The sequence below is a fragment of the Sinohyriopsis cumingii genome, unplaced genomic scaffold, assembly GCF_028554795.1.
Source record: "Sinohyriopsis cumingii isolate HCF-2022 unplaced genomic scaffold, ASM2855479v2 utg001050l, whole genome shotgun sequence".
Lineage (NCBI taxonomy): Eukaryota > Metazoa > Mollusca > Bivalvia > Unionida > Unionidae > Sinohyriopsis > Sinohyriopsis cumingii.
This window is the reverse complement of record NW_028315955.1, coordinates 34,025-175,005: the sequence shown is the minus strand read 5'-3', so window position 1 is coordinate 175,005 and position 140,981 is coordinate 34,025. Positions and strand designations below refer to the sequence as shown.

At 36.6% G+C, this 140,981-nt stretch overlaps 2 protein-coding genes across 4 annotated transcripts; one reads left to right on the top strand and one right to left on the bottom strand.

The window, feature by feature from the left end:
• The first annotated feature begins 26,616 nt into the window (after window positions 1-26,616).
• Window positions 26,617-130,166, top strand: LOC149772879 (uncharacterized). 2 transcript variants are annotated; one of them, XM_089947162.1, is made up of 7 exons: window positions 26,617-26,665; window positions 61,642-61,719; window positions 62,124-62,147; window positions 83,021-83,207; window positions 85,911-86,008; window positions 124,367-124,459; window positions 128,354-130,166. In XM_089947162.1, exons 2-6 carry the CDS (start codon window positions 61,695-61,697, stop codon window positions 124,453-124,455), a joined length of 423 nt encoding a protein of 140 aa, XP_089803288.1. In that variant the 5' UTR covers window positions 26,617-26,665; window positions 61,642-61,694; the 3' UTR covers window positions 124,456-124,459; window positions 128,354-130,166. The 2 variants fall into 2 exon arrangements, with proteins under 2 accessions (XP_089803288.1, XP_089803287.1); XM_089947161.1 differs by lacking the exons at window positions 124,367-124,459; window positions 128,354-130,166 and adding an exon at window positions 93,138-96,809.
• LOC149772880 (programmed cell death 6-interacting protein-like) lies at window positions 105,705-125,600 on the bottom strand. Of its 2 annotated transcripts, none has more exons than XM_089947164.1 (6): window positions 124,821-124,947; window positions 119,837-119,961; window positions 118,949-119,126; window positions 114,555-114,776; window positions 111,016-111,150; window positions 105,705-107,651 (listed from the first exon to the last, which is right to left on the bottom strand). In XM_089947164.1, the coding sequence occupies exons 2-6, from the start codon at window positions 119,878-119,880 to the stop codon at window positions 107,463-107,465; spliced, it is 768 nt and encodes a 255-aa protein (XP_089803290.1). In that variant the 5' UTR covers window positions 119,881-119,961; window positions 124,821-124,947; the 3' UTR covers window positions 105,705-107,462. The 2 variants fall into 2 exon arrangements, with proteins under 2 accessions (XP_089803290.1, XP_089803289.1); XM_089947163.1 differs by lacking the exon at window positions 124,821-124,947 and adding an exon at window positions 125,490-125,600 and having other exon boundaries at window positions 105,706-107,651.
• Window positions 130,167-140,981: the final 10,815 nt, after the last annotated feature.

Sequence of the window (140,981 nt, the reverse complement as noted above, 5' to 3'; positions counted from 1 at the left end):
CACCATGGAGATGTTGATACTGGCTTGTCATGATGATCATAATAACGAAGAAGAGAATGACGTAGAAGATGATGGTAAAAACAAAGATCATAGACAGCAAACGATATTATCGATAATGCTAATGATGTATGAGCAGTAATAATAGTGATAATGAAAATGTTGACGATGATTATTAGGGTACCAGGATGACCCAAAGTACCTTCGTTTCCTAAATACATATTGGTGCATTTGTTTTCTAAGAATGTGTTATAGCAACACAGCCTCATATACTCTGCTTGCATATATTCTTAGCCAAGTATCAGACACTCCCATCCAGCATCAGTCACAGTATTTAGCAAGAATTTTATGTAAAGATGCCTTCCAGAACTGCCTCCACTGTTGCGGAAAGTTTATTCATTCGAGCATTCTTTGGGTCAGATGAGTTGATACGGAATAGTTCAAAAGTGTTACATTTTGAGAGAGTTATCGCTTGCATGCAGGTAATCGACATTTTGTATCTGTCAAAATACGGTGAAATTGTTTAATATGTTTTGTATTAGTTTAATATTCGCTCTTCCGGACCAGTGTCCATAGGTGGCAGTCACGATATATAGGGACCACGTATGATTCTGTTCTCGTCCATGTCATACCTGGTTAATACTATCTCACTTTCTAATGCACCGACACCAATATATTTGACGGAGAAATAACTCGGAAAGACCCCCGGAAGAACAACCGACCCATGGGAAGCTACTGGCAAGCTTTCCGACATACCCACGTCGGTCGAGCTGAGACGAGCTCACGCTCAGCAGTGATACGTGTGAATGATCTGCAAAGGCGATTGCCTTGGGCCACTCGGCCATCCAGGGCCCTAATAACTTCTCATTTCGATCGTGTCATAAGCGTAACATTAGCTTATCACACAATTGACTTTGTGCCCTTGGAAGACCAACAGTTCTGTACTAGAATAATTATTAGTTGATTTACTGGTAAGCACTCGTGTTGTAGAAATACTGACCATAACGTGAAATTTGTTCTACGAAAATAGAAAGAAATGCATGTTTACGTGAAAGTTTAGCTTAAATGCTCTAGATTTAAGACACGATGATTTAATTCTTGAAAGATTGGTGTTTGATTAGAAACCTGATAAAAATGGTATGTAATAGTGTTTTTATTTTAAAAGAGTTAGTTTGCAGAAGAAAACTCACCACATGTTCTTTGTGTTTTGAGAAGACGAGTTTTCATGCTAACCGTATCAGCCGGACGTGAAAACGGTGTTCTGCAGATGGTCAAAAGATGAATGAATTGAACTGAGACATTTGGGGAATAAAGGGAGTGGACACGATTATTACGAAAGTTGAATAAAATATGAGTACGTGACCCATTTGATTAAAAATAATTTGCTCAATAAAATAGCCCTTGCTTTGTATGTTAGGTTTTAAAAAATATGAAAGAAAAAATGTTTTGAAGATTGGTCACAAATGGATAGGAAACATTAAGAATGTAATTTTAAGTTTGCTGTGTACGTGATGAAATTTGATCCAAAATTTTGACAGCGTTCGGACAGACATTTTAGTAAGCTTTTTAATATGTTCGTTTAAATAGCTTTATCCAATTTGATTTTTTTTTCGATTTAGTGTTAACATAGACTTGACTAGGATGAAATTATTTATTGTTCTCAAGAATTACAAAGTGCTCTATAAAAATATTCTTTAACAGATTCATAAACTTGCAATTATAAGGAATTCTTATAAGGACGTTTGGATTGTATTATTGCGATTCATCAATAGAATGATGATGGCACATCAAGACAGTTCAAGCCAGAGGTGCATTAGTGCATCAGAGACTGCAGGCCACTACAGGCACATCCATGCCGTTTAAAATTTTTTGAAATACCACTAACATTTTTTCTGAACTTTATTTGTTAGGACTTGTGTTAGAAATTATAGGCTTATTTGGGATTTTGATTCGCAGTACCGCAAGTTATTGTTTACATTTTCAAGTTGTGTTCTTGGGAAATAAATTATTTTTGAATTTTACAAACCTTGTTGGGTTTTGCTTTTTTCAATCATTTCATTTAGGATCATATAGTTGTGATATTATTCCTTCTTTTCACTTCAAGTGTGAGTAAAGTGGAGCAGAAACGCGTGCCCTCTTAATCATTACGCATAATTGTAACGTAAATTTTTTGATTGAAGAAATATGTAGAGTGAGAAAAGGAAGTGAAAAATAACTACATTTTTGTTACCTGACGTGTACTGGTTCATCTTGTTTTTGTTGAATAGGCGATACATTTGAAGCATGAGTCATGTGATGTTTTGTGTTATGCTGAACTAATTTTACAGCAATACGTACATTGTTCTATTAGTTCTTTTCAAATTAGGAAGTAAAGTCACATGGAAGGAAGTGTTTCCATTTTACATGTTATGTTGACTCAAACAAACTGCATCAAAATTTTACAGTAAATATAATGAAATTAGCTGTCAGAATGTGCAATAACAACAACCACAATATCCGCTGCTTATTACTAATGATAATTCTAGGAACAAAATAAAGAACAAAACTTCGGCCATAAACATCGTTGTTATAATCATCGCTGCTAAGATGACAAAGATGATGACGATTATAATGATACTCATAACGATGTCGTACATGACGACAATGTCGTCGTTGAGGTGAAGACGAAGATTGTACACAGATAGGGGTGAGAGTGACTGCAGTAATAATAATGATGACGATGAATTTGACCGGACAAAGGTGGTTAAGAGGTGCAAATGGCAGTACTAGTGATGAATATAACGTTGATGAAAGATACGACGACATCACATATGAAATTGTTATACAGTGGTTTGTATAATTCGCGTTTGTTATTATTATCATCATTTATTGTTAGCTTATAGCTAGACAGGTAACAACACGGCTATAGAAAACAGATTACAGGTTCATGTGAACAAGGTGGAGTAAGGCAGGTTAGTTGAAGTGTATAACTAACGGTTCTGTTGGTGAAAATATGCATGGTATTAGCACACATAATGACATATAATAATTCGTTCAATACACGTGCATTATTCTACTCAACTTGACAAAAGAGAATATTAATACGTTCAGCTTAACAAGCTTACCCACTTCATTTTAAATAAGCTGCGCAATATTTTGAGGTCCCAGATGTACCTAAATATACTTGTATGTCCAATACCAGTTGAAGTCGTGGTTATTAACTGATTGCACCATAATAGGTTTTGCACTATGTACTTGGTCCAATTATGTGTCATAAATATGAGCAGAAAATCGATAACCGTCAGTGCAATCAGTGTCTTAAATTAGAAAAATGGAAGGGTCTACAATAGGAGGAATAAAATATTACCGTACTTCCGCACATGAACATTCCCAAGTCTATCTGGTATGGCCAACATTAAAAGCGTGTTATTAAAAGACTATGAACGTGTGGTAAGTATTTTGTGGAGTACAAATACAATTACAATACATATTCATACCCTTTGCTTGAATATTTGTTTTGGCAGACATTCACTAGAGTGATTTCCATCCATTATAAAAGTTGCAAAATTATGCGAGAATGTTAGGTTCCGTGCAGAACTACCCCCAGCGTTCAACGTTAACATTTGTTGTCAGTATTTCTAAAGGCCCGTCACGTACCCTTATGCATGCTATAGACTTTCGGGCAGCAGAATCTGTTCTGCGTGTAAGATTCACTCACGTGAATCATTTAGTGTTTTTGTTCTTCCAAGCATTGTCATAACTCACAGAGTCATGTTTGATAAGGTCACAGTTTACGGAAATGTTGTTAAAGATCAGATTGTTGATACAAATAAAACGAATGGCAATAGCTAAGTTATTATTTCTGTGCTCTTCGAGGCGGCATATGTGGGACAATAGATGAGCCTCAGTTACATTAATACAGCAATATAGAAAAAGTAAACCATAGAATTGGCAGCGAGTTGTTAAAAAACCAATTACACCGTATGTTAAAATGGCAGTAAGAGCCAAGGCCCTGCATGAAATCTAAAAAAGAAATAGCTAGACGGTAAGGCTTTTAAAAGGCAATAAGAGCCAAGGTCCTGCATGAAATCTAAAAAACAGAAATCGCTAGACGGTAAGGCTTTTAAACGATCTGCATCAAATCATTGGGCGCATGGAGCAAACTTTCAGTTTAACCTCCGAATATCCGTCACCATATATGTGAAAGATCAAGTGCAGTTTAACATATCCACGTGCGATGAGTCAGTTCTTGCGCGAATATATATATATATATATATATATATATATATATATATATATATATATATATTGGACAAGGTCAAGTACAAACTAAAAATATACATAACATACAGTAATTAGGAAAGGCCAAGCAATAATACAAATTAAACATACAAAACGCCTCCACTCATTCAGAAAAAGAAACATTTATAGAATAAAGCTTTCTTTTAAATACTAGTCAACTATACATGTGATTAAGAATGCAAAAGATAAATTCTTTTGAATGATACAAAAAAAGCATGAAGCAGTATAATGTTTCTATACAGGTGAAGGTGCATTTGCAATTAGATTTATTTTCAATTGATGTGCCTGATGTAAGTATTCTATTCCTGAAACATGAAACTCGACACTAATGCTATCTGATTTTTTTTTGATTTTTTTTATCTTGCTAATGAAACTAAGGGGTGTTGTCAATGAATACAATGATCGAAGTAGCAGCTGACCTAATTCATTTTTGTCACCATGATTCCACCAGCGTCTACATCACTTGCGTCAACAGACATTTTAAATGATTGGCTGAAATTTGGAGCTGAAAGAACTGGACCACTCTTAAGTAGTGACTTTTCACTTATCAAAAGCCTCCTGATATTTTTCAGACCAATGAAACGTGTTTTTCTTACTCGACCATTTGGTCAGGCGTTCATCTGCTGCTTTTTTACTGATAGGCACAATAAATGCATGTAAATTCTTGGCCTTAGCATAAATAGGTGCATGTAAATTCTTGGCCTTAGCATAAATAGGTTTAACTTGACGGTGTCCTAAAAATATACCACAAGTACGGTAAAACTCACTTTTATTTAAAGCAATTGTCAAATTTGCATCACGGAATCTATTAAATAATTTCCAGATAGTTTCCAAGTCATTTTCTTATAAGGATCCCATTTTAAAATAAAAAACAATTATGTATTAATGTGGCTTCAGTTTCGATATTAGCCCTCTGAAACAAACAGGATAACTCAGGATATTGTTCCTTTCTGAGGACAAGTGATTGTCGTTTGTCAACCTGAGTAGAATAAAGAGAATGAATTGTTAAAAGAGGATTGCTGTGATCAACACCTTTTGATCCATACCAGGAGCAAAGGTGACATCATCAAAAGCCTGACCAAAAAATGTGTCAGTTAAAAGTGTCAGTTAAAAGGAATAATTTCCTGATCAAAGTCATCCTCAAACGTTTTCTTTGTCATGGCGCTAGTAACTGCTCAAGCTGGGTATAAATCAGAGATTTCATTTTCATTAGGATAGACTTTAACATCCAAATAAGGCTTATAACTTACAAGTGTATTAAACACAACCTTAGCTACAGCTAGGTCATTGGTTAGTCACAATACCATTGATAGGTAAAGTAACACTCTTCCAACTGTCACGGGTGTTGAGACTAAAATAGCGACAGTTCTGTGGATGATGCTGACTCGAGTATCGGAGAATCAAACGCAAGGGTGTGATGGTCTTTCTTTGTGAATGTAGAGGAGTCTTCAAGCTCTATCCAAGATAGAGAAAAATCTTCAGACTAGGAAGCAAGTTTTCGAGAGCGAATCTGTTATGGAAAAATGAACCTGTAAGGCAAACCCTACGTCTCAAATTGACTTTCTCGTTATGGCTGTTCCAAGACAGAATCGAAAAAGTGTAAGCACGTCGGCATTTCCATACTCACGCAATGCATATTTTTTAATTAAATATTTGTCAAATATGAAAATATATAGGAACATATCACGATGTCAACAGTACGAATGGTATGTACATTCTAATACTGCAACACAAAATACTAATTGCCTGAGAATCTTTACTTACTATCCTAAATTAATTGTACTTATTCTGTATTCAAAACGATTAGCATTTTTAACGAATTCTAAATATATATATATATATATATATATATATATATATATATATATATATATATATATATATATATATATATATATATGCTTTTAGTCTTTTTGATAAAAGAAATCTTGAAAATCAGTTAAAAACAAATCATTTTTAAGGTTATACTTAAATCATATTTAAGAGAAAATTGCTAAGGCATAATCGAGACAGAAAGAAAACATGTTTTAAGGATTAATCAAAATTGATGGAGAGTTTGTCCTTAGGTTTAAGTAATATCGAGGAATAGCATGTGTTATATATATATATATATATATATATATATATATATATATATATATATATATATATATATATATATATATATATATATGTGTGTGTGTGTGTGTGTGTGTGTGTGTGTTGCATTTTTAACGTAGCTTTAACAATTTTTCAGTTATACTGCTACTATGTCTGCAGTGTGGCAATTTATAATGATGTCTAACATGCTACAGACATATATCATCATGTCCCACCCAGTCACATTATCCTGACACAAGGCCAAATAGTCCTAACATTAACCTCTTAATGCTGAGAGCCTAGCGAGGCAGCTGCTAGTACCATTTTTCATAAGTCTTTGGTATGACTTGGTTGTTCGAACCCGTGTCTCCATCATCCCAGGCGGACGCTCTAATCATTACGCCACCGCGGCGTGTTAAGGCTTAAAGTAGTTAGAAAATACCCGATTCTGAACTTCACACCTAACTTTTGACCGTCAACGCTAATCTCTGACTGTCATACCCGATCAATAAGCCAGGATTTGCCATAACGATTTGATCACCGAGCCGCGTTTCTTCTTACGTTTCGATCGTCACTGAGTAAGAGTTTATTCCATAAAATTGATATAGCCACTGAGATATCGTTTGTGTTCTCATAACAACTATTGTTTTAAGACCGAAAACAAATTGACCAATATTTGTGTACCTGATTTGCATCTATTTTAATACAAATTTCTCACCTACATCCATTCCAATCTTTGGAATGTCTTTTAAAAAAAATTATCATTTAAAGTCACTAGTCGCACCAAAAATGATTTAATCGCCATGGCCAATATGCTTCGACACCGGTAAACACTGCATGTATGAAAAATCTTGATGTCATTGTATAGGTAATATACATTAAATATTTATAGAATCGTGTAAATAAATGTCGTTGTTACGCAACACATCACGTATTTTGCACGTCTGTTTCACTGCGATTTTTAAATGCTCAATATAGTTTCGATGTAGCTATTATGTCTATGTATTAAGGTTTACTTAACATAAACAAGTAGCGCTTATAAAGCGTAATAGTTGATAATGCGTAAATGCTCCAATCATCTGCTTTAACTTATTTGCATGGGACTGTTGTACACGTGCAAAAAAAGAAGAAAATTACACAGCTGTATACTATGATCTATTATAATGGTTATGTTACACACACACACACACACACAGACAGACACACACACACACACATATAATATATAAAAATGAAGATGAATGATATATAAACATACAGATGTACATTAGATCACCATAAAGTAGCATGTGGACAAAAGTGCATATACATTTCGTTCCGAGTGGGTTGAAAAAATTAGCTAATAGTATTCTAGGTATATATCGAGACCGACGCCATATCAAACGATTTGCCGCCCTACTCACCCCCGACTCGGAACAAAGCATTTATTTGGTTTTGTATTTGTTACATATCCCCTTTTAATTCACATATTCGTTTGAATGTTTTAATGTATAGCTAAAAAAATGATTTATTCATTTTGGCATTTCACGAAGGATATAGTGTGTAAGCCTATGCACCCATGTGACGTAAGTAAGCAGGGATAGGTCTAAATGGATCTATATCGCCCAGTTTCCATTGCTAACATGACGTAAATAAGCAGGGATAGGTCTAAATGGATCTATATCGCCCAGTTTCCATTGCTGACATGACGTAAGTAAGCAGGGATAGGTCTAAATGTATCTACATCGCCCAGTTTTCATTACTGACATGACGTAAGTAAGAATAGATAGGTCTAAATGGATCTATATCACCCAGTTTCCATTGCTGACATGACTTAAGTAAGCAGGAATAGGTCTAAATGGATCTATATCGCCCAGTTTCCATTGCTGACATGACGTAAGTAAGCAGGGATAGGTCTAAATGGATCCATATCGCCCAGTTTCCATTGCTGACGCGGTGATTTAGCCGTTAGCTTTGGATTTGTAAAAGAAATTGTGTTGTATGTATAAATGGATTTAATCTACAGTCACATTCAAGTGGATTTGTTCGTACTTCTGAAATGGAACATAGGTTTGGACCAGTACGTTACCCTTTTTTGTTATATCCTACGTACTGAATGCCGTACCAGGAAACTGAGTTTATGGAAAATAATATATATTTGGAAAAAGAGCAATGGATGTTTAGAAAAACCGGTAATATATACATGACGAAAAATGATCTTTGAATTCGATTTGTAAGAAAGTTCCACAAGAATATGGCTTAGTGGATATGCATTTTGCAACTTTTTTGCTGTGGCTAAAGCAATCGTACTCATCAAATACTAAAATAATAACTGTGTCGTGTGTATCAAGTTTTATCAAGTTGAGGCCAAGTGTGTGCTGTGGCTAAAGCGATCGTTCTCATATACTAAAATAATAACTGTGTCGTGTGTATCAAGTTTCATCAAGCTGCGGCCACGTGTGTGATGTAGCTAAAGCAATCGTACTTATATACTAAAATAATAACTGTGTCGTGTGTATCAAGTTTCATCAAGCTGAGGACAAGTTTGTGCTGTGGCTAAAGCAATCGTACTCATATACTAAAATACTAAGTGTGTCGTGTGTATCAAGTTTCATCAAGCTGCGGCCAAGTGTGTGCTGTGGCTAAAGCAATCGTTCTCATATACTAAAATAATAACTGTGTCGTGTGTATCAAGTTTCATCAAGCTGAATAACTGTGTGGTGCGTATTATTTTTCATCCATGCTGTTGTTAAAACCACTGCACTCGTATGCACGAACAATAACTGTGTGGTGTTATTTTCGTTCAGTTGAACGGAGGCCAGGAGAGTGATATAGTTAAGATGGTTGTGCGCAGCTCATATGCTCTAATAATAATGAAGTGCTTCGTATTATGATAATTGTAAATGATATGATCATACCAAGTCGAGGCTGCTTATGCTCGAAAACTTCAAAAGTAGAACATATTGGCAGTTTGGTTCTGTTAACAGTACGAATGCCAAATCTGAATGCACCAAATGGCATTGCTTGTTGGGATGAACAAACCAATATACGCCCTATATGCAAATTTAGCCAAAACTGAAATTTACTCTGTGGGTACCATAGCAACACGCTACGCAATTAGAGCTGCAAAAGAGCTGAATTCTTACATCAGTAAACTACAACACAAATTACAATTCATTACAGACGTTATGTTAAGCATTAAACGTTGTACATTGCTGAAACGTTTATATAAAGGAAACTAGGAGATACAGTATAGTGTAAGAGTTAATTAACCCTTGGAGCTCTTTTGACCAACCACAAAGCTCTGCATAGTTAAACAGTTCTTGATAAACTCGGACGCATGAAAATCAGTAATAGTTTAAATAGTTCTTTGGCATCCATTGTTCCTAACCTATTACCTACCAATTCTTGAAACAACATGATGTATGAAGTTCTTAAAATTCTGTATGACGATGCGTAGTAGCACAAATTATGATTTTGTATCAATCTTAAGTTTCCTTTTCATCTTTGCTACTGTGGAAGAAGGGGGAATACGGCAGTATTAAATTTATTATGTCAAATGATGACGCACGACGTCACATAACGTCCGCATAGAGACTTAGATCCGATTGGAATAGGCATGGTGCCGTTTGTCAAGACTATCATCACTTCGTCAAAGAAAACTGCATACTGTTCTAAAATAGGTCACTGTAATCAACCAAAAGATGCTTGACAACATACCATGATAGGAGTGTTAACACTGCGATATGTATTTAAAAAAAGAATGATACTCGTTTATCTAAAAGAAATAAGGTGTAATCAGAATTTTCCCTCCCTCTAGGATATGCATTCAACAATGTTTCGCTTTCTTAAGCTTTCTTAAGCTTTTATTATGGACACCTGGGCTCAGGCAACCTTTTCCTAAGCATTCATTCCTGCGACGAGTAAGTTGCTAGAATTACTATACCCTGTCCTCTTTACACTCAACACGGTACATACTTTCCTACTTACATACTGACGTGTCTATTTTGCTACACACCTGTCTTCATATATTAATAGTTACCTACGTTTTCATTGCTTTCTCTGCGTGAAGAAAGAATTATTATAAATACAATCTAGATAACCTCCGGTTCATTGCTCTCCATATAGCCATAACAAAATTCTTTATAACTCATTTGTACTGCATACCTGTACATTGTTTAAAATAATGAACCAGAAGAAAAATGCCCTTAGAAGACCTTGTCGGTGATTGCGATTCTATCTTAGTGTTTGAAGATATAAAAATAGACACGGACGTTATCAGAATATTTTTGACTGTTAGGAAATAAGCGCTTCAACTCGATATCATTAGTGCAATTTTACTATGACGTGCCAAAATGTATCAGACGGTATACTGGCCCCTTTATTTTATTTTCTGGTTTAGATAGAGACTCGGTTCTAAACGATCATTGTCGTGGAATAGAATCTTCTAAATTTAGGCAAAGTTGTCACCGGCATGATGTCATGGTAATTCATCCAGATGCAGAAGAAGATCCTTACGTGTATCAATGATGAATTTTATCTGCCAGACTGAGTCTGTTTTGACAGAGAACGGTGTGTGGGTTGTTAAGATTTCAAAACAAACGCCTTCGATAATGCCATTTGTCTCATTAGAAAAGCCGACAGATAAAGCTCTGCTGTTATGGGCAAGTATGTAGAGCAGTATCAGAAACTGCACGGTCACGTTATCGTAGAAAACATTGGCGAGCAAGAATTTCAGAGCAACATAGCAAAACTATTACTTGAAATTGTAGCAACAGGAATAACTGAGACCGCATCAGCAAACGACAAAAACATGATAATGCGAGCTTGAATGTAGTTAATCTTTACATCTCAACATAAATTATTTGAGAGCTTACCTGATGCTATAAGACGCATTGAAAACATGTAAGGGTGTTGCTCCAAGAACATAAATATTTCTTGATGATATTTTATTTCGGTTTGACGTTTCTAAGCACATGTAACGTATACAAGTTTATATGGCTAAGGTAAAGGGGACTATAGCACTTGATCCAGCTGAAAACTATATGTTTACGCTGTAATTATCGCGGACAGATTATTCACACTGGATCATCGTAGCGGCAAGATGACTGTAATAGTGTAAGACAGTTGGTCGAAATATCATAAAACGAGTTACATCGCAAAAGCAGTCTATTCAACCTGCGTGTCAATCAAACTTAGTAGAAGTTAGCTAAACCTAGGCAGCGTGTTCTGATTCTATCAAAACAGCACATGAAATACAGCATACTGAGGATCACTGGCAAAGGACGAGTTTGTTTATTTATCTGCCAAGCAGATTGCTAGCATGAACGGTCCTTCACGAGCGATCTTGTCCTGCCTGCAGCCTGAGGACCACCCATTCTCTCTGCGCTAGGAGCCCTAGGAATTGCAACGGCCTCTTGAGCGATCTAAGGCGCCAAAGTTCAAGTGGCAGAGCACTTAGACTCGGAAGAAAGAAAAATATGAGTTTTATCTAAACTTTCTACATATGCCATATCAGAAGTAGGTCTGTATGTCCGTCTTTATCTCACTCTGTTTCTCTCTCTTTAAAGCTCAACGTAAGGACGTTGCGCTAGCAGATTCTAGAGGCAGCGTGTTATCAACAAAGTTATTAGCACATTAGCTATCATGTGGTATTACAATTTTTATGTTGACAAAGCGCCAGCATGACAAACTGAGAATCCAAAGTGCAGCTGGCAAAGGCATAATACTTAATTTGTTTGCAGTGCAATTTACGAAACAAGGCAGCGCCATACCACTGCTTCCACTACAAGCTGCAGGTGATGCAGGCACTTTGTTTTGTAAAGTACTTGTAAATATCTGTAGGCTCGAAGAAGGTGATAACACGAGCGCGCGTGTTCTGACACTTCCAAAAACACAATGCTGCAAAGTAATTTTCATCCTGAGGAAGAGCTCAGTGACATAAAATCATCTCGCGCCATGCCAACAAAAGTAAGCACGATTAAATCTGCATTGTTACCATAGAAAGTTATTTTGACGGTTCTGGAACAGACTGGGCCGCGCTTGCAATCAAGCCAGATATTAGCGACATTTCATGCAACAAAGGGAGTCATATTTATTACTCAAGACAAATTCAGCAAGTTGGCAGCACGTTTGTATTTATTTTATCAGAACACGATGCGAGAATAAAAATTTGCCTTGACATATTAGTCGAGTTTAGAACGCTGCCAAAGGGGCCCCGAGTGGCCGAGTGGTCTAAAGCGCTCTCCGTTACGGATCACTGCCATCTCACCTCTGTCTGTGTAGGTTCGAGTCTCGGATTCAGCCAATATGGGTATGTGAGAAAGCTTGCCAGTAGCTTCTCGAGGGTCGGTGGTTCTTTCCAGGGATTTCCCGGGTTCTTCCTCCACCTTTAATACTGGCCGCCATGTATAGCCTATCTTGTGCTGAAAAATGGCGTTAAACCCTACAACAACAACAACAACAACGCTGCCAAATTTGGCTGAAGACATGTTAGTTTTGAGCATGTTTAGTATGCAATAGGCCGTGTAATCATAATAGATCACATTCTTTTGGTCTACACTTCAAATATAATGACAGTATTGTGGTGTCTATCGTGCATAACTAAATAATAGTGCCCCGATGAAACTTAATCTCATGCGAAGAACAATTGATTTGTGGTAAAGACAATACATGGTTAATGTCACAAAAGAAAATCACGTTTTTGTCAACGTTACTGTTGGCAGCGACTGTCCCGTACAGCCTATCGTCGACCTAGACCTTTATTGATATATAATTTACGTCTGCTCCGGTGATATTTTTTTCGAGGAAACATGATATTTGGTCACTGTACTAGGCCCAAGTGACGGAAACTTTAAGGCAACGCTATTGATTTTCACGCACTTTTTGGCAAACTTCCTAATCCAAAGGCGGTTGAACGCAGCCTGATATATATATATATATATATATATATATATATATATATATATATATATATATATATATATATATATATATATATATATATATACACAGACATATATACACACATACACACATATGCATATAATTGCATAAGCCCGCAAGACGCCATTTTTCTGTATTGTTATTGCTAGTGATGCTGCTGATAATGTGTTGATAAATATCTACTGCATATTTTCGTATAGAAAATGGTCATATTTTCCAGTAGAGAACACCAAGATGTTCCCACCATAGATCATGATTCAATATAAGCCAAGTCGGCAACGTAATGTCTTGGAAAAATCAGTTCTAAACTCAATTATAAGCCAATTGTATATGTTCCTTGATTTTCTTTTAATCCACATAGAATAATTTGAAGTTGTACTTCCCCATATCTAAATTAATATAAAAGGGACTTAATCCCAATGATTGAGCGTAACACACTTCAAGACGATTTGCAGTACGTTTAGAAGACGCGATCACACCACATACTATTGAACTTACTGCGACAAAAACTCATTTAATAGAGTCAAAGTCCGATAAAGTTTTACATTACAGAATCGGAAATAAACAGGCTTTGAAAGAAATGTACAATATTCAGTGGAAAATCTGTCAGTTGAAGGTGTTTGATACATACATACATACATACATACACTCACACACATACATACATACATACATACATACATACATACATACGTATATTTAATGCATCATTTGACAGCGTATTACCAGTTATACATTAATTCCTAATGCTCTTAACAAACCCTGTTGTCTCTTGGAACAAGGACATTCTTTGCAGTGGAGGAAAGGTATCACTGAGAATAGAAGTTCGAGGCTAGGGCATCTGTATTATCCTTCTGGCAAATGTATGTTGATAAATATACAGTTCAAACATATTCACTGATGCATCTTTTAGAAAATATAATTTCCATTTCGGGAGGCTGGAGTGTTGATGAAATATTCAATGTGGGAGAGTCTGTGCTGTCGCCAGCTTTTATAAATCTTATTCTATAAATAAATCAAAACGACGGTCGTTTGCACACCATGAACATTATATTAAAACAATGTTTTGAAATGTACTAATAATACATTTAAATATTATAGGTTAGGTCTGCTGTTTGTTTTCTTTTCTTTTATGTTGAATAACAAGTAGTTATATAAAATATGGGTAAAACAGATGGATTTGGATTTTTGGATTTTTTTTAACGTCGCTTTAACAATTTTTCAGTCATATCGCTACGATGTCTGCATTGTGGCAGTTTATAGTGATGTTTAGCACTGGGGCATCATGCCGCAGACACGTAGCATGATGTCCCACCCAGTCACATTATTCTGACACCAGGCCGACCAGTCCTAGCACTAACATCATAATGTTGAGCGCCAAGTGAGGCAGTTGTTAGTGCCATTTTTGTAAGTCTTTTATATGACTCGGTCGGGGATCGAACCCACGACCTCCCGCATCCGCTCTAACCACTAGGCCACCGGAGCGGTCGGTATGTATATTTAATACATATTGTAAAATGAAGGAGATAAGATAGATACGTCTGACAAAAGATATGGAAACTGTAACAATGGTAATCCGTACTGTCAACTTCTACCATGGTTGTATTCTTGCCTGCTATGTAAGTATGTCGTTTTAATTGATGCATTTATTATTTATTTATTGTTCAAATTTTTTTCAGATTGTGACAAATATCTGACGATCTACGATGGTAATCCGATTGCAGCTAATTTTTTTTACTGTCATTGCCTCTTTCTGTCTGTCTGTCTGTCATCCAAAACCAAGCACGACGTACAAAATGTTAGCGCCAGTACGTGTCAAAGAACAGGTCGTTTTATCATCCAAAAATATTCGGATTGAATGATACTTACCATGCACGGTCCGCTAATCCCAGTCATGTCAAATGCTATAGTTGAACACGCTGCTTATCTATTCAGCAATAAAAGTCTCATTTCGTCCCATGTTTATCGCTGATTTTCCCGGGCTCTCAACATTTATTACAACTGTACACCGGTATAACATCGAGGCAGTTTACTGAGTGTTGTAATTATCAATGAAATTTTGTTATTCTTGGAGTATTTTCATGCTTTTTGCTGGTGTGTCTGTTGCAGCTGATGATGATGGTGACTTTTTTTCAGTATTGCTGTCGTTGATATTTTAATTTTTGTGACAATTGTGATAACGATTATGGCCATAATGTGTTTCATGTATTAATCAAGCATGCCATTAATTATGTCCGTTTCAATACAACATCGTATAGAGGTTCATTTCAGTGGCTGTTTAATATTCGGTTTGGAATCAGAAAACGTAGTGACGTGATTATGTTGCCAGTATGAACATGATTAACAACCTGTTGATCTTCTTTGATACATACAAGGACACAATATGGGGATGCGATAAAATTGACGTTTTGTCGCAAATTATCGAGGAGAGGTATAAGGCTAGTTCGATAATTAATTTTGAAGCTTAATGTTAGATCTTAAAAGTAAAAGACTCGACAAATAATGATTAATAAATGTGTGTATGGGGGGGGGGGGGAACGTGAATATACGTTCATTAAGACATTCTAGCGTAACTGTTAGCGAACGAGGGACAACATTATCCCATCTGTATCTATGTATTTTTCTTCTGTCTGTTTTATTTTAAATTGAGCAAGTACCATATAGCTGTACCCTTCTAATACATCACACTTTCTGTAACTATATAAAGAAAGAAAAGGTAAGGTACTGGAAAAACAATGTTTCAAACACAGATTTTGTTTTCTTTAGTAACGTTTACAGTTACAACCGTTTAAAGATTTAGGTATTTCGGTGTTTCTTGTTAGAAAGTGGATTTTTTTTTCTCATTTAGTTAGTGATGAGTGAATGTAAGAAAAAAGGCATTTTCACAAGCAAATGTTCATGATTTAAACTATATTTTCCGATGTAAGACATTCCTAGACCCCATACATTATATGTATGGTTCCATAAAATCCGCATAGTTCTTTGACTGAAGCTATATCCTGTCTATATCTAATATATTCTAATATAGTCACCAAAAATGAACGCTTACCTCCGATTTCATTTAAACAATATAAAGGCATTGTTATAAAAGTTGTTGGAAAAGAACGCTGCTGTTTTTCTCTCGATGATAATATCAAAATAAGAGTTCTCATGAAACACCCTGGACCATCTTCACAGATGAACGCTTGTAGAACATTTTGTTGAATAAATATATTTCCTTATCACGATATTACATACTCTTTATAATACAAACCAGTAGCCCAAATGACAAGTGATTGCTATGGTTTTGGACAAGTGATTTAGAGGGATTATTGTCCGCTACATAGTAACTTCAGAGGACAGAGAACCAGAAACAAGATAGAAGTCGACACAGCATGGCAAAAAATGTGTTATGGACATGCAATATAATCTGCTCTCAGATTATCTCCGTCGCCTGGATATTGTTGATAAACCTGACACTAATTGTAATGATGATGAGACAGGGTGACGCAGAAAGGAAGGCAATAGCCAGTGAAATGTTCCTCAGCCTCCCGTCACAAACACAAATCACATTATTTCACGTCTGTACATATCAGGCGATGGATGATAGCTTCCAAAGCTTGTATTAATTTTTAAATCTTCTCTTATACATGGAGCATGCAAAGATAGTGTTCCTGAATAATGGTGTTTCAAAAGATTTTAATTTTCATTCCTAATCGTACAAGATCACATCAAGTGATGCTAGTACTTGACAATAATAACAGTCATATCAGCCTGATCATTATTGAACTTGCAAGGGTCAAATAAATTGAGATTCTTGGACTATGACATTGCAGCCATTCGATGTTCCATTATTGAACAGGTAAAGGCCATTTTTTCTACAATCATTTATGAATATACCAATGCATATAAAATGTGTGGGAAATAAATAGTACCCCTGGGCTTGCACTGCGCCATCGATCAAATGAGTTCAACAACACATTTGCAAAAGTCATTCAGAAAGATTGACACCATTGCCTTAAACATTGATACAATTGGCATATTCCAACTAGTAAAGAATCATCAACTGAGGAAATCAGCAGAATATTAGCAAAATAGAAGCGCAGTGCTGTCGTTATGTGTGTCTGCAGCGACTGAAAACATGTACACTGTGTGTAACGTATGGGAACTATCGTGGACATAATCGCGTGCTTGAATGGCTATTACCTCAACAATGGACATATATCTTATTTTCTGTTCCAATCAAACCACTAAATGAATATACAAAATAGTTAGAGAATCGACGGATATAACAGAAAATAAAACGTATGATGATATTAGGGTACAAACGACATGTGATAAGAGGAAGAAGAATGAAGACGTGGAGAGAAGAAGAAGAAAAAAAGGACGAAAAACGAACAGACAAGTAGAAAGGAAGAAATTTATGAAAAACAAAGATGGCTTTAATGGAAGATATGACGAAGTCAGAATCTGAGAATCAGGAAAGGCAAAGAAGACGCAAAGCGACCGACACCTGTCAAATGGAATATACCCTAGCGGTATTTCTGAATGTGCAAAGCCAATATCCAAAGATTCAAATGTCAGCTCAGAACATCAATGTAAAATGGATTCCGCGTGATAGTTGTGAAGACTGTTTACATCAACATTTCTCAGACTTCATTCCAGAAGAAACATATAGCGGTGGTTTAGCATTTTTGTGCTCTAGATTTTTATTCAGTGCAATACAGTACTCTAAACAAAAAGACTTAACCTTGAGAATTGAATTTTCTTGGTTTTGTTTACATGACTGGAAAGCAGTGATGAAAATGAATCAAGCGTTAATTTATTACTAAGTAATTATGAATCATTGACAATAATTCTTAATTACATATTTCTTGCAATATGTAAATCTGGTATCTGCGAATTGAATCATATCAATAGCAGGTGCTTTGTTCCTCATTATCATTGAAGTACCACACTACATCCAGCTCGTCAACTACTTTAGTCTTCTTTGAATTCATTTAATTAAAATGGTATTTATGATATCATGAATAAAACTAAATGCATTACTAAACTCTTGCGATGCGCAACTACGTTTCTTCAAAGCTATGCTTTGAATAAATCCATTGGCATGTTAATTTTGTGCGAAGAAAATTGCGGGACATGTACATTTTGGTTACAGATAGCATAGCAAAGATTAATATTCATAGTTTCAGAATGTCTTCGTTTCAATTAATCAATTTTTTTGGAACGCTCACAAAAACAAAATGAAAATTTAGGAATTGGAGACCTTGAAATAACAAATGCTCACCCAGTACGAAGCAAATGATATTGAAGAAAGATGTTTTTTTTAAGTTGTGCCTTTTCAATGCTCTTTGCAGTTTGAAAGTAAACCCAGAAGACTCAAGACATAGGGTTGACAAATGGTAGCTGGCAAGTACTTGAAGGAAAACGATTATGTTTGAAAACCAGTAACCAATATTACTTATAGAAAAGTAGGTGCTTCATGAAAAACGAGAAAGTGCAATGATATATTCGCCACCATGAAAATGAAACGTCATAGGATTTATATAATCGATATAATGTGATGTAATGAACTTGATGCAATACTTCATTCAATGTCAACGTTTTTCTGAACCTATCGAAATAAATAGAAAACGTCTTATGCTAAACTGCTTTAATTTATACTTGCAATACCTTCGTTTGCTTTCATTATAATGAACTATCCCCAAGTTATTACACAGACTTCATCATATAATTCATTTCACCAGCTCATAGTGTCCTCCATTAGTCAGTTGAACCAGTTTTATAGTTATGTTTATATTTCTAACCAACAAACACAATGGGATGTGTAAGCCCCCAAAACCAAGGTGTATAGTTTTATTGTATGTGCATTATCGACCACGTATTTCGTATCTCACGGCAGGTATCTCCAGTATGTTTTTGCGGGAGTGTTAGAATTGTTGAGTATCAATTTAAATTGTTTCATTCCCATGATATTGTCATTGAATTTGAATACATTATCATTGGTTAAATGTGCTCTGCATTCAGACAGCAGTTTTCAAATCAGGAAATAAATTCTGTATACAAATTTTATTGAACCTGGTATGACTTTTTTGATCACGTGCTATTGGGCAATGCCACCACTAGTTGTTGCAATCCACACAACAAATTGCATTACTTTGTATCAGACTGTGATCTGTATTTTTTCGCTGTCTAAACTTATGTCTCCCCTGAAATTGTTGTGATATCAAGGTGACTTAAGCAGAGTTGTTGGACAAGAGTAAGTGCTGTTCATGCTATTCCAATTAGAAATTCATTCAATAACAATAACGCTGTATCGTTGCTGACTAAAATTATTATAACATTGATTTTTCTTGTGCAACTAGTTTGATTCTTTAGTTATTGTTGTCCCGCATTCAAGTGCAACAGATTAATGACTTTTATCTCTAACTGTTCATATATCAGCAAACAAATTTGTTTATTTTATGTTCTTTAATGCAATCGTTACATATTTTTGAATCTTTTTTTAGTTGTTCAGTTTCTTCTGTCTGTTTTTTTCTATGGTGTGTTTTTAATAATTTTATTGTAGTCCATTTTATACTATTTATACTATTGAGCATTATATTTTAGTAATTAAATTACAATTTCTATCGTATGGAAATTCTCTAATAACTGAAGAATCACAGTATGTGCTGTTTTTATTATGTTGTTGTTTTCCAACATTTGTTACATTATATAACATAGTGTAACAGAATATAAAATTTTCATTCTCCCTAATAGTGTCATATGTGGGGTGCATTTGAATCATTCAGTTTACTGTAATTATATTATCATAATATTTTCTGTTCGTTCCCAACTGTTTAAAGCTTCTTCGTATCCTTCCAATTTTATAGTATATACTATTTACATTTCATTCGTATAGTTTTAAAAAAAATAATGTCAATTCGTGTATATCATCTTGCTTATTTATAGATTTAAATATTGTTCATAAGACATACTATCAGTATCATCTCCTTCCCTTTATATCTTCCAGTCTACAAGCTTAAGAAAAACCTAATAAACTTGTTTGACTTTCAATATTCACATGGCAAAGTTATACATGTAATCCTTTGCAAATGCTCTTCTGCATTTTGAAATTCTGACTGTCCCACCAGTTTCTTGTGCTGATATAGTAGTTGCATTAAGAATTAAACTATATCGATGCGATGAGTTAACAAAGGTGAAAGTTAAATATTTTCTCTGCATCAAAGTTAGTTAATCTCTTGCAAGTATTGCTTTTCTTTTACTAGTATTAGACATAAGGCCACTGTAGGAAAAACTTTATCACTGACGTATTTGCTTAACTCTACAAGGAAAAGCACACGTTTTACCCAGCATAAATGATTTCATTAATAAAGAAGTCGCATGTGTCAGAAGTGGCGCAAACGTTAACTTCCTACAAGAAGGATTGAAAACTTTATTTATTGTACAGATGGCCGAAAACGGTGTGTGATGCCAGTCCGTTGCTACGAGGACGCGTTTGGCCAAGGGTGTTGAAAGGGCTTAAGGAAATATATATGTACCGATATACATATTCCCAGGACTAATGGGACCAACGATCAAGACAATTCATGCTCTTATTTCCACCAAATGGGCCTCTTCGGGTCTTCAAGCAAGTCAGCCACATATAAAGAAGTACAGAAAAAGGAAAATGCTCATAATGTGGTTTTTCTCTTCAAACAGGAAAGCTGAATACATGCTATTGTATTTCTCTGGAAGAATAAGAGGCTGGAGAAGATAATGATATTCTTCTTGTAAACTAAATAAATCGTCGTCTCAAGAAGGCCAGCATAAACGCTTGTGTGAATGCATCTTTTTGTTTGCTAGATATAACCTTTCTCTCACTTGAACATGAAATCAGCAGACTGTCGTTGTTGCATCTGTTCCCTCTGACCTGGTCATATGAATCTTACAGTAATTCCATATTTTACCATCACCCTCGTGGTTACGGGATCTAGCATAAGTCTGATGCTTTCTCCAGATGTCATAATAGTCCACAAATAGCGGCAAAAGTTTGATAATACAAAATAATTAATGTCATATTTGCATCCGAATGTGTGGCCTGGAGATGAGTGTTCGATGTTCAGGCCAGGGAAACTGTGCACGTGTTTATTTTCTTGACCATTTTAATAATGTGATAACCATGCGATAGTTGTTATTTCATCAGGCTTTCTTCTTGCATCATGATACAAAAAATAATGGCAAATGATGGATACTATACATACTGATTTTTTTTATTGGGGTATTTTAAAATTGGAGAAAAAAACGTCCTTTGTTTTGCAATAGCCGAAACATAAATTGAGAAAAACTAACTACATACTTTCAAGTTTAATGCATAAATCGAAACGAAACAACAATAAAATAAAATAAAAAAAAAACAAAACAAAAGGAACCATTTAAGCTATGTCATATTTGTTTTAATTTGAAAGTTTTATCATCATTATTTTGCTAAAGATTTGTTGCAATAGCAAAGTATTATTTTGACTGCAATGTAGTATCTTACAGATGTAAATAGGATACCATAAAGTAATGATTGTACGCCTTGGCCTATGTGGCACATGTTTGCCTCCATGTGGTCACGTGACCATTATGTCAGTTGCACTAACCGTGGACGAACTTCCAGAAATATCTAAAGTATGACACGCTTGGAAAATGGTTTGCACTTAAAAGAATGAGTTTGTTTATGAAACTATTCGAAAGACAAGAAAGAAAGTGGCTACAAATAAATTACCTTTATAATGATCTGAAGCAATCGGTTTCTATTCAGATTAAGAACAGGAACTACGACATGCTAGTTATATTATAATGTTTAGAATTTAGGAAACGACCTTGGAGCCAGAGTGATGAAACGTCATGATCAGCATTTGTGTCATGAGGCTATCATACTATCGGATAACGATACGTTATTATTATGCAAAATACAAATCAAGAGTCATGAGGCTATCATAATATCGGATAACGATACGTTGTTATTATTATGCAAAATGCAAATCAAGAGCTCTACCATAATTTCTACGATATATCCTCAATCTAGATCTAGATAAACCTAGATCTATCATAATATCGCCTCAGCTTTTAATTTAAACACGTTTTATGCATAAAACTTGAAAGCATGTAGTTAGTTTTTCTCAATTTATGCATCATAGGAAAGTATCGTTTAACTTACGACCAATCAAGACATTATAGTGTTTAGAAATATGGATCATTTGTTCAGTTTCCCTCCTCCAAGTGATTAAGGTAAACCGCGAATACCGCCCCTCGCTCTCTAACATAATGTCATGCGTGAAATCAAAACAGAAGTTTGTTCCTCAGAAGCAGAGCAAATTGTGGAATCTTGATCAAATAATGAATCTCATACAGAAAAAACAAATGAAATTTCAATGTTTTAATGTTTTGAGCAGATGTTAACGAAAAATAAATATTGAATGAGAAACTGAACAAACATCTGTTTGAGCTTTGCAGGATCTTTAAAATGTATGTCACGAACAGTAACCCCCCAAAAAAACAACCAACTCTTCCCCCACCCCACCCCACCCCCAAAACCCAAACGTGATCCTAAAAGAATCATAATTTCCAGCCTTGAAAGTGATAAGTTATGAAACTACAGATACTGAAGAACATTGAATTATTAATAATTATTTGATTATTAATTAATTATTTATTTTTTTATTGAAAAGAAATGTCTAGAATAGATTTTCTTTCACGCTGAACTGAAAACACAGAAGGGGCGTGTGTTAAAGTTAGTTTTGCCACAAAGCATTCATTTTTTGTACGTATTAAACAATAGACAAGTAATTAACCATTAACAGTACTAAATAATAATAATAATAATAATAATAATGATAATAATAATAATTCAAATAATAAAGATGAAGACTTGCTGGAAAGTGACTTCCTGGTGGGATCGTTGTTTAATTGGTCTAAACATAAAATGTGTAGTTCAAACTGTTGTTATTTTTTTTTGTTTGGTTACGCTCCGCTGTCTCATACTCCGTATAATGATAAATTCGTAATAAAAAATGACTTTCCAAGGTTTTTCATGACTAGTTATTTGGAAAAGACCACGCATATGTATACATTGCTAAAATAACTTTTAATTCCCTTTATTTTGGTGTATCATTGATGGGTGTAATTTTGGGTTATATAATGTACAGTTTGCCAGCTACACTTAATCATTTTCACTTTTTGGGTATTGAAGACAAAATGACCGATAACTTTTTCGCGTTTGACAGCTGGCAGCTTGAGATGACTCATGGTTTCCATAATTACCACAGCTACATTATAATAACAAAGAGGTATGCCAATATTCGCTCCATAGTGCATGTTGACACTGCAGACAACTTCACTTTATACCGGTCCCTCTCTCAGAAATACTCAGAGAGGAATTTTTATTATTTATACATTCTTGTCATTTTTTTCTTCCGAATGTGGTCACCTCAAACCGCCCCGACATAATTAGTAAGGGAACCAACTCGGTAAGGTTTAATCATGGCCATAAAATTGAGTTACCTCCCATAGTATATAACCCTCTCGTAATGGGCCAGAAACTCAATGTTGTCACATTACACGTACCGTAAGACGAAGAATAAAAACAGAAACAAAAACAAGAACAACAATGACAATGATGACAGAGAATTAGTCTTAAAAACACATTTTTTTCCCGTTTTCCATCGATGATCCATGTATGCTCTGCTATAATCGGTATGGGACCAATCAGTATCAACACCACCGTAGTATTAACAGTAACAATAGCAATGGTGATGAATTATAATAAAAACATAAATAACAGCAACAATAAGAAGAATTGGCAAGTGAGTAATCATTAACAACAACAGCATAACAACTACTACTACTACTACTAAAAAACACAACAACAACAACAATGGTACTGATGAAATTTGTTGTTTCTTTTTCTTCCGAATAATAGTAATAACAATAATAATACTATTATCATTATCATTATTATTATTATTATTATTATTATTATTATTATTATAAAGTATTACTGAGTATATTAATAGCTTTTAGATATGTACACATATATCTTTTAAAAGGTAAAATTAAAAGACTATTGCGACTGATTTTCATAGGAAAAATGGATATCAGTACTAATATTAAAACAAATCTCTTACGTTTCCTACGTAAACACAGCAGTAATACTGCTACTACTACTATGACTACATAAACAACAAGAACAACAACATTAATAATAATGATAATAATAATAATAATAATAATAACAATGATAATGATGAAGAAGATGATGATGAGGAGGAGGAGAAGGAGGAGAAGGATAAAAATGTTAATAAATGATACAACTTTATGCAGTGAACGAGGTCGACGACGACGGCGATGATGATGATGATGATGAATTATAACAGAATATATAAGACAAGAAGAAGATGATAAAAAATGATGATGATGATGACTGACCTATCCGAGTAGCTCAAAGTATTGGGTAGAGATGTAACAGAATAGCTCAAAGTATGGAGTCGAGATCAAACAGAACAGTTCAAAGTATGGGGTATAGGTCAAACAGAATAGGTCAAGGTATGGGGTAGAGATCTAACATAATAGTTCAACGTATGGGGTAGAGGTCAAACAGAATAGGCCAAAGTATGGGGTAGAGATCTAATACAATAGTTCAACGTATGGGGTAGAGGTCAAACAGAGTAGGTCAGATGATGGAGTAGAAATCAAACTGAATAGCTCAGGTTATATAATGTACAATATTAACATAATTATTACAATTTCCTCAGTTTTTTAGTTGTATTTATCTTATTCCTTCTCTTATATGCATATTAACCTGCCGAGTTATGACAGACTACGAAATTTGTAATCCACTTTAAAAATTAAATCCATGTAATGATTATACATTCATAATAAACAATTGTCATTTTGTCAGAAGACCATTTGTGATATATAAATGTCATGTATATGGCACTGTTGATAGCTGCAATACATACATTATCTACCTATAAGGGTTAGGTCAGGTTCAGAAGTGGTTTTTTCTTCAAATTTATTATTCTATATCATATGATAAACAATTAGAGTTAACAGGGGTCAAGCAAGACTGGAAATTTAGGGAGAAGTGATCGTCTCCTTTTGTGCAGAACAGGGAGAAGTGAGAGCTGAACAAGAAGAAATGGGAGCTACGCAAGGAGCTATATATATATATATATATATATATATATATATATATATATATATATATATATATATATATATTTGTGTATCTGTGTGTATGTGTGTTTTAATTATCATATTTCGAGTATGTTTTTTATTTCTCAATATGCATATCTGCATTTAACATTAGTTTTTAGCAATAGCTTGTTTCAAGTAGAACATTTTCTGAGTCGTTTGTATGTGTTTAAAAAGTATCACATTCCCATACAGTGTATCTTGGCCATATGACTTTATACATTGTAATGAATTTTAACTGATAAGAGTAACTGGATTACAGTATTATAATAACAAGTTAGTAAAATTGCGTTATCAAATACCCTTAAACAATGAATTCATTTTTACTTTACTTTATGAAAGTTCACTATAAAATGGCAGTTGGAAAGATTTCTAACTTGTTTGAAACAACCCCTATAACATGTATATGGCAGCAAATGCACACATCAAAGTACCCTTAAACAACGATTTGTTTTTCACTTCATGAAAGTTCACTATAAAATGGCAGTTGAAAAGATTCCTAAACGTGTTTGAAACAACTCCTGGAACATGTACATGGCAGCAAATGCACACGTGTCTCCATGCCATTTTTATCGTCCTATTTTCTTTGTAGCCGATAAATCATTACCAGAGCGATTTATAGATAACACACTGAAGCATTAGAGTGGGTATATGAACGAAGTAAACTCTTCTTTCCAACCGAACTGCTCTGGTGGTATAGTGGTTAGAGCGTCCGCCTCGGATGCGGGAGGTAGTCGGTTCGATCCTCAGCCGAGTCATACCAAAGACTTAAAAAAAAAATAGTACTAAAAGCTGCCTCGCTTGGCGCTCAGCATTAAGAAGTTAGTGTTCGTACTGGTCGGCCTGGTGTCAGGATAATGTGACTGGGTGGGACATCATGCTACGTGTCTGCGGCATGATGCCTCAGTGCTAGACATCCCTGTAAACTAACACATTGCAGACATCGTAGCGACTTTACTGGAAAATTGTTAAAGCTACGTTAAAAATCCAACACACACACACACACACACACACACACACACACACATTTCACTAGAATTATAAATAAAATCCATTTAACTTCCGGTTCATTGATCTCCATAGAGCCAACGCAATACGTATTATAACTATTTTGTACCGCATACCTGCACATTGCTTCAATGTTCGACTATACAATACCCCGGTGAGGAATAGCGGTGTTAAGGTAAGCCGAGTTCCAAACTTAATAATTTTAACACATGCTCCATTTTATCACTTTCATTTTGTTCCCTGAGTGATATGTTTCTCTCTCTCTCTCTCTCTCTCTCTCTCTCTCTCTCAAATACCCTTAAACAATGAATTCATTTTTACTTTACTTTAAGAAAGTTCACTATAAAATGGCAGTTGAAAAGATTTCTAACTTGTTTGAAACAACCCTGTAACGTGTACATGGCAGCAAATGCACACTTGTCTATTTTATTTGTAGCCGATAAATCGTTACCAGAGCGATTTATAGATAACACTGAAGCATTAGAGTGGGTATATGAACGAAGTAAACTCTTCTTTCCAACCAAACTGCTCTGGTGGTATAGTGGTTAGAGCGTCCGCCTCGGATGCGGGAGGTCGTCGGTTCGATCCCCGGCCGAGTCATACCAAAGACTTATAAAAAATAGTACTAAAAACTGCCTAGCTTGGCGCTCAGCATTAAGAGGTTAGTGTTCGGACTGGTCAGCCTGGTGTCAGGATAATGTGACTGGGTGGGACATCATGCTACATGTCTGCGGCATGATGCCTCAGTGCTAGACATCCCTGTAAACTAACACACGCAATACGTATTATAACTATTTTGTATTGCATATCTGTACATTGCTTCAAAGTTCGGCTATAGGATACCCCGGTGATGAATAGCGGTGTCAAGGGAAGCTGAGTTCCAAACTTAATAGTATTAACACCTGCTCCTAACGATCACTTTCATTTTGTACCCTTAGTGATATGTTTGACTATCTCTCTATCTCCCTCTCTCTCTCTCTCTCTCTCTGAGTTGCCTACATATCTACATAAAATCACCACACTACCCATTATGAATCCATTGTACTAGATACCTCTGCGTTGCTTCAAGGTTGACTGATAACTATATACGGGCGAATAAAAGTGGTACAAAGTTAACTAAATATTAGAATATACTTTTATATTTAAATCTTCCATATTTAAAGATAAAATTGCTTGACCATAAATCGTTTGAGTAAACAAGATCATGTTTCAGACGTCAATTGCAAAAAAAAAAAATATATATAAAAAAAAATGACTCATGACTTAGTTTTGTTTCGGACAAACAATGCTAAGATTTCTAAAATTAGATTCGGTAGAGGGCGGGGATTTTTGAGGGTATTAACGCTTCAGCGATCATGTGTGGTGTTATGTGGGTTGAACTAATTTGGAAGCACCCAAAGGAAAAAACAGTCAAAGGATATCCATCTTCATGGTAACTTATCGAAGTAGTTGACTGGATTTATAGGTACAAGTTACACACAAACAAAATGAATGAACTAATGAATGTATCAATCACTCATTATATCTACCGATTAATAGATTGACCGATTGACCAATAGATCATTTAATCAATCCAACAATCGATCTATCGATAAACAGCTGTTTCTGTCCACCAAACAATCCATCCATCCACCTACCCATCTAATTTCCCTTAATCAGACTGAACTGCACTATTTGATCAGCAGCACAGGGGGTCAACCGACCAAACAAGGGGAGGGGGAGACAGGTGAAAAATATGACGTAAAAAGATACAAGGAACCGTTGGAATGACCAACTCATGGTAACATAAACTATATATGACACATCGTGATGTTTTTATGTGCCATAAAATGTGAATATTTGTATTTTTTTAATTCACAACATCAACAACATGCGGGGAGGTCGATCGACCTAAGGTGCGTCTGACCAAGTGAAAAAAATGACGTGAAAAAAAATACATGGAACCGTTGGAATGACCAACGCATAGTAACATAAACTATTTGTGACACATCGTGATCATTTTTGTGTGCTATAAAATGTGAATAATTTTATTCACCATTTGAACAACATGGGGGCGGGGTGAACAGATAAAATGGCGGATGGGTGTGTGTGAAAAAAAAAAACAGCAAAAGTAAGTGCCGGTGTAGTGTTAAATTTTGACCCTCGTTGAATTCTGACCCGCCAGCTCATTTTTCAACGACCGTGATCAAAATTTCACCTTAAAATCTGACCCTTTTTTTAAATGTCCTGTTAAATAACGACCCAGATGTAGTATTACATTTTGACCCTCGTTGAATTCTGATCCGGTCGGTAATTTTTCAACGACCGTGATTAAAATTTCACGTTAAAAACTGACCCTTTTTTAATGTCCTGTTAAATAACTACCCGTTCAGGTGAAATTATGACCTTAGGGTAAAATGTTCTGTTGTCAAAACTCAACGTTGATATTTGAACCACTTCTAAAATGAAATCAACTTATCACTCCTAGAGCTGTATGTCTTTCTTAATTATTTTTTTTTCTTTTAAGGAAACAATTGTGTGAAATAGAATGATGTTGTTAATCTGTCACTATCTTAATTCTCTCCGTTATACATTTTTAAAAATGTCCCAAAATGCGGAACATTTTCAAAATAGCAGAACTTTACTTTGGACAAATTGGACAAACTGATAAATGAATGACTATGTTTCACTTCGGTAAAGTCGCAAGGTTCAGCAGGGCAGGTAAACAACTGAACAGTATATATTAGCGATGATCAAGCGCGTAGCTGCCTCCAAGACCGAAAGACAGCTGCCTACACAGAATTTTGACGACTTTTTTGAATGATTTAAGTTTCACTCACGAAATACGGAAAAGAGGATTCATTGGAAGCAAAAACACAAACAAGATAGCAGCAAACTCGATTTTATTGAGTATGTTCATTAGAATTTTATGTTTCCTTTTTATTTTTACAGTATTAAAACAGTACCAAGGTTCAGAAAGTCTCAACAAGATGCATGAAATGCTGTCTCAGAGCCTCTAGATTGTAACAATGTTGCCCCGTACCCACACACACCCCACTCCTCTGGCCGTTCGAGGCTTCGCCGTTCAACATGCCTAATCATCAATCATATACTAGCTACGTCCCTGAGGATAATTATAACAGTAAATAAGAATCCGTGAATAATGAATAAACCATCTACTGTCGGTTTAAAGATTCATACTAATGAACGACTTTGTCTATTTGTTAATGTAGGTAAATCGGGTAAAATTAGGATTCTATTAAATGAAACTGCAGGTTATATATATATATATATATATATATATATATATATATATATATATATATATATATATATATATATAAGAATTAACGTTCATTTGAAAGTTTGTGATAGATCAATTGCCTAAGCGGTTCAGCAGCGTATTATTTACAAAACCATATATATATATATATATATATATATATATATATATATATATATATATATATATATATATATATATATATATATATATATATATATATCTGTTTAGTATGTGTATAAGCGTTCGAATCCCAGTGAGGGTACACTTTTATTAATTTATTTCAAATCGAATTTTGAAGTATTGATATCCAATTTGTTCAAACGTTTTCTAGTTTTTAATGTATTTTTGGGAAATGCATATTATTTTATTTTCATAAACATTCTGCATTTTAAATTACAAAATAATATTCAAGCGATACGACAAAAAAAGCGTGGCGATGTAACTCTTGTTAGACCTAATATGCCGTGTATGTTTTTGAAGTGACCGCGCCTTCGCTTGCGGTTTATATATACGTGCATTTAAGAAATTTTGATACGATCTTAAAATTGCACACCGGTACTCTTAAAATCGATAATGCTAACTGTTTTGTCATGATATTACATCAAATAAAAATCTCAGATATGCATCGGCATGTATTATGTATTATATATTTTTATTTAAATCATATCGATTGGGAATCGAACCAATGACCCCTTCTTGATAGATAAGATTTTAAAAAGCTTACAATGGCATGCATTTTAATGCGAATCATTTCAGCTGATATCAATATACATGGGTATAACTTGTCTCCCTATAAATACACCAATGTTTATAACGGTTATCATTTAACTATCGGCGGACAATACAGAGAAGCAGAGATCAATTGGCAATGTTTACGTTTAGACCAAATGCAAACAATATATATATATTGATTTTAAAAATATACATTTCTTAATTTTATTACAAGAAAAACGTAAAACCTGCGGCCGTAAAATATCGCTAATTTAGCAGGATTTACCTATATTAACAGATTTCCAAATATGGCTTCCTTCACTTGGAATTAAATTATATTGTGCTTGGGTAGCGAACATTCCATTAATCTTTTAAATTCTGACGAATACAATTGGATAGTTGGAAGCAATCAAGTTTCCAAAAGCAAACAAAATCTCTTAAGTTTTTGCTACATATAAACTAGTATTGTGTGTTATTTGTTCAAAATCCCTCAATATGTAAGGGTGATATGGAGCGGAAACCAAATATATAGTCTATTGGACCTTTGATCACAAAATATCACATTTAGCATGAACCGACAAGACTGGAATCGGCTCTCTGAGCATAATCTCAATATTGTGCAAATTTATGCCAAGTAATTTCAACATCCATCGAGACGTAAGGAATATATGGACCGGTCATGAACTATATTCAATTTAACATCAAAATATTATATTGACCTTAAACCTACGTGGCTGAAACTTGTGCTCTGCAAATCGTCTCGTGATGATGAACATTTTAAACCAAAAGCACTACGTCTCCCCATTCTTTGGGGGAGATATAATTTGACAAAAATATTATAAATGCTTGAATACAGCTATAGAAACGTCATCTTTTTCCCCATGTTAAGAAATATTGCTTTAAAACACCGGGTACGCTAGTTAGTTGGACTGAAAGGTGAAAAATAAAAAAAAAAGCAAAAAAAAAAAAAACATAGGAAGCAAGCAAACAAAAAATAACAAATAAACAATTTGAATTGGCATTCTTTTATTATGTTCGATAAACGCTTTATTTACAGAACTGGCAGACAAGTTGGAATCTGAAAACTAAGAAAAAAACGGTAAATAATTCAATTCAAAAGCAAGCGTTTTGAACTAATCGACCTAAATGGACGTTAAGTTCGAAATTTAAATGATAGCTTCAACTGTAATATTTCTTCAATAAACAGTATTATTGTCACTACAAAGAGCAAGGCAATGGCTTGTACAGTTGCAAATTGCTAAGGATTTATAAATGTGATTCTGTATGTAAATTTTTTTTATTTTATTGGTTCACTTCTGACAAAACTTCAGCATTTGGTGTCCTACGTTTCACATCTGTTGAAAAGCTGACAATTAAAACAGTAAGTCAAGAAAGTTATCATGGTCACATAGCAGATTAAAAACGTTAGGGTCAAATTCCTTCACGGCATCTTCGGTAGCAGCAGAAAGGGCGAACAACCTCTAATTGGTACACTCGTATTTTTGCAAAATAAGCCCACCTGGAAAATCGCAAAAAATCGCGATTTTTCTTAGCATCCGGCGTGAGACAACCCTGTTCGCAGAACTTAATAGACTCAAATTTGACTTACTGTCTATCGCTGATCGCGAAAAAATCTCAAAAAAATCAGCGATCGCGTCGGTGTCAAGTTGGAGGCAGCACCCTCTCTGCTGCTATGAATTAAAAAATTGTATCAAGACCGACTCGGTATCGTGCTCGAAGATCATTTAAATTTATTGTTATAAATCCATCCGGGGATAACTGAGCCTGACTAAATAAATTTTTGAACTTAATTATGTCCATATCACCGCTGCAACAAGTCTGATGAATATTTCGTAACGTGTGAGTGTCAACTCCGTTAAACACATCAAGAATATTACAATTATCTCTGATCACTTTTGGTATTTGTGTATACCGCTGGGTTACATAAATCACATCAGTGTTTTTTTGTCTGCCTCGAGAAAATATTCTAGCTCTGTTGGACTGTTTGTCCAGCATTACATCATCGTACATGACTAAATTGTTAATAAACCCATCAATATCATCAATACTTGGCGCTTCATCGATATCAGTGATAAATTCAACAACATCGTCTTCGTTTTCATTTAACGATTTTGCTTTTTCATTAAAATCTTTAAGTACATCATAGCACCGCTGGTCATCTACAGACGGGGCAATCAAATACAACTTATAACACTTCATCCACTTCATTATCAAACTGAGTAGCAGTTGTGTCTTACCACTTCCAGATAGACCTATGATAATCATACGAACAGAATTTGGCAGCGCAGCATGATGCTTGACTGGTTCTCGTTTTCTTTTGCAGAAAAGTCAGTGATTTCCATGTTATAGAAATATATAAAAAGAATATGGATTTATATTGTGTGAAATGCAGGGCGCGTACCCCAACATGTGATCTAACAACTATTAGAACAAAAAATAACAGATCACCGGTTACGGGTAAGTGTGAACGATGCGGTACAAAGAAATTTAAATTTATTCCCGCACAGTCGGGTTTAAAAAAAAACGAGGAGGTGATATTGCAGCACAATTAATAAAGTTACCCGGGGCTCCGTGGGCTAAATACCCAGGAGAAAAACATCTCCCAGGATATAATTATTGTGGTCCTGGAAACCGACTTGATATCAGACTTGACAGCCAAGATCAACCAAAACTAGGTGAGTATCCGATAAACGCTATTGATAAAGCGTGTCACGCTCATGATGTAGCTTATAAAGGTAAAGATCTGCAGCACAGACACATAGCAGATGTAAAATTAATTCACGCGCTAAATTCCATTACGAATAAATCCTTCAAAGAATCATTGGCTAAGTGGTTAGCAAAATCCGCAATGAATGGTAAATTAGCGCTAGGTTCTGGTAATTAATTATAAATGAAATCGATTTATTATTCCTCAAGAGGATACTGGAAGGGTAACGCAGCGATTAGTAAACTCGCCGAAGCAGCAACGGTTACACATGTTACTGCTAAAAAATGATTATCCCGACAGGCAATATGGCAAATTTATCTACCACCACCTAAGCAAATTCACTTTGCACATTTTGATGTTAGTGTTCCTAATGAAGTTCACCAAGCTTATATATTATTTTTACCACATGATACCATTAAAATTGGTAGACGTCAAATAACGTAAATACGCGTTAACTGTCGTTGATGTTGCAAGTAGATATAAAGAAGCAGAGCCGTTGTCAACAAAGACAGCTGCTGAAGTTGCTTCTGCGTTTAAACGAATTTATCAGCGTGGTGGTCTACGATGGCCACAGCTCTTACAAGTTGATCGTGGCAAAGAATTTCAGGGTGCAGTATCATCGCTGATGAAACAACATAACGTCACCATCAGACGAGGACATACTGCAATTCACCGCGATCAGGCAATTGTTGAACGATTTAATCGAACACTTGCTGAGCGGTTATTTGAATATCAATACGCGAAGGAATTCATTCAAGACAAGATATCTCGCGAATGGGTTGCAAGATTACCAAGTGTGATAGCCGCGCTAAATAATGAAATAACTCGAACAACTGTGGTGAAACCAGTTAATGCAATCAAAAGGGCGCGTATAACAATACAACGACGTGATTTTTCAACACAGCTAGTGCTGGGCTGACTCTGGACACTGCAAGATAACCAAGTTCGACCAGTCGATACGATCATCAACGATCCAAACAACTGTATCTTTAATAGTTAATCCTTGAGATGAGTGAATCGTCATTGCGTATCCTAGCGTCCACGGAGATTCGTCAGCATGTATCGCATCCTCAACAACACTGACATCAACTGCGACAATATCATTTAATACGAGATTATGTTTCCTTGACTCGGTCTGTCCTGGTATATCAACGTCGATATTCTGTCGTCGCGTATCAGCTGGTCTATAACACAATGGTACACGTAACGCTGGACATTTTTCCTTGTGTAACTGAAATAACCGCCGCTGAAGTGTGTCTCAGGCTATTTTTCTACTTGCCATTATCAAATCATTTGGTCTCCACGTATCCCAAAAGTCGTTCAAGGAAGTTTCTGAAATTATTTTATGCGTTATTTCACACTGAATTTTTTTCGGTTGTAGTCTGATTAATTTTTTTTAATTCTCTTAATTCTGCATCAAGAGATCTATGATCATCAGTTATCTCCTCGTAATAATCTACAAAATTCTTTAACCAATCATGTGGAGATGGTCCAATAAACGGAGGTGGTTGACTGTGATCGCCGCACATTATCACAGCTGTATTTTTCAATAACAACCAATCGAGAAATGTTTTTAATATTTCCAACGACACTGTGCACACGTCATCCCAAATGATGATCTTTAGAATATATTTCTCTCCCATTCAATCGGGAATCCATGTGCCGCCGCTGTATTTGGAAAAACTATGATAAGTACAAGAAATAACTCCTCGTTGTTTCATCACCCTGGCAAGTCTGTGTGTTGGTGTTAGCACAATCATATCATCGTGTTTCTGTCGAAATAATTCGATTACCCGAGTTGTCTTACCAGAACCACCCGGTCCGTTCAAATAAACCATCTTGTGTCTGGATACTGGATCATACACGGATGGCTCCGACGATAATTCTGATATCTGATCGCTGCGATAACTATCTTTAACCGCAACATTCGCGGATTTACAATAACAATGTAACATTTCTTGTTTTATTCTCCACGAACCCCATAATACATTAGTGCTTGTAAACCAAGCTAATAATTCTGAATATTGTTTATCGATATAAAATGAATCCGTCGCAACTCTGACTGCAGTGTCAGGAAATCTATTTATCACCGATAGCAAATTTATAGAAACATAAGCGAGCATCGAAGATCTTAGATGTGCATACTGAGGAGATTCTCCATCAATGTAACTTACAATTGTGCCCAACTTTTTCCCGTCAGACAAGTAAACGTTTCTCGGGTCACAAAATATATTTCTCGCAGCGGCATCAGCAGTTATAAAATCTAATTCAACATCATCCATAATCAATCTTGCACAATGCCGTTTATGATCATATGCACCACCTTGAGTAAATTTACCGATTATTCTTCTACTGAGATCTTTTGCTATTTTTTCACTGTTGCTGAGTTTATTCCTGAGAATATTAGGAGTATTATCGACGATGACATCAATAGGAATATTTGGACATTCTCGCTTATATTCTTCAATGACCTCATCTACACTGATACGCTCCGGTGTTGGTAACCAAACCAAAGTCTGCGCCCAATATGAAATAATTGCCTTGCTGACCGTCAAAGATATAAATATTTTATTGTCGATCATATATCGTAATAACACTATTGGTGCCCAACGTTTTTCCGAGAAGTGTCTACCAAACCAAACCTAACAGCACGGATGAAGATTCTTAGCGAATTCAAACGACACTACACGAGCAAATCAAAACAATTAGTTAATAATTGCTCAGTATTTTCTGAATATCTTTCCGCGAGTTTTCTCATTGCGTGTTGGAGAGATTCTTTACGATATAAATCGCCGTTAGGTCTTACAAATTGATTGTATTCTTCATCTTCAGAACTCTTAAACAGCCATACTGATATAGGATCGTTTTTACTTATCTGTTAAAATCAAACATTTCTCTCACAGAGTCCTCTGGGGAGTAAAATCTCACGACACGATCTCGTGGAAATATTGTTTCAGCGGCGGTCCAAGCGTGAGCGTTATGATCAATAATTTCAATTGGTGTCCCATTTCCTTTATTCGGTGATTCATAGAAAGCCTCTCCGGTTAACGTTTTTAGTTATTTGAAATTTTAATTTACTTGATGACTCAGCGACATCATTTATTGACGCTTCTGTATCCTTAACCGATTCGGCCCACTTCGCTATTTTTTCACGTCGCAGATCAGTTAAACCGTTCCACGCTTCGCATTTTTAAAATGTTCTGTTACTCGCTCGGCTACACAATTTAACGATGAAAATCTCATTGGGGCAAGATCATTCATGTTAGGTTTTTCATTTAGCTGATAAATTCCATAATTAACCGCAGTCACAGGATACGATCGAGCGTAATATGGTCTGTCAATCGCAGTCAACATTCCTGGTTTGGAATCTTTACTTAATACAGCGCTTTTTCCATTAGCAAGGACAGGGTCATGTTTGTCACGGAGAATCCACGTATCGGAATCTGCTTGCACAATTAACTTTATTCTGAAAAGATATTTCTGATTAAGGTAATCGATAATCGTTTTCGCTCGTGTATCGTTCATTGTAGCATCAATGACAGAGTCATTGCGTATAACTGTGAATGTCGACCACACATGAGATGCTCCATCATCACGAAATTCTTTTTTGGTATCCCTGATAATATTAATCAGATCAGCCAGAGCTCGCCTCCGCGAGTCAGGGGTTAGTCTGTCAAGATCGAATCTAGACGCTTTCCAGGGCTGGATTGCAGATAATCTCTCAAACTCATCCATATATAATTAAGACAAACATTTAAATAAAAATATTATATATAATGAATCAAGTACGAAATCAATGTAAATGGCTAATGGTGGGATCATTGACTCCCTGTAACAAATCCTGTATAAAAGAATTCTGCGGACAACATTTGCAGTGCGTTCGTAATGGAAGCTTAGGACCAATACCATGTCTTTGATGTGGTGTCGGAGTCCGGGGACAAACACGGCTATGTGCTCGTTGTGGTATTAAGCAATATAGAGAGTTAAAACGTTATTATGATAAAAAATTAATGACAGTGACAGAGTTATAAAACATGAGGAGGATTATTTAAATAAGTTCTCAGACAAATTATAATTTAAACAAACACATTATATATAAATGAACCAAGAATTTGTGAGAACTACGAAGCAAATTGTGATGGTGTAGTTAGAAATTGTAGGTCAAAAAACCAGTTGGTTTTGTTAACAATCACGGTTATCTTATGTTTGGTGTTGGGAAGAAAAAATATCTCTGTCATAGATTCGTATTTGAGGTTTATCACGGAGTGATCAAAGATCATCTTGTGATCGATCACATCAACAATATAAAAACCGATAATTCTTTATCCAATCTAAGAGCTGTCACGCAAAGCCAGAATTGTAAGTCTGTTAATACTGGCTGTAATGATAAGAGCGCCAAAGCAGTTGTATCCATAAATTTAGATACTGGCGAAGAAAGAATATTTCAATCAATGAATTCAGCTGGCAAATATTTTGACATTTGCATGCCTTCAGTACGAAAAGTTGCAAAAAATATATATAAATCCGCATTCTCAAGTAAATATAACGAAAATATTTTTTCAAATATCATTAAGAGAGATAACCATGTAGTACTTACTACTTATTTATTTATTATTGTCAAAGGGGCCCCGAGTGGCCGAGTGGTCTAAAGCGCTGTCCGTTACGGATCACTGCCATCTCACCTCTGTCTGCGCCGGTTCGAGTCTCGGATTCAGCCAATGTGGGTATGTGAGAAAGCTTGCCAGTAGCTTCTCGTGGGTCGGTGGTTCTTTCCCGGGTTTTCCCGGGTTCTTCCTCCACCATTAATACTGGCCGCCATGCATAGCCTATCGTGTGCTGAAAAATGGCGTTAAACCCCACAACAACAACAACAACAATTATTGTCAAAATTTTCCATTTACATACTACTTCTTTTTCGACTTGAAACAAGGAAGATAATTCCGTAACGTAGCTTTCTCCGTAGTTGTAGTCGTAATTAACCACCTACGTCGTAATTAATTAATTAATTATCTACGTCGTAATTAATTAATCAACTATCTACGTCGTAATTAATATCAGTAATGTAACTAGAAAGATATTTATGGTTTCTAACTCACAAACAAAAAAAATAACTATGGTTACACATTGCACAACAGGAGTTATTTTTAGATGCGTTACAAGATACATGCATTTTTTGAGACCCAATTTTATCAAGGCATATCTATATTTTGTTCAAAAACCGCTGTTATATCTATCTTGAGTGCAGAAATATATATATTTACGGTGTGTTCAGAAACCGATCTGTGGGTAACTACATAATAATTTCTGAAACATTTTGTCTCAAGAAACAAAAGTCTCAGTTAGTTTGAAATTTATTCTTGATAACAGTGGATTATGACATCGTAGATAGACCGGATTGATCGGTTCTTGTATAATCAGAAATCCGGGTGGTTCTTTCGGTGTGAATGAATAAAGAATAAATCCCTGCTGCGCTTGATTTGACATTGTTGTGTCCGTGCTGTAACTTCCATCAATGGCATCACACACAATATTGACCTCGACCACAGAAGTTATATTTACGATTTTCGGGATACATGTCGCCCTTGCCCTTTTGAATTATTATTCTGCCGGAGAATATTTGCCGGTGGTAGTGTTTTTCTCCACTCGGCAAGTATATCAGAAAAGAACTGATCAATGATATCGTTGGTTAATTTTCTTAACTCGGCTGCGTTATACCCAGGGAATTTAAAATTTGGAAGATCAGCTTCTGTTATCGTATGTTGGAAGAAAAAAAATTGTTTATACCGATCCTCGCTGGTGTCCACATAATCCATTATTGCATGGACTATTCGCTGGTTAAGATATTCCATATCGGATACAAGCTGATTTAATATTTCTGTCCGCGTGATGATTTCTTTGCGTGAGCTTGTTATATCAAAAAGATGTTCTTGAAAATATTGACGAAGCTTTTCTAGTTGTTTTTTGTGTTCTTGTTTAATGATTTTAAAATTTTCAGTAATATCTTTTTCCGTAATAAATGTAATTTAATATCCACCATCGAGGGATTGTTTATAAAAATTCCAAGAGGATCCTTCTTCTGCATAAATAGTACCAAAAACACTACCAAATGTTGCATTTTTGATTTCAAGTATAATGTTGTTGGCATAACGGAATAAGTTCGTGGTATGATTGCTTGTCCATGGTATAATCAGACTTTTTCGGTTCTGGTGGACCCTGATATTCCGAAGCAATTTCAGGCCATCCTAACACTGTTCTTATCGATAACTGATATATATCCACGTCGTAGTCCGGAGAGTTTATCTCGATTGCGGAAGACAGCGTTGGTTCGTGAGCTGTTATTGCTATTTTTTATTCTTTTCCTGTGATATTTTTATTCAACGTTGTAATTCCTCATTGATTTCTTCGATTTGATAAGCCCCGGTTGGTATTCCAACAACGTTCCAGTCGGGTGTACCATCTGGTTTATTTTTATTTGCAACGAATCATTTGCTGGTAATCCACCAAATGATTTTGATCTGATATTGGGCCAACTGTGGTATACTCGCAACCGTGCTAGCGCGATCTCGCTTACCGGAATCGCAGTTGGAAAATTAATACTGAATTCAGGCATGGTTGAGCTTACTGTTATCATCGGGGCCCCGACTGGCCGAGTGGTCTAAAGCGCTCACCGTTCCGGATCACTGCCATCTCACCTCTGTCTGCGTGGGTTCGAGCCCAAAGCTCGGCTAGCGTGGGTATGCGGGAAAGCCATGTATAGATTATCTTGTGCTGAAAAATGGCGTTAAACCCTAGAACAACAACAATAACAACAACTGTTATCATCGTGGTTTTTGGCGGAGTTGTATTTGCGTTTAGCTGCTGAGTAGCTCCGATGGCATTGCCATTGTTATTTATTATCTTCGTTTTCAAATGGCCGTACGATTTCCATAATTACACTTAAGTCATCGTTGTATTGAAAAATAATTGGGTGCGATAGTGTTTCATCGATGACGGATTTTTTTTAGCTCGGCTATCTTACACCCTGCAAGTTTAAAATCAGACAGCGACACTTCTGTTATCTTGAATTCATCTAAAAACTTTTGTTTGTCATCGTCGACGCAATCGATTATTGCTCAAATTGCTCGCGAGTTAATATATTCCATGTCGTATGCAAGTTGATTTAATATTAAAATTTTCCTGACGACGCTGTAGTGATCGGGGAAACTCTTTCGTAGCCACACTAGTTGTGCTTTATGTTCTTGATTAATTTCATCGAAGAAGTTCATGATTTGACGTAAATTAAAGGATACATAGTTAGTTATTCTTCCTTGTTTTCGTTCGGAAACAAAATCCCACTCTATATAGTTCTTGTTGTAGTTGAAGTTAAAATAACTACCCAACGTTGCATTTTTTATATCGAGTAAAGATTGTCTGTATTTCAGGTTGACATCATGGTATGACGTTGTGCCTGTGATCTCAGGGTCGATAAATCTTACTGCTGTCGGAGCGGTCATTATTCATTTTCGTTGTTTTCAAATTGTGGACTTCATCGTATATCTTAACCATTAACGCGAATTCGGAATCTGATATTTTTTCACCGTTGAGGCTGATGGAAATCGTACGGCGACGATAATTTCGAGTACGCGTCCGTGGCTGTGTTTAGCCGTGTGACAACGTCGTGTAGTTTTGTGCTCGTGCACGTGGATATCTTTTTCGCGATAATATTAAAAGCGCCGGCGATTGCAGTTGATGATGAAACGCATATTGTTACTGCTATTGCAGTTGTTACTGGCGTTAGCGCCGCCAATATTACTCCAGTGGACGCAACTAACGCGGATACCGACATCGATGACAGCTGCACGCCGTTTATATTTTTCTACTTTTGTTGCGTACTGGTCAATGATGATTTGTAACTCTGATTGCCATTCGCGCACTTGATCGTATTGATATTGCTGGACATCTAATGTTGTTGTTGACGCTGTCATTGACTTCGTCAGGGCCATTATTATTTTACGCGGTAACTAATTGAGGTGTTTCAGCTACAAATTCTAGACACCACCAGTGAGATGTCGCGGTTAATTTCTTATCGACTGCTTCCAGTATAAATGTTTCTTCGGTTCCGCTATTTAATATGATAGTCACAACCCCGGAAAACTTGTCGGTGGAATGCCGCCGTGGATATGTTGTGAATATCTCAAATTTTGCAGCACTGAATACAGACAGCCTATACACAACAGTGACTGTTGCGGTATATTTGATAGTATTATTTTGCTTTGACCATGTTGCGAATCCAATATCAACGACAGATTGCTTAACTAAATCAAGATGTTCCAGCGAAAAGTAATAAATCGGATACAACGATGTAGAATCTAACTGCGATATTTGCAAACCAGTATCAATATTTTGATCACGTCCCATAAATGTCATCAAACGACGATATGCGCGTGCTACATAATTTTGATCAAAATCCAATAATATATCGTAGGAAGGTCGTTGATGTCCATTTATTCTTAAAGATACTTCAGAGACATCAAGTTTGTCAAATACCATTCGGTTCTTTCTTGATTGTTTAATCGTGCCGCATCTTGAAGAGCAACAAAGATATGCCTTGGTGCAGAAACACCTTGCTGTGATGATATATGCCAAGTAAATACACCATCAACGGGATTTTTGATTACTATCGGTAGTTGTTGTTAGCCATGATAATATTGATTTACCGCCTTGATCCATAAAAGAAAGTAGCCGCTGTTCTTCAGCGAGTGATGGAGTCATTACCGGCATCCACAGAGTTTAAATAATATTACTTTACCATCAGCAGCGCCATTTTCTCGGGAGATAGCATTATTATCTCCTTTTCGATGAAGAACAATTGTATGCTTTTCTCCAAAAATGACTTTTCTGACATTTCTGCAAAATCCAAATATGTGAGATAGTACTATTGCACATGAAAATCTTCTACGATCACCTTTTAACATTAATTTACGGGTAGCAAAGCCTAAATTATAATTAGGGTTCTGACTTTGTAGCATCAAAAATGCGCCAGCTGGTCTATCTATCGCACCAGCAGGTTGTGGGTCAGTCGAAGTATTACGCTTGACTTGTACGAGACGAAATTGGTTGAAATCAGGATGTTCAGAATTATCCTTGGCGAACATGATAGTCGGACCAGCTGATCTAGTATAATCGTCTGAATACCTTGCCAGACCTATAATCGTTGTAGCAACGTCGACATTGTCTTGGATTGTCTCAATTTCTTTTCCATCGATCATGTATATAGCACTTTTGAATAACGCCATGATGCCATTATTAACAAAGCCAACTTTGACATTAGCTCCGTATGGTGTATTAGGGGCGACGGTTGTTACAAGTTCACCTGTGACTTCAATAAATGCTTCAGCGGGCAAGAAATATCTACTTGTATCCTGAACTCGTGATTCAATTCGTCCACGTTGATTTGGCGATACTGTTTCATAAGAATAATACTGATAATCACGCACAGACTCATCCTTGAGTACTGGTGCATCCATGTCAAACGCTGGGTCAGATGTTCGTTTAAACATTTTATTATAATTTGTTATCTTCTAAAACGAAGACCAATTCCTGATATCAGACTTGTATTTATTTGTTCAGCCCCTTGATTTATCAGCGCTGCTAGTTTTTGATTTGCGGCTTGATTTATTACTTTACTGACATTTGTGGGCATCACTTCAGTGCTTGGTAATTTCACTGGTTGTGGCTGGACCGCTTTTGGTCTGCGTGTTAATCGTGCTAGTCTGTCCTTGATTGCCAAGAACACTTTACTGGCAACATTACCAATAGCACCAGGAACTTTATCTCGAACAACGTCAATAGCTTTCATTGATAATTGTTTTGCGATCGGTACTGCTTTGGGGGCTATCCTTTTGAATAAACCCTGAACAACATCACTGAGTCCATCTCCGTAAGCTGCTTTATAGGTTGGTAATCGTGAGTTTATCACCCTAACCGCTACAGGCCCACGATGAGCATTATGTATAATCATCTCATTTGTTATTGTTGTTTCTAATCGTAAAACAGCTAGTCACTATGATAGTCATCAACGATTTCATCAATGAGTTCCCGATAAACATTAATGTCCATGATACCACCTTGAAATAATCGTCGACAGATATGAGTTGTTTCATTAATTATTTCCGGAGAATTATTTCCTGCTCCTGCTCGTTTTCCTCCTATGAGAACTTCTAACCGTTGCACGTCATCAAGGATATTGTTAGGAACAAGACCACTTCCCAAACCACTACCAGTAGGGACATCGTGAAACTCTTCTTCTTCTGGAGGTTGTGGTCGAGTAGTTCGTTGTTGCTTCGCTTTATTTATATCTTGTTTAAATTTTACACACCCTGGATCGTTCATATTAACAAGCGAATCTTTAGAAGCAAAATATAATAAAGGAAGCCACTCATTAAGTTTTTTTTTTTAACAAATTTAGATTTCAGATAATTTTTTCTAGAATCATAATCATGTGCAGCAATATCGATTAATTTATCCCGGTCAGCAAAAGTATTAAGAGCTTCATCGATAAATATTTCTGCAGGTGATGGTTTGGAAGACTTAGGTTGAGGTTCGGGTTGAGATTTTTGTCGTTTTATTTGCTGCAGAGGTGGTGGAAGTTGGTAAGACTCTTGCTCAGTGGCGAATAGGGAGGTGGTGGCTGTTGAGGTTGTGATCTGTATTCTTTATCAAGTCTTTGTATTTCCTTTACAAAACTCACAAATTTTGGATCATTATTTCTGGCTTGTTTTTTGTTGTAATACACACGATATATCCTTCTGATGAAATTATCATTATTCACGGTAGCATACTCTGGTTTTAAAATCCTGTCTTTTTGAGTTATACTTGCTAATGTTGCAGTGGGTACATTTTCTTCTTTAATTTCTTTGAGCTGCTTAATAACACCTTCGTTAAATTTTGCAAACAATTCAATATTTTCTTTTATTGGTTTGGGTTTAGGCGCAAGTTTATTTTTCACGTCCGCAAATTCAGTGGGAATTTTGCTGATGCCTTCAAGTATTTCTTCACCGACGGGAGGAGGCTGAGCTGCAGCTATATCAATTGGAAGATCTCGTAAATCTTTTCTGGTTTTTAGTTCTCGCTGCTATATTTTTCAGTCTGCTCAGCGGTTTGTTTTAATACTGAAAGAATATCCTCCTTTTTCTCCTCATCCTTAATATCTCCCCATATAGCTTTTTTCAGTAACCGATGCAACTTTTTCACTAGCTTTTGCAATGGGTTTAAATAACTGTTCTGTACCCGAAGCAAATTCAACTTGTGCTTCTTGACGTTCTTGAAGTTTTTGTCTTACAGAATCACGAACGGAAGAAATGTTTTCATTGCTTCTAGTCGCTCTCCAGCTAATCTAGCGGAATGTGCTTCTCCGTTATTTGCCATTATTGATATAATAATGATTTAATTCATAGCAGCAGAGAGGGTGCTGCCTCCAACTTGACACCCACGCGATCGCTGATTTTTTTGAGATTTTTTCGCGATCAGCGATAGGCAGTAAGTCAAATTTGAGTCTGTTAAGTTCTGCGAACAGGGTTGTCTCACGCCGGATACTAAGAAAAATCGCGATTTTTTGCGATTTTCCAGGTGGGCTTATTTTGCAAAAATACGAGTGAACCAATTAGAGGTTGTTCGCCGTCTCTGCTGCTTCGGTTCCTGGAATTTTATAGTGCGCATCCTTATATTTCTGTACATAGACAGTATCCGGGCACTCTCTCATTTCTTGAAGTATTTTTTCATCATTATAGTTGTTGACAAGAGCAGCTTCGAGTGTTTCGGCAGAGACATATTTCCAGTATTTCTCCGGAGCATATTTGCGTATAGGAACGTAAGGTGGTCTGCTGCAGAGGTTTTGGAATTCGCAGTCTTCAACATCTAATACTGGCTCATAATGGTCATTCCGGTGTAATATGTACATTCTACTTTCTGAGGTAGAATATATTGGAGTATACTTGTTCCAAGAACAATTATGCTCTGTTCTGTACGTGCAATACACGTAAACGTTCGTGTTTAACATTCTTGCAACAGCTCTTATTTCCACACCCGTACCCCATTTTCCGTCTTCCCACATCTGTGTTTGATTTAAATATTGTGTTAAAGTTTTATTAGTGTATTGTTCAAATGTTCTGCTGTTCGTTGTCATGTATTCTATAACCTTCTGTCTGATCTCAGCATAAAAGGTCTGAACTCCAAAACTGATGTAGCTAAAAGTGCGGAACAAGCAATTTACAGTCACCTCTCATCTGCGCATGTTTTACTGGACTTGCACTGATGCTCATATGTCTGGTAGGAACTGGCTTGTGATAGTTCTTGACTTTAAGACCAAAAAGTCTTGACTTTTCCTTTTGCCAATTTTCACTGGGTGGATCAAAAACAATACTTGATGGATTTGGAAAATTACACGAGTGGCTTACACACTATTGGAATAGTATTTGTCCACATGTATAACTGGACTAGATTTGATCATTCATCTGTGCGCTCTGTCGTTTCTGGGCGTAACGTCTTCCGGTGAGGTTTCGCGTACCCCGCCACTTTCCACCTTTCCTTGCCCGGACATACTTAGAATTAATAAGTGCGACATTCGCACATAAAAGTGGGACTGCGGTGGCATCATTCCGGCAGTCCCGACCAACTGAAAATCCTGACCTTCAGGACTGAACCGGGCGCGAAAGCACCAGCTGCATAGGCGACCTTAATTCTTATCAGTCAGACAGTATCAGTCTGCTCAGGTAGCTATTCATGATCATCATTCAGACTCACTCAGCAGACGTCAAGCAAGCAACATCGGAGCGCCAAGCAGTCGAATGTGGAAGAGGAGGGAGCTGTGCTAACCAGCACACTAAGAAGCGGAGGAGAAGGGAGTGGAGCAAGCTGCCGCACATGGACCATGACTATCCAACAAAATAGCAGAAAGGAAGCGTGGTCCTAACATGTGCTGGCAGCACACGGAGACCCAGCTACCTACCGCACAAGATGCAGACTCTCCTAGCCACCCATCGACGTAAACACCAAGCTTTGATTGGCGCCACATTAGTGTGCATTAACACGCACCGAAAAGCGCAAGCCTGCAGGGAACGGCGGACCTTGCCTGTGGTATTTCTAGTTTTGACCACGGATGAAGAGCTGCCACACCGCACCAGGACCATAATCGGGAGAAGGCTGGATTTCCCGGGACTCGGTATGAAAAGGCCAAGCAACCTATCAATTGCCTGGGTGAATGTATTGGTTTTCACTTTGGCTTGAAAACCATTTTGACTATATCTTTATGTTGTAGTTCAGATTTGATCCTTTTGTTTCCACCATCAAAATTTACTCCAGTTGTAAATATGCGTGATATCAAATGTTTTATGAGTCATTTTGACTTAACTGATTGGTTTTGGTTTGAAATAGAATGTACACTCTGTACACAAAATTCTAACTTGTCCGATGACATCATGAAATTGTATAACTTATTTGATTTGGCAAATTGCACAGGTGGCTTACACATTATTGGATTCTTATTTATATGTCCATTAGTACAACTGGACTGAATTTGAAAATTAAGTACGGTCTGGCGTTTCGGGGCTTTGATGACATCCATAGCGTTTGTGCCATGGTTGACACCTTTGACTTAGTATAGGTGGACTGAAACTGAACAAAAACTGGATCAAGGTGCAAGAAAAATTTAGATCGATGGGACATGCTAACTGGATACCAGACTATGAAAAGAAGAAGAAAGGAATCATTGACAAAGTGAGGAGATGGTGGAAGAACTGGAGAAAATAGAAGAACCCAAAGGCCCTTTTCAGGGCCACTCATATGCCTCGAAAAGATTTGCTCACTTTGCCATATGTGTATGAACCCAATAAATCTTGTCCCTATAGTGGCACAGGGGGATCTTGTAATGCTCATTCCCATTGTCCCTATCCATCTGTGCCCTATACGGGCCCAGGGTGTATTTCCTTCCCTGGTCTCATATACCCTATAAATCTTTGCCCCAAACAAGCCCAGGCTGTTTTTCCTTCCTTGGCCTCATATGCTCTATAACTCTTTGCCCCAAACTAGTCCAGGCTATTTTTCCTTCTTTGGCCTCATTTGTCCCAAAGTGCCCCCATTCACTACTCAGACAATCCTAAATGGAAAAAAGCAACACAGGTGAGTATGTGTAGGTATTCGGTGCAAGTATGCCAATGTGCAGTTATATTATCCCCTTAACTTGTAACTACACAACAAGCAGCGGGAGTGGGGTGGCAGAACGAAAAAAATGGCGACCGCTTTTATGGGGGAGCCCCTCATCAAGGCCCCGTTTTGCAAAATTGGGGACTAAAGGAATGTTGTTTTAGCCAAGTAGTTTTGACTCATTAAAGTATTCAAAGGCCAATGAGAGTACGCTATCGATTTATTGGGGGGGGGGGGGACCACACAAAAAATGGCGGCCGACAAATTGATCTGACCTAAAATAATAGCAAAACGAAGTGCCCGCGACCAAGATGAATGACGTTGGATGTTTGTTAAATCTTGGGTAATTGTTACATTTTTTTCCCCATTGTAATTGTTGGATCGCTAAGTGCGAAATTTTAGAGATTCAGAGGATTCTTCATTTTCCATTTTTTCTTTTTCCATTGCAATTGTTGGAATGCTAAGTGCGAAATAGGGATTTTGGTTTGTTGATTTGTAATTAAGCTCACACACCCTAAGTGAACCCCAGGTGCTGTAGAATTAACACCTTTGGTGGGGGGGGGGGTTATGAGGGGCCCTGGTAAGTGCACCCGGGTTAGTTTTATTTTTATAAGTTTACAATTACCCATTTAACGATATTTTGTCTTCTTTCATTGCATCGTTTCACACACACACCCCTCAAGGTGGTTGTCTTTTTTATGTGAATTAATATGATCAACAACAAAACCTTTATTAAATACTCAGTTAAAACATACATAAATTAACCTATGTGCGTAATATATTTGTTTTAATTGCTGGGGATCGCAATACTAATTTGTATGTAACCTGTATTGATGACTTTACCGATTGGTTTTTTAATACGACCATGTCTTACAACTTCGGCTCTGCTTGTATCATATTTATCATAGATAGGATGACATCTTAATTCATCAAGATCAATCTCATTTTCAATTTGTCTCATTTATATAAATTCCTCTTCTTCTAACATAACATTATTTTTCAGCAGAGGAATACTTCTCGAGATAATTCTGTTCGTCTTTTACTCTGATGTCATCAGAAGCATTTTGTTTTTCGTCATATCGTTAAGCGTACGATATTTTCGTCCGCCGCAAGACACACATATAACTGGATCTTCCCTTAACCCTAACCCCACACTTCAGACATGGTTGTGGTCCAGTACTGCCACGGCGAACAACGGCCATGTGATATCCACAGTAATCTCCATGACAATTTTTTCCACAAGGACTTACTGATCCGATCATGAGCCATCGACAACGATTTTTGCCTAATGCATATTATATTAATAGACAAAGTTCAGTTGAAGATAATACTTTTCCTAATAATGTAGATGATTAATTCTACTATTGCAAAACAACTGCAAGAAGAGTGTTTTAGTGTAACCGGGGAAAAAACCCAGATTTCCCAAGGTTAGAAATCGCGCAAGAAAAAGTACTAAACGAGATAAAATCGTTATTAACCACGACTGAAATTGAGAGATTAAAATAATCGAACCAAAGAAGAGTAGATATACATTTTTTTTAACGAGAATGAAAAAGATTATCAGCGATATAACCAGAGTACATCACCAAGTTCGACTTTGACAGATTAACTAAAGATAAGAAACAGCCACCATTCGAACTACAGTTACATGATTTTATCAAAATGGCTAAGAACGAATTTATCAACGATGGTGCTGCTCATGTTTTTTCAACATTAAAGATAGATGGTGATGGAACATTTATTGATTCCACAACGGATGACAAACGAGCGGCTACTGTTATTAATAATCTTGTTCACGACAGCAAGTACATATTCAGAATAAAATTTATTGTCGAACATATCAGCGAAGATGGTCCGACTTGGATTATTTGTGATAAACTTGACCCTGTCAAGGAATCACGTCGACATAACAATGTCGTCACGATAAATAAAAATTCTAAACCAGGTATTTTCACTGGAATTGACAAACCATACTACAGCAAGGCATATCCAGTGTCCGCTGTGGTTGACCCAATATATCGTTTAAATGAACCAGACATAGATAATCTTGCTCCGATGAGAACAGGCTCGCTAAATTGTGTTGCTCAACGTATAATGGAGCATTTTGTGCTTGATTAAAAATTAAGAAACCAAGAACCCTCTTTCGCACTTAGCCATCCAACAATTGCAATGGAAAAAGAAAAATATAACAATTACTGAAGATTTAACAGATATCCAACTTCATTCAACCTGGTCGCGGGCACTTCGTTTTGCTACTTATTTTTTAGGTCAGATAAATTTGTCGGCCGCCATTTTGCTGGGTGCCCCCCTCCCCCAAAAATCGGTAGCGTACTCTCATTGGCCTTTGAATAGCTTAATGAGTCAACACTACTTGGCTAAAACAACATTTTTGTAGCCCCCACCTTGCAAACGGGGCCTTTGATGAGGGTCTCCTCCCAAAATAGGTCGCCTTTTTTTTTTGGGGGGGGGGGGGGCGGGTCTGCCCCCCCCCCCCGCTGCTTAACGACTTTATAGTGCAAACCTTTAAATGACACATAGATTTTAAAAACTACTGAGATACCTTTCTACAAGGTGAATTCTAATCAAAAGCAGGACTACCCGAAGTGCTCGTTAGACATTATATGCGTTGAACTTTACCCGTCTTCTTAATCCATGACGCGGCAGGTGCTGCTTAAAATAGCGATAACTGTTAAAAAGTGTAGTTGATAGTCATAGCCTCAGTGGACTGGACTCATTACATAAACATATAGAAACCTTGTTGCAAAATTAGCAATGGAAAGTAAGTCCCGTCTTCTAGAGCACCCCTCCATCCACCCTCAAGGCCCGGTTGACTTCTGATTTATGTGCCCAAGTATAAAAAATATCAACACGAGTCTGTGTTACTTAAAGAGGAACCTATCCACCAAGTTTCACAACTGTACAATACTTAAAACTAAAGTTATCCTGCGAAAACGAACGTGTGGACGGAAGCACAGACACCAAACGGCAAACGGGTCACTATTTATGCGAGCTGGGAAAAAAAAATTGGTTAATTAAGAACCAATTTATATTTCACTAAATAGATGTTTGCCCTCTCGTCTTGAAAAGTTGCCCTCCTCTCCATTCTGTTTAGGAATATAAAACCCCGAAAATAAATGTAAACTAATCATCTGTGTATTTAAAATTATTGTAATCTCCATTTATGGTCACGAAGAGAAATTTTACTGATAATCAAGAGCTTTAATATTTATTACCCTCCACCAAAAATATTACAATGTCGATAGAAAAATCATGTGTGAGCATATTCAACTTGCAAGTAAGCCTTTAATCGCTATCAAACGTTTATTAATTCATAACACGATTGAAAAGGTATATTTAACTCATAACATTCTTTTCAGCTTTACAGGCATTACTATTTGCGTGTATGAATAGCTTTTGTTGATCAAGCTTCTTATCCATTAATCAAGGGTCACCTTGTTGTAAAGTAGCTAAAGGTCACGTGATGTAGGGTGACGAGATGAACCGCAAGAAAGGTATCTCCCAGTATTAATACCGGAATAAAGGTATTTACTAGAATAAATAGCGGAGTGTGTGTGTGTGTGTGTGTGTGTGATTTGGATTTTTATCGTAGCTTTAACAAATTTTCAGTCATATTGCTACGATGTCTGCAGTGTGGCAGTTTATAGTGATGTCTAGCATTGGGGCATCATGCCGCAGACACGTAGCATGATGTCCCACCCAGTCACATTATCCTGACACCAAGCCGACCAGTCCTAACACTAACATCTTAATGCTGAGCGCCAAGCGAGGCAGCCGTTATTACAATTTTTGTAAGTCTTTGGTATGACTCGGCCGGGGATGGAACCCACGACCTCCCGCATCCGAGGCAGACGCTCTAACCACCAACGTTCCCTATAATACTTTTCCTGTGTGCGCGGAATTTTGAAACTGCTGCGCGGCATTTCTAATGAGCTGCGCGGCCGCGCAGCCGCGCACCTTAGAGGGAACATTAGCTAACCACTAGGCCACTGGAGCGGTCTAAATAAATAGCGGAAGAAAAGTAATTACCGGAATAATTGTGTAATACCATAATAAAACGAAGATTTATGATTTAAATTTTGTGCTTTTTGAAGCGAAATTGGGCAGTGCTTGCAACTCAAGTATTTGCAGCCAATATTTAATTTAAACTACATATTGATTGCAGTAGGTACAGTCTAACGACTTGCTTAAAAATCTGACATTTAGTGCATTTTATGGGAAAGATGAATTCTGTGGGAAAATCACACGCTGCATTAACATAAATATGAAAATTAAAAGTAAACCCAAAGTGTTCACAAAAAAAATTTGTTACCTTGCATTAACACAAGTAAGCCAAAATCTGTTTGAAAAAAAGATAAAATCACCGTTTAATTTTTTATTACATAAATATTCCCGTAATTACTTGTATACCTGTATTTATTCCGGTAAATATATTTATTCAGGTTAATCTAGGGATGCATGATTTGTAGTTTATTCTCATCCCGTGAGCATGCCGCGATGACGCGATGGAGCGATGAAGCGATGCGATGGAGCAATGAAATTATCATCGTTCCATCGCCCGGTGAAATACTACACGATGGAGCGATTGGCCCTAACATGATTCCATAGGAAATGCATCCTTTTCTTTGTGTCAGTAAGTATCTGTTTTCCTTGTTTTGCTGTCTCTGATTTGATTTGCATATTTGGGAGTTTAGTTCTCACTTTTCGTCCAAGTAGCATCTCGGCGGAAGATTTGTTGGTTGTTGCATGAGGTGTGGCTCTGTAATTGGGTAAAAAGTTATACATTTATTGTTTCCAACTTTTATGTTCTGTATTAGCTGCTTTAATTGCTTTTCCAATTGTCCTTATAAACCTTTCTGCTTCACCATTGGCTTGAGGCCATAAAGGTGTGATTTTCCTATGCTTGAATCCCATGTAGTCTGCAAACTTTGTAAACTCTGGTCCATTGAATGGAGGTCCATTATCCGTTTTTACAACCTCTGGTATTCTGAACATTCAAAATATCTTGTCAAGTTGCAGGATGACAGTCTTTGCAGCTGTTGAGTTAATAATTTAAACGACTGGATACCTTGAGTAGTCATCGACAAGTACCATTATATATACTCCAGATGGAAGAGAGCCACTGAAATCCATGCTAATTTGACAAAAATGGTTGTCTGGTAGAACTGTTGTTTTTAGCGGCTCCGTCATTTGCTTTGGCGTTGATGAAAGGCATGGTGTACAACTTTGACAGAAATCCTCTACTGTTTGTCAATACCAGGAAACCATACTTTCTCACGAAGAAGTTGTTTTGTCCTGACTATGCCCTGATGGCCTTGATGTTCTTGCTCTATTCACTCTGTTTTGTTGCCCTTTTGGTATTACTAGTTTCCTGTCACACAGTAGGACAACACCATTAGTAACTGGAACGATCGTGAGCTCATGTCTAAGGCTTTGAAAATGTTTCCAAGGTTTTGTTTTGTTTGCATGACTGTTTCCAATTTGCAGACTCTATCGATTTGATAACATGCTGAAGGTCCTGGATGACTAAAGTAGCTATCTTAATCTCTTCTAGAGCCATAGCTCTGAGTACAGGTATAATGGTACCAGTTATACAACCCCAAGTGATATGTAGGTCTGATGTCTTTCTTTACTTGTTGGTTTACATCTGAAAGTGCTCTACAGGCGTAGGCAATAATCTTTCCATTATTAGTTAATAATGTGCCTAGACCGACAGGAATTGCATGTACAATTAATTGCGTTTCCTTATTAGGATCTAATTACGCTATTATTGCGTTATTTGTTAAATTCTGTTTGAGTTTTTCAAACGCTTTATCGTTTTTCACTCCATTCCTATGGTTGATTTTGTTTGGTTAAGGCTCGAAGAGGGTCATTGATTGTTTGATGGAACGCAGCAGGCGAAGTACAAACAAAATTACATTATATCCATTTCAAATAAGGAAGATAACTATATTCATAATTTCATTACTATATGTACTGCATTACATTGCTTTTGTTGATTTTATACATACTAAGCATTTCCTTTTTGACGATTCATAAACCCATGTATGCATAACTTAAAACAATATCCGTTAAAAAATGACCCGGAAATCTGATCAAAATTCAACGCTGCGATCAGTTTTCAACGACTGTGAAAATCAAAATTCAACGTTAAGAATTGACCGTGGGTCAACTTTCAACGTTAAAAGCAGACCCGGAGGGTCAGAATTCAACGAGGGTCAAAATTTAACACTACACCGGCGACCAGGTTGAACGACGGTGGATATTTCTTAAATCTTGGGTAATTGTTATATTTTTCTTCTTCCATTGCAATTGTTGGATTGCTAAGTGCGAAGTTTTAGAGACTCAGTGGATTTTTCTTTTTCCATTTGTCTTTCCATTGTAATTGTCGGATCGCTAAGTGCGAAAGAGAGTTTTTGGTTTGTTAATTTATAATCAAGCACGCCACCCACCTACCAAGTGAACCTCGCGCGCTTTAAAACGAACGCCCATTTGAGGTTCGGAGGGCCAGAACAGTTGCACCTGGGTTAGACTTTTATAAGTTTACAATTACCTTTTTAAGTATATTCCGTCCTTTTTCGATGCGTCGCGGGTTCCCCTAGTATAATATTATCTGTAGCAGACGGTGACAATTTGTCTACCGCGTTGGTTTGGCACGAACCCATGAAGTCGTTTTCACTAATCGATCGAAAACTTGCCTGTACGCTTTAACTACTTCGGCCACTGTTTCGCTTAAGAATGTACGATGAAATATTTTATATGAGCATACGCTTACTGAACAGACAGACATTAAACATGCACACGTATTCGGTTAGTATAATATATTTATCAAGCATTTATATTTAACGTAACATGTATATTTCTCTAGCGAGTATACAATAATCAATTTTACATTGTACAATCTCAGCGAGTTATTAATAACACAAAGGTATTCAACAACATAGCTTCATGTAAAAAAAAAAAACTCTGCGTTTTATTAATAGCATAGGTATTTTAAAGCCTTCAGGTGACCAGGGCAATGTCTAAACTTTGAGTATAATGGAGAGCAGGTAATTTATTGTAGTTGGAAAAAAATACGTTACGCTCCTGTAATACAGGGAAACATCGTATGTCTACTCACTTAATGATCTGTAATTAACACGTTGTTGTAATAATAATAATAATAATAATAATGTGTTATTCACCGATTACCATGGAATCTCATACAGCTAAATTAGCTCGACAACGAGTGGATGCAATTAAGAAGTGTCCTCCAGTCCATGATTCTGTAAAATAACAGCTGCAACAATGCCAGGAAGCTCATATGGAATTTACAGAGGGTACAGAGCAGTTATTTATATCAATTGTAGACCCAACCAAAACAATTGTTGCTACAAATGAGGCAACACAAAAACTCTTAAGACATTACCTGCTGATAGTGATGGTTGTATTAAACCAACTCCACCGCCAATTCATCCACCACCACCCGAAGTTCAACCCCCACCACCAAATGCTAAAACCAAGATAATAGATAAATTTAATGAGAAAGGTATTGTCGCTATCAAGGATCCAGACCAAGTATTTGAAATTGCTGCATTTTGAAATGGTGTAGAGAGAGATATGTAAAACCCGAACATGTTCTCAGTTTGAAATCTGCTCATTGGATCAAAGTTGTATGTCGGATTGGTACTAATTCTCAACAAGTCAATATTTTTGAAATCTTCAAACAAGTAGTGGATGAATATGCTTCTAGAGCAGAATTGGGGAAGGAAGCAAAACAGGATGAATTGAAACGTAAACTTGAAAAATCAAACGAAGAAAGAATAAAATCAAGGGTAAAAGCTAGACTTAATACAACGAAGGAAAAAAAAAACTGCATCAGAAGCACTTTAGCGGCGCTCATCTAAACCAGAACCAGAACCACCAGAAGGAGCAACCGTAAGTGGCCTTGTCACTCCCGTAGTGCACTGAAAAAAGCAACAGGACAAAGATTAAAGACCTCAAAAAAGAGGCGCGGTTTATGATTGCCAGGAGCTCGGTACGGTCAAGTTCTGAGACTGCTGAGGAAGCTTCGTTAAAGCATCCCATGTTCAATTTTGATTTACCTGATGCTCATCGGTTATTCAACATAAAAAATGTTAGAGGTGTTTTCATGCGTGATCAATTACCGGAAAAACCAAACCGTGTTGAAACCGGTATCATTAATCTCAATGGACGTTCTGGTCCTGGGACTCATTATGTTGCATACGCGTTTGATCCACGCAAAGTTATTTATTTTGATTCGTCTTGATTGGCACCACCAAAATAATGTTTATGGTATATCAGCGACAGAGTGCGAGGCACTCCTATCTGGTATTCAACATTAGGAACACAAACATCAACGGATCCACCAATATGCGGTCCAGAAGTACTTGATGTACTTAATGCTGTGTCAAGATCATCAGCGCTGGCGCATAAAGTCGTGCACCAATACAAAAATGGTCGTTTTAAACAGGTTAATGGTTCATAATGGTAGATATTTACGGAAGATCTGCACCTATACGTAAGTGCCCAGATGAAGTTGATCTGTCTACGTATGTGACATGCGATGAACCTGCTGATCTTATTCGTGTTACAAGGGATGACCCGGATGAGGTTGTTATTCTTCAGGATCAACAAGGACGGTTGAAGACGATCAATATTAAGTGGGCCAATATTATCATGCGAGGTTTAGGGAACCAACGATAACATTGTGGTAGTATTTACTGGCGACGGGAAAATAGAACCCCCAAAATTATCAGTTGGAGATTTCGTGGATATACTCCCATATCCGTGGTTTAATGACTGGTTTACTCGTCATGACTAAAACTATAATTGTTAGTCTGGGAAAACCGATATTAGCCGATGACGCTGCAACGAAGTACGTGCACGACAGTAATGCCGCGAGAAGGACCTCGTTAACAAGAACGACTGATAGATTAACCACATTGCGATCTAAGTATGATATTCGTGTAACTGCGTTTACGATCCATCTCACAAACTATCAGATTCTTCCTCAGGCCTTCTATGATTTTATTTTTGGAAACCCAATAGTCGTCAGCACTGAGCTCGCTGACGTTCGCACACAACTTAGTGATCTAGTCATCTTTAAACCTCAATTGAAATATTTATTTCAAGGGTCGCAGAAACATCAGAACTGGTTGGAGAACGTCGAGAAGAGATCGTAGAGATAAATACTAAGATTGCAGCTACAATACTGATATTGATAATATCTGAACACCGAAATAAATGAGATAGAAGACATTACGAAGAGACCATTTATACTCGATTCATGTATCATTCTTTACCGGGAGGGGGTGGGGGTGGCAACATTAATTGGTTGCGAAACACATACGGTGAAATTACGTTATCAAAAGGATATTTAAGAATATCGGTCGCACATATTTCTCGCAAAGAAGATTATGGTTATGATGTTAATAGAGCAGATATAAGCGGCATTTAAGTAAATTTCATAGAGGTTAATTATTGGGTGATTATTTCATCCCCCAAACAACTATCATTTTCAAGATAAATACTCCGAGTGAGATTAGCATAATGTACATAACATTACCAGAATTTACAAAGAGATATGAGACTATTAAAGTTATTGTTTTTGCTGAGAAATTGTTATTGATCGGGCCACACTAGGTCGCACACAACAGTCGGTTTCAACAGGATAATGGTTTATAATGGTTGATATTCAAGGAAGATCTGCTACGCGCAATGATCCCAGTGTGATTGATTTATCCAAATACGCGACACGAGCTGAACTTGCCGATGTAATGCGTCTCGACGATTTTAAACCAAACGAAGTTGTTGTTTTTCAGGATCAGCAAGGACGTTTAAAGACTAGCAATATCCCGTTGACATATATTTTTCTGTGAGTTCCAGGTGCGACCGTAGGTAACAGAGTGGTGTTTACTAAAACCAGTAAAATTAAAAACTCAAAGGAATCACTCCGAACAATCACTGGACATATTACCTAACGTATTAGAAGAACTTGAGATATAATGTATGGCGATCTCAACATGAGCAGAAATACAATTATGAATGCTAGAGAATCAAAATCAGACGATGAGGTGGCAACAAAAATATACGTGGACGACAACAACAACTTCACGATCAGAACTGAGATCAGTAAATCCGTTGATGCAATGACTGGCGATCTCAACATGAGAGGAAATAGAATTACTAATTTGAGAGAACCAGAATCAAACGATGGCCCTGCAACAACAAAAACAAAATACGTAGACAACAACAACATCCCCATGATGACCTCGTTACTAACAATCAATGATATACTGACCACATTCAGATCTGAATATAAACTTCATATAATCGCGTTTACAAATTTTCGTAGAAACATAAATATCAATATTGATAATTTCTTTGGAAATCCAAAAGTCGTCGATATTAAGCTCGCTGAAATTATCACACGCGTCGTTGAAAATGTAATATTATTTATAGTCATGAGTTTATATTATGATCGATGCAAAACCGTCACTATTACAAAATTTATGAGGGCAACAACGTTGAAAATTAACACGCTGACACTTACAGGTAAATGTATAAAAATATGAGTTAGCGAGTATTCATGTTGCAAAATAGTTGGCGATATTGCTAAGGCATTAGGAAAATACATGGAACACCATAGGCTAAGTATCCTGCTGGAACACATCTTCCAGGATAGAATTATTGTGGTCCTGGAACTCGCCTTGATATTAGACTTGATGAAAAAAATCAAACAAACCGAGGCGAATTTCCGGTAAATGTGACTGATCAAGCATGCCATGTTCATGAGTCGCGTATAAAGATCTAGATATACAACAACAACATGTCGCGGATATCAAGTTACTTCACCAGCTAAATTAAAAAAATAATAAAATCATACGAGAATCACTAGCGTGAATAATAATAATAATAATAATGAGGACTTTGTATAGCGCCTAATCTTTAGAAGCTAAGCGCTTTACAACATTAGACAACACCTATAAGATAAAAAACATATAATGATATGATTACAACAAACACCATGAAATTAGAAAACATTAAAATACATGCTCTGAATATTTAAGGTAGGAAACATTATTAGGTCTTTAAGTTTGTTCTTGCAGTCGAAATAAGTGAGTTTTTAGAGCACTCTTGAATGTGATCACTGTATCTTTGTGTCTAAGTTCAGTGGGCAATTCATTCCACGTTGCTGGTTCCTGGTATGCAAAAGAAAGCTGTCCATATGACTTTGTTTTAATAGTGGGAATACTGAGTATACGATTGTCAGAAGAGGAGCGTTAAGTATCTTGCTGGTGTGTACACGTGGGTGAGGTCGGATACGCATGTTGGACTAGAGTCCGACAGTGAAACGTAGCACAGAGAACAAATTTTGTGTTAGATTCTGGATCGAATGGATAGCCAGTGTAGGGTACAGAACAGCGGGGAGGTGTGCTCTGATCGTGGTGCTCTAAGCATGATCCGAGCATCTGTGTTTTGAACTTTTTGAAGTTTCTGGAGCAGATATTGAGTTGAACCGGACATAACTGAGTTACAATAGTCCAGTCTTGAAAGTACTAATGAAAACACAAGTGTTTTAGTGGCATCAGCTGAAAGATATTTGCGAACTGATCTGATGCGTTAGAAGCTTAATAATTATCGGACACCAGCCTGCCGGAAGCACAATTCATGAATTTAATTTCTAAGAGAGATGACCACAGCAGGTGCTCGGTAACAAATAAGTTTTGTTTCACGGATACGAGCACTGACGTTACAGACAGTAACGAGTTCAGAACTGCAAAACACTTAATTCCAGTGGCAACTGTCGCAATTTGTATTCCTGTCCTGGACAGACTTTTGAAAATCGTGCTTCTGTTAGACGACGTACTACGTTCAGTTCTGGTTTTGCAATTAGGCGTCATCTAACCGACAGCCACAATGAAATTTTTATGATGTTTCCATTGAGTTCCAACTTAGTCTTTTGCAGCGACAATAACACAATATACATAGAAGTCAGACACCAAACAGACACTGGTTTTGGAGGGAGCTTATCATGTTATATATAAATATATATAAGTTTTGTTGCCACTGGAATTATATATATATATATCAACAAAACTCAGAGCGCATCAACTCTCATCTGGCAGTTACGCACTTATGCTGATAAAGTGCCTGCATGATTACCGCAGGAAACAAAGAGTAGCCGATAAATGCATCAGACTTAATTTATCTATAGTACAACTTATGAAATAAGTCGGCGTCTTACCACTGCTTTCAGTACTTGCTGCAGGTGATGGAGGGCACTTTGTTGCCTGGAGTACTTGTAAAGCCTTATGGTCGCTAGGTAGGTAAAAGAATAGCGCATGCGTTCTGACACTTCCTTCAACATCATACCGATAAGTAATTTTGATAATAAGAAAAAACTCAGTGACATAAAAACATTGCGCGCTGCCAAAAACAAAAATAAGCACGATGGCATCTGCCTCATTAGGATGCAAAGTTATTGTCACGGCTCTGTAACACACCGGGCCATGATCGTAAACAAGCCAGATAGCGATGCAGACTATTTGGACTACTTTAGTCTGTCTACATCTGATGGCGTCAAAAATATAGTTCGTGCAACAAAGTCGCATTTATTACATAACATAAATTCAGCATGTGGACGGATCAGCTTGCAGCCACTTTGTATTTATTTTATCAGATCACAATGCCAGCCAGGGAATATTCTGTCTTGTCATATTAGTCGAGCTTAAAACACTGCCTGCCTAGGCTGATGACAAGTTTGCTTTGAGCAAAGGTTAGTAACCAGTAGGCCATGTAATAATGATAGGTCACATTCTTTTGGTCTGTACTTCAAATAAAATGAAAGCATCGTGGTGCCATAAAGAATACAGAGAGCCTTGAGGAATCTATCTCAGACGACGAACGATTGTTCAGTGATAAATGCGTGCTGAATGTGGCATTTTTTTCGTTTTTTCAACGTCATAGATGGCAGCTGCTGAACGGAACATCCTATAGTTGCCGTGGTCATTTATTGTCAGAACACCTGTCTTGCTTACGTTTGTGTTTCGCTGATCTATAGTTCACGACTGAACCGATGAAATTTGTTTTAAAGGAAACAAGATAGTTGTACCCTGTACTATGTGCAAGTGACGCAAAATGTATTGTAGCGCTATTAATTTTCACGCACTTGCTGGAAAGCTTCCTAGGCCAAAAGACGGTTTTATTCTGCCAGGGCATAAATATAATCCTTTGGACAAACAGCTTGAAGCCAATGATCAGCCGCTTCCTGGCCAAGAACCATATAGTCAAGTAGATGACACAACGATTCGATGCGATGAGAGAGAGAGAGAGAGAGAGAGAGAGAGAGAGAGCTTTTGTCAGCGGAGCTATAAAAACAACTTGAATTCAACGGCGGTAGACCGAACCGATGGGCATCAAATCCAACAAAAATAAGATGCCGGCAAATGAAAGAATACGACTGGCTTTCAGACGTATTACATAAGGCAGGAGGACGCCATTTTCCTAAGCGTATATTTATTGTTAATAGTGTTGCTGATATAAGAAAAATAGATATTGCAGATTTTCGTATAGTCCCTGCCAGTAGATGACTTATTGTTGTTTGTACCATAGGGCATAATTCTATATTTGCCTTAAAGTTAGCTGAATGTGTAGTAAACCAGCTATAAATGCAATTAATAGCTAATTTAATATATTCCTTGATTTTCTTGTAATCCATAGACCACAATTTTAAGTATGACTTTCCAATAGCTGAAGGATTTAATAAGGGAAGTAATCCCGATGATTAAATGGGACACAATATTGTCTGTTTCCAAGACGATTTACAGTACATTTAGGAGAAACAGTAGCACCACACATTCTCCATCGACATACTACTAAACTTGTTACGTGCGTGCGTGCGTGTACGCAATGTATACATACATACATACATACATACATACATACATACGTACGTACGTACGTACATACATACATACATACATACATACATACAATGACTGACAGTGTCGTACCAGTCATAAATCATTCCCAAATGCTCTCAACGACTCTTGTCTCAGTTGGAACAAGGAAATTCTTTGCAGTGAAGGAAAATGTAGCACTGAAAGAAGACACTCGACCTTCATAGGACGAGATTAGTGGTTAAAACAAGTTAATCACCACTGTCCTTCGAGCAAATGTATGTTGATGAATATACAGTTCAAACAAATTCAATGATGCACCTTATTTTGTATAATTTCTATTTCAGGAGTCTCGGGATCATAAAGAAAACGTCTACAGAGTTTGGTTGAAATATTTAATATGGCGGAATTTATGCCGTCTTCTGGTAAACGTCAGCACAGTTTATTTTATTCAATACATAAGTAAAGAATAATATGACAATGATGGTCTGTACAAATCATTGACACAGTTTCAAAATTATGCTTTGAAACACAATAATATACAATTTAAATACCTTCGGTTAGGTCTGTTTGTTTTTGTTATATTAATGCAATAACAAATGATTATATAAAATATTCTTATGCATCTTAATACATGCTGTAAAAAACGGTTAATGTAAATAAAATTCCACCTTTAAGAAAGGTCAGACAAAATACATGGAAAATGTAAAAATGGTACTGTATAAATATTTACCCTCTCAGCTGCTAGTACAATCATATTTAGATCAGATATACACGTATGTTGTTGGTTTTATTTATTTATTTATTTATTTATTTATTTATTTTTCAGTCAAATACCTGACGAACTATGATGGTAATATTATATTTTGTTATGTTTTTTCTTCTGTCCATCTGCCTGCCTGTCTCTCTATCTGTATGTCATCTCAGATCAAACACGACATACAAATAACTAGCATCATGGTGTCATATGATAGGTTTTTATGATCGAGGAAATTTGCAAGGAACGATACGTAACAACCACTTTTCTCCAATCCCAGTCATGTAAAATTACATTGCGAAAAACGTTTCCTTCCTATCCTGCAATAATTTTCTTATTCCATCGCAAGCTTATCGTTAAAATCACAGGACTGAACATTTATTAAAATAGTACACCGGTATAACACTGAAGTTGCTAACTGTGCAATTTACTTAAAGATGGAATTTTTTTTATTATCCTGACCTATTTTTCTTGCGTTCGCTGATTGTTTTTGCTGCTGCTGATGATGATAATGACGATGATTAATTCTGTAAATATTACTGTCGTTAATGTTTTATAATTTGGAACAATCATTGTGATAGTGATTATGGCAAAGATATGTTTGATGTAGAAATCAATAACGTGAATTCTGTGTCAGTTTCAGTACAACAGTATAGATAGGTTCATTCCAGTGGATGTTTAATATACGAATAACATTAATTTATATCCGTTTCAGTACAACAGCGTGGAGAGGATCATTACAGTAGATGTTTAATATACGAATGACATTAATTTAGATCAGTGTTAATACAACAGCGTGGAGAGGATTGTTTCAGTGGAAGTTTAATTTACGAATGACATTAATTTATATCCGTTTCAATACAACAGCGTGGAGAGGATCATTACAGTGGATGTTAGTAGTGAAGTGGGATTCCCTAGCCTCAATGGGAATTAGCATTACAACCCCTCCCCCCGGGACACTCTAGCCTCAAAGTTTCTAGCCTCAGTGGGAATTAGCATTACAGACACACACACACACCCGGACACTCTAGCCTCCAAACAGGTCCCGGCACTATAACCTCAAGGGGAATTGAACATGGGAAATTTTAACATGGATGGGACTGTATAGCCTCAAGGGGAATTTAACATGGGGATATATCATGGGACTGTATAGCCTCAAGGGGAATTGAACATGGAAATATTGGGTCTGTTTACGGACAAGGAGTTTGTATAGCGTCTGACGTCACAGTAGGGGAGATTGGTAACAATGTGTCAACTATGGGAAGGTGACGTTACAGTACTGAGGAAAGAGCGGGGTGTACAGAGATAACACAGACAAGAGACAAATACTTGTACAACATTTTCTTTTTTAAATTGGGGAGGCAAGAAAGTCATTTCTTTTCGAGGCCTATATGTGGCCCTGAAAAAGGCCTTTGGGTTTATGTTAACATTATTCCGTTAACATAGAGGGCATCGCATAGGTCTTCTTCTTTTCCTCAAACTTTGTCTGACTTCTGGTCCGTAAATCAGAACCCTCTTCAAACAGCCTTGTCTCTCCACATAAATTCTTCTTTTCAAACAGCTTGTATCCGTCATCCTGACAATGGTTCACGATGATCTGACATACATTGGTAAGTACGTACGGAACAGCATTGAAGATACGAGAGTAGAGGATTCTACGTTGGTCCACATCTTGTGACGAGAACAGGTGAAGGAATGCAGCGAACTGCGGTTTATTTATATGGGAAGGGAGGATCGAAACGGATTGAGTTCATTCACCAATCCAAACACGCGTTACAAAATTCAGTCACCACACGGAATTAGTCATCCAATCCGAAGAGAGCAGTCTGTGACGTCACATTCCCTATATAGAGGCGCTAGCGTCTGTGCGCAGTCAATCCATGAGACATAGTTTTCAAACATGATGGAAACTAAGAAGACGATGAATTGGGGTGCACCGGCTGTGGAGACGAAAAGCGATGGAATAGAATTGACTACCCAAGTCAACACAGACCTGCTTCCAGAAGAGGTTAATTTTAATTGGGATTTTGTCGATTTTCTTTCGATAGAATTTGTTCCGGAACCAGAACCTTCGCCACATTCTCCTTCTTTACCACACGTGCAGAATTTTAAACAGAGACAGAAAGAAGAATTGGAGAAATTTTTACAGCAGAAAAAGGAAGCAGAACAAGCTTTCTTCCTTCAGCAACAACAGCAAGAAAAAGAGGCAAGAAGAAAACGACAGGAAGGAGCAAGAAACAAGGTAGTGAAAGTCAAATGGTCACGGTCCTTTTAGACATTTTAGCAGAGATAAGAAGTCTGAAACAGATGTATCAGACTTATTTATTACAACTGAAGAGATAAAGACCTTCCCGAGCTAAACAACCCAACCCTGTGATTACACCTGCTGGATCACCCTTAGTGATTTCTACCAAAGCATCATCGACAGGAGGCAGTTCAGAAGTAGGCCTTGGCCGTGGCAAAGGCTTAAGGCGGTTGAATCTGATTGCTTCCCATTCCTAAGTTTGTTGTTTAAACAAACAAATACCCAAAGACCTTTTTAAGGGCCACCCATTTCTCTCAAAATGAGATAGTATTTCAATTGCCAACATCAATTAAAACTCAAAAACCCTTTTTACCCATATTGTATATGTGGATGTATGAGTGCATGAGTGTAGGTTCTTATACTAAAATTCAAAACCAAAAGACACTTACGTTTTATGCCTGGTCTATTCTGGTCCAAATTTTACAATCCAATTCACAACATAACACTTTAAAACGTTCTTAGGCTTCGTCTGTGTCTGTCGTCACTCTCACAGTTTTGTCCTCCATTTCTTCCTCACTTTCTTCTCGTCTTTTCTTCTCACGTTTCTCTTTCTGCACGTGTCTGGGTTCTTCCTTAGAGAAGGGTACATCTTCTTCCTCTCCAGACTCCCTCTCTTCTTCTTCTTCCTCTTGTTTCTTTGGGCATTCTGAAGTCCAATGTCCTTTTTCTTGACAATTATAATAGGTATCTTGACTTTTGTCTCTTCTAGCACTTGTTTTGCTTTTTTGACGGTCTGGACACTCTGAAGACCAATGCCCTTTCTTCTTACAGATAGCAAGTATCTTGACTTTTATCTCGAAAGGAGGGTGAGTAGTCCGTCGGCTTGTCTGAAGAAAATTTTCTGATGACACCTCGCAAAGCTCTGATCAAAAGTTCGATCTGTGTAGGCTGTTCCATCGTTCTGCTCAGTTTGAGAGTGAAATGAATAAGGGAAGGCAAGACACACCCTTTATATATACGTTGGATTGTCATGGATATAAAGTGCCCCATGGCGTTTAACATGTAATCATTTGACCTTTTGAAGCCAAGATGAAACGATCGCATCGGTTCGTGAAAAAGGAGAAGAAAGTAAGGGGCAGAAACGTGGTGAATCGCCTCGTACAATAGCTGAAGTCTTGGCACAAATTCATGCCAGTGATTTTGAAGATGACATGAGTGAACCAGTTTCCAGACCCAGAGATTCTTCACCTAAAAGTTCACCACCCTTTGTAAGCCCTGAAAAGTACTGTCACATTCGAGAGACGGAAAAGCGCTCCTCTAGAAAATTTAGAACCACAGCTTTCACCTACACGGTGAAGTTTAAAGATTTCAAGTCCGACGTACCGTTGGAGAATGCAGAAGGGTTCCTCACCGAGGTGTAGGATTCTTTGTTAACCACACTGAAGCGACAATGTCAAGCCAAAGAAGACGATCGCTTGAGACTATCCATACATCACGTCAATTTAAAGTCTTCCTGTCTGGATCGAGTTTAGCAGCCAAGCAGAACGGACACCTTCCAAAATCATGGACAAGATTCAACATGTACAACAATCCAATGAACAATTTCACATCACCGATAGAAAAGCGACACTGTTCATGACCCACGTGTCTCTTACCCAAGGGACTGGACGCAAAAAGGTCTTATTGGTGGACGACCTTCGTAACACCAAAACAAGCCTCGTCCGAATTAACAACCCTCAAGACCATATGTGTTTAGCCAGGGCTGTCGTAGTGGGAGGAACCTATGCCGACAAGAACGACACGGTAGATTGGAAAAGAGCCTGGAAAACTATTCGACAATCGGACCAAGACGAACAACGAAATGAAGCAGAACTCCAGTTACAACAAGCTGGCTTGTCCAAAGACACGCCCTGTGGTATTCCTGAAATGCAAATATTGCAAGATATTTTGGCACCATGCTACACCATGAAAGTGCACTTTCAACAAATGCGTGGAATTCCATTGTTTCGAGGCAAACATTTTAAGGATGGAAAATACATTCACGTCTATCATAACGATGAGCATTTCGATGTCATTACCAGTATCACCGGATTCCTGGGATACTGTTATTACTGTGAGAAATGTGGCTGTTGCTATAACAATCGAGAGCAACACAAACATTGTGGATCAAAATGCTCAGGATGTTTAGCCTCACAACCCTGTCTGGACGAAGGACAAACACGAGTGCATTGTTCACCTTGTCAGCGCACTTTTGTCAGCCCTGCCTGCTACCAACATCATCTAAAGACGCAAGGTTCACAGCAGAAATGTGCTTGTCAACTGCTGAGATTGTGTCCTACGTGTGGGCAAGGCATACTTACCAGTAATGCTAAGGCACACATATGTTCAGGAAAGAAACGATGTCACATTTGTCACCTATTCGTGGACTTGGAACATCAATGCTACATTCAAAAATACCAACCTCAACAGAAAGATGATGACCACAAGAAGAAGGAATTTCATCTATTTCGATTTCGAATGTATGCAAGAGACTGGCATTCAAATTCCTAATTTCTGCGTGGCTCATCGAGCGTGCGCAAAGTGCATCCAAGAACCAATTTTTAGTCATTGTCCTCAGTGCAGTAAGATTCTTGGAGGACGTGAAAAAATCTTTCGAGGACCGTACACGCTAACCGAATTCGCCCAATGGATCTTAGACCCCATCGACGATACGTGGAGCCAAGAGGACATCGAACGTAACGGAGATTGTCTTCGCCATGCCAAGGTGATGGCTCACAATGACTCAGGATACGATGAACAGTTTCTTTTGAGGTACTATAAGGAACAAGGCACCGCTCGTCCTAAGGTGACTTTGAACGGAGCCAAAATCATTTCTATGCAAGTGGGACAAGTACAGTTTAAGGATTCGATGAGTTACTTGGCCATGCCTTTGAGCCGAATGACCAAAACGTTTGGAATGACAGAAATGTCCACAGGTTATTTTCCACCAATTTCAATACAGAAGCCAATCAACACGCTGTCCTACCCCATTTGCCTGAGCTCAAGGTTACGACCCCGACAACATACGTGCCGAACAACGAGAAGCTTTCTACGCTTGGTACCACGTCCACGCCTCAGACACCTTCGACTTTCAGGAAGAAATGTTAAAGTATTGTCGTTCCGACGTTGCAGTGGAAAATTTCGAGAACTGTTCGTGGAATACGGAGGGGTCTATCCTTTGAAAAAGCTTGCACCATTGCCAAAGCGTGTTCCTTAGAGTACCGCCAACGATTCATGCCTGAAAACACCCTGGCTGTCATCAGCCCTCAAACGACCAACTTTGTCAAACGCCAAAACTCGGGCAAAGCCCTACGCTGGTTACAATAATTGTGCGACAAGGAAGACAAATGGATTCAGCACGTTTGCAACGGAGGGGGCGAAAAGACCATCAGAACGTATTCGGTAGATGGCTGGGACTTAGAAAACCCCAAGATCGTGAACGAGTTTAACGATTGCTTATTTCACGGATGTCCCGTCTGTTACACTGAACGTGGTACTAAAAATCAGTTTTTACAACGATCCATGGAAGACTTGTGCCAGGCCACTTGTCAGCTAAGTTTGAAGTTAGAACAGCAAGGATGCCAAGTGGTGGAAATGTGGGAACACGAATATGATCACAGTTTGAAAACCGATCCCGAGTTTAAACGCATCGTGGAAAGTTACAAGTTGATGCACCCCCTGACCCCGAGAGATAGTTTGTACGGAGGACGGACAAATGCCACCTGTTTGTTGTACCACGCTGACGAAGAGAAAGGAGAAGAAATCAGATACTTGGACGTGTGTTCACTGTATCCCAACGTGTGCAAATATTGTCGCTTTTCTTCAGGGCACTCGCAATTGCTGACGGAACACATTGACCTGGACCACATTCGACAATACGAGGGCTTGATCAAGTGTAAAGTTTTGCCTCCCACCGACTTGTACCATCCCGTGTTACCTCACCATTGCCAAGGAAATCTGATGTTTCTCTTGTGCCGTACTTGTGCCGAAACCTATAACCAATACCAACCTTGTCAGCACACCCAGTAAGAACGTGCTTTGACTGACACATGGGTGAGCGTGGAATTGTTTAAAGCTCTGGACATGGGATACCAACTGTTAGAAGAATACTAAATTTACCACTTTCCCAAGACAAGAAATACCACAAAGGTTACCAAACTCAGAAAGGCATTTTTGCAGACTACGTGGATGCTTTTTGAAACTAAAACAAGAAGTTAGCGGCAATCCTTCCTTGTGTCACACTCCCGAAGACCAAAAGACATTCAAAGAGAAATACTGTGAGCAGGATGGCATCACTTTAGACCACATCGAGAAAAACGAAGGCAGGCAATCTTTTGCCAAAGTGATGTTAAATTGCTTGTGGGGTAAAATGGCACAACGGCCGTGTTTACCCAAGACGGAATGTTTGACAGAACCTTCCTGGTACTTCCAGATGATTCACGACAAAACCAAATACATGAAACACGTGGACGTCGTTGGTGAGGATTTGATATTAGCCAATTACGTAGAAGATCTGGACTTTGTACAAGCCGACGAATTTAGAAATGTTATCATTGCCGCTTACGTGACAGCCCATGCTCGCTTAAAGTTGTACGAAGCTTTAGAACTATTAGGGGATCGCGTCCTGTGCTTTGACACGGACAGTTGCATCTACATCGATCGCCCGGGTCAACGTTACCCTGACATCGAAGGAGACCGTTTAGTAGCCTGGAGAGACGAGCACCCCGACGACAAGATTCTAAGTTTCGCTAGTGGCGGTCCTAAAAATTACGGCTATGAATACCGGGACAAACAAGGAGAAGTGCACACAGAGTGTAAAGTGAAAGGATTGATTCTCAATTATCGCACCATGCGAGTGGTAAACTTTGGCGTATTGAAAAAATCCTTGCAGTCTGGAGAGGATGAATACTTTAAAGTGACCACCTACCAACCGCACAAGATTGTACGTTTACCCACTCACCAAATTGTCAGTCGACCTTTGGAAAAAGTCTATCAGATCGTGTACCAGAAGCGAGTACGTCTTCCCAATCACTTCACTTTGCCGTATGGACATGTCGGTGTAAAAAATTGGTTGTAAGAGGATAGCCACCAACAAGAAGGATGACATCGCCACAGCAAGAATCGAGTGAGAAGCCCAATGAGAACTCCAAGTTCAAACCCTACCATTTTCGGTCTTCTTCCCTGACTATTGTGATTGTGCCCGTCGATTGGAAACGTTTTAAAAATGGCCCACGGATTGGGAAGGATTACCTACTTCGAATGTTTCAGCTAGAACAGGATTGGTCTACTTGGGACCTGAGACTGGATTTGGATACGAAGTTCAGTGTTTCAGTTGCGGCCTGAAGTTACGAATGGATCTATGTATCTATAATGATTCAGCTATTCTGGAACATACTCGATGGTCTCCGCATTGTCCTTACCTTTCTATGGCCTTTTCATCCATTACACTACGTTACAATTATGACGGTACCTTAGAGAAAGTAGTACCGTTGTCCAGCAAGAAAAAACAGAAAGACTTCCAAAACTAGACATAAGAAAGGAACGATGTACAAGCTTGAGACCTCATTGCGATTAGTATAAGAAGGGACAATGTCCAAGATCGATAGTTCATTTTGACAACCAAGACCAAGCGAACAAGATGAATACCTTCAGAGAAACACAAACCAAGTTCAGACAGGCATAATTCAAATTCGGTGATTCTCAAGTGGAGTGCGATGCTGTACCTTGCCATGAGAGCGATGCAGTAAAGCATGATGGGAACTTTGTTCTCACTACTACTACTACCACTATACCTATCATGGAAAGTGAAGCTATGCGTGTCAAACCTGACGGATGCGAAAGCGATGACACTCGTCATCGTAGACTCTTTGCTGGTTGTCACTCTGGATGTCAACTTTCATGTCTACCACCCTACGGATGTCATCCAGCACTGAGCAAACTCCTGTCGATGTCACCCTACCCTCATGAAACGAACCTGTGAAAGACAAATATTCGTTCCCTGTGCGTTTGCCTGAATACTGCAACTTTGAAAATCTCTGGGAGGACCGACTCCTGAAGAATTAGTCAGAGCCGGATTTTTCTACTTGGGCGAAGGGGATAAAGTCAAGTGCTTCAGTTGTTGTGTGTCACTTCATCAGTGGGAACAACAAGATTCAGCCTACCTGAAACATGCTCGATGGTCCCTGAATTATCACCATTTACCTTTATTGGGACGATATCAATAATCCCTGAATGTATACTTTGCAAGAGAACATTCGTGGTATGCCTGTGGAGTTCAGAGAACGCATTTACCGAGAACTGGTCAAAATTCAAGTGAAACGTAAAGAACAATTGCATCCGTTACGTCACCGATGTTTAAACCACTGGTACCTGAATCCTATAAGAGGACTGATTCATAAAAAAGTGTTCCAGTGGTCAGACCACGTTAAAAACTTCGAGGCCGAGAAGGATCGTCATGTTCATGATTTTCGTTACTTCGAGATACACTTACTCCAACGAATTCCAGAAGAAGAGTTGGAGGATTACATAAACCTTTTACGCAACATCAGCTTAGTGGAAGAGGAAACTTCTGAGCGAACTCTGAACTGTAGGTTAGTGCTTAGAGCGTTTAGATTCCCTACTGGAGAACGATTATCTCTGGGCAGAAAGTACATTTATTGCGTCCGAAAAAAAAAACAGGGTGCAAAAACAGGCTGCCATGTTACGGCTTTTATCAAAATTGATTCAACATATTCCGTGGAAGGAAATCAATGACACTATTCAAACAGTGGAAGATTACCAATACTTATTACGACAACTGTGTCCATTCAATTGGGGTCGCCGTCTGGTGTGTGTCTTAGTGATTTGTTTTCTGGGATTTCATTTACCAGCCGATTTCTTGTGGACTCTTTACGAACAGTCTTTACGAACAGTACTTACCACCTAATCAACATGAAAGTGTTCCGTTAAATGGCCACGAGAGACTCATTTTGCTCAAAGCTTTGCGTTTTCACCTAGATACTTCTCACGGGAAAAAAAGATTCGTCAACTTTTAGGTACCGAAGATGTGTATGACGATGTGTGTGTAGCTTGTGACTTACACCCTCATTGGACAGATGTATGTGACTGGAAAAATTGGGGTTTTGAGGCTTGGACTAAAGAAGTAGCCCATTATGCTTGAGAGTTGTGATCCAACATTTCAACCACCTAGGAAAAAAGTCACTTTTAAACCTGTGTTAGTGACAGTGCCAGAAGAACCCGTCACCGAGGACAATTCCTTCCTTCAGGACAGGACTGTCATGGACATTCCCGAAATACAATTCGGGAGGACACTTGTGTGACATTAACCCTTTGGCTTTTATGTATTTTAGTCTTTCGTCTTTATTTTTGAAAAATCAATAAACGTGTCCTGTAAAAGCATATAAACTCTTGTCTTGTCTGTCTTCGGGTCACAAGTGACATTCCTTGCATTATGGCTACCTCTGCTGTCTCTGCTCCCTCTTCCTCCACTGTCAAAGTCATCGACGAAGACTTAGATCGTGCCAGTTGGGAGGCTTTGTATCTTCGCCATCCCTTTAACATGCTCATTGCTGGACCTAGCGGTTCAGGCAAAACCGAATTTGCCAAACGTTTGATCGAACATAAACATCATTTGTTCGATCGTCCACCTCAACGAATCGTGCGGTGTTACAAAGAGTGGCAATCGGCGTACAGTCACTTGCGAGAAAGTCAAGGCGATTCCATCGTGTTTGTGGAAGGCATTCCTAACCAAGACGACGGAATCGTGTCTGACCACCGTCAAACCCATCTGGTCATTTTCGATGACATGTTAGGAGAAGACGAAGAAGAAATTTAGCTTTGATTTACGCGCAAAGGGCATCATCGTAATGCCAGTGTCATTTACATTACTCAAATTTGTTTCAACAAAGTAAAGCCCATCGTACCATCAGTCTCAATGCTCATTACGTAGTTTGTTTAAAAGCCCTAGAGATAAATCGCAAGTGCAAGTCTTAGACAAACAGTTAGGAACGCCTTGGCTAACTCATGCATACGTCGATGCCACTCCAACTCCACACGCCTATTTACTCGTCGATTTGAAACCGACTAACCCCGATTATTTGCGATTTCGTACCCATTTGTTTCACCACTGGTGTCAAGACGGAGGGCCTGTCCTGTACATGTCTCCGTCATCAACTGAACCAACTCAACTTAACCAAAACAAAATCTATAAAAACCTCAGACACTTTGCGTCTGTCTCACACAGCGTCAACATGACCTCCCTTCAGTCTCATCTTCCCGTCAAATTGAATCTTGCCTTGCATGGCACCAGGCGTGAAAAAAATCCACAAATGCGTGCTCGTGTCTTAGATGCAAGTCTTAAAGAAGTCTTACGATGGTTTACGGTGACACCACGTCAATTACTGCAAGGCATCATTCAGATTCTTCATCAAACCAAACGCTTTTTTGATAGAAACAAAGTAGCTTTGACGAAAATGACCGATCCCTGCATCGACACTGAAACCAAAAAGCAAATCATTTTGAAACCTAGAGGGAGCGGTACTCTAGGAGGTGTCATCATTCGATCTCTCTTAAAATGGGATGCTAATGCTCCCAAAGTTTCTCGCCAGGAAAAAGTCATTCCCAAAAAAGCCAAACGAATCCCCAAGAATAAAAAGAGCAACGGTGTCAAGACCATGTCATGAACCCAGAAAAAGAAAATCCCACAAAAAATAAACAGAGAAGTCACCAGAAAATGAAAAGCCCACAGAAAACAGTTTCTACTCGCAAGAGAGGCACTTCAGCCAGGACGCAACCTTACATTCGCAAACCAAGACCAGCAACGACGGTGACCGCGTCTCCGGTAGCCTCAGGTTCATCCACTTCTCCGTTGATGACACCATGGTAAGCCCATGTCTCCAAGAACTTCTCCAGTGGTGACACGCTCCTCCTCTTAACTGCAGTGTCAGCTGCTCACAAAATACCTGCTCCCAAAATCAAAGTCCAAGAGAGATCGGGCATGTTACAGAGTTTACTGGATTTGTCCAAGCAAGACCTGACTCGATTTAGTCCGTTGTGAAGCCCTCCACCACGCGTGATGCCTGTCATCAAGTTGATACGACGTAAAGACAATCAGTGGCGATGCGTTCCAGTATAAAAAAGGTCTGAGAAAAGCATGGGTATCAGTGTTTTGTGCTCATGAAGACCAAAAGATGTCACCCCCAGAAAACATCCCTCTTCTAAACCCATAGGAAAGGACTGCCTCCTCGTTTAGTCAAACATGGGGACATGTTGGCTGTCCTGTCCAAAGCTTCTCCACCCATGCGAGAAAAACCCATTCAAACAGCCGCAAAAGATGACATCGATATCGTGTGCGAATGTTGTTTGAACGTCTTGAAAGGTACGATCCCTTTGTCAAAACACCAGAAACAATGCTTATGCAAACATCGTCGCGTTCTTCGCCAAAGGGTTCAAAAGAAAATCCCCATTCGTCAAACGAAGAAGATGCTGGTCCAGTTTGGAGGAAGTTTTCCTCTATTGTTAGGACCTTTGCTGAAAGGAGTATTGGAAACCATGTTGGTAGGACTCGTGGGAGCAAGATAGAAAGGACCTCTGGAGTACCGAGATCTCAGACGTGACCCTTGACATCGAATGGAAGGACGAAAACTATCTTTAGTGCCTTACAAACGATGAATGGAATGCCATCGTTGGCAAGAACAACGGACCCTGCATTTGCCTCCCAATCCCAATTTGAGCAAGATGTCCCAGTTCCAACACAAACTGCAGTCGTTGATGGATCGCCACGATTTGTCCGAAACAGAAAAATCACAAAAGTACATTCAACTCTTGCAACGAAACTCTTTCACCAGAAAGTTTTAGACGAAACAGCTCTACCCACTCTGAAAGATTTTAAGACCTTGATGAAAAGTTTATCCGCCACACCACTACCTCCACCACTACCATCCCCAGGGGTTATGAAAGACGTCACTGCAGGAAAGCCCGAGGAAGAAAACATACGAGAAGTTTTTGTCTCATTGATGTCTTTTCCAAATTTGCCTGGGTCGTGCCCTTGACTACCAAATCGAGCAGCGAGTTAGTACGAGCCCTGCAACAGTGGTCGTCACCCTCTTCGATGGCAAACTAACAAAGGCACCGAATTTCTTAACCAAGCTTTCCAAAAAGAATTAAAGAAACGTGACATTCTTTTTTTCACCAGCGAGAATCCCGAAACCAAAGTCAGCATCGTGGAACGTTTCCAACGCACTTTGAAAGAACGCATGCGCCAGTATTTTACGCATCACCACACTCTCAAGTATTTTGACATCTTTTCGCACCTGTTCAAGCGAACAACCAATCTTACCATCGAATCATTCGAAGTACACCCCAAGATGTGACTCCCGACAACGAGGTGCTGGTTTCTGATCGACTGTTTGGTACGTCCCCGACGGTGGCTGTCCCCAAGAAAAGTGGAGTGTTGGCCGTAGGAGATTGGGTGCGCATTGGCAAAACCAAACGCACTTATGACAAAAGTCACTTACCTAACTGGACCACCGAATTGTTTCATGTCACTGGACGAGTGCATGGCCGTCATCCAGCCGTCTATAAATGGGAAGACATGAACAGAGAAGTGTTAAAAGGAACCTTTTACTTACCCGAGTTACAACGTGTCACCAAAAACGAAGACGACGTGTACGACATCGAAAGCATTCTAGAGCGCAGAACCCGTAAAGTGGGAACAAGACGTGTTAAAGAAGTCAAAGTGCGTTCGAAAGGATATCCTCCAAGTTTTGATTCTTCGATCGACGCTTCGGAAGTCATCGACTATAAAAAGAAGTAACAATCATGCCCTTCCACACAGACTCAGCTACTGCTACCACTGCAGTGACAACTCCTTCACTGAATTCTTCTCTGCAAGATCTACAAAAACAACCCTTGTGGTTGTGGTGTGAAGAACGTGTGCCTAAAACGCAAATCGTCTTTTTCTGCCAAATCTGTGTGGTGTATTGTGTCATCGGTGCGGCCATTGCCAATTTGAGTTTGCAACAGGGAGACAAACAATTGTGAAGCATTTTATTGAGCAGTAGCATCGGTTACCTTCTTCCCAATCCATCCCTGAAATTCTTCTCGAACGTCAACAACGGGAATTTTTCGTCCAGTGTTAGTCCGACTCCAACAACAACAACCCCATTTTGGGCGGAGACACTCCTCTGACTTTCAGTAACCCCTCGGACAGCCACAGAACTCTGGAGTTATGAACAACCATAACCAATTTTACTTAACCTTACCCAGTGACAGTTCCATGGAGGTGTTTCCCAACAACACGTTGTGTTGTTACACGGCCAAATTACCTCGGGCCATCCACTTAGATCACGAAGCCCATTGGGAAGTGGCTTTGGTGGAAATCATTCACCCGACACAAATCAAAAACATCACTGAAAAGCAAAACACTTTCCAGGTTGAAATCCTGAATGCCCAATTTCAAGAAGAAATAAATAAAATCGGGTTTTTAGGAGACACAAGACCAGCAAGTAATCCTACCTTCAGTATCTACACATTGAAAATTCCTTCAGGTTAGTATGTTAGTGGTGAACATTTGGTGGACACTATTGCGAACAGGTTCGACTTGGCCTTTGGCAAAGCCCTGATCAGAGCCAAAAGAAGTGTGAAGATTGAGTACCATAAAGTGGCTCATCGCCTCATGATCAAATTTCAGGATACGGACATATTGTCCCTCAGGTTTAATGGTAGTTTGTTTGAAATTTTGGGTGGACATCCACAGATGGTAGCAAAAAATTTGAACTTCAAGATCAACAGTAATATGGATTTTTACAGGGCTTTTGGAAGCCCGGTAGAACTGAACGAAGGACTGAATTTGATCTTTGTGTACTTCGATGTGGTGGAGTATAAGGTGGTGGGACACACCTCCGTACCGTTACTGCGTGTCATTCCTTTCAAAGTGGATAGTACCACGACCAATGACCAAGAATGTGCAAACACCTATCACGTACACCGTAAATTTGTACATCCTCACTATTTTCCCGTCAGTCAGTCGTATTTTGACACTGTCAACATTGCTATAAAGGAGATCTGGGACAATATATTCCATTCTCCAAAGGGAAAGTCACGGTGAAACTCCATTTTCGTTCAGTGGCTCCGGTGTTGAAACCGATTTTGACACGAGGATTGCACGCCTTGAAAGATAGCGCATTGACACAAGGCATTTTTTGTTGTTGTGAGGTTTAACGCCATTTTTCATCACACGATAGGCTAAACATGGCGGCCAGTATTAATGGTTGAGGAAGAACCCGGGAAAACGGCGGAAAGAACCACCGACGCACGATAAGCTACTGGCAAGCTTTCTCGGTGGCTCCGGTGTTGAAACCGACGGTTACACGAGAATTGCATGCCTTGAAAGATGCCGCATTGACACACGGTAAAGAATTTCTCCAAAATGTCATCATCGACAAACAAAACCCTAAAGAAACATTCTTGATGGCAGACAAAAATGTCTTGCTGCAAACGGGTAAAGACATTTTGGGCCTACGAGAAGCATCTATAAATGCCCTGAACCCTACCGAGTCAGGCATTCCTGCTTCCCTGACGTCACAGGAAGGACAAGGCACAAAGAGACGACGAAGAAAACACCCCTTCACAAGTCTTCTCACTTTTAAAGCTAGAAAGACAAAGAAAAGAAGAACTGCTCGAGACTTAGACGCTTTTGATTATTAAATATTAGAAAAAGAAATGATGCACCGAGAGTATTGCGCCTGTTCTAAGTCGGAACTGGATCTGTTTGCCATGCCACCCACCATGATGACGATGCAAGAATCCTAATGGGTCGAATTTCATCCCATCTCCTCTTTGACAGCTTCAGCTCCCGTCGAGTTTGAAATCAAAGGACAACCTGAAGATTACATAGATCTGAACAGTAGTTACTTGTATTTGAGTCAAAGTGAACGATACGCATGGTAGCGATCAAGATGCCGATGAGCCAGTAGCTCCTGTGAACAATTTCATGCATTCCTTGTTTAGCGAAGTGGACTTGTACTTGAACAACAAACTGGTCAGCAGCAGCATGGATACTTACCCATATCGAGCGAACATGGAAAATCTCTTGACGTCCGGAAAAAAGCCAAAAACATTCATCTGGATGCTTGCGTGGTATGGAAACTTGACACAGCGGGCAAGTTCGATGAGGTGGCACATAAAGATAGCAGCAGTAAGGGATTTGACGCACGTCAAAAGGAAATGGCTGGAAGATGAAGTGTAGAACGGATTGATCGCTTACATTTGGACATGTGGTTACAAGAGAAGTATTTGCTGAACGACGTAGATATTCCCCTGAGACTGAATTGCAACAGTACCACTTTCCATTTGATGGCTGGTGCAAATGGTTACAAAACCTACATCGAGGAAGCCAGATTCTACGTGCGACGTGTGGAAATGTTACCAAAAGTGGGAAACGACATCAGTTACACTTTGAGCAGAACGACCATTAAGTATCCGATACGTCGCGTGGAAGTGAAAACTTTCACCATTGGCACTGGACTCAGATCCAAGATCGAAGATCATTTGTTCTAAGGACAGTTACCCAAGCGATTATTCATTGGTATCGTGAGCAATGCAGTCTTCATCGGAGTCCACAATCAAAATCCTTTCCAGTTTAAGCACTACGACGTGTCCAAGATCGAAGTCAGTCGAGATGGCAAAACATTGTGTACCAGACCCTTCAAACCTGACTTTAGTGTGAAGATGAATTACTTGAGGTCGTACTTATCCCTGCACGATGCCACGTGACAGTTAGGAAGCACCACCAATTATGGTATTACGTACGACGACTATGCAGGAGGCTAAGCTTTGTGGGCTTTTGATTTCACTCCAGACCATGGTAGCGACGAGGGACATTTCCACCCTATAAAATCTGGCCAGATTCGAGTGGAACTTCAGTTTGCTAAACCTCTACCTGAGACGGTGAACGTCCTCCTGTATGCCGAATTCGATAATAGCATGGAAATCGACAGTTTGAGAGAAGTCATTCTAGACTACTAGAAGCCATGGAAAACTGTTATCCCTTTTGACATAATGGAGAACCTTTTTACATGGAATGTGAGGAGACAATGGAAGGAGAACTCCAAGACAAAGACGAAAAGGACATCGTGATAAAGTCGAGATGGCCATGACAAGAACAACATTTAGTCTCCTGTTTTGCCAAACAATTCGCAGACAAAATTACGGAATTGATTAAGAAAGATTGCTACTGATGTCAAAACGATCATCCCAGTCAAATTCAACACGATAAATGTCTGATGCTGAGTCATGAAGAAAAATTGGAAGAGTATCTGGAAGAAGACATCTCGGATGAAGCCGTGTTGGATCACTGGTATAGTCTTACGTGGACATTCTTGCCCTCGACTCTAGAGATCAATCACATCGAAGCTCTCTTGGCTCAGAACACAGAGACAAAATGAAGAAACGGTTACTTATCAGACAAATTTCAAGAGGAAGTCCGGATTTAATTGATCACTTATCATCACCTGTGAAGAAAAACAAGAAAAAGAAAAACGACACAAACATGGATACCTGGAAACTTTATTACCTTTTGAACCACAGTTCGTACACTGCTTCTTGGAATCCATTCGTGTGCGCTAAAGATGAACTACCTCATCGCAAACCTCAAGACCATCAAGCTTATGTGATCAACCCGGACTACAGTCATCTCCCAGGAACCTACTGGATAGCTGTCTACTTTCCTCAAGAAGGATGTGTGAAGTATTTTGATTCGTATGGATTTCCCCCTTTGGAAGACGATATCATTGACTTTATGAGAAGAAATGCTCAGACCACAAGATTCAATAATGTGAAATTACAAGGCACAGATTCATTGGTGTGTGGACAATATTGTGTGTATTGTCTTCATCAACCCAGTCTTGGATAATCTTTAGAACATTTAGTTCTTTATTTTGATCGTCATTGTTCAAGAAAAGATGAGAAAGTAGATCGATGGTTTTGTGACCATTATGGTTATCTTTTGTCTCTAGCTAGGAAACGTAGTGTATATCAATGGCCCAATGACTTGCAACAGTGGAAATCTCAATTTAATTCACTACGTTGTCAAGAATGTCCATAATAGATAGTTAATGTTTTTTTTAAATGTTTATTGTTGAATTGAATGGTTAATTTTTTTAAAAAAATTTAATTGTTAGTTGTGAGTTATTTGAATAAAAATGTTGTGTTTTGAAAAAAATGCGTTTGCCGTTTGTTTTCCATGGGTATCATGAACCATGCTCTTTGACTTTTCTATATCCCTCACATCAAACTATTTTAGCGTTCCGTGTAGGGATGTTTTCGATCGCATCCGCGCTTTAACCATAAAAGCGGAGAAGTCACCAGTCTGACCATCCATTGTCGACTCATCCTTCGACGAAGATGTGCTCAAGATTAGCAAAGCTGAACGAAGCTTACGTGAATTTGCATCGTGTCAGGCAAAGCCTGATACCGAGCCTGAAGAGATAGAGAATGTCAAAATGTTACAAATCACTGAAGACCTGATAGTAGAGCTCTTCAGAGAGGAAATTAACAGCAAAAAAGAAGAATGGACAGATAAGTACACACTTCAGAAACAGCAAAGAGAACAGAGAGAGCAGCAGCAGCAGCAGCAGCAGCAGGAACCTGACAGAAGCTTTGTCGACTGCCGTGTCGACACCAAAGAGTTCTCCTTCTCTTTCCGAAGAAGCAGACCCTATCTTGTGGGAAAGCCTGTCACCAGACGAGGTCGCAATCTTAGATTATAAAAGATTGCCATAGCTCCTCGTTCACAAAAAACAGCCCTTTTCAGGGCTACAAAATACTCTAGAAAAGAAATGCTCATTCCATGGCCTATGACATGTTAGTCAGTTAGAAAAATTAGAAGTGCGTCTATAAGCACATTATTTCTTTATCTTGGTTAGAAAGTGTGACTCTAAGTCCTTTATTTCCGTCGCTTGTCAAACATTTTAGATGAGTGTTTGTTAATAAAAAGTGAGTGAGTGTTTCTTTTAGGTCCGCGCGTTTTTAGTGATAATATGGGTAATGTAAGCGTTGGTATCAGAGGTTGTTTTCCTTCACGTCCGTGCTTAACGTGTTTATATGAAACGCTCATCAGTCTGGCTACCCATTGTCAACGAGGGTACTTAAAGAAGATGAGTAGCAGAATCGCCAAACTGATCGAACTTCAAATGCATCTGGAGTACGTACGAAGGCTGTTGGATGAGCTGGCCATGGAGGCGATAGAAGAGGAAGCCAGGATAGAGGAGGAGGAGGAGAAGAGGAAAAAGAAAGAAGAGGAAAAAAAGAAAAGAATTATTTTGCCCCACCTTATCATGAGACAAAAAGGTGAAGTAAAGCCCATGGTGAGGACGCCTCCACAGGTAGCACCAGCACCAGCAAGACACCCACAACCACAGCCACAGCCACAGCAACAATAACAACAACAATAACAACAACCACTAGAGCGCCCACAGGAGGCAATGAAACCAGTTCATACTCGAGTATGGCAAAGAAGGCAAAGAAGGCAGAGGGAACAACAAGTGTTCACTATTCTCCAAACGGAGGAGTGGGATAGTGAAGTCGCCCAACCCGCCCATGCGCTCCCAGCCACAAGAGTTAATTGGGAAGGAGATTGGAGCAGACGATGCGTGTGCGATGCTCGGCCTGGAAGATGCAGTCATTAACCAGGTGCATTTGAAGTTAAAAAACAGCCCTTTTCAGGGCTAACCAAAGCTCTAGAAAAGAGACTATTCAAGTTGCCAAATGTATGAGTGTGGAGCAGTGGGATTATAAACACTCAATCCTTTAATAATGTGTGTGTGTGTTTGTATTAACTCACGTACGTTTGTGTGGATGGTAGATTATTTGGGTTTGTAAGCACTCACGTACGTTTGTGTGGATAGTAGCTTATTGGGTGTTGTAAGCGCTCACGTACGTGTGTGTAGATAGTAGAGTGTGTAGTGTTTTAACCTTCCCTATTGTGCGGATGGTATGTTTGGGTTTTGCTTTTGCTTCTTCTCGCGTGTGGATAGTATATTATGGTTATGCTTTTTGCTTCTTTGCATGTGTGGATAGTATATTTCGGTTTGATTTTGCTCCATCGCATGTGTGGATAGTATATCTTGGTTATGTAGTTTTGCTTCTTCGCGTGTGTGGATAGTAGATTTGGGGTTTGATTTAGCTTATTTGCGTGTGTGGATAGTAGATTTTGGGCTTAATTTTGCTTCTTCGCGTGTGTGGATAGTAGATTTTGGGTTTAATTTTGCTTCTTCGCGTGTGTGGATAGTATATTTTGGGTTTGTTTTTTGCTCCTCTCCGTGTGTGGATAGTATATATGGGTTTGATTTGCTTCTTCGCGTATGTGGATAGTATAATTGTGGTTAGTTATTTGTCTCCTCACCTCTGTGTGGATAGTAGATAACATGAAAAGAGAAAAAAAGGGATGTTTTCCATCACGTCCGTGTTTTACACACACAAACTCAAAGCGTTCTTCATTCGCGCCATTCTACGGAATAACCGAAAGAACAAGATGGCAGCAGCTTCAGGTCTGTTCACAACTTGAAGGAGATTTACTATTGGATGATAGAAGCTGAATATCAAGTGGAAAGAATTGAAGGAGAATGGAGGATAAGAAACAGCCTTGACTTTGCTAACAAACTAAAAGTAGCCAGGGAGAAGATAGAGGAGTTAATAGAAGAAGAAGTGAAGCAGTTGAGATGATTGATTAATCCACCCTATGTCAGAGTGGGAACGTTAAAACAGATTCTGGATAACGTTATCGAAGTAAGGTGGGTTCTTTTTGAAGATATGGTGCAATGGTGAGAGTGGCCATTTGTCAAAATGGGTCTGGACAAGCTCAAGAAAGCTGAAGAACGTATGAGAAAGGTGATGAAGGTAGTTGTCAAGAAGATCAAAGAAAAATGGAGTAAATAAAGGAACGACAAGGAAAACTTAAAGAAGAAAGAGGCCTTTGACGAACTGAATAACAATTGGATCAGGATACAAGAGAAAGTTAGAGCCATGGACCATCCCGAATGGATGTCAGAGAAAGAGATAAAGAAGAAGAAGAAAGGAATGATGGAGAAAGTCAGAAGACGGTTAAAGAATTTAAGAAAATAGAAGAACCCAAAGGCCCGTTTCAGGGCCACTCATAGGTCTCGAAAAGTAATGAATTTCTTGCCTCCCCAATAAAAATAAATATTGTATAAGTATTTGTCTCTTGTCTGTGTTATCTCTGTACACCCCGCTCTTTCGTCAGTACTGTGACGTCACCTTCCCCTAGTTGCCGTGACGTCAGACGCTATACAAACTCCTTGTCCGTAAACATACCCAATATTCCCATGTTCAATTCCCTTGAGGCTATACAGTCCCACGATATATTCCCATGTTAAATTCCCCTTGAATTTATAGTGCCGGGACCTGTTTAGAGGCTACAGTGTCCAGGGTGGGGGTCTGTAATGCTAATTCCCATTGAGGCTAGGGTATCCCACTTCACTACTGATGTCTAATATACGAATAACATTAATTTATATCCGTTTCAATACGACGCGTGGTGAGAATCATTTCAGTGGATGTTTAATATACCAATAACATTAATTTATATCCGTTTCAATGCAACAGGGTGGAGAGGATCATTTCAGTGGATGTTGAATATACGAATAACATTAATTTATATCCGTTTCAGTGCTACAGTGTGGAGAGGTTCATTTCAGTGGATGTTTAATATACGAGTTGGAATCAGAAGAGGTAGTGAAAAGATTTGTTGCCAAGATGAGCATGATTAACAAATACTTGATCTTCTTTGACCCATACAAGGATATAATGTGGGGATGCTATGAACTTGACGCTCTGTCGCAAATTATTGATAACAGGTAACTAACTATTAAGACAATTTAATTTGATGCTTAATGTTTACATCTTAGAAGTAAATGACTGGATGAATAATGATTAAGAGAGAGAGAGAGAGAGAGAGAGAGAGAGAGAGAGAGAGAGAGAGAGAGAGAAATCATGGAAAACGTGAATATATCAGCGACCGAAGGACATAATTATGTCAGCTTTGTACAATACGTTTTTCTTTATCTGTTTTAATTCAAACAGAACAAGTAAGTGTACCAGTATCCACCTGATGAGCGACACTTTTGATAACTATATGAAAAACACAAGGTGAATAACTGGAAAAGAATTAATGTTCACACACGATTTTATTTTTATTTTGCTAGTTGCGTTTACAGTACAGCAGTTGAAATCATTTTAGCTGTCGTTCAAAAGTGGAGGTCTTTTTCAGTGAGTTATTGCAACGTTTTATGTTTAGATCTATTGAGAAGTTACGAACTACTTAATGCCAAACTTCTACATGTCAAATATTTATGTTGTCTTCAACGGATGACATGACCTCACGTGATTTGTGATGTTGCACTGTTGTCACGAGTCTAGAACACTGGCTTTTACGTATCTTTATGTTTTAGTGCTGGCGGTGTAATGAAGTTTAGCTAACATTTGTACTATTATAAGACCGGTTGAATTTGAAATGCTTCGCACAATCTTGTAAGAGAAACATAAAATTACCAATAACCCCATCCTATTTACTTCCAGTTCGCATTATCCAGTATGGGGTTTACTTCTTATCTTATTCTATAAACCAATCTTCACTGACTGCATGAAACAAAAACAATATATTCGTTAATGTCATATAAGTTATAAGTTCAGTCACTGAACATTTGCACTATTCTTGTTTGAAAACTATTTATATCAGTTAATACGTCAAAATCTAATTTCCATGGACTTTGTACTCAAGCATTTTGAATTCGTCGTCAATAGCGCTCCATACAGTTGCCCTACATCTGAGTTGGCGCTAGTGGAAGGGATCTTGTACATTCTGCTATCCAGTGTACAGCTTTTGAGGTTGAAGTTATTTAGGTCCTCTAAACAGTTTGGAGCAGGATACTTGTCGTTCTTCCCAATGAGCGCTTCAATCCGCCATCTAAGTTTTCAACTTCAGTTCTTTTTTTTTACATAATCTCAGTATCAGCGGGTGTTCTAACACTATGACCAAAGAGCTGCAAGCGTCTTAACCTGATAGTATCTGTGACCACCGGTGGCATCCACTAGCCTCTTATCTGTGCATTCGTGTTTGTGAAGCGGACGATGCTGCTGAGGCGCTTATTATCAAATACATTAAGCTTCTTAACAACAATCCAAAGATCCAAGTACCAGTGCAGCTAAAATGGTTTCCGTGTGATAGTTGTGAAGCCATATTACATCATAAATTTTCATACTCAATTCCAGCAGAAGCAGATGATGATGGTCTCCCATATTTGTGCTTTGCTGGCCTGGAATAATCCTGGAAATTTCCGTTGCAGTGTAGTTCTCTGAACTAAATGTTTTGTGAATTTTATTTTTCTTGAATCTGCTTATATGATTAAAAGGCAGGGATGAATAAGAATGCATTGTTTATTTACTGCTAAGTATTTACGAAACACTGACTATAATTCTAAATTAAATATTTCTTGCAAGTTATGATGCAGGTATCTAAGGACAACTTGTTATCGGTCCCAGGTGCTTGTTCCTTATGATCATTTAATTACCAATTAACATCCGGTTGTTTAACTACTTTTGTTTTCCTTCTTCAATTCATGTAATGTAAACAATATTTATAGTATTGTGAAATAAATCTTTTTTTGCTTCAACAAACTTTCTCTCCATCACTTGTGATGTTCATTAAAAGCAACTACGGTGTCATCAAAGCAATGCTTGAATTAAGACATTGCCGCGCTAATTTTTGTGCGAAGAAATAACTGAACAGGTTTAGTTTAGTTACAGACAGCTTAACAAAGTCAAAGCATCAAAATGTTTTTTTTTCTCCAATCATTCTTAATTTTACGGACCCCTAGCAAAAACAGATTGAACGTTTCACGTGGCTAGATTGGAGTTCTGCATGGTCACCCTTTACGAGGTCAATTATTTTTGCTGATCAGATATACTTAAAACTATTTTAAAGAACTATTTATTTTCTTATCAAATGTTCCATTTTGAAGGCTCTGTGAGATTTCAGAGTAAAATCAGAAGAATCTAAATATAACGTCAACAACTGGTCCCCAACCAGGACTTCATATAAAACGATTATATTCCAATAACGGTTACGAATGACTACTTATAGAGAGAGTTTTCGCATGCTCGCCACCACACACATGCAACATAACAACTCCATTTATGTAATCACATTATGTGACGTCACTACAAAGTTGGCATGAATAGGATTCATTGACTTGCAACTTTAGATGGGCTGGAGCTTTCGAAATTATTAAATTGCAGATCATAAAATACATTTTTGAAACAGTTTAACCCTGTATTTTGGCTTTTATTTGAATGACGGTGCACAAGATAACAGTGTTAGTGTATTTTGTTTGATTTATTGAATATAATACATAAGATATTAACTTTGTATTTGCGTGGACTTTTGACGGATGCCAGAAAGAATTAGTTCAAATAAATATTTTTATTGCGGGACAAATTTCATCAGCATATGTGTATTCACCTCACAAAATATCGATCATTCTCATATTATTTGTTCACAGGTGTGGTAGGAAGGTTCTATTTTTTTTACCACAGACTGACAATTTCACCAATGCAAACATGGAATTTGCGCTCCAGTACGCCAAGCAAAAAGATCCTGGTGAGTAACAACAACAGCATTAGCAGCAACAATGTCATCATATTACTATGCTACCATGATCACATACTTTGTCATCAGCTTCACTACTGCTACTACTACTCCTACTACTACTGCTACTACTATTACTACTACTGCTACTACTACTACTGCCACTACTACTACTTCTAATAATAATAATAATAATAATAATAATAACAATGATAATAATAAGAGTACACATGGCGGGCGAATGCACTTGCAGATTTCTATGTAACCACCATTTGGTGAGTGGCTATTGATAGTTCTAGGACAGTTCTACAATTTGCAATAATTAAATCATTTACAATAAATAAAAATGAAAAGAGGACAAGTGATAAAATTGAATTTAATTAATCAAATCAAATTCCAGTAATTAACTAGCTAATGACTCCAACAATTCCAGTAATTCAAGTAATTGATTAGTAATTAACTAGTTAATGACTCTTTTGCATTCCTTTAAAACTAAATCATTTAAGATTTGTGTATCGCCATTTCGTGTAGGATATTCACACAAAAAACCAGGAAACACCAGAAACAAAAAAAAAAACGAGCACTGGTAAATTTAATTTTTGTGCATCACCATATACAGTAGGGAAACACGACGGTTTCTGCAATATTGGTAAATTTAAAATAGCACGACCTTCAACTATGTACACTAAATTATCTCATTGCGAAAATGTATGTATTCTTCAGCAAAATTGGTAAGCTAGCACAATGAACAACACAGCAGGAGAGCAAAGATAGCTTTGGACGGAAAGTCAGCGTGAACCCAATTTATCCTAAAAAAAAATAGAGATGTCGAAGAAGGATTACAGTGTGTCCAAAAAGATAATAAATTAATGCTCAACACATATTTGGATGAATGCAAAAGGTTTTTTTTTTGGGGGGGTGATGTAATAACTTAGTGAGTTTAACATAAAAGCAATGTTTTCGATATCAAACGTTTGCTGTATTTGGATGCAAGTTGGATGTCTGAAACCGATGTCAAAATTAGTTGTTATGAAATAAATTTCAAGCTGATGAAGATGTTGATTTCAAATCATAAAATTTATCCTGCAATGTTTAATAAAAGATGCTAATTAACGGATTCAATTTGATGACCATATCATTGAAATAAGGAGTTTACACAGATCGGTGTTAAGTTAAATTTACAGTACAATTTAATAATCTAATAAAGTTTACAAGGTACGAATACAAAAATTCGACAAACGAAGAGATAGCGTTTATGAAAAACAAAGTTTTTAATTAAATGCGCACATGGCGACATGGTATATGAAGTAGTTGATTTTGAATCAAATACTGGAATGTTAAAATTTCATAAATTTGAAGAATAAAAGAAACATTTGCAAAGTGCTTAAAATACAAGTGCATGATTTAAACAGTCATCCTATTAGCTAATGATAACGCATAAAGATCATATGTTAGTCATAAAATATTTTCTGGATATTCTATACCGTTATAAATGGCTGAAAAACAAAACTATCGAATGCATATTTATTACGATCGAAAAAGTCAAATTTCTTACGTATGTATTAATCAGCAAGGGGAAAACATTAAACTGAAGAAGAAGAAAATAAAGTACAATTAATTCAGATAGTGACTAACTGGACAGCGTATGTATATATTAAACCAAAAAGCAAGAAAATGATTTCTTTACAGAAAGGTATATATAAGTCTCATGGGTGAACAATGGTCAGCAGATTTTATAGATATTTATAGATATGCAAACATATGAAATATATAACGACGGATACAAATACAATTTGACATTGAGAGTGGTTTTCTCGCAATACATTTTGGCTTGAAATGTAAATATTCGAATGGAATATGACATATATGACACTTTCAAATACCTCCTTAAATAACGAAATCCCGAAACGGTACAGTTTGTTGTGGGAAAAGCATGGTATAATTTCAACTTTATAGACATGAGAACATTTATTGTGGAAAGGTTTAACATAACTCAGAAGACGATAATTCGCTAAATCATTTGTGGTTATTGGGTTGTAAGTTGCTGACATGGTTGGATGCTGTTGTTCAATTGCTTGACTTTGTTCACTCTTCAATGATAAATCGAGCATCTTTTGCAACGAGATATTGTAATACCAGTAAGAAAACGAAAACGAAACGCAAAACAGCTAAATCACCACTTATCAAATCATACATTTTCCTGTTTGACATTGTTTTGTTTCTCGCTCGAGTTATAATTTCAAAAGTGGGAAAGAGATTGGACAATCTTTAACATTTTAATGTATTTTTTATTTTAACGTTCAGCTTTGGCTTGTTAAATTCCTGTAAACGGTTTACAGAATATCTTCCAAGTTAAACCCGACGTGGATATTATGGCTTTTGTTAAGTTTCTGTTTCCGGATCTTCGCTAACCTCGTTTTCATCCTACTTTTTGCCTTCTTCACTTTCCATTTATTTGACAATGGAATATGGTAACTAAAGAAACGCGCAATTTTAGAATGTAAAATTCCTAATATTAAGATGACTTAAAATATTTCCACTAGCGAAATAAATTGAAATCAAATTCGGTATATGAATCAGATAGAAAGGAGTGTTGTGCTAGATGTATATAAATAAAATACATAAATCTATTCAACAAAGCATTTCCATATTGCAATATTTGATGAAAAAAGTTACAGAAACAAGGGGAAAGGAGAAAATGTCAACAAGTGTGAAACAAAAAGTTGATGAGACAAAGATACCCAAGTATATGAATTTTTAGATTAATTAACATGAAAATTTAGAATTGTTTCAGCATTCAAGCAAAATATCAAATCAGATTTTACATTGAAGGTATGATGGGTTCTATCAATTGGCTTCAGTAATACAAAAAATTATTTCCAATGGGCATGCGCGAAATACACGATTGCCAGACAAATCCAAATATGTAAAAATATCATCAAAGAAAGAGACAAAAGATCATATACGTGTTGAATCATTGAAGATGACAGACTTTATATTTGAGGAAATATTAAGCAAATTGTCAATCCATTTTCGATAATGGCCTTTATATAACATAATATAAGAAGATTACTGTGATTGTGCCTATTGTAAGAAAGATGGCGAAGGACACAAATGCGTCGGCAATAAGGCAACCAATACACATTTTGTTTATCAAGATTTGTTTCCGCATTTGCACATTTTTTCGCTTAGTCCCTCTTTTGAAATATATACGATTAACAGTTTGTACAATAGCACAGATTGTAAATGAAGACAAACCAAGCTTACTTGGAAAGAAAATGCAGAGAAATATATTATTCCGTTTGATACAATTTAACCGTATTTCAGTTTAATTTGCAAACTAAAATGTGTCGATTGGAATATTTGCGTTAGTTGCTGATATGGCAGTATAAATTATGACATCTGAAAATAATTTGGAACTTTAATATCTCCATCCTTATCAAATATATCACACATCTTCGTTTGTTCTGGTAAATGTTTCCAGTCCTCTTTTAGCCACTGTCTTTACCCTGTTTTATCTTTGTATGTTCCATTTGTTCAATTTATTTCTGTTCTCATCATTTCTGGAAAGATGTGTAATTTCGTCTTCTATAAATCAAATTTGTGATACCTGTGACTTAAAAAAAGGAGAAATAAAGACTGAATTCGGTGAGTATTTCGAGACAAAAGAAACTGAAAATCGTAGATATAAAGCTGCTGATGATTGTGACATATAAAAGTAAGATTAAATGCGGACCTCTGATACTGTAAGTCTTTTTATCAGAAATTAAATCAGAGTAAATTGGAAAGGCTTGTTGACGAGTACAAGGAACTAATAAGATGTCAACTTTAAATAAATGAGGCACCATATCATCTGATTAAACATGGTATAACAAGGAAATTTGCTACACATTGTTACGAAAAACCGGGTGGTAGACTACTGCAGTTATCAAAGAAGATAAACATACGAAGATACTAGTTAACAGATGTATATCACACTTTGTAACCATGTTATATATGTCCAAGGCAAAGCGAATAACGAGAGCCATGTATATAACAATGTATTGACGGTTGCATTGAGGAAACACTGTCCATATGCAGCGTAGAACCGACTGTTGTAGAAAGACATCTAATACAAGTACCCGAGGGATTAGAACTGCATACAATAAACTCAGATTGAACCATTTGACTGGAACGTATAAAATGCAAGGGCTTAAGATGAAACTAATTAAAAGTTAATTACACTAACAAGCAGTAAATGTTTATATTTTGGAGAAAAGAATGCGAAATTAAGATTTTACATAAATGTTGCGTAAGTTGTCATACAAGTAGTTATTGAAACAGAATCCATGATATACAATATTATAACATATGTTAATTGATTGAAGAGTTGAAAAAATGTCAGGAAAAAGGCAAATCCAAACAAGACAAAATACTGAGAAAAAGTTTTGGAGACTGTAATTAATAGATGAATAAAGACAAATGCTGGAAAGGTCTAATCAATAGTGAATGAAAAACTCCCCTTTGGTGAAAGGCTAAAACCACTGTTTAATGAAAGCTGTGTGGTCGTAGCTGCTGTAAGTAAAGCAAAGTCAATGAAAATTTCAATAGCTGCTCTATCTATAGCTAATGTTTTGAAAAGAGCTGTTGGTTCTACTGTTTCTCCAGATCTATCTCTTCAACCTTTCACTCCAACGCGAACTTGAAATGGGCTTGAAAACTCTAGCAAAATATAAACAACATTCTTATTACCTGGAACTAAAGGTACTGGGGTGGACTGGTAGGGTATGACCGATGGATGAATTCTTTATTTCCCTTTTAAATGTTATCGTTCTAGTTTTTGTATCAGTAAGGCACGTGAAAGAGGTAGAGCTAACTATTTGAAAAAGTAAACTAATGCAGCTCCCACAGCTACGAATATTAAAAAAACGTTTTATTTCCTCGCATGTCATTGCCTACATTTGCGTTTAAGTTTTGATTTTGGCGCATCTACATTGGTAAATGTCCCTCAAAGAATTACGAAGAGATGATGTATGTTTCACGTGCTCCGCAGTTCCTACTGAGTGCGTCGTCGAGTATTGGATATGTCATGACTCTAAAGTTGCAGACTTAATAACAGAAAGAAGCAAAGCCATCAATTTTTGTTTGTAAAAAACACCTTAACAAACAATTTAATTATCGAAGTTATAAATGAAATAACGTGAGAATAACTTACAGTAATATGACTTGAATCCATATTAATCTTTCTGAAGTTCTCTACGAAAGTCCTTAATAAATGAAACGTTCCTTATAAGATTCAAAAGATGGAAATATATTGGTCCTCCAAGAATCATGACATTGTCATGATGGCGTTGTCCAGAATTCCTTCTAATAATTTGTCACAGTTCCAAAATAATAGTTCAGTCCAAATAATGAGCATTTTCTATTTCCACTGAACAGTCATAACAAATGATTATTTTGTTTCCTCTCGAATACTATCGAAGTACAACACAAAACACGTCTGCAGGCGTAGAACATGAACACAAGAAGTGAGAATTACTCTAAAATCAGAATGAAAGCATCTACTCAGTTCTCTTTTTATTTACCCCGTATATTGCGACCATAGTTCGAAACAGAACCCACGTAACAGGCATTAATACTTAATGTACATTGAATTCGCCTATTCGTGCCACCTTCTCCAAATAATGGAAAGGTACTGAATTCTTCTAGTAGCATCGGAACCCTATCAGCTAGTGAGAAAGTAAGAAAACAATCCTCGTAAGATTATTATTATTAATTGTCAACATATATTGCAGCATTTATTTATAGATCCTGTGTAATGTATTTTGCGTTCTTAACAAAGGCCACGTGGGCAAAATGTAACTAAAGATATTCTGTACAACTTACAACCACTAAATTACAACAAGTAAATAAAAGCATGTACCAGGAGTTACCAAAAATATAGCTTTACATAACATATGGCATTAAGAGATCCTGATTTTAAGAACGTCATAACCCGTGCAAAGCACATCATCGTCATTATAATCCTTCTAAAAACAACGCCCACCATTAGTCATTCAGTTTGAATGAGTGAATGGATTTATGTAAATGGTGTGCATCCAACGAAACTCCTTTTTTGTTACCATGTTACCAAATCGCTATTTTATTACCATATTACCCACTTGCAGGCAGATACAAACTACGAACAATATTCCACTTTTAAATTCCCTAAGTATTGCTGGAATATTACCATGATATTTATATCTGTCACGGTTTTTCTGTTCTGCAATTATTAACTCCATTAGCTTTAAGCTCTGTCTGATACTGTCAAAACAGACATTGTAATAGGAGTTCCATTGTAATAGTCTTATTTGTTAGACAGTTGCTTAAGAATGTCCAAGACTTTGACATATTTAGTTCATTTCAAGAGCTGATAATGTTCTTCGGTATTCATCAGTACCAAGTCTATAGTTATGTATGTATTTCGGATCAATTAACACAACAGCAGGTGTGAATCACAAAAGCCATGGTGTACAGTTTTATGTTGTTATGACACATTATCTACCATTTCTTTTCTACCTACAGGTGTCTCCAGTCCTTCTTTGGTGAAATGATAAAATTGTTGATTATCAGTTAAATTGTTTTTTTTCATGATATTATTATTTGATTTGAAACTAGTATCACTGAGTGTATGTGTTTTGCATTCCTGCATAAGTTTTTGAATAAGGAAATGCCCACTAATTCCGTTTATTGACTTTATTGATTCTGGTATGCTTTTTTGTCTCATGTCATTGCATAATGCCACAACCAGCTGATGCAATCAACTCAAAACAGTTTGCAAATTCTTATCGGACAGTGATCTGTATATTTTCTTCTAATCGTCATTCTCAGATTTTAAAGTGTAGTCGTTAGCAATGAATAATGGCTTCTTTGTGGAAAACTGAGTATCAGTATCTAAACTTGTATCTCCTTGAAATCATTTGCCGTGTCAACCTCTTTAACATTATTAAATCAACTTAATGCAATAGGCTGAGTTGCAGGACATGAGTTAAGTGATGTTCGTGCTAATTCAATTAGAAATCCCTTTTTTGACAATAATGCCATATTTTTTCTTTTCTTGTGCTGATATTTTGATCTTATACTTACTGATGTCCATGCAATTGTTTGATGACTTTTATTACAGCTGGCCAAAACCGAAGTCTGATACCAGTCCGTTGCTACAGGGACGCATTTTGTCCTAAGCTATTGGAAGGGGTTAAGGAAATAAATATGTACCAAAATACGTATCCCCATGAGAATTGGGATCTAATATCAAGACTATTCAGGCAGTCATTTTCACCAAACGGGCCTCTTCGGGTAGAGTGTCTCCAGTATAATAGTAGCTCTAATTGCCACTTAGATAGGCCTCAAGATCTTCAAGCTCAAGATGGTCAACATGTTCAAATTGATGAGGATCGTTCATGTGGCTCTACTGCATATCCTCAAACTAAAATAGGAAAAACAAAACAAAAAACAGAACATAGGCTTGTTGAGGGTAGTATTGAGAACTTAATTTCTCCTCAGTTCAAAAACGACAGTAATTATATTTCCTACCAAAATACATCTCTTGACTCGTCTCCATACAGCTGCAAAGAAGGCGAGAAATTTCCTTATTCTTTCGCTGGAGATTCGATCGAAGGTGGAAAAGGAACTGATGAAACAGTTTCCGTCAAAGAAGCAGATAAGCAATTACACTCAAAGAATGTCGTAGAGAGTCAACCACATAAGAAGAAAAGCAGAAGGAAACCAATGTTTAAAAATTGGTTTTCCTCTTCAAAAAAGAAAGCTGAATAAATGTTATTTTATTTTCAGCAAGAAAAGAAGAACAAGAAGATATTCTTCTTGCTGTAAATAAAATAAAATGTCGTCACAAACAAACTAGGATAAAATGCCTGTGCAAATGCATCCTTTTTTAGCTAGATATTCATTTTCGCTCACTTGAACACAAAAACAGCAGATTGTAAAAAGGGAATTTGTACCCTCTAGAGATTTACAGAACATTCATTTCTTGCCTTCCCTCTAGGAGATAAGTAATGTAGAATATGCCCAATGTATTTTCCAGCATGTAGTAACAGGCCACAAATGGAGGCAGAAGCCAGTGTTTCAGTGGTCAGTGTCAGATTCGTCACTTAATGGTGTAGATTGGAATCTTCTTATTGATCAGCTAAGTACCAAAGATCATCCATGTGCTGATTTGCCATACAACAACAACAAAAACTTCCAACTTGAACCCGTCTATTTCCACACAGTCGAGTACACTCTTTCTCAAACAGCTTCGAGGGAAATCCTCACATAATGCAACAATTCACCTAGTTCTGTCTCAAATATAAATGGGATAAATTACGTCAGTATTGATGTAAATAAAAAAGAAGGCATATATAACATCGATATCATAGTGTGATAATCATATATGAAGGAAAAAAAAATGAAAGCAAAAGCCCCAATGCATGAATTTATTCATAAAAATGAAGAAGCTAATATTAAGCGTGTAGTTGAACCAAATTCACATGAAGTTGTGAACCTAGAGAGAAAAATGAACTGTTAAATAGTTGTTTAGCATGTGGTTATATATATATATATATATAGAGAGAGAGAGAGAGAGAGAGAGAGAGAGAGGTAGGTAGGTAGCAGTTAGCTGTATAAGATCTCTGTATGTGTTACTTTCTTCTGCGTCATTGGTACATGGACTGCAAAATCTGCTTATATCAATAAGCTTGGTACATGGACCTCTTGTTTATTGCGTTTGATATGTGTAGTCTGCCTGGGAAAATTAGTTCAATATAACGTTTTAATTACCTGACACACCGAAGCCTGATAAACAACGGAGGTCAGTGTTCGACTCCCCTGGGGTCCTTCTAATTTAAGATAGAGCGCTATTCTATTCTAAATGGAGCATCCATGCTGCTTGTCGAAGAAACTGAATTCACCTGAGAACCTTTCAATCGCTCTGATTAAACATTTTATTTTCAAGCCATTGAAAGACTAGTAAGTTATTAATATGTATCCCAATATGTGCAACCAACCCTTTAAAAGATCGTCTACTTATCATTCTTCTATCGAAAGCTGAAAACATTGAATACAAAGTGAATCATGAGAGCTTTCAATGGGGAACACATTGGATGGGTTTACCTATAATTTATGCTCACTTGACTTTAACATATATGTGATTCTTCCAGTGGTGGGGAAAAAAAATCCGTTTTTTTTAAGGCTGTCAAATGCACATGCCATTTTACTGTTGAATTCTGGTGCTTTTGAAAATTACATTTTTTCAAAACATGAACAGAAAACAAACAAAGACGGTATTTATGTGTTCTATCAATGCATTATGTAAACCAGCCTACTTGATACCGAGATTATTCCAGCAGCGAGAACAACTGGTGGAATGATGCATGGTTCATAATGGGATTCTGTCTAAAACATCTATACCAAAAATTAATTAATTACCTTATTCTTGTAATCTGGAGACTTTAGTCCAAATGGTGCATTGGTTCGGGAGAGGCTATAGGTAATTAAAGGATCATATGTGATATATGGCTTTTGAGTGTTTGATTCAAACACGGCCGTTCTTTGGTGGAGGTAAGGTAACATGGAAAGACCAATCAAGAATTATTTCAGCAGGAACTCTGGTTTGGTACAGTGTATTTTGATATTTTGTCTTGCTTAATTTATATTGCTTTCTTCAAGATCTTTCAAGTTAAAGTTTCATGAATAATAACGGACCTGTCCCTTGCATGCTCTTACACTTGGGTAATGCGACATTGCTAATATATGTGGATGCATGTATATACTTTCATCAGATGGTAAAACATACTGAATTGTTATCCTGATTTCTTAATGATAACATATTTCTACAAATATATATTATTTTTGTTATTTTATAAAAATGACATTCTGACCGTAATCATATCAGTTTCAATCAATTACAATATACAAGTCCAACGTCATCGACATTGACAAATATGTAACATTTAAAAAAATGAAAATTATTTCAAGGTTATAATGTTCTAAAATCCCATTCGCCTGTGAAATGTTATAAACCATCTTTAATGTCCATCTATCCATCCATAAATAAATACACTGTTATTGTGGTATGTACATCTGCATTATTTGTATATCTTACATGACTGAATCTATATTATGTGCAATTTTTGTCCATGACTGTAGATTGTAGTGATTATCTTTAAAGAAGATATTACATAACTAATTTTGTATATGGGTAAATATTCTAATTTAAGATATTGCAGTGACTGCAAATAGCTGAGAATCTAAAAATAAATTTTGAATTTCTAATAATAATAGCTGTTGACAAGTTTGGGATAATTTCTTATTGGCTGGTGGGTTCAGATGGATTGTTAGAAGAATCACATTATTTCAAATTGGATTGGTTAGGTCACATAAATAGTTATTGTGAAATATTAGATTGAGCTATAACATCTGTCACATGGGGTATAATGGGTCATAAAATCATAATTCTGTATACAAAAAGATAACTGCGCAACCAAATTCATTCCTAATTTGGATGCATTTCTATTTCAGATTCTTTTTTCAAATGTAAAATCAGTCTGCAGATGTATTTAATGTTATGATTATTAACTGGAATTAAAAAGTGCTTATTGGACTAGAATATTACTCTGGGACTATTGTGAATTATTCAACGGAGTTCTCAAGAATGTCATTGTGAAATGTACATTCAATGATCTAAAGTTTATTTGGAACATATGATTCTTCTGGACTTGAATATTCATAATACTTAAGTTCCTCTGACATTTCCATTTTTTAACTTTGATAATTAAACTATTGGTCAAGTTTTACAAAATTTGTTGGTTTACTTCTGTTACTTTGTTTATTACCATAGAATCATAACACTATCCATCCACACTCACACACAACATACATACATACTGCTGGTTAAATTGAGGCTTTACCCTAAACACTTGTGATGTAGTAACAGTAATTGTCTCTTGATATTTCTATTTTAAGGTAAATGTATATTCTGGTGTATTTTATGGTATAAATCAGCCAATCCTGATTATATATTGATGAGCAGCATTTAGTACTAATGGTGCAGCTAACATATTTTTTTCATCTTGCAGAAGATAAACTATCCAAATTATAAAAAGTAATGATATGCTCATAAAGGATGATAGAAAAAGGGTAATGATGGAAAATGTCTATTAGTTTTATAAGGCCATGTTAACGTGAGGAACAACCCATAAAATAGTCAAATATTCTGAAGAATAATTTCGTGGTAGTGCAAAGAAGGTCTAGATTACTAGAGATGTCATTAGTTTAGAATATGGCAAATGGTAATTATTATAGCACCAGTAGGATAATGGATATTGAGACGTCATTTCTTATGAGCCACTGAATATATGTAGCAATGAAACCTGTCTTGACTTCAAATGAAGTCCATGTTACTGGAGATATATTCCTCATTACAATCCAGTTATTTGATGTTGTTGTTTTTTTTTTTTATTCAATGGTTAATTGCCTAATTAGTATTGCTTTTTTCATGGGTTTTTCATTTTGAGACGTTTCAGACCTGAGCACGTTGAATTCTGTTAAAAGAATAGTATTGCTTGAGGATACAATATTAGAAAATGTATATTTTTCAGTAAATAAGAAAAATAATCCTTTTATTAAAATATTGATACAAACCTTGAGCATCTGAATAAACATTTCATTTATATTTCTAAAAACTCATGATATCACTCAGCGAGACAATTTTTTTAATTAACAACCATAAAACAAGGTCACTGCCAATGTTGATAATCAGTATAATTTGAACATTATGAGTTATGACTCATAAGGTGAATAATATGGATAATATGGACACCATGAGTTATAACTCATAAGCTGAATAATATGGATAATTTCGACACCATGACTTATGACTCATAAGCTGAATAATATGGATAATTTGGACACCATGAGTTATGACTCATAATTTGGATACCACGAGTTATGACTCATAAGCTGAATAATATGGATAATTTGGACACCATGACTTACAACTCATAAGCTGAATAATATGGATAATTTGGACACCATGACTTATAACTCATAAGCTGAATAATATGGATAATTTGGACACTATGAGTTATAAGTCATAAGCTGAATAATATGGATAATTTGGACACTATGACTTATAACTCATAAGCTGAATAATATGGATAATTTGGACACTATGAGTTATGACTCAAAAGCTGAATAATATGGATAATTTGGACACTATGAGTTATGACTCATAAACTGAATAATATGGATAATTTGGACACCATGAGTTATGACTCATAATTTGGACACCAAGAGTTATGACTCATAAGCTGAATAATATGGATAATTTGGACACTATGAGTTATGACTCATAAACTGACTAATATGAATAATTTGGACACTATGACTTATAACTCATAAGCTGAATAATATGGATAATTTGGACACTATGAGTTATGACTCAAAAGCTGAATAATATGGATAATTTGGACACTATGGTTATGACTCATAAACTGAATAATATGGATAATTTGGACACTATGAGTTATGACTCATAAACTTAATAATATGGATAATTTGGACACTATGAGTTATGACTCAAAAGCTGAATAATATGGATAATTTGGACACTATGAGTTATGACTCATAAACTGAATAATATGGATAATTTGGACACTATGAGTTATGACTCATAAACTGAATAATATGGATAATTTGGTCACTGAGTTATGACTCATAAGCTGAATAATATGGATAATTTGGACACTATGAGTTATGACTCAAAAGCTGAATAATATGGATAATTTGGACACTATGAGTTATGACTCAAAAGCTGAATAATATGGATAATTTGGACACTATGAGTTATGACTCATTAACTGAATAATATGGATAATTTGGACACTGAGTTATGACTCATAAACTGAATAATATGGATAATTTGAACACTGAGTTATGACTCATAATTTGGACACCAAGAGTTATGACTCAAAAGCTGAATAATATGGATAATTTGGACACTATGAGTTATGACTCAAAAGCTGAATAATATGGATAATTTGGACACTATGAGTTATGACTCATAAACTGAGTAATATGGATAATTTGGACACTGAGTTATGACTCATAAACTGAATAATATGGATAATTTGGACACTGAGTTATAACTGATAAGCTGAATAATATTTAACAAAATCCAACAGCTCTTAGATCAAAACTTATTTTGTAAAATTAGAGTAAAAATTAGTAATACAATGCTCAAGTGGACAAGGTCAAAATGCTGACTTGGGAGAGAAACAATATGTAACTATCTTATTCAAAAATTGAGAATAACATTATTGTATTAAACCATAAGCTAGAATATTATAGATGTAATGAACCTGAATATGTACCACACATTATATTACATTTAGAAATGAAAATTGAAACCTGATATAAATAAATAAATTATTGTTAGAAAGACCTGATCAGTGAGAAAAGACAACGATGACGAATTTATTAATAAAACAAATTCCAGCAGTCACACAATTTCAGAGATATCACGTGCAAACCACGTGACATGTTACTGAATATAAAAGCAAACAAATGTATACTAGACCAGCAGAGAATCATGAACACTAGCTCTCATCCAGCTGCCACTAAAACTATTGCTTTCAAAATATACTCTTTAGCTAGACACAAAGAGTCAGAAGGATCCAATCTGATAAAGAGGCATTAAAAAACCAGTCTAAATAAATGTCTCAACACCTAGTCAAGCGAAACCATCACAGAAAAGTATTAATGCCATAGAAAAGGTGAGAATGGAAAATCAGGACGATATTTTAATGTATAAAACAACAAAAAAATGTTAAAAGGATACTGTTTATTCTGACTTTTCATCCATAATGCCCTCCACTAAGAAACGTCAATGAACAGCAATGGCCAGCCAATGGGTAATCAAAACCCCTGCAAAATGTTTTAAACATAACGCAGACAGAACAATATAAGAATAAGCAGGAAAAATAAAATATGACAAGCCAGATTTACCAACAGAACCCATGTGCAGAAATAAAGCAGTAAGACGTGGCATACATGATAATAATTAGTGAGTTTGTTAATAGTAATTGGGTAGAAGAAAAACAGTATTCCCAGCAGCAGCATCACATGCAAAATACAAGATGTGATATATTAAGTAATATGCACAAAAATTTCAGTCCAGTACATGGCGAAGGACACAAGCTAAACTTGTAAAAATGTTATTGTAATTAGTATTAAGTAAATACTAAGTCGTTCTTAAACAAATCATACTTTCGTTCATGCATATTTTGATTTTATTATATATATGCTAGTGGTCATCTCAGCAAATTGTGTCTTATTTTGCAACAAATTTTAGCAGGAGGAGACAACCTTTCTCCATCATACCAGCTATGAACTGTTTAATATTGTCATTGTTCTGTTTCTTTTCAACATCTCTCTCTGCAATTGTTGAAGCAGTGATTGTACGGCATTGCAATTTTCCAGTCTTTAAATTTCTTCCACATCAGTTTCTAAAGCATGTATCTCACTGTTTGCTGTGTATCCAGTGGGTACTAAATATTGATGGATGCTAGGTATTTCTGCATCTCTCTCGCACTCACTCACACACACATACATACACATTCAGTTTGCAAAGTTTGTAAAATGCTGCATTCAGAACTTACCCTCTTGGTAAGCAAATTATAAACATCCAAAATCATATTCTTTCTGTTGTCTTTTTGTTTCTGCAGTTCTGAGGTTTTGACTGCTTTCATGTGTCCTTGGTTTATAGTTGTTGATTTATTATCTACCTGTTATCTCCAATTCTTTTGATATCTTTTAGGTCATTATTATACAAGGTTGTGCATATCTGAACTTCAGCTAGCTTATGGACATATACACTATCAGCAGCATCCAATCGTTGTATGGATTGTCTACACTGATGACATGAAATTGTTGATATTTAGGCCACAACTTACGTAAAGTCGAGTAGTTTTTCTCTTCTACTGGGTTCACAACCCGTAAGTGAAATTTCTCCTATTTACTTAACATCAAAGGGATATTGTGCCAGTCACGGAAAATACATACTTTATGGTCATACTGTGAAAATTTTCCCTATTCTGTCTCCAATATGAATATTTAAGCTGTTTATGGTACCTTTTTTCTTTGCGCATACCTTGAGTTCACACAGAATATTTATAACAGGTAAAGAATCTAGCAACGTCGCTAACTGATGTTTAAGTAATATTTAGTGTTATTGATTCCGTCAAGTAAAAGTTTAAATTTTGAGTACTCAGCAGCCCACAAACTTCCTCTGACGCTCACGTATATATATATATATATATATATATATATATATATATATATATATATATATATATATACTGTTTTTATTTATATATTTACATATATAGAGTCTCCACACCTAGTCAAGCGTAACTGTGACTGAAAAATCGTGGACAGCCCCATAGAAATGTCACGAATTGAAAATCATACATAGTCATGAATACATGTAGTGTGTGTGTAATGTGAATACTGCTTGTTGTTAGTAAAACTTTTTAACTGTTTAGAACATACCATTTCAACACTTTTGTCATTCACATTATTACCAGATGTACCCTCTTTGACTTTGTGTACATTTCAATACTTTATAAAAGCTATCTGGAATTAAAACATTCTTTAAGGAATAAAACAATTATTTATTATTATTTGAACACTTGCAGCAAACAACTACATGCTCTATTCTCCATAATCAGGCTGATAATTTACTATCTTATTAGCTGCTGCATATCTACAGTGATGTAACTTTCCATTTAAGTATCATAAATTTAAACATTTAACAACAGAACCAATACATGGATATTTTGCAGATTAAAATGTCGACTATTATAGCTATCTGACTTATGTTTATCAGTTGGCAGAATAAACATCTCCAAATATTATTGTACTTTTATATTCATCTCCCTCATCTAAAAGTTGTCTAATTCTTCAATATATATGTGTTACCAAATTGCAACAAGTGTCAATTTGTATCAATTGTAACCTGTATTTTTAATATTAAATTTGTTGCGACACATTTCATCATCACTCAAAAGTTTGCAGTAAACCCCAAAACTTTCCTTTTAACACTGAAAACCGTTGGTATGGGGGTTTTCTTTGATGCCATAAGCCCAAACTGAACTATAGTGTATGGGATTCTTTCACAAGTGTATTGCTGGAGAGTCACAATTACAGGAACAAACGTCAGTTGTTTTTCTATTCATTTATCACAAATCTGACACCAGAATGACATTTTATTCAACTTCTACTTGTACTTCCATGATTGATTGAACAACGATTAACCCACTTGAAACACTTGACTTTGACCAATTTCTGCAACCCTTATGGAAACTGACAGTGTATGTTGTATTTAGGAAAATTCACAATCTCACATGTCTCTTTATCTACTGATGCATCACAAAGTGCAGGGTTCAAAATTAACTGCTAAGCTGCTGTTTCTCCACGAGTTATTTTGCCCATGGATCACTAACACCCAGCATCCACTAATCTTTGGGCAGTGAAAATTACTGCCAGTCTTATTCATAATATATAAGAAGTGATGGGGAATCATCATTCTATTTAATGGTTAACTGGTTAGTCTATTGTGTTAATTAAGGACCTACCAACATCCTGCAATTGCCAAGATAGAATTAATGCTCGCTGCGCAAATAGGTAGGTTTTCTTCGACCCAACCACTCGTTACATTAATTGTAATGTGATCAATGTTAAAAGAATATTCATGTAATTTTAACAACTGTGGTAAACCGAACACTAAAACTGATTTATTTAGGGTATAGGTATAGGGTCTCAGACTCCAACTGACTGATTGAAAAATGTTGCCTTCGACAGCTTATCAAATAATACAGAATTGTGCAGAATAATCTATTGTAATAAGCATTCAATACATTGTACTGTGACAATTTTAGATACGTGGAAGTATCTGTAAGGTGCACAGCTGCATCATGACAAGAGAGAGCACGACTGCAAATCTGATCAAAATTTGACACTAAGAAAGTACTCAAAATGATGGGAAAATTAAAACAAATGGCTGAAGTATGACCCAGGAGAGACTGTGATATCCTGCATGTTCTGCACTATTTGGAGAAATACTAAAGTGCATGAGGTATTTTATTCATTAAATAGATGTACAAATTTTCATAATTGTCACTGGAATCACACAATGCAAGTTCTCAATACATATATGGCATGAAATGAAAATGGAAAAAGCTGGTTCCTCAAAAGCAGAGCAAACTGTAGCATCTAGAACAAATAATGAATCTGATACAGAAAATGAACATGGACTTTCGCCTTTTGGTGAGACTTGTTGGGAAAATACATTTGCTATTGTTTAGAGTTGATTGTTAATGAAAAATAAATGTTGAATTATAAACTGAACCAGCTGAGGCTTTATTTTAGCAGGATCAGTAACAAAATGTGATCCTGTGGTTTACTGCAAAAACAGATATTTAGGAAATGTAATGGCTGGAATAGATTTTCTTTGGCACTGAACTGAAAATACAGAAGGAGAGTGCCACCAATGTGTTAGGGCTTGATAGTGTTTTGGCTTGATATTAGCTATTTATTATTTTACAAAAATACCCATTTCCATTCATTTTTGTCTTCATAGGAATAGACAAGGAACTAATCCTTAACCACTACTACTACTACTAATAATAATTATATTGTTGATAATAGTAATATTAATAATTAACATGAAAACGTTCTTAACAATTAAGAAGAACCACAGGGAATATTCTTTCTGGTGGGGTCATTGCCAATGATTAATCGGTCTAAAATATAAAATAAGTAGTCCACACTGCGTTTCTTCTTTTGGTTTTGCTCTACAGTTTAGCACCTTGCATAAGGACGAGTTTTAAAGAGAAAGATTTTCTCCAAGATTTCCTCACTGATTATTTGCAAAACGCCTCAAATATCTTTGGCATATAAAAAAAACTTTATTAATTCCCATTAACTTGGGGTATCATTGATGGGTGTAATGTTATATACAGCTTGCCTTTACTTCAGATAAATACTTCTCCAAAAACCGCCAGCTCCACTTGGTAATTTTCACTTTCTGGATATCCATGTCAAATTGCAAAATAATAAGAAGAAAAAATTAAATACAAAAAAATATTTAAAAAGATTTTAAAAAACACATGAGCATTATAAGTGTTGTCTACATTCTGGTTGTTAGTGTACCGTCTTCCAAGGGGGTCACTCCAAAAAAAGACAGATAAGTATTAAAGGAACCAACTCAGTATGGTTGAGTCACCACCATGAAATTGAATTATATCCCTTAACATTTAACCCTTTCCTAGTAAAAGAGAAACTCAATATTAGAACAAGTGCAGTAAGACGAATAACAACAGCAGCAAGGACAACAATGATAATGATGACACAGAATTGGTCTTCTTCATTGTTTTTTTATGTTTTCCAAAGTATATATAAAAATTGTGATTTGTATTCTGGGGGAATAATGACATCTATGCATTTACTAACTAAAATCCCTTGTTCATTATCTTTCTATTTCTAGAAAGGACATTAAGTACAATTTAAGTCAGCATAAAAAAATACAAAATCCAGAGTAAATTCCCTAGTAACTAAAGACTCATATAATTTCATCACAAATGAAGTGGCTTGAAGTTCCACTTCCATTTGTGAAAAATATTGAGCACTTTAACAATCACACAATGTAACCTATGGCAAAACCCGCTAGCTACCTCATGCCTCAAGCATACCGCCAAACAATTGGATCTTCATGTGCACACAGAGGTCCATGAATGTGTCAAATATATGTTGCTGTTGCAATAATCTGTACAGGAATATCACAAAAGAGGCTACAAAGAAATATTTGCTCCACAGATTAAACCCATGTGTGATATTATGGAATAAGTGAGGAATGTTTCGGAAACTTCCACCAAAATAATGGGAACAAAATAGAGGCAGGGACTGATTGCCAGGACAGCAGCACAAGCCACTGAATGCCTGCCATTGTAGATTGTGGGATCATTATTCCCAAAATTAGAGTTTGTCCAAATGTTGTTGTTGTTGCTGTGGGGTTTAACACCATTTATCAGCACACGATAGGCTATACATGGCGGCCAGTATTAAGGGTGTAGGAAGGACCCAGGAAAACCTTGGAAAGAACCACTGACCCATGAGAAGCTACTGGCAAGCTTTCTCACATACCCACATTGGCTGAATCCGAGATTCGAATCCATGCAGACAGAGGTGAGATGGCAGTGATCTGTAATGGAGAGCGCTTTAGACCACTCGGCCACTGTGGGCCCCGTGTCCAAATGTAAATTCATAAGAAAATCAAATTTAGTTGCTACACTGTCAATCCTAAAAAGACTAAACAGGACTTCAAGTTCCAAAAAGAATCGTAAAATTAACAAGGTTACAGACTAATCTATATTTAGGGTATTACAGACAAATAACATTTTTTTTTATTCTGCTTCCTTTGCCAGAAAAAGATCTTTTTGCTAGAAAGCAAATATTTGTGATAACTTAAAATGAATGTAATTGAACAAAATGAGCGCAAGCAGTCATTAAACAACCACATTTATCCATATCTTGTATCAAAATAACACTGACATACCTGTCAAGAAACTTATACCAAAAAGCACGAAAACAACAACAAAATCAAACAAAATACATGAATATAATCCTCTGCCATTGTATTTTACATTTACTATAATATTTTACTATTTGAAAAAAAAGATAGCTTTCATTTTCATATCTTGGTTTGAAATAAAGATAAATATTTTAATAATTATTGACAAGATTTAACTTGGTGCATAAATGCAGTTATTAAAAGTGAATTATGACCCTGTGGATGTTTCAAATCAATTAACTGCTGACATTTTTCAACATGGCCCTTCACATAATAAGGGAAAAAGCACAATTCTCTTGAACCTGCCCACTCCTGGAATTATTTTAGAATTATTACTTTCTGGAATATGATCTGGAGTGGGGGGGGGATTACCCAAACCTATTGGACATATTATGCATACAATAATTTTACTTGATTGTGTCAATTTTCCTTGAAAACAATGACAAAGTGTTCCATCATTTTTCATATTTTGACTATTCACCTTTTGCCTTTGAATCTTTGACCCCAAAATCAATATGGTTCTTTATTACTCCAAACTGAAGCTATTCACAAAGCCTGACAACTCTAAATGATGGACTCCTTATTGTTCAGAAGCCATTTTTCCTTGGCCACATCAACCTTGACCTTCAAACTTTTCAACCCAATAATCAACAGGATTTTTCCTTTCTTCAAGTGCAAGACACCCACCAAATTGGGTATATGTATGCGGCAGAAAACTTGAGTTATTGTGCAGAAACAAAACTGGTAGCAGATGGACAGATATCACCATACATTATATGTCACCATCCAGTGATCATATACAAAGAGAATTGATAAAATGCTATAGGCATAGATGGATTATACCCCCCCAAACCAATGATGTAATTTATTTTAAACTGCAATAACTTCACCCTTTAGTTCATTTAAAGAACCCTTGGGATGGGGCTCAAAAATTATATGCCTCTTGTAGATGGTTACTGCATAATGGCAACATATGCAAGTTTGGTGAATTTGCACCAAGATGTTCAGGAAGAGACAGAGAGTTACAGATAAATGGACAGATGAATTTGATGAATAGTTTCATCATGTTATTTATCTAATTTTCAAAATTTATGAACAATAAAATCTAAAACTCTGCTAACACATTCAAAGGACTGCCACCCTTCTCATTTCTTGTCTAAATTACAAATTTTCAAAGTCAAATGTGGAACATATTTATGTATAAACACTCAGCATTTACCTAAATGTCGGCTGACTGATGTATTAAAATGTGACCAGAATGGACAATGGACAATGATTACAGAACTGTGTTTGATTTAATTAAAACATTATGCAGGCAAAAATAGTAACTTTCTCAAGAGATTGCAAAATAAAAACAAATAATGCCAGAAACTCACTTTTTGTCAAGAACACCATTTATTTCAAACTTGAAAGAAAACAATGTTAGTAAACACTTCAATACTGACTTTAATAATGGGTGTGGACAAAAGTATGAACATACAGACTGACATATGGATGGCTGGACACCAGCATCGGTGCCAAAAGTATAAACTACGCTGATTTTCTGCCAAGAAGGACTCAACAAAAGTAAGGCTACAGTAGTAATTCCATTATGTGGAGACAACAGGAACCAACAATTACTGCTCTTTCACATGTTTGACTGATATGAAGAATTCTGATTGATGATATCAGAATGGAAAAAGTAATATACCAAATATTTAACCTGTTGGCAGTGAAGGTGGGTTACAGTTTAAACTGACAATTACAGCACTACACATCTGTATTGCTAGTTGTGGATATCAAACATTTACTAAACTCATATTATAAAATGCACTGCTTTTTACACTAACTCTTAAACTTATCACCAGGTGGTTGTTGATACGTCAGACGTGGAGGAGGTAGTCCTGCATGCTGGCGAGTAATACATCTCGGTAAATCAGCCATTAAGTCATCCTCTTCTGGCTTTTGGGCAAAGCATAAATCACTTATTTTATTCTGCAACCTCACTAACAACGGTGTCAGATCTTTGTAAAACTGTCAGAAAGAAAGAAATAATAAAACACATATTGCAGATTTAATATTATATTAGAGCCAAGCCACAAAAGGTACTTTAATCTTTTCATTTGTATGCAAATTCTTAAGGTAAATTATTTATCTTAAACCCCTTTGCTGTATTCAGATGTGTTTCAGATTTTGTCTTATTTTTGGGGGCGGAGGATGTGATACCTTATGACACAGCAAATGAATTGGTTATTTAGTGTCAAAGCAAATGGAGTAATGTGCCTTGCACAAGGACAGACCACAGTAGAAGATCCAGGTGGGGCAGATGGTAAGATCTGAACCAGCATTTACTTAAGTCACGAGTCTGGCAATCTGACCACTGAGTAACTACCATGAGACCACTGAGCCACAAAGCTCCCATTACAGATGGCAAAGTATATACTTATAACAGAAAGTTCTTACTCATGAAGGTTAATGTTTTATAAACTGTCACCACCAAAAATATGGTAAAGTCAAAATAGTACGGACCATATGCTCATTAATATCATGGTTTCATATAAAAACAATTTTAAACTTGACCACATAATGCAGGAAAACAGAATCGACCAATAAACATTTAATTTGAATCTGTGTTGGTTCATTATTTTCAAGTAAGGATTTGTCAAATCTGCCAAAATATGAAATGAGGACCAAAAGGAACCTGTGTACATTTCCCAGTAAATACAATGGACCAGTGTGATTCTTTACAAACAATGAGAAAGATATCACCTCTCTTTGAAACTGGATAGCCAGTCAATCAATGCAGCAGTGAAGCCTTTTAAATAGGTCACTAACTCCACAGAAAACCAGTACCAGTTATAATGTACAAGTATATTCAAGCAGCAGCCTACAATTACACTACAGCCATTATAGTTACTGTATATACTCCCTTACAAGTCCGATCCCACTGCCAACTTCACACACCCTGATCTGCCATGGCATCATTGTATCGAGCAGCAACCACCATTACAGTTACTGTATATACTTCATTACAAGTCTGATCTCACTGCCAACTTCATACACCCTGATCTGCCATGGCATCATTGTATCAAGCAGCAACCACCATTACAGTTACTGTATATACTCCATTACAAGCCCGATCTGACTCCTGGGACCTTCACAGATCCTGATCTGCAGTGACACTGTTGTGATGGTAGATTTTAGTCTATGCAATTTGTCAGGGTTGATAACAGAAATAAACAACACTGACAATGATCTTCCAGAACATTATGCTATGCCATATCAGGGTCTAAATTTTTTGCTGTTGGACCCAGCTCATAAGCAATTGCATATGGTATATATGAACATAAATGACGAGGGAATGTTATATATACAAGTAGGGGCCCAGAGTGGCCGAGTTGTCTAAAGCGCTCTCCGTTATGGATCACTGCCATCTCACCTCTGTCTGCATGGGTACGATTTTCAGATTCAGCTAATGTGAGTATGTGAGAAAGCTTGCCATTAGCTTCTCGTGGGTCGGTAGTTCTTTTCTGGGTTTTCCGGGGTTCTTCCTCCACCATTAATACTGGCCGCCATTTATAACCACCTATCGTGTGCTGAAAAATGGCGTTAAATCCTACATCAGCAACAGAATATATCCAAGTAAATGATAACTAATACATAACCTGCTGAAACAAATATAGATTTTAAATGTAAAGGAGAGCCTTAAAAGGAAGATGATGAATATTTGGATGCAGAAACGTGATTCACTCAGAAATTCTCCCGATTTTGTTAGTGCTCAGGCAATTGGAACACCATCTTCTGAGAATTTAGTTTCAAAGAAACTAACCAGCCTGACATTCACCCACACAACTAACAGGGCTTCATCTATTTACTCACCTGCAGGAAATGTGAGAAACAATGTATAGGTGAGACTAAAAGGGAATTACAAGTGAGAATAAATGAGTTCTTGCAGGTATCCATAATCATAAAAAATCATCATTTTAATTTATCTGACCACAACACAGACTGTGTTAAATCTCAGAGAACAGAAATTATTTAATCTGATCCAGAGCTCTACATTAGCACTATTTTTAGGAAAGATAGAGAACTTTATTGGATATACCAATTACTTACTCTATATCTGGTAGGGATTAACATCTTGGCCTAATTGGGAGTAGAGGCATTTTTAACATAAAGTAGAAACCTCTCAGTTCACTTTAACACATTAACCCCTAGCGAAGACTTAACGGTGCAGGAGGTAGTAGCCTACTGCCAAGCTCTGTAGCATCATGGTCATGCATGATACACTGAAGTGGGTGGTATTATAGAAAGGTAGACAGATGTAGCTCTACAATGATACCAAATAATCTGGAATATCTAGTTGCACTACAAAATACAGATAAAGAAAAACTTCATTTTTTTGGACCTGACTTTTTTCTACCCAAAACTTGCACGTGGTCGGAATCTGATTTTGTGTATGGATTTTAGATATTTTGATCTCAGATGTAAGGCAAACTGGTATGAACTGCAAACAGACAGATGAGCTTTTGCAAAAAGTAGGATAAGATGGGCATTTGGAATAAAGAGTGGTCTCCATACAAATATAATAGCTCTGTTTAGCAAAAAAAAAATCCAACTTTTACCCTTCTGCTCATGCGCAAGTCAAATAGCCAGTGAAAAACAACTAGGCAGTATGTTACTGAAAGATGACCCTGGGTTTGGTGTTTTTGAGTCACAATCTACATCTTATAATAAATATTAACTTCCTTCAAGAAATTTACAATAAAAGACACATTTATCATAACAAAGGCACCTTCAGTTGCTGAACATTGTAATAATGAAAGTATGCAGGCTGGAAATTGACACACATTATCATAAAGTGTCACGGTGGGTTCATTGCATATAGACCAATTCTAATTCACGTAATGACTAACTCAACCTTACAGACTAGTGGTCTGTAGGTCAGGAGGCCATCTGCCTAATGCAGGTTTCATTTCATGAATATATATATATATATATATATATATATATATATATATATATCATGCAACTTTCCACTGCATTGCAATGAAAGCTAATTTTGATGCCAAGTTATCACTGATAATAAAATGCATAATACACAATACTGCAATACTGGTACTATCATTATGGCAATATTTTAGAAATTGTTCTACTTTGAAACTAATATAAATCTATTCTTGCCTGTATCACCCTTAATAGCACTGATCAATTTAAACTGAATTCCATCAAATGGTTTGCAAGATATTTCAACACAGACCAAAGTGATAGCTAAAGCCCAAGCTACAAATATTAAGTTTCTTGCAAAATGAAGTACTCTAGTACAAGTTACATAGAAAACGATTTTAATTGCCTTTGTTCCTTCTTCTAGGTAACACACAGGAAATGATTTAATTACCGTTGTCTCCTCTTCCAGGTTACCCTTGAGTTCCATATACATATCAAAACCAGAAGCCAAATTTTTCAGCAACTGCTCTCTCTTTGCTCCACACTGTCTAATTATCTTGTCTTGACTAAACTTTCTATTGATCTCCTACATAAATGAACAGATTTATAAAAAAAAAACATTAGAGTAAGAATCATGCTGACTTATTCAATAAAGTAAGCATATCAGGAAATTATGTTCCTCCAACCCAAAAACATTAAAATTATGAAACAATCTATCTCTTGAATCCAGCCCTTGAGATAAAAAGAGAAAAATCCATAAGAGAGAGAGAGAGAGATAGTTATATAAATGAAGGGATGCAACTACTGCATGTTTATATCCCCCCTTGCCCTGATTAGGTGGTTACCATATATATATATATATATATATATATATATATATATATATATATATATATATATAAAGAATACAAATCATATGGCAAATAACAGTCCTTTCATGTGCACTGGATCCAGCAAGGGATCAAGTTTGTCAGGGATTGATTAAGATAAATGTAATAAACTGACTACGAACAGTGAAAGACTAGCCTTAGCGCTTTTGACTCTTATCGAGTCTTTTTCAAAGGCAAATATAAAACATACACAAGACAAACAAATAAAACAGACAAACCATTGTCTTGGTAAAACTTTACATGACTATGACTTGTTCCGGAATTGCCTTGGCTCATCGATTTCTAGGTCAATATAAAATATCATTCAGCATCCGCAACAAGTCCTAGTCATGTAAAGTTTTACAAAGACAACGGTTTGTCTGTTTTATTTGTTTGTCTTGTCTATGTTTTGTATTTGCCTTTGAAAAAGACTCGATAAGAGTCGAAAGCACTTATGCTAGCTAGATACTAGTTTTGCACTGTTCATAGTCAGTTTATTACATATATATATATATATATATATATATATATATATATATATATATACACACACACACACACACAATGATTAATGTTACATTAAATAAATCATTCTCAAGTGGAGCCATGCCAATATTCAAGACAATGAAAAACTGACAGGTAGTATACTGTATCATCTGACTCCATTATGTGAATCCCAGTGTCACATGTTGCATTGTGCCTGTAACAACACTCAACCAGGCCAATATTATCCTGTCACATGATGTGCCTGTAATAAAATACCAAATCAAACAACTACCGGACAATCCAGGAGACTTGGCATGTATGGTTGTGCCTTTCATCTTTATACGTAGTTTTTATTCACATTTGTGTAATCCCACTATAGAATAACTCCTACTATAAAGTCACTTTCCTTCACTACTGCACCCCTACCAAATTCAAACACAGCCAAAATTTTATTTTTGTTGACAGGAACTCATCTGATTTTCAATGAATGTCACTGATGCATAGGAATCTCATGAAAATTTTATCGCATCACCCAGCTGGGCAAAAAAAAGTACGGTAGAAATTAAGTGCCATATTTCTGCTGAATACAGCAAGCTTGTTTAAAACAATAAAACAATGTCATTTTCATTCTCTGTTGCTGTGATACTTAAAATAAATTAGCACAAATGTAATTACTGTATTATGGCATCAAAGTATGCTATCACTAATGATAAAGTAGAAGTATCAAATAATTCTGACACTTGCATTTTCCTTTGGTCACTATTTGATGATCAATGAATCTAGAAAAAGAAAGAATAAGGTAACATAAGCTATGCTGATTGCTCCTCGCTCAACATACCATGTGAATGATTCATTTCTGGAATTCATTATATGCAATATTATTTCTCTGCTGTATGATTGCAAAGCAAGAGTCAAGACACCTTTTGATACAGCCAATTTCAACAAAGCTAATGAGGCTACTTTATCAGGAATGTCCAACAACCGAGATTTACATCTCTACAGAGTCCCGGAATCAACACTTAGAGACTGCACACACAGTGATGTACCATTAGATGGGACACCAGGACAAATTCTCTCTCCTGATGAAGAAAAACAATCAGTGGAACATATATTAAGTATATGGCTCACATTGGTTATGTCTACACTTTTGAAGATCAATATTCAGTATATGGTCGCAGATTACACTAGGTCCCTGAAAAAACACCCTGAGGCTCAAAATCCCTTAGTAATAATTGGTTCTACAGAATCTTGAAGTGAATCGACCAGATATGAAAATGGTAAAAGCCTAGGAGCTACACATCAGTAGATCAAACACTGCATCTCAAGAGGTGGTAAGTACTTAAAAAAGTGGCAAAAGTCATGAGAGAAAATGGGCTCATAGACACACCCAAGAGAATACATAACATTGATTAAACCAGTATCATTATGTAGCAAAAAATTCCACCCTGAGGAACTTAGTTGTTGAAATAACCTAATTTTTGTTAAGTGGATGAAAAGTGTTTTTTATACACACTGGACTCACCTGATTTGTTACCCAAAAGTGCAAGTTCTAAGAAGAAACAGTGTATTCAGGTATCCACATCATATCCTGGAGTAATAATTCACAAAACAATTATAATTGTCTTGTCCTGTGAATATGTTCCTGCATTCATAAAGTTAGTGTTTACGAATATTCACTATTATGCAAGTTATGAAGAAAGACTTAACAATTGTATGTATTATTTTTCACATTTATATATTATTTTTCACATTTTCTTCGTTTTATTACCTTTCTGAGCCACCTTTAAGACAAGCAGTCATTTACTGTGACATTATGGTAACCTCCCTTTAGAAATAATTGTGGTTGTGGCATTTTGTTGAAAAAATTAACTCACATTTGCGATGGCACTAATGTATGTGTAGCTAGTTAAAATAAGTGAGCTTTTTTAATCATTTATAACAGTTCAATTCATTTGTATGGCAATATTATGGAATGCTAATATAACCTTACTGGAGGCATACTATACTATTTATAAAAAATATGCATGCTGTATTGCATTTGTGAAGAAATTCAAGCTTTTTTACTTTTACTTAAAACAGGATCAAATATTGTGTTGCTAAATGGTGCTTAGAACTCCAGATAGACTTAAATCAAATGCTGAATGGTACTAAACTCCAGTCTGAACCAAATCAAACCAAATGTTGAATGGTACTAAACCCAAGTCCAAACCAAATCAAACCAAATGCTGAATGGTACTAAACTCCAGTCCAAACCAAATCAAACCAAATGCTGAATGGTACTAAACTCCAGTCCAAACCAAATCAAACCAAATGCTGAATGGTATTAAACTCCAGTCCAAACCAAATCAAACCAAATGCTGAATCATACTAAACTCTAGTCCAAACCAAATCAAGCCAAATGCTAAATGGTACTAAACTCCAGTCCAAACCAAATCAAACCAAATGCTAAATGGTACTAACCTCCAGTCTGAACCAAATCAAACCAAATCTGCTAGGTGGCACTAATGTGTGTTTCATCACAGTTTTTTTTTACAAACATGTATCACTTTTTAAAGAGATGTTTATCAATATGACTAACATTACAAAAAAGATTGTGCTTTAAAATTTGTATAACATATCCATAAGACATACTTACTGTAGGATTTGAAAGGAGGGTTATGGCATTTTTATGAGCATTGTATTTATTCTGGATGACTTTGTCAGCATTTATTGCCGTGTCAAGGATAGTCTTGTACTTCAGGGCTTCATTCTTCATTTTCTTTGCCCAAGCTTCTGATGGTCTACTTGTCCATCTTTCCTTATATTGCTCCCTTAATTGATGATCAGATTTTTCCTCATCATCCACCAATCTGATGGACTACAATACAAAATCAGAATTATATGGCTGTAACTTACAAGATATTATCCCCAGGTCAATGTTTTAGCCAGTAATATTATGCCATGTTGGAAAAGCCCTTGAAAGCACATTATATTGATTAGTACTAAAAATCCTAAGATGCATGTACATTGTATTTTGACATCGTATAAGACATCATGAACGTGGCATGCTTGATCAATCGCTTTTATTGGATACTCTCCAGATCTTGGTTAATCTTTCTTGTCAAGTCAATTTCAAGTCAGGTTCCAGAATCACAACAATTATATTCAGGAAGATGCTTCTCACCAGAGCACATAGTCCATGGAGCTCCTGGTAATTTTCCCTATGATGCAGCGATATCACCGCCTTAGACATTTGTCAAGTGGGAAATAAATTTGTATTTTTTTGGACCACATTTCATACACTTGCCTGTAAGTGCATGCTTTTTATTTCTCGTCATTATTGTTTTTAATCTGATGGGGTGGGGTGGGGTGCTCTGCATTACACACAATATAAATCCATATACTTATTATATTTCTACAACATGGATGTCATCGATTTCTCAGTGACATGAAAGGAAGAGCCAATCAAGAATCATCCAGTGCTATAAAATTCTATCAGAGCAATTAACACAGGTCCTTCTGGGTCTGGTAAGATGCACTTGTTGCTTGATAATGAGATATCTCAAGTGGGATAAGTTGTATATAGTGGCACCATCCATAGATGATCAGCAATGTATTGACATGCTTTAAGATTTTAATGAAGAAGCAAAGTCATTGGAAGAAGACGGTAATGATGTTTTTGAATTTATTACCGATATTGATGAAGCTCTGTAGATGATCTTAATGGTGGAATCAATAATCTTGTTGTATATGATGATGTGGTGTAGAACAAGCAATCATATTCACCTCAAATATTCTCTCAAGGAATGCTTAAAAACACCAATATTATATATGTTACTCAGTGATTTTTACGAGTCTATGCTTAAAAAAGTATCAGAACAGAGTGAAGACAACAAGCTTTGTAAAATGTAACAAATAATTTATTTCCCTAGAATATAAAGTGAAAAAGTAGAAAAGAGAACTTAGGGTTTTGTGGATTAAATCAAAAAATATTTCAAAAATGAAAAAAAGTAATAAAACGTTCTGAATGAAACTGAGTTCAAGTCCCGATGAAATCTGAAATTGAAGGTGATGGCGTCTTTAATATCTTATGAAGTGCAGATGTGTCAACAGTCTCCTGTTGAATCACAGAAAATAATATTCCAGTTTTGAATTCAGCATAAATACCAATGAATGTCTTTAGCCAAGAATTTTGTCAGAGCACTTTTGTATTTCCAGAGAAAATAATCACTTGAATTCAATAATTCTTACTGAGACTGAGAAAGGTAAAAAATAATCAAAACAAGGTCAGCAACTAGTTGCAATGTTTTATGAAGTTATAGCTACAACAAAAATAAAAATAAAAATGTCAATCAGGTCAAAAAGAACTGAACTCAATTCTGGACAAGGTCAAGTCCAGTAAACAATGTTACATTACAATATCATGTAATGGAATAAAAAAGAAATTTAAAACTAAGAGACAAAAATTAAATTAAATATGCATAACACGATATACTCAAATACCTAAAGTGATCAGAGATAAATGCAATCTTCTGGTTGTCTTTTAATGGTGTTGATAACCACACACTATGAAACATCCACCAGACTTGGTGCTCAGGGGACATGGATATGATCAAGTTTAAAAACTTCTTCTCAAAACCGCGAGCGATTCCTCATTTATCAAGATAAATTTACACGATTCTTGGTCCCAATATTACATAGGTCTCTATAAAATTTCTAGTTGAGAGACCTGTCACTTTTTTATGCCACCAGCAGCAGAGAGGGTGATGACCAACAAACAGTGAGTGTCCTGGGTCAGTAAAGGAGGATGCATACAAATTTTACACAAAGACATCAAGAGGAAAAATAACAAATGAGCTAACTCTCTAGAGCTCTCAGTTGGTTAGAGGTCTCGGTCTAGTGTTATTGATGCTTGTGTTTTCATTTTTGTTTGGATGTTTTATTTTCACAAATGGATTTTTCTAAAAAGTTCACCCTCCTTGCTGTTTGTCAATATCATAAGTCATGGTCATTCAGAAGCTTCAGTTGTTGGCAGTTTAGGAGGATCAACCAGCCAAGTGAATAGGAAATAATAAAACTTGACTAAGTAAAATAAACAAGCAATAATGCAAAATTATGATAGAAAAAAATCAATTATGATGAAGATATTCATTCACTGCCTATATATGCTACATTTCTGTGCAAATATTGAAAAATAATTTTTTTTAAAATATCTCTTCTATATTCAATAAATAATGCATGCATACCAAAGAAAGTGTAACATGTTCTTAACAAAATCCTAATATTTTAGCTAATTTTTAATTTCAGCATACATGTAATCCTAATGTAACATTTTACCAAAGTTTAGATGGTCAAAAATAATTGTTTCGCTGAAATGATTTAGAGTTTTAAAACTTCATATGGAAAATGGTTTAACATCATCTTCTGGTCAAACAAATGTCTAGTACTTCTACGATATAGAAAATGTTTCATATTATATGCATTTGCATTAGGGGTGAAATGACTTACCATGTCAATTCAAACATTGATACAGAAAATGAAGAATCTATACAAAACAACACTTATCCTATACAAGTTACTTTAATCTTCTGCAGTCATGAAACATTATTAGTCATTTGCCTCTTTATTCTGAGGCAACTGGTGAAGGTAACACTCGCTGATTTTTGTCAGTAGAAAAAAAATATTGACAATTAACACACATTTGCCACAGATTAACACAAGGTGATGTGGTTCAAAATCTGTCTCCTCCACCATCTCGTCAATTACACACTAATTATTTTATCCCTTCAGCATGTTAAGCCACTATTAACTAAGGAGACATTCAAATCGTGCTCTCCGTGTATGACTGAAGCACTTCAATAAGGTTTTAATAACCACTTTTATGCATAGTTCTCTGTTGTTTCATATCTTATCTGTTTGAGGTGTGTCATGAAGTGAAATAATTATTAAATTAAATTCTAATTGGTGGGTTACTTTTAGTTTCTGTCCAGAGTAAACAATAACCACCAATTAGAACTGAATTAGCTTATTCTCAGTGTAATACACCAGAAGTATTGGCATCCCAACTCACTCCAAGCAGATACAAAGGAAAACAAACTTCACACAAAAGCAAATTTCAAATACCTCTAAAGTACTTAAGCCATGTATGGAGTGCAAGTTTGAAATCTTTTCTTTTATCCAGATACATGTATAAGTGACTGACTGAATGTGCCAACATGATAAATAAAATTAGACTGAATAGGTGGGGGTTGCAGATTTCAAATCACACAAACTTGTCACCTTGTTTTAATTTGTAGAAGTGGGAGTAGACGTTTTCAATGGTTTACACTTTTCATACCTTAAAAAGAGCGAATTAAGGTGACTGTGGCAGTTGTTTTGCAGCTGTAACAGAAAGTACAATGTGATGGAACTGGTAATGCTAGTCATGTCTGCTCCAACAACCGAACTTGTCCTAGGTAAGATTTTTCTTGCACTAGGATACTGCAATTTTTCTTCTGTTTTTAAGATAACACTGTAATGTCTTCCAAGCTTAAGTGAAGACATGACATTAAAAGACATTACATTAGTAATAAGACTTTATGAAGCAAGCACACACTGCAAAAGTAAAAGGCATGGTGACAAAGATGATTCCTTCACTGAACAAACAGAGCAGTCTAAAATGTTCTAACGGGTTGAACTAAAATCACTGACAACTAAATAGTAGTCTCTTTGGAAGTATTTTTTTCTTGTCAATGATGAAAATGGCATATGAACTGATCATAAGTTTAGGTCCATCTACAACCAATATACCAGCACAAGCAAAACAGCACCAAGATTCCTACCAATAAGAGATTTTTCTAAAGTTGAAAAGACAATCAGGCTGATATGTGTATATCAGTAATGTATCATACTGTAGGATTTTGTCATGAACCATACTGATAACATTGTAGTGCAGTTGTATCATTTCACCCTTAATTTGCATTTTATATTTTTAAAATGATCTAAAAAAACAAAAAAAATTATAAAATTTTAGCAACAAATTATTTCCCTTGTTAAATTGATTTACCCTACCTCATTAAGAATTTCACTATTTCTCTGCAGCAATGTAGGCAAATTATTCATCAACGTCACAAGGTACTGGATGCCACCCATTGACTGAATTATCTGAGTCTTTTCTATTAAAGACTGTGGAGTTTTGGTTCCCATTAGATCCTCCTTTGCTGCTGGCAGACTGAGTGAGGCTAATACTCTAGGGAACAAATTTTCATAATTTAATGTTAAACCACTGATACAAGTGAGAACAATTTACATGCATGATGAATCATTTATTTTGACTGACTGAAGATTCCTTCAGTGATTCAGACCCTGTGGTCACAAACACATTTTATTCTCAAATTATGCTCAATGTAAAATTGCTAACAAATCAGCCTTCACAATTTTCATTTTCCGAGTTGGAGTAAGTTTGTAACTGTGTGTATAATCTTCTGTCAGATGAGGTTATACACATTTGGTAAAAATTTTAAATTGTGAACCACTAGTATGTAATTATTATTATTTGTGGGTACCAATTTGCATGGTTCTCATGTGTAAGCTCACAGATTTCAAGGTGATCGGGAAACTGAACTTGCCCTTAGAGGCATTTGAGCTTTCCTATAATATGACAAACTATATCAAAACTAAAGTTAAAATATATAGAAAATAAAATACTAGATGTTTCATGGCACTCAGATTATATTTATTTTACAATAGAGAACTTCTGTTTTCCTTTTATCTTTAGATACACCTTTAGCCATATGCCATAAATTAAATCTTGCAAGATTAATCTGACTCCCTTTGCCACCATGAGTGCAATATCAGCTCTCCCGTATCTTGTACAGGTGTGCTTATAGCACAAACAAGCAGGCAAGCAAGCAATCAATTAGACGGAAAATCTTGATTTAAACATTAGTATGTAATTACCCATTCATGAACTTTCTCTGCTCTCCCAATCTCCCAACATCCATATTCACAATGAGAGTTTTCCTAGATTCAAAGGCATTCTAGTCTTTATAAATAGCAAATTGGCATGATCTTCTCAAAGAAATCTGAAAATTAAACAAATGAATGAATTGGTTTGCGATCATGATCATCTCAAAAGAAATAATTCAGGTGCCACATAAATCCTACATATACTACATAAGTTTTGTGTATTTTACAAAAACATAGAAACAGAGATGCTGCCAGGGTTTTGTCAAATGGGGGGTGGGCCTCACACTTGTCACCAAAAAATGTGGAAGTAGAGAAAAAAGGAGGAGGAAACATCCATACTTCATTTATTACTTAAAATTAAATAATCACTTCTCTTTTTTCATGTTCCACTGTGTTAGAGCTCTACTGAAATTAAAATTCTTAAAAGATGTTACCTCCAGTAATGTATTGATCTGATTTTTATTCTTTTGCTTCCTATTAAAATGTGCTATACAACAATCAAACCTTAGTGAATATATGACTGAAATTTCAATAAAATCTCAGTGCAATTTCAGTGAAATTCACTAAAAATGTCCTTTTGTCACCAAAATTATGGTATTTCACCATGTTTCAGAATTTTCACTGCAATTTTACCAAAATTTCTAAAAGTATCAGTGAGATTTTGTGACTGAAATGTGTTTGACTCCCAAAAATTAGAAAATATGTGAGAAGTTTTGACTGATATTTCACTGAGATTTTGCCAAAATGTATAAAAATATATGTGAGATTTTTCTTATTGTAATACTACTGAACTCTGAATGAAAAATAGCAAATACACGTCAAAACATTTATTTCTGATATAAAAATGTGCCTTTATTTCATTTTAATATAATCTATTGTTTCTTGTACACTTTAAAGGATTTTCAGCAACATTTATATTTCCCGTTTCTGATAGCTCTAATTTTATTGTTCATTTTGGAACAATAACTTTTTTCCACATCTTTCCTTGTTAGTTTTCTTTTCTTTTTGATTTTTGTTTGTTTGTTTGTTTAAATTGAATTGGACTTAAATGCCCTCAGACAGCATGATTGTTTTCCATTCTAAAGCAGAATTCCCCTTATCTTCTGGCCTAAATCAGATATACCTCTAAATGGAATAGTTTTTTTTTCTTCATACCATCTCTGAACCTTTTTGTTGTTGTTGTTCGTTTTTTTTTTTTTTAATGGTCTGTCCGGTCCTATTCTGCTACAATCCTTATAATCAGTAGTTGTTCCGAATATTATTTAACAGATCATCACTGTAAAGAGCTTTTTGACTGGTCAAAATTTTGTACTTGCCCAATGAATCTTCGCGTTACGGAAGCTGATGGGAATGAACATACTAGCCAAACATGGTGTTTCAATTTTCGAACGGGACACGAGATTGAATAACTATTTGAAAAATTTGCGAAAATGAGAATGGCTTGAATGCAAAATCAATGGGAATATAATTGGTTAATCTCTATGAAAACTGAACACCAGGAATACCTTTTTTGCAACTTTTGCCATAAAGATTTGAACTTAACTATCAGCTCAATTGTAGCGGCTATCGTGTTAAGTGAGAGGGAATTGAACCCTGATGGATTCGAAGTTATACAACTCAAAACTGATTCATTTCCAAAATGTAAGGAGGCACAACGTATAGATTACTGGTGGAGTAGTGTTGATATCATTGCCAGATACCCATGACATACCTATGAAAAGATGGTAACATCTTTGCAGAGTTGTGTTCGTGATGGTCAAATATGATTATCTTACAGTGAGTGATATTATGTTTATACTAGCAAAACATTAAAGCTCTTTTAAAATTTCGTGTAAGACCAGTGTGGTTATATCATGGATTAACAACATGCATAATTTGTACATTAAATTGTGAAGTCTGCAGTACAAATGTATCTCGTAGATGTTATAATTATAACACCTGCATAATTTTGTTTCATTTATAATGAAATTCACTGGGTAATAAAGTGTTGTGTAATTCACACCCATTATATCATTTGAAACCTTTTGAAATTTCTGGAAAACTTCATTACAATACTATATAATGGGCAAAACTTTAGTGAAATCTCATTAAACTTGTAAAATAAGACCAAACTTAAATGAAATGTAAGCATGATCTTGCCAACATTTTTGTGAAATCTCACCAAAACTTGATGAAAATTTAGTGAGACCTCACCAGAATTTCAGTGAAAGTTTTGGTCATTTTTTTTTAATCTGACAGAATTGCAGTAAATTTTAGTTAGATCTGAACAGAATGTTGGTGAAAGTTTTAGTCATGAAATTTAGGCGAGAATTTGCCAACATTTTTGTAAATGTTTTGGCCAAAGTTTTTGTGAAATCTCACCAAATCTGAAAATTTAGTGAGACCTCACCAGAATTTCAGTGAAAGTTTTGGTCCAATCTTTTTAAAAATGACATACATATAAATGATACTGTAACGAAACAGGTTTCGTATGCAAGAAAGAAAATAATGACAAGAAAAACCTAGATCAGATTTGATAATGTGGGTTAAAATAAAATGTATGATCCATTGTTAAAATTATCTTATTTATCATTGATTTCTAATAATTCCACAGCATCATTATTGTTGCTTAAAAAAAAATCTGAAAAAGATTTTTATTATATGATTTTTAAGTGGAAATTTTAGGCAGAAAACTAAGGCATATTTTTATTTGAGGTGGAAATCTCAGGCCGTATCTTATATCTGGCCAAAATCTAAGATGGATTTTTGTTTTGTTTACGCAGAATCTTAGGACAACTAATTTTCATATTTTGCCTCAAATTCTGCCATAAATCCACTTAAAGTCTGCTTGAAATTCACTTAAGCTTCTTTAGTATGAATAGTTCATGGTTTAGCTAAAAAATGCTTACAAACTCCATCTGAAATCCTGCTTTAGTCCACCTGGAAAATGACATGGTCAATATTGTTTGTGTCAAGAAACCACCCACCCACCCCAGTCCACATTCTGAAGAAGCATATGCATAGCCGGCTTAACGATCTTGAACTAGGTGATGAAATATTCTTTATAGTTATATACAATTTTCCAAAGCTCACAAGTATTGTCTCTTGGATATCTTGGCTCCGAAAAAAAAAGATTTGTCATCAAAAGGAGTTCTGCCAAACTTTCACTTTCACTTTCATGAATGAGTGCTCTGTGTGCTATTATGCCAGATTTCTTAACTGTACCATACAGCTGTATTAGGGTTTATGTCCATGTGACAGTAAACTGCCGTATGCTTGCCATTCTTTATTTTCTACATTTAATTTTGAAAAACATTAAATGGGAGATCAACTTGTACGTGTTTGTTTTTGACCACGTAGCATATTACATGGGATTATTATTCCACATCATTTAACTGTATTCAATAAATTCGGAAAATAGTTTTTTCTTCAGAATTTGAAATTTTTCAGTTTCCAATAACTATCTGTGTAGACAGTACAAGTTCCATACTGTATGATATGATGATACATTCTAACTTTATTCGAGTATTGGGTAAAACACTGTATGCTCTACTTGCACAATATTCTTTCTAAGCTTATGTCTATATAGGGTAATACACGCTATGCTTATACTTGTATAAGATGAAAGGGAAACTGTGTGGTTGAAGTGAATTCTAGAGAATGTCCACTCCAAGATTTGTAGTGACTTTTCTCGCAAAAGGGAATCAGAATAGGAATTTAAAATCTTCAAAAGGTAATATGGTATTTTGACAGAACCTTGTACAAGACTGAAGTAATCATGTTGTGTTATTTTCTATTGTAATTATCTTTCAAATCGAATTATGACCTGCATTTGAATTTATTACAATGTTTTGATTAGGATATGAATTTGCATTCATCAGAATGTAACGAGCATAGATTGATGATTATGATAAGCTAGACCCCGAGGTTCATCTGTATTTAATTATTATGATGCAAGTGGTATGAATGATTACTTCTTTAACAATGTTGTACTTTATAATAGGAATATATACATATTTTGATGGTCTGTGTGAGTTACCATATTCATAGAATATTATTTGTATGTAGAAGAACAAGACATGTATAAGCAGGGCAAGCCTTTGGCAGATTGGATCAATTTGGTCCAATCGTGCCCTGCACTCACCTGGGCCCCATGCATAAGCAGTTTTTAAAAATATATCTGTAGAGAGAAAGTAATTTTAAGGTGATAGAAGAAAAATTTAAGTTGAATATATAAAACTATTTTAAAAATTTCCAACTGCCGTGCTCACATGGTGCCTTCCCCACCCACCCCAGCGTAAATTTGAAGGGCCCCGCCTAAATGATTTGAATCGGGCCCTGAGTTTGATATGGCTGTTACTGTGTATAAGATATGTAAACGGAGATATTGTAAGATACTGTATGTGATAATTGTACATAGGATCTTGTAAGGTTAGTCACCAATAATCTGATGGAAGGTATGTGAGAGAGTGATGGAATTCCTGCAAGACTGGGTATGGATGCAAGAAATTATATCCCATGTATTCCTCATAAAATTTCCAGGGTGCACACAAGGCAGCACAAGATTAAAAAGAACAAAGATGAAGGCCAGATTTGAAGGAAGGAAGGAACAAAAGAGGATAAAGATTTAAACAGGTGAGTAAGAGGAACAATGCAGAGAACAATTACTCTCTCACAAATATTTTGTGAAATTTCTAATGATGAATGTGCTGAATAGAAATCAGATTAACCATGTTAATTGTACTGAGCAGAAATTGAAAAATTTATGTTGAAAATATTATTTTTACACACTTTACATGTCACAAAATTTTAATATTGAATCTTGAGTTGTTATATGTATTAATTTGTCGGCTTCAGGGCTTGAAATTTGTTAATGCACACCTTCTGCAGTATTATTTACAATAAATGCTTCCCGATAAGGTCACTAGCAGACGATCTTCTGCCACTGTTACCTTGAAGACCTGGCAGTTTCTCTTCTGTGACCACCAAAACTTACCTTTTGAACAAGGTACACTAAGGCAATCAACATATAAATCACAAATATATTTACTAACAGAAAAGCCCGATTTTCAATCTGTTTATGTGTATGTGTTTTGGAACTTTTTTAAGAATTAAATTATTTCAACTTCTCAACACCATATAAAATCAACAGTAAATCTGCCAACATATAACAAATATGGCTGCCGATGACGTCATTCAGAATATATCGTCACCGTAGTTGGATTGTCCCAGTGCTCATGTGAATATTCATATATTATTTACGGTAAACGCGGTACAATAAATTTAACATTTGTATGGTTTCTGGCTGGAATGTGTCCTTGTGTGATGTGTGTGTAATACCAAAACAGCGCTGCCACCATACAATTTTCCACATATACTGCATTTGAATGACGTTTCACCAGTATGCATCTTCATCTGGCTTTTCAAATTATAGTTCATTTTAAATGATTTACCACACATTCCACATTTGCATGGTTTGTCAGCGTTGTATATCCTAACGTGTCTACAAATGACAGCTCAGCCTAAAACAATTGTCCGTGTTGCATATTTATTTGAACGGTTTTACACCAGTGTGTTTAGCAACTTTGTTCATCAACTGTAGGTTATGTGAACAGTATTGTACAAAGTAATTCACATTTTTATGGTATGTCCCACAGTGACTTACCAAATCGTTGATCAGGATTAACAGTAAACAGTTGATTTTCCCACCATTCTCACTTTTGACGCATGCCCTCACGAGACGCAGTGACTTCGTATATAGAGGTTTTCACTCGAGACAAACCAGTATACTGTTCCGTAGAAATGCACGCGATGCAGCAATTGTTAACGTGTCGTATTATTTTAGACTCGGTAAGCTCAGACAGATTGCCTTTAGTTGCACAACCAACCGTAATTTATCAATTTTTAGGTATTACATAGGGCTAAATGAACTCATCACACAACTGTTTTTTTTTTTGTGTGTGTGTGTGTGTGTGTGTGTGGTTTTTTTTTTTTCGTTTTCATATACAGTCTGTACGTTTGTTTCTCAGTACTGAATAATTTTCCACTGTCCAAATCCCAATAAATCATATCTTAAACTAAAGTACCATCAAAGATGAACTCACGGTGAAGTTGTTATTATAGAATATGCAGCCTTTTTTCATCATTTTTATATTTTTATTTTATTTTATTTATTGGAGGGGAGGCTGAAAATGCCTGAAGTCCACCGATAATTTGTAATTTTTGTAAGCAAGTACAAAGTGCGGGGTTAACTGTTCCATGTGCAGGGAGTACTAGATTCGGGAAGTTTGAAATTGATCCATTGTATAAAACTTGTTGCCAAAGACTATTGCAAGTGGGTAATCACATCTCTTATCTGTATATTTGTATCCGTTTAAGCTCCTTAGCATCTTTTTTTAATAAAATACTTTCTATTAATTTTAAAGAAATTTAAATATGATGCATTGGCTCCAGTACGGGGGGAGGGGGGAGCTTGAAAAAGTAATAAGTGCATTATGAATTTGGAGTCCATCACAAAATATAGGATACAGTTTTTTTATTATTGTTAATAATTCACAAAACAAAATGGTCTTTTTTTATATAAAAATTTGTGGTGATTTGTTTGGATTACCTTCGTAATGATCAATTTGTATTTCATAAATACCAAAGAAACAGAAATACAGGTCAAGAGTGAAAGTTACGATTTCTGACAAAGATTCGCTACTAACGGCTAGCCAATCTGTCCTCAATTGGTCACTGTCAGTTATGACGGCACCAGACGCATTTAATGTTCCTAAATCCACTCTTGCTGAGTATGTGTCAGGGAGGTATGGACCCAAGTCTAAGCCTGACAGCAGGGAACCGGTGCATCAGAGGGCTGGAAACTACATTGTCAAAAGTATTAAGCACGCATTGAAGATTGGTAGCGGCTTAAAAAGGAAGTATCTACTTATACTGACCGGAATCCTATGCAAATGCTTTAAAATATAAAAGCGTTTTAAAAAAGTGTTCCTGGTAAAGACTGATGGAATTGTGTTACGAAGAGACACGCAAAACTATCCACCCTGATGCCTCGAGAACTGTGCATTTAGCGGGCTACTATCATGAACTGCCATAAGATGTCCCAATACTGTCATGACCTGGGCGGCATTCTAGATCGATGGGGACTTAAAATTACTCAGAGTGTATCTGGAACTGCGTCAAATGGACAAACATTTTAATTACGACCCGGTAAAAGCGACAGCAGAGAAAGCTATTTAAAAAAATGTGATTTGTTGAACAAGCAACAGTCGGACCCATGACACAGTTATGGCATATTGCATTGCATCGGGTAACAAGATGTCGCCACTTTTTTTTTTTTTTTTTTTTTTACTTAAAAACAAACGTGTTTCTCCATGGTTTCAGCATACGTCTAGCACAAGAGGGGTCACGATGGAAATTCATTCCAATTGAAGAATGGCATGCTATATGAGTGAAGTGGTTTGGAGAAATCTTCCTTAAGCACCGTGGCGAAAAGCGATCCCAGCTATTGATATTGGATGGCCAATCACCCCAAGAGTCATTGGCTGATGTGAAAGTGCTTGAGGAAAATATTGATATACTGTCTTTGACACCCAATAATCTGCAGCCCTTGGACAGAACGATGTTTTGTCTTATTAACCACTGCTACAACGAAGCTTGTTCCTCGTATATGTTACATATAAAGGCGGAGCAACTACAGCACAACGCACATCACTGCACAACACAAGACAAAACGAATTTGGCAGAGTCAATTTAAAACGAGTAACCACCAAAAACAAAAGGAAAGGAAAGAACCCCTCCCTTGGACGTAATAGTCCTAAGGGAAGTTAGTACTATCCTATGTTCAAGCGAGGGTGGTTATTAATCAGGCCCATTGCCAGCCCAGGCACAGGGAATAAAGAATAACTACTTAATCATTATTGGGATAACGTAAAACTATATTATTTGACGAACAAAACAGAGAACAGCCCTGACTAAATTACACTTATTTTATTATTAATTGTCTTCTTATGACACTTACACTTATAACACAAAAAAGGTGGACAGAGAGAAATACCACATAGCACGGTTGGAAAACCAGGGTGTCACTTTTAAGTTTTAACCATCTATGTACGCAAAGGTGGGGCTAAGTGGTGTCAACAACTACTTTAAAAACTTCCACATCTTCAGCTTTAGAGGTATGTGAATTATTAATTTATTGTGTATAAGTTATAACTATTGTACTACCACGTTTATTTTTGTATGTTTGCTATGTAGCTTTGATTTACGTAGTGTAATGGAAATATTTTCTATTCTGGTTTGTGACTTAGCAAGGGATTTATATTAGCAATATAAAGCGGCATTTTTAAGAAACGTTTAGTACCATAGGATTCCAGTCGGGCACGGTTAGGTTTACTTCTGAACCTGTTTGTTGTTTTGTAATTATTGTGCAGATAATGTAATCTGTATAACTTACCGTATATAACGTCATTACGTTTTATCTTATATGCCCGTGTCATGCATAGTACATTTTGTTAGATGTATTTTCAGCTGACCCGAGTGACCGTAGCGATCAGAGGTATCGGAGTGAGCGGATTCGACGTGGTACCAGCTGCAGAGCTAACCAAAAAAGTCGACCATAGCAGCTGTGAAGCTGAACCATAGTAGCCGTAGAGCTGAATAAACAGTGTTGCTGGTCGAGTAGCAGCTGATCGGGCGCTGCTGATCGAGATTGGTGGGCGCTGACTGTTTGATTGACTGACCTGGAATACTGACGGCTTGATTGGCCAGTGTGACTGCTAGCCGAGTGTGCTGGTGAAGGAGTGTGTAACTCCATACATGTAATCTTTTAGCCGTGGGATATATATAATCGATGTTATATTTTAGTAAAGAGGATCTTTTAGAATTTATCCTAGTTGTAATCGAAGAAGAAAAAAAGGCAATGTTTTCGTGGTGGAATATCAGTCTTTTTATAGACTTCAGTCAGGAAAACTCATTACTGAAATTAGCTTAGCATCTGAATCCTTGTAGCGGAAGCACATGTTTCAAACACGTGTAGGTCCAGGAAGTGCCTCTGCTCATTAGGTTTTCTCTACAAACAAAATTTCATCAAGGATGAGTCTGTACTGGTAACTGTTGATTTCATCATGAGCGTTAGGAAATTTAAAGTTACTGAATTTTAATATCACTGTGTTTGCATGGTTTTTATATGGGAATTGAATTAGTACCGCGAGCCCGAAAGGAATTGGTCACTAGTTGACCTTGTACATGGGCAACAGATGACAATGGAAATGTCCACTTTCCTCATCCTGGGACGATCCATAAGAGAATAAATAGTTACGTACATTATTCATTCCTTAGCCTATAATGGAACCACATAGCAGGAAACACACTGGAGAAAACTCCTTTAAATGTGCAACATGGGGAAAATTATTTGCGTTGAGCCGTCAATAATCCAAGCACTTGAAGATGAACTCCGCTATCAAACCATACAAATGTGAAATATGTGGTAAATCGTTTCAACTAAACTCTAGTTTGAAAAGACACGTGAAGATGCATACTGGTGAAACGTCATTCAAATGCAATCTATGTGGAAAACTGTATAGCGGCAGTACTGCATTGGTATTACACACAAGGAAACATGCTGGTGAGAAACCATACAAATGTGAAATTTGTGGTAAAGCGTTTACGGTAAATCATCATTTGACCGTACATATGAGGGTACACACCGGGGACAAACCATTTAAATGTGATACCTGTGGAAAAATGTTTAACCAGAGCTCTACTATGTCCGCACACTTGAGGATACACACTGGGGACAAACCCTTCAAATGTAAAATATGTGGAAAATTATTTAGCCAGAGCTCTAATTTGTCTACACACTTGAAGACTCACAGTGACGAGAAATCCTTCAAATGTGAAGTATGTGGGAAATTGTTTCGGCAGATGTGTAATATCTCAGCGCATTTGAAGACACACAGTGCTGATAAACCCTTTAAATGTGAGATATGTGGGAAATTGTTTAGCCATAACTCTGATTTGTTCATACACTTCAGGATACACACTGGAGAGAAACCTTTTAAATGTGAGATATGTTCAAAATATTTTAGACAGAGGCCCGATATATTAATACACCTGAAGACACACACTGGTGAAAAACGCTTTAAGTGTGGAATATGTTTGAAATTGTTTCATAAGAGGTCTGGTTTGTCAGTACACATGAGGATACACACTGGTGAGAAACCATACAAATGTGAAACGTGTGGAAAATTGTTTCGTCATCCGACTAGTTTATCAACACACTTAAGGGTCCACACAGGTGAAAAACCATACAAATGTGAAACATGTGGGAAAATGTTTAGTCGTCAGTCTAATTTGACATTACACACGAGGATACACACAGGTGACAAACCACACAAATGTGAAACATGTGGAAAACTGTTTAGTCAGCGGTCTAATTTATCTAAGCACATTAAGATTCACTCCAGTAAATAAACCAAATAACTATATGTTGCAAAATGTTTGCTGATATGTTTGATTTGTGAAGACACTTGCTGATGCACATCGGTGTCAAGCCCCATCTTATGAAATATGTGAGGAAACTTGTGAAGGATTAGGTGTGATTTGTCAGGGCTTGGCAAACACAGCTAAGAAGCACTAAGAGGCTCTAAGCATATGAAAATGGGCACTGAGAACATTGTAAAGTATTTAATTACCAGAGAAAACATAAATGCTACTAAAATAAATTGATAAATTCTGTTAACATGGATAGTATTTAAACATATACAAATATATTTTGAGCAACAGGAATGACACCTCTATCTAGGCTTTGTTTTACTGGTCAGTAAGTTTTAGAAATTAACACTACAAACGTTTGCAGAGCACTTTAATTCAGTTTAAAAATATACAAAGTAAACTGACTTAAACATCTCCTGAACACAGCCATCATGGTGACTGGCTCACATTTCGGACAGATTTCCATGTGTATTTTCTTCGCCACTGATAGTGAGTAGAAAAAAGACATTAATCTTTCTACTGGATGGTACTAATTCATATATGGTATTTCACTGTTAAGAGTATTATATAGTCTGCATCATGTCAGTATTTTAATAACAAAAGAATTTAGTTGCTGTTGTTGTTTTAGGGTTTAACGCCATTTTTCAGCACAGGATAGGCTATGTATGGCGGCCAGTATTAATGGTGGAGGAAGAACCCGGGAAAACCCCAGGAAGCTGTTAAAGGCTCTTTAGAATAACTGTGATATTTATGAGATCCTGTTTCAAGATAGTCTTTGCAAGTTTAAGGTTGACCTTGATCCATATATTAACCAGAAATGTAAAGATCATCAACAATCACAGAGTCAGGGTTGCTATTTAAAGTGAATGGTTCTGTCCTTTGTTTACTGTTTTGTCATATATATTCAACCAGTTTTCACCTGTGTCTTCTGGTTTGGCTTTTTGGCAATGCCTTGTGTCCTTTGACGAATATATATGCCATCAGAGGAGAAAACAACCTCTAGTTTTTGTTCTCTTGTTTTAGCACTCAGGAATTTCTTAAAGTAAACCTGTTTGTCCTCCTCAGGCATGTTGTGCCATACAGCCAGTGCAATTTTATATTTCCTTAAGTTTTGAACAAAACTGAAGTTTCCAGTACCGTAAAGTACCTGCCACATATTTGTCATGTGCACATGAACAACTCTGTGCAGTTGTAGAATAAGATCAGCAGTTTTCTTTGGGTCAGTTTACAGCAAGCTTCAGTTTGTGGTTCTTGGGATCAGTATTGTTATTTGTCCATAATTCGTCTTTCTTGCTGATGCAGTGGTCGGCAATTTTTCTTTCTATATATTTTTCATAGTATTGAAGAAAGTCTTCATGTTGATATCAGTTTTTCTTTTTAATTTGTCATTTCTACCTTCAAAGTCAATGCTATAATTTGCGTAGGCTTCTCTTGTAGGGCCAAATATCTTATTGATAATTATGTGTCTTTGTGACGAAGTATATGATTGGGGTGGGGTGCTCCCAATATTTTATTTAAACTATTATAGAAGTCCCACCCAGGCTCTATTTGGTTGGAAGTTAAATTTAGTGAAAGATAGATGTAAAGCTCTAAGCCCCCCAATCAGTAATGCTGATGGTTAGATGGTTAAATATACAAAGAGGGTTGAAATTCAATGAATAACAATTTATTAACAATTCATTAATCAAATGGCTCAAATTTCCAATTACACTCCTTCCGTTTGACCCTTTAATAAGTATATTGCATTGCTTGATTAGCAGTGTGAGATTGATTTCCACCTGTACTTGTATTTCTACTCATCTGTTGTATCCTTTCTCTCTCCTTTTTCTCCCAATTCCTTCTCCTCTTCCTCCCCAACCTTTCTCCACTTCTGTTGACTTTGATTGTCTCAGCTACAGTCTCAAATCCATCTCTAACTCTGGAAGACTTGGGATCCAGTGGAACCAGAAGTTCTTTGTCCCATAAAAAGCTTCCTGTGAAAATACACGGACGGTACAATTTTTTTCCTTAGCCCTCTCATCTCACACTACACACAGCCTAACATCAGATAATGGCATTTAAATTTCTTTGGTCATGCATTTCACATCAAGATACCCATACGTTCTTGTATTGTAAAACAACTCTCATAATACAGCACTGTATCAATTACTTATACAAATATCAATAAATTCCGTCACGTCTGCACATATTCCTAATCTCATTATACTAAACAATATCACAATAATCAGATACATTTCGTTACCTTACAACTTGTACAAAGTATGCAAATATTCAAATATGCATGCTCTGATATATGCATCTGTCCATAAAAACTAATCTTACATACTTCAACCATTTTCCAAATTCACAATTTAATCATGCATAAATTCTAACATAATGGATTAATAAAGGCACTGGTTTACTACGAAGTAACCTAATAGTGAATTACAAAATTATTCTGACCACAAGCTAACAATCTACATAATTCTGCCTAGCATCTAATAATTCTCCACGGAAGGCTCATGCTCATTTTTCAAATACACATGTAAATGAAACACTACAAAGGTAATTCTACATGCTAAATGATCCTAGTAATTAAGTGTACATACTATAAATGATTACAATTAGGATGCCGTAATATTCTGCAAAAATTGACCAAGTAACTTACTGATTTTTATGAAGCTTTGTCTTTCCTTAGAATCTACCTTTAAGATCTGCCGCCAGATTATGAGTGGCTTCTTTCTTGGAGTAAACCCTATTGATCCGCAATCCTTCCAAGCGAATACTAAATTACTCTTATGATTTCGGAAGGTATCAATTGGGTCTGAATTGTAATCACGCCTGCGATCTTGATTTTTGATGGGATATCGCTGTGGACCGATCCAATCAAACTTATCAATGTCCCTATCTCTGTCTGTCAACGTGGGAAGGGATAAGGACATGCACCATTCATCCTGTGGACTTTCCCTTTGAGCCTTGAACTATCCTTCAACATATATTTGTGATAGCGACAAACCTTTTTAAGTGACGTGACCAGTCGCCCATACCAACTGAAGTTTCCGGTCTCTGGCTGGTCATGGTAACCTTGCATAAGAGTTCAACACTAACCACATGGCAATCATTAGATATCAAACACAAGGCGTGGTAATATTACCAATACAGGTAGATTATAGTTATGCATGACTTTATAGCTGGGGCTTAGCAAACGTGACAGTCTTTTATTTGAAGTTTTTTTAAAAGTTTTGTCAGTAATGCGCCACTTAAGATTATTTTTGATATGCTTAGTGCAGAGATTCCTTTTGGCCTCTGGGAATATCATGTTAACTGCATTTGTCAATGCTTTCTCATCATCAGAGCCTATCAGCATTTCGATTTTTCTTACATCTAGACTAAAGGCACCCTTTAGGTGCACAAAGAATCTGTAGTATGAAGAGGTTTATCCATACCAGTGTAGCATAAAATGGCCCAACAGGATATGTGGTTCCTTGGAATCTCTTCTGATAACTTCGTGGCGCTTATAGACCAATACTGTCACATAACATGGTCCAAGATTAAAACTTGTAACGATGCCATTCAGTCCAACATTTGACTGGAGGAAGGATCTGAAATTTCTTAATTGTTCTTCTGTTTATCAGAAAATGCGTGGTTTGGGCAGGTCTCTGGCGTGGATAATTTCTGTAGCAATGGGATTTGTGTTGAGAAGCTGAATCTCATCTAATATTTCATCAGCTTCATTTCTCTTACCTTTTCCTTTCTGTTCTTCCTGGTTTCTGCTTTAATTCCGACACTGTTCTGTATTTCTTGGAAAATCTGCTAAACTATTTAGCTCCAGTGTTAGCTTTTCCTTTTAGTTAGGAAATGACTCACTTCATGTCCGAAACGATCGTTACAAATACATGTATATGATGAAAAAAGTAGAACTCGGTTTTCATGGCAGGGGAAGAAGATTCGGGGTTTTGCAACTGCTGAAATTAATATCTTGAAACCGGTATATTGTTAAATTCCATAAGTTGACAGCAAATAGCTAATTATTAATTACAATTACTATACAGGTTTTAAGTTCACTAAAGTGCATTAAAAAGTTCATAGTACCAAGTTATAACTGTTAGTGCTTCTTAGTGCCTCTAGCAACATCAAGTAAAGAATTTATATGTACACCTGGGGTCACGCTACCAGGCGAAGTGGGCGACTAAATCGCTTAAGAACTGAAATAGCAACTATAAGCCGATTTCCGCAAGTTATCATTTGATGATAAAGCATAAAAATATGTGTTGCAAAACTTAAACAATAGGATGCGAATAGCAGTTTGTGTTTTAAGAACAGAATCGGTGACCTAAAGAGTTTAACTGCTGCTTGTGTGTTATTTTCTTCATAAAATCAGTTTGAAACCATACATGAGCCTGTCAGGGGGAAATAATGGCGGACATCGCTTTGTCTGGAAGTACCCCTCTATTAGACTGCCTGTTTTCGTATATATTTGGGCACATATATTAAGGAAAATATTCAACTCATAGAACACAAGTTTAAATATTATGTTATTCAAGATTTAGCATAAAAATGCAATAATGTAGGTCCCAACGTATGGGACAATGCTATATTATGGAATTAGAAGCGCTGTTAGGTCAAAATTGTTTCACTCGTTTTTTTCTGAAAATACGGAAAAAGCCGCGAAGCAAATACTGTTTAACGAATGCCTGACATTACTAAAAGTACATAGACAAATAATAAAACCATAAATTTGCAACCTTGGAGACTCAATATTCATTAGAAATACTTTTGAATTTGTGATCCATAAAGAAAGAAGTGACAGTCAATGAAGATTTATTATGCTAGATATTACAATCAATGAAAATAGAATAACCTGCGTAAATGTGTATGGGTATAACGATGATAACCCTACCTTTTTTAGAAATGTAAAGGAAGAAATTAAATTATTTGAGAACTATTCAGTTATAATATGTATAGATTGGAATAATTTTCAAGGCCTGTATTTGAATACTTATAATATTTTACCTGACAAACATCAACAGTATCGATCAGCAATCCAAGACCTGAAAAACGAACTGGAATGAATTGACCCCTGGATAAATTCCAATCAAGGCTTAAAGGTATATACTGGGAGGCAAAAATCGCATTTGAATATAGTCTAACAATTGCGTTGATGTTTCAAACTATTCCTCTAAAATTTCTCCAGTTTTATATTCTTCACACTATTCGTTCTATTACTTCTTTGTCTACTCATTTAAATTTTATTAGGCATTCATTGACATGACACAACCATATAAGTTATCTTACAGTACATACTATATCACCTTGACATGTCGTATGCTCCATCATGTCTTGTTTGACTTGTGTATTATTTTCTATCGATTTGCATTGACATATCAGTTTGACAATTGTATTGCTAATTTAGATCTCCCGTTAGGACACATACAAGGACAGAACATATTTGCATTATAATACGCAATCCGGAGAAACACATAGAAAATATACAAAAATAAACGTGGTAGTACAATAGATATACGTTATAATATAGATAAGAAATTAGTAAATAACTCGCATACCTCTACAGCTGAAGATGTGCAAGTCCTTAAGTAGACTGCTCACTGACAAGACGTTCCGTAATGTAAAGATTTCGTCCTACGGTGAGGCATTTATACACAGATAATGTAGCCCTACATCTTCTGTGCGCTTGATGAATCTGTTATTTCCATAGAAAGCACTTCGCACGTGCGACATTGGATGTACATAATCCACTGCTTCGAAATATTGTACAACATACATAAAACACCCCTGGGTATCGCTGCACACACACACACACACACACACACACACACACACGAAACCCGAGTATTTAATAAATAAAGGGATTTATACAATTCCATGACACTTGTGTCATAGTACATGCATCTTAAATGCAATTCTTGTCCAGTGCAAATAGAATTGTCATATAACTACAGCGAAGACTGAACATATCCGAGATTCATTGTTATTCAGATAAGCTTTATAGATGTTGCCTTGTATTGTTTGCCAAAACAAATATGTAAAATTAGCATGCAAAATTTCAGTCTCGGACTGTGTTGGTCTTGCCAAACGTTGTTCTGAGCTGATACAGACCATACAGAAGAATCGCCAGTGTCTGCACACAATCGTTAGTGTGAACAGCTTTGGAGGTGGGTACACCTGCGATATTTTCAGTTTGTTCTGGCCTTTGATACCTTGTTAACATGGAAAGTTTGTCCGTACTTATTAACTGTTTCTATATTCAGCATAAATCCGGTGTAGTTCGGGATACGAGGCATTCATTTAATTTGTGGAAATTATCGCTTGATATATACACCCCTCTGACACTACGTTGTCAAGATTAAGTTGAAACTAAATTTGCACATATTAACCCAATACTATAAATATTTGTGATCAAGGAAAATTAATTTAAGTACAGTAGATTTAAATGTTCCTTCCATTGTTGAATCCAGCCAAATTTACACACACACACACACACACACACACACACACACACACACATATATATATATATATATATATATATATATATATGGAGAGACGCCACGTTACAGCATCTTATCTTAGTTCCGAAGATGCCTTGAGAAGTTAAATAGTTATATTTCAAGGATACAAACGCATGAAATACGTCAATTAATGTATCACATAAACACCACTCTGCATAGCAGTGTAACTATGGGTCAATTTGCTTGATTTGTTTACTGTGTAAAACCGGCTTCGTGTATAATTTTAAAAGTTCTACTGAGTGCGGCCACCACCATCACCAGTTAAAATAGAATAAAGGAACTGGAAAACAAGAGCAAAGAAATAATACCAAGAAGAGGAAACGATTAGCAAACCGCCAAGCCGTGAACAAAGGAATTGAACAGAACAAAGGAACTATCAAACAAAGGAACGATAGGAACACGTAACAGAAAACAAATGAGAGACTTCTAGCAGAGGAGCAGACTGGGTTAGGACAAAAACAAAAGATAAGTCATCATTCAATGCTATACGCAATTTAAGCAGAAGAATTCAAACTAGGTCCAAACAAATGGCTCTATTCAATCCAAACACGCAAACACACAAACCACCAAACAACCCTATCAATAAATCAGTAAAACTATTGTATCACAACTCCAAACAGCACCAATAAAGCATGTAAAACAAGCAAGATTAACGCAAGTAGTACCAACCACAGCAAACTCGAATTCAACCAACATCACACTGGGACCCCAAATTCTGGTCTAAAACACAGACCAAACAAACCACAAACCAGCAGACATAATTAACACCCCCCACCCCACCAACAGAAACTAATAGAAATACAAAACTACACTCCAGGGAACAATATAAATACAATGCCAATACTATCGCCAATCGTCTTCAAGGAAGCGGAAAAACCAAACACAAATGAAGATATAGACACCACTATTCCAAACCTAACAAATGAATTTGACAGTAACCTACATACCTTAAACTCCCCACAATTAGACCACATAACCATAACCAGCACCCCAAAATTCACCAAAAATGAAATAACCAATTCTAGAAGCATGCAAACAAACCAACAACAGGAAATCAAGCAAACAACAATAAATCAAAACATTAGGAAAGAAACTAGACACTCAAGCCAAACTCCTGGACCATCTGGGATAATAACAGCAAGGGAACCACCAACCTATGGGAACAAATCCAATGAATTAGACACTACAAAACGACCCAGCAGCATCATTAATATGGCAACCCAAAGACCCCAAACAACCCAAAACACATACCTAGGTAATGGCAAGGGCCCGCTAAAACCCCAAAACGACCCGAAAAAACCCACAAGTAAGGTTAACTCAAAACAGGAAATAAAACAACAACATAACCCCCAAAACAAAATGTACAGTTATCATTCCATCGAACACACCATATACATAAGCAGCAGGTGCAACAGAATTACTAGTCTAAGTACCAATAATATTATGACAGCATTGGCCAAAATTCACACAGGACAATTCAAACTGATAAGACCAAGGCGAAACTACCTCATTGTCCAATGCAGCACAATTCAACAGGTGGAAAAATTCATCCAAATTGAAACTATAGGCCCAATAAAGATCAAAGTAGAGAGACACCATAGCACTCAGAGAAAACCACGAGTCACTTCGAACTCCAAACACAGTGAAACCACAACTAATCTGGCTGAACCCACTAAAACCACTATCTTTAAAAAAGTAATAGCACTAAACGGATACAACAAGGACATAAGCAATGAACTCCTACTTCATAAACTAACAGCAAATCGAACACAGACCACCAAAGTATATCGTCTTAAAAATCATAAGGGACAAGGAACAAACAAAGCAGTTATAGAGGCTACCGAGCCAATACCCTCAATAATAAAACTAGGACAGTCAGGAGTGTACCATAAGCTGGAAAACTACATAAATAGGCCAAGATTTTGCACCAAATGCCTGCACTGGGGACACTATGCCCTCAAATGTAGATCCAAACCAAGATGCAAGTACTGCGGAGGTCAACACAAAGGAGAATGCCACACAATTAAACAAAAATGTGCTAACTGTAAAGAAAACCATTATCCTAGATCGGCAGAATGCAGATTTGCAATAAAAGAGAAATAAATAGTGGACTTAATGAACGAAAACACCTCACCTACCATTCTGCCAAAAACATTATTTGTAAAAACAACTTCAACACACCAAAATCTACCTCTGAAACAATTAATGAGCACCAAAACTCTCCACGCAGAATCAGAAGGGAAAACATTGCACCACAAAACATACCCTCGAATCAGGAAACAAAAGAACCAAAAACTACAACCCACATTGTAACAAACCATGACCACCCTGATAACACTCCAGATACAAACAAAACTGTCACCCCAAACATCCCCAAATCTAACACACACACTAACACAGAATTAATACAGGAAGTAATGAACCTAACAACACGAACCATAATGCAAGATCTCAGTAGCATAATCAGAACCCTCAAAACCATTTTCACCATACTAGCTGATTGGACCACAAGACTAACAGATAAAGACAACGTCAAAAATGAATAGTACAAAAAATAATAAAATCACCATCTGGCAATGGAACTGCAGAGGAATCTTTAAAAACCTATCAGAACTGCACAACAAACTGAATAATACGGCCATAAAACCAGACGTAATCTGCCTACAGGAAACCCTCATAACACAAGAACACAAACGCCTGCCCAAACTACAAGGCTATACCCAGGGAATCTTTAAAAACAGACCCATGGGGCAGAAAGGGGGTGGACTAGCAATTTTTTTAATAGATACACTAATCTACTGTGAAGTAATAGAAGTACCCCCTAACCTAAACATCAATAATAGCATCGAAATAATGTCAGTAATGATAAATATAGGAACCACAAACATTCAAATAATAAACGCATACGACCCAGGGGGTACCTTCTGCCCTACCAACCTAATCTCACTAAAGGCAATCACTAATAACAACAACAGTCTAATGATCTGTGGCGACTTCAACGCACACAGTGAATTATGGAGAGGTAAAAAGAAAGATCAAAGAGGAAAAATGGTTGAAAAATGGATAACTGAGAACAATCTGGTCATCTTAAATGACGGGTCGAACACTAGATTAAACCCTGAGGATGGCGCTCTCTCAGCCATAGACCTAACCATCACTACCCCAAAATTGGCTCAAATCACAAATTGGTGGGTGGATCAGGAAGATACGTTAGGAAGTGACCATTTTCCCATCACAATCAACATTCAAACAAAAACTCAACACATTCCTAACGAAACCCCACCTAAATGGAGGTACCAACAGGCAGACTGGCACCAATTCCAATTATTACTAGTTAGAGTAAATCCAGATAACTTAGAAAGCCCAAGTATGGACATGTATTATGATAACATAACAGACACAATTATAGAAGCAGCTAGCCGATGCATACCAAAGACAACTAATATCCAAAATAAAAACCCTGTACCATGGTGGACTAAACAGTGCACTATAGCACATAAAGACAAAAAAGGGCCTTAAATAAATATAAAAGCACCAAAAATTCTATCTACTTCCAGCAATATAAAGATAAAGAAAAAGCACTAAAACAAACTATAAAAACTGCTAAAATTAATCTATGACAAACCTTTTGCTCTAAACTGAGTCTAAAATCAAACTCAAAACAAATATGCGACAAGATAAAAGCCATAAAAGGGAAAGCAACTACCTCAGCCCCAAAAATTAAAAATGCCATAACAAATAAAGATAAGGCAGACCAACTAGCGAAGCCTTTTTTGAACATGAGTAGCAACAATAATCACACCAAAAACTTTCAAGAACACAAAAAACTAATGGAGGGAACCCAACCTCAAATGTTTCAAGACCAAGGAACAAAAGAATCTCACCTAAATAGCGACATCACAGTACATGAATGGAAGATAGCCCTACGATCCAAAAACGAAACATCCCCTGGTAAGGATCAGTTAGATTACATTATCTACAAAAAACTACCTATCAATATAACAATAGCCATAATCAAACTCTTCAATAGGATATGGGATAAAGGCCAACTACCCACCAAATGGAAACAGGCCATAGTAATACCAATCCCCAAGCTAGGTAAAGATCCCATCAACATAAATTCGTACCGACCCATCTCCCTTACAAACAATATT

Bases quoted from the DNA above. Each gene is read 5' to 3' on its own strand.
- LOC149772879 (XM_089947161.1), top strand. From the start codon at position 61,695: ATGGCGGAATTTATGCCGTCTTCTG. The intron at 61,720-62,123 runs GTAAACGTCAGC...TTTATTTTTCAG, and splicing joins GGAATTTATGCCGTCTTCTG to TCAAATACCTGACGAACTAT. The intron at 62,148-83,020 runs GTAATATTATAT...TATCCGTTTCAG, and splicing joins ATACCTGACGAACTATGATG to TGCTACAGTGTGGAGAGGTT.
- LOC149772880 (XM_089947163.1), bottom strand. From the start codon at position 119,880: ATGGATGTTGGGAGATTGGGAGAGCAGAGAAAGTTCATGAATGG. The intron at 114,777-118,948 runs GTAGGGTAAATC...TTTGTATTGTAG, and splicing joins ATAGTGAAATTCTTAATGAG to TCCATCAGATTGGTGGATGA. The intron at 107,652-111,015 runs GTAATTAAATCA...TCTTTCTGACAG, and splicing joins ACCTGGAAGAGGAGACAACG to TTTTACAAAGATCTGACACC.